This window comes from Equus asinus, chromosome 16 (genome assembly GCF_041296235.1).
Source record: "Equus asinus isolate D_3611 breed Donkey chromosome 16, EquAss-T2T_v2, whole genome shotgun sequence".
NCBI classification, from domain to species: Eukaryota; Metazoa; Chordata; class Mammalia; order Perissodactyla; family Equidae; genus Equus; species Equus asinus.
Genome location: NC_091805.1, coordinates 6,019,195 through 6,162,697, shown reverse-complemented (window position 1 = coordinate 6,162,697; position 143,503 = coordinate 6,019,195). Strand labels below are relative to the sequence as shown.

The 143,503-nt window shown below is 44.8% G+C and overlaps 2 protein-coding genes and 1 long non-coding RNA gene across 23 annotated transcripts; 2 read left to right on the top strand and 1 right to left on the bottom strand.

The window, feature by feature from the left end:
• The first annotated feature begins 41,966 nt into the window (after window positions 1-41,966).
• Window positions 41,967-58,259, top strand: SERBP1 (SERPINE1 mRNA binding protein 1). 4 transcript variants are annotated; one of them, XM_014831670.3, is made up of 8 exons: window positions 41,967-43,437; window positions 46,829-46,979; window positions 47,622-47,762; window positions 47,888-47,959; window positions 48,600-48,674; window positions 51,338-51,515; window positions 54,473-54,646; window positions 56,030-58,259. In XM_014831670.3, the coding sequence occupies exons 1-8, from the start codon at window positions 43,125-43,127 to the stop codon at window positions 56,084-56,086; spliced, it is 1,161 nt and encodes a 386-aa protein (XP_014687156.1). In that variant the 5' UTR covers window positions 41,967-43,124; the 3' UTR covers window positions 56,087-58,259. The 4 variants fall into 4 exon arrangements, with proteins under 4 accessions (XP_014687156.1, XP_014687154.1, XP_014687155.1 ...); XM_014831668.3 differs by having other exon boundaries at window positions 48,555-48,674; XM_014831669.3 differs by having other exon boundaries at window positions 47,870-47,959.
• On the bottom strand, window positions 57,252-142,750 carry IL12RB2 (interleukin 12 receptor subunit beta 2). 10 transcript variants are annotated; one of them, XM_070486566.1, is made up of 17 exons: window positions 142,113-142,750; window positions 135,630-135,722; window positions 130,482-130,593; window positions 128,494-128,781; window positions 122,022-122,136; window positions 120,636-120,820; window positions 118,878-119,020; window positions 117,981-118,131; window positions 108,965-109,044; window positions 97,593-97,812; window positions 89,709-89,909; window positions 84,628-84,726; window positions 84,379-84,537; window positions 79,964-80,101; window positions 77,119-77,209; window positions 74,558-74,657; window positions 57,252-69,401 (listed from the first exon to the last, which is right to left on the bottom strand). In XM_070486566.1, the coding sequence occupies exons 3-17, from the start codon at window positions 130,555-130,557 to the stop codon at window positions 68,862-68,864; spliced, it is 2,586 nt and encodes an 861-aa protein (XP_070342667.1). In that variant the 5' UTR covers window positions 130,558-130,593; window positions 135,630-135,722; window positions 142,113-142,750; the 3' UTR covers window positions 57,252-68,861. The 10 variants fall into 10 exon arrangements, with proteins under 10 accessions (XP_070342667.1, XP_070342669.1, XP_070342670.1 ...); XM_070486568.1 differs by lacking the exon at window positions 142,113-142,750 and adding an exon at window positions 139,881-141,763; XM_070486569.1 differs by lacking the exon at window positions 135,630-135,722.
• On the top strand, window positions 69,397-84,385 carry LOC106825067 (uncharacterized). Of its 9 annotated transcripts, XR_011494802.1 has the most exons (6): window positions 69,397-72,293; window positions 75,783-75,949; window positions 76,210-76,304; window positions 76,389-76,547; window positions 77,435-77,559; window positions 82,034-84,385. It is a non-coding gene; the product is annotated as an uncharacterized lncRNA (long non-coding RNA). The 9 variants fall into 9 exon arrangements; XR_011494804.1 differs by having other exon boundaries at window positions 69,397-71,097; window positions 72,063-72,293; window positions 75,783-76,547; XR_011494806.1 differs by lacking the exon at window positions 75,783-75,949.
• Window positions 142,751-143,503: the final 753 nt, after the last annotated feature.

Below are 143,503 nucleotides of genomic sequence, written 5' to 3'. Positions count from 1 at the left end.
ATTAGCTCCCTGGTTCCCAAACTTGCTTTCTTTAACTGCAATCTCCACCTCCAGTCAAACCCCAACCCATGCCCTGTTCTGTGTGCCTGACAAATGTCAACTCACCTTTTTTTCCAATTGAGGCAAAAGTCACATAACATCAATTTCATCTTTTTAACCATTTTAAAGTGTAAAAATTCAATCACTTCCATTATATTCACACTCTTCTGCAAGCATCACCACTAATTCCACAATGTTTTCCTCAGCCCAAAAAAGACATCCCACCCCAATAAGCACTCACCCCCAAGTCCCCGCTGCCCCCAGACCCTGGCAACTCACTTTTTGTCTCTATGGATTGGCCTATTCTAGATATTTCCTATAAATGGAATCCTACAATGTGTGGCTTTTTGTGTAACTCATCTTTTAAAACTGAACTCATAGCTCGCTTCCTCTAACAAAGTCTTCCCTGACCTTTCAGCCGCCGTGCCGCACTTCATACACCATTTCCCGATTCTGGTGGGCAGCTCAGTGCTGCCTCCGCAGCCCTCCTGGACTTCATTCGTGGCACCTGGAATACCTGTTCCTCCTATTCGTACCATGCGTCTCCTGCCATTAGCTGGGAGTTCCTTCGGGCCGAGAGCTTGCTGCTATTCATCTTTACATTCGCAACATGTCCTAGAGTGCCTGGCACACAGCAGCTTCTCACGAATGTGTGCTGAATACAGATCTAAGGGAGTGGTTATGTACCCGGGCTCTGGAGCCTAACTGCCTGGATTCCCGACGCTATTGCTTCACGGCTATGTGAACATGGGCAAATGACTTAAGCTCTCTGTGTCTCAGATTCCTCATGTACGATGGTAATGATAGTAGAATCTACATTGAAAAGCTGTTGTGAGGGTGAGATACTCAGAGAAGTGCCTGGCACATAGTAGTGTTCCATAAATATTAACCCAATTGATTGATTGATTATGAAAAATATTTATTATGATGATAAGTGTCATGCACAATAGAGGCTCAAAGAAGGTGCACAGGTGGTGTGTGGAGGAGGCGCACTTACCATCGATGGAGGGGATCTAACGAGGCTTCTGGGAAGAGGCAGAAATTGACCTGGTCATTGAAAGTCGTGTGGGCACTCAAGAGTAGATGTCAGGAGGCCCTGGGAGGGCCAAGGAAGGGCATGTGGGGCCAAGAGAATAAGGCTTGAGCAAACACAGGTGGGAGAGGGAGTGTGGGGCGTGTTCCAGAAGGGTGTGGCTGAAGTCTGGTGCGTGGAGGCAGTTCAGCAGGACACAGGCCTGAACAGGTAGCTTGGGACCACGCTTGTAGAGGGTCTCAGCGGTGTGGATCTGTTAAATGCTTTTGAACGTGAAAGTGGGACAATCGGATCACCGTTTAGGAAGACAGCCCGAGTGGTCACAGGAGGATGGGGCGAAACGGGGAGAGACTGGGTGCGAGGCTTGCAGACTCAGACACCTACAGAGGGCAGGCAAGGAGCGCAAATGAGGGAGGGAGCAGGGCCACGGGCACCTGGCCGGCTGAACCACGGACGTCTGTCTTCTCACCCATGCACAGCTGCTGCTCCATTTCAGCCACTGCTGCCACGTAGGCTGTGGTCCATTGTTACCAGGTTTTTCTGTTTTTCAGAATGCCAGATGATATAGGTTTTTATGTGATTCTAACTGTTAACATAAATTTGTAAGTTAAAATGGCCCTCAGGTCTCACACACGTGTTCTCTGAGGAAAGTATAAGCTATTCATATTATCCAGGAAGAAGCGACCAAGTCCTGACCTGGGGTAGTGGCAGTGCAAACAGATGGCTCAGACGTAGTGGAGATAGCATCAACGAGATTCGATGCAGACGATGAATAGGAGATGTACAGAAAGACTCTGATGTTTCCAGCCTAAATGACTTAGACGAAGTTGATGCCACGGGCAGCTTCATGAAACAGAACAAGAACAGCTCTTGAACCAGACAGAACCGGTTCAAACCCAGCCCCATCACTTACTAGCTGTGTGACTTTGAACATGTCACTTAACCTCTCTGAGCTTCAGTTTCTTCATCTATTGTATGGGGATAATATTAATACATATTTCATAGAGTCACTTGTAAAGACTAAATGAGGTCGTGCATGGAGAGTGCTTAGCACAGAGCCTGGTAGTTAGCAAGAGCTCAAATGTTTGTCAAATTTATTGGCAACATCCCTTCATTCTACTTCCAGTGAGAGCCTGCAGTTTTTTATTTGGTGCTCTTTACTCTCCCCGATCCCCACATCCAGGATGGCCAATGAGAACCAGCATTCCTCTGGTGATAGTGATGGGTGCGGGGACCAGCTCAGACGGTCTGAGAACGGAGTCAACGCAGAGTGAGCAGCGTTGAGAGGGGAGAGAGAAACCGCGTCCTTCTGGAGCGCTTGATGCTCCGCATCCTGCTCCACCGGAAATCAAGCCCACATCGGACTCTTGACTTAATTCCCCTTGAGGCTGTGTCATCTTTGGATTGGATTTTCTGCTGTGTGTCATCAAAAGAGTCCTAACTGATTGTATTACTACGACCACTGCTGTTATGACTTTTTAATTTCGATTCCTCATGATGGTGCATCCTCTGTAGAGTGGAAAGCGGGCAGCCCTTGGGAAGTCTGTCTGCAGCCTGGGAATGAGGTCCTGTTCCTGAACATCCTGAGTGTGAGTGTGAACAGGACACGTATCCACCAATGGCCCCAGGTACCCTGAGAGGCATCCCCAGGCAGGAACCTAGGCTGCCACAGCTCAGCAGTGCCCAGCCAGCTCCAAGGTCAGAAGCCCAGTGTGAGGGGGGAGGCGACAGGCCGTGGGGGCACTGCTTCTGCCCCTTCTGGGGTTCTTGCCTGGGCCCCAGGTGGGACACTAGCTGGGGAAGCAGAAGGCAGGTGAGATCTACAGACCAGAGAGAACCCGGGACGTTTGGACTGAAGACCCTTCATCTTGCTGCTGTGGTGCCTAGGCCTGCCAGCCCTGCTGTCGCATCCCAGGGGGTCATGAAGGGGTCACATGTGCGGGGCTCTGGCTGGCAGCGGAGCAGTGCGGGCTTTGGCCCCATCTCCAACACACACCAGCTGTCTAATCTAGGACATGCTCTTTGCCTCTCTGATCCTTATTGTCCTTATCAGCGACGTTGGGATTGCTTAATAAAATAATATATCTAAATCACTTAGCAGTATCTGTCTGAAATATAGTATACATGTTCTCAGCAAATATTTTCCTTCTCTGAATCTCAAGTTACTCATCCGTAGAGTGAAAATGAGGCTAAGCTCTAGTTACTGGATAATCCATGCAGTTCCTTCCAGCTTGAAAATGTTCTAAAACATTCTGTTTCTTTAGCTTATTTAAAACAGCAAAAGTCACACTGCAAGCTTATAGTGACACTACAGAAACATAAAAGTTTACCCAAAACTCTAGGTGCCAAATGCAATTTGTAATTATTTAGTAATCTTTATTGATTACTGCTCCGCATCCGGTATATAGGGGAACACCCCCAGGGAGGTACAGGCGCACTCCTGCGCTGCTTCTAAAATATGTCCACAAACTCTCTGATAGTCCTTTCTTCAAGAGGGAGAACGACATCTCCCCTTCTTGTGTGTGGGCTGGACTTAGCGACCCTCTTCTAAGAAACAGGACAAAGGAGAAGTGACAATGTGACACTTCCAAGACTAGGTCATAAAAGGCATTGTGTTTCTCCTGGCAACAGCCCTGAGGGCCATCTTGCAGGGGAACCCTGGATCCTGGGCAGGGCTGCAGGTGACTGCAGCCCAGCACAGCTCTACTGCAACCACGAGAAACCCCGAGTCCAAACCACCCAGTTAAGCCGCTTCTGACTTCCTGACCCACAGAAACTATGAGACAATAAATGTTTACTGTTTTAAGCTGGTAAGTTTTGGGGTAATTTGTTATGTAACCATAGATAGTTAACACAACCCCATAACGAAGCGTACTGATATTTCTTGACATCAGAAGCGTATGATGTATGACTATACACAGCAAATGGTTTGGATAAAATCTGCAAATAACCTTCACCCAGCTCAGTCAGGTTTCACTGTGAAATGAGCTGCCCCAAACAGAGCATTTTTAATTTTATCTTGGAAGTGTCGAGGAGAGCTTCTGAAAGGGGATTACACAATGCAAAACACTCTGGGGACAGTTTCCAGCCCCAGTGTGCCCGTCAGATGGTGACTGGATCAGGAAACCAATGCCACAACTGAATTACTTGTCTTATAAGAAACATTAAGAGCAGCAAACTGCCTTCCTCACTAAGCTATAGGCTCGGAATGTGTGGACTGTCTCGTCTTCACAGACTTTGCAGCCAGAAGGAGCCTTAGAGGAGCTCCAGGCCATGGTTTTCCAAAGCACAGTAAAGGGGTCACGGTCATCAGGAGTGGGACAGTTGAGGAAGGGGTCATGCAGGTTCCTGGGCCTTACCCGGGCCTACTGAGTCAGAAGCTCAGCGGCGGACCTAGGAATCCTATGGGCTCCATGGAATTGGGTAAGTCAGTTAACCTCTTGAAACCTGAATTTCTGCATTGCTAAAACGGGGTTAGTAACGTGTGCTCCCGAAGATTGTTAGCCGGATCAAAGGAAATGAGGTAGTGAAGTGTCTGACAGCCCCTGGTATAAAAATGACGTCTGACTGGAGCTGTGTGAGCAAGCGTACATCTTGATTTCAGGGAGACCAGCACCGCTGTCACCGCCATCCGAGGGATCAGTGGGGTACGATGGCTTACATGCAATGATAACAATAGCAGTGACACAATTGTTGAATGCTCACGCACCAGGGACTGCTCAGGGCACTCAGCCAACATTAACTAATTAAATTCTCGTGACAATCCTATGAGACAGATGCTTTTTTTTAGACCTATTTCACAGATGAGGAAACTGAGGCACAGAACAGTTAAGTGACAAGCCCAGGGTTATAGCTTCCAAGTGGCAGAGCCAGGATTTCAACCCAGGGAACCTAAGTAATTTATGACGGTAAGCTTTGAGCAGGCCTGCTTGACCTAAAACAAAAGAGAAGGGACCCCAAGTGCCAAAGTGTCCTCCTTTCTCAATGAATGCCTGTTACTCAGCCTCAGAGCTACAGCGGAAGGCTGCGGCCCCGGTGAACTGTACTCCCCGCAAAGCTGCCTCTCAAACTCTCACCGGGAGCGTGTTTGCATGAAACAAAGGGAAGCACCGGGAAGCCCTGGGCCTGGAGAACCCCCGAGAGCGGCTCAGCTTCGTTCAGTTCTCCTGAGCTGACCTCCCACAATCCATCCCCTCTGCCTGGAATTCTCCCTTGCCTTCGTTATCCTTCACGCCCCGTTGTCCTTCCAGTTGGATTCTTGACATCCTCGGAGAGACCTTCTCTGATCATCCCATTCAAAACAAATGTCCCGCCCCAGCCCCCACTCTCGATTACTCTCTGTAATAGCCCTCTCTTCATTTCCTACAGCACTTCCCATAATTTGTAATCATTTTATTTATTTGATATCTGTTCCTGATGGTTCCTCTTGCTCCAGGAAGGCAGGAACCATGTCTGTCTGATTCGCCACTGTGAACTCCAGGACCTCACTGTAAGCCGGGTCCGGCACATTGCCAACTCATCAGGACTTGTCGAATGTGGTGAATATGCTGAAAACCCTGCATGGATGGGCTGGCCTCCCCACCCACCCCGCTCCTCATGGTGCCACCTGCACCTTTCCCTTGGGGGGACCTGCTGAGCTACAGCCCTGGGACAAGGGACGTACTGCCTTCAGCATTGTCACCACCCTCAGCAGGGACTTCTCCCCCCCCCCACCCTTTACCACACAGCACCTACGTGTTCTGGAAGCAAGACTGAACCAAGCCCAGAGGAGCAGCCTGGACAGAGTGGAGGAGTGGCTCGGAGCACCTCCTTGTGTGTTTGTACAAGGGACCAGCGCTGGAGCTCCAAGTCTTCATTCCTAGAAGAGGAAATAGAATTGAGTGATGTGATTCATACCACAAGGCGATGGTTTTCTTTAAGCCAAAACCAGCATCATTAGCTACTGTGCACAAGGTCTCTTTAGATGAATGCATCGAATGGCACCCACGGTTTGACCAGTTAATCCACAGCTGAGACCACAGCTGGAGGCGGCGACGGCAGAGAGAAGGCACCAGCGCCCCAGCTCGGCTCAGCCGTGGACAATCCATGGTCCTTCTGACTGTGGAAGAAAAAAATCACAGTTTGCTGTTGAATTGTTCTTCCCTCTGCAGGGCCTTAGGAAAGCAAAACTGATAACTGGGGATGACTTCAACATGGCAAGTGGTGCAATTCAGTGAGGAAAGCAGGCTTGTGTGGTCATTTAAACAGCAGAACCTCCCAGAAGGCAATGCCTAGAAATAAAATGCCAAGCATAGCGCAAGTAGTCCAACAGCCTCTGGAGTGGGAATTTTCAGCTCAGCAGAAACCACTCACCTAGCGTTCAAAGAGAGAACAGCATTATGCCAGCTCCTTATGCGTGCCGTGTTTCTGAGATGCAGAACTAATTAGTCAACTAAATAATTGCTCTGAAATTCATTTGACTTTTTTTAGCTCCGTGACCCTGAGTAAGCTACTTGACCTCTCTGGGCCTCTGTATCCTGTAGAATAGAAATAATTGCAGTTCTTGCCTCATGCGGTGTAAAGAGTAAATAAATTATAATATAGGTAAATGCTATGTTCAGTGTCTGATACATAAAAAATGCTGTGAAAGTGCTGAAAATCATTCTGTTTTGGCAGATGGCAACAGCAAATATGCTCACAAGGAAGCCTGCATGCACCTGCATCAATCATATCCTTATCCCAGCCTGCTTTTCCACCTCCATCCTAGGGCAACCTGAGGACGAGGATGCTGTCTTTTTCTCTGGCTACCCCAGGACCACCAAATTATCTGGCGAATAAGATGCATTCAATACGTATTTGTGATGAATAGATAAAGGTATATTGCTCTGAGGTTATAAAATGGATAACACACAGGCCTTGCCCTTGAAGAACTCCTAGCCAGGCAGGGGGAAAGACACTCAACAAAACCCCCCGTTGTGTGACGAATTAGAGTTCCTAAAGAGGCAGGAAAACAAGCTGTTAGAACTCGCTTCGCCTGGGGGCGTAGCCAGGGAAGGAGGTGATGGGAAAGCCAGCCTCACGGGAAGAGAGGGACTTGCCAGGTAAAGGCTGGGCTGCAGGAGGCGGTGTCTGACCTGGGGTTGGAAGGAGCAGCCTTCCTGGGATTGGGAGTCAGCCCATGAAGAAAGTAGAGAGGGCTCTCCGGGCAGGTGATGGAGCCTGCGTGCACCTCCGGCTCGGGGTGCGGGGGGTGTGCATGTGTGTGTGCGCGAGTGAGATGATTCACCGTCAGACCGTAAATTCCTATGGCACAGGAGTCAGCGTGCTCTTTCTACACAGGGCTAAAGAGTAAATATTTTCAGCTTTGTGAGCCATCCAGAGTGTCACAACTACTCAACTCTGTCACTGTAGCAAGAAATCAGCTGTAGACAATATGTAAACAAGTGGCTGGGCAGATTTGGCCCGGGGAGGGCTGGATTTGGTTCATGGGCCCTCCAATGGGATGAGGAAACCGCCCTTCTGGCTTCCCAAGGAGACAGCAGAAGAGGTGGCCAACCCACAGGGTGTGGGCTGGGGAGCCCGTGCCGTGATCAGACCTGCTCTTTGCATGGGTCATCAAGTGCTATGTTACAAATTATCTCAAAACTCAGCAGCTGAAACTGCCAACACCTATCCTAGTTTCCCGTAAGGGGGAGTGTGGGCAGTTCTGGCTTGGGGTCTCCTATGAGGCTGTGGTCAAGATACTAACCGGGCCGCAGCTATGCGACGGCCTACGGGGGCTGGCGCGTCTTCTCTCAAGGCGGTTTGCTCACGTGGCCCATGAGGGGGTGCTGGTTTTGGCAGGAGCTCCAAGTCCCTCCCCACATGACCCTCTCTACAGGGCTGCCTGAGTCCCTCACAACATGGTGGCCGGCTTCCCCGGAGCAAACAACCCAAGAGACCAAGCTGGAAGCCGGGATTAGCCTAGGAAGTCACACACCGTCACTTTTGCCTTATTTAATTGGCTAAATAGACAGACATGGGTTCAATGTGCAGACAGATACTATGCAAGACATGAAAGCCAGGAGACAGGGACTCCTGGAGGCCATATTGGGGCTGGCTGCCAAGCCCTGTTCTTCATAACCTCCATGAGACAGGCCACACTCTTGTCCCTGTTTTCTCTCCCGTATTGCAGTCAAATATGATCACAGAACCATCAGAGGATCTGAATGTCCCCAATCTCTCACATTAACCTAACAGACAATACGAGGCCCTCTTGGATAAGACGGAGACGTTAAAAGCTTAAAGGAAGCCTTGCCACCTTTCCCGTCCTGAAGAGCAGGAGACTGGAGCACAAACACAGGCAGCTCATCTCTGACATCTTCCCTCAGGGAAACGGCTCAGTGGAGAGAGCCATTAGCTGTTCCCCATCGATGATGACTGATGACGGATCCCAGCCTTCTTATCCCACCTTCCACACCTGCTTAAAGGGGACTGCGCTAGACGGCCATTACTTCCCTCTTTATCTTCCGTGAGTGAGGCAGAATCCAGAAACTGCTACAAACTGGACCTGGAAACACAGTGTACTGTTCCCTAAACGAACCCAGCAGGAGCTGTTGAGGAAGCAGGCTGGACCAGCTCCATCCCTATCAAATTATTTGGGACTTACAACTCTGACATTTTAGGATTGAAGAGACCTTACCATTCTTTCCGGCGCCCAATTTGCTCCAGCACCCTTTTCCCCTGCATCCTTGGCCAAGACTTCCTTCCTCTGCCAACAAGTATCACAGGTCCTTTCGGGCTGGGCAGGGCTGGGGAGAAGCCAGGCAACATCCCTTCGGAGTGTATCTTTGCCTGGTGCTTGAGGGCCCTGTGTTTGCAGCTGGCAGAAAGAGAGCTTTATCTATTTTGCTCGTCCAAGTGACAGGAGGCAGTTGAGACAGAGTAAAGGTGTCAGAGAGGGATAGCGTGTCGTACGACCCAACTCCAACCGTTGGGCTGTGTCTGAAACCCTACAAGCAAGGACGTGAGGGCAGTAGCTTAGAGGGGCATCTTGCTGTTGAGAGATAGGGCGAAAATGTTGTTTCTTGCAGGCCCAGATGACAAACTGTGGCACAGAAGTGAGATCATTCTCCACAGCTCTGCTCAGAAGCCAGCCGCATCCGGCACCCTGAGGCCTAGGATGAGGGTGTGTTGGAGGAAGCCCCTTGGTGCAGACACAGTTAGTGCGGTGGGCAGAGGCTGCAGCGACACTGCCTGAACAGAGCCGAGAGGGAAGACAGGGTGCATGACAGGACTCAGACTGTGTCTGCAAGGTTGTCAGAGTAGGGAGGCGCTGCATGGGGACTCCCGAAAAAGATCTGGGCACCTCTGGGTGAGGGGGACAGAGCCCTATAATTTGACAAGTAGGGGTCTACAGTCATATCTTGGGATATTGGTATAAACGTGACCTCTCTGTAGTAGTTAAGAGCATGGATTTTGGAGCCAGGCTACCTGGGTTTGAATCACAGCGTGGCCCTGGACAAGTTACTGAACCTCTCTGAGCCTTATTTTTCCTTATCTGTAAATTAGAGATATTAACACACTTATTTCAGAAGGTTGTTGTGAATTTTCCGAGAATTATATGTGTAAAGTACTTAGAACAGTTCCTGGCACATAATAAAGACCAAGTAATTGTTGAAAAAAATTTTGTGCACTCTCCAGTTGATGACGTCTGAAACAAACTGGATACACAGACCTCCTGGGATGGAACTCACCTCAACCTGGGGGCCTGCTGCGTGCTGGAAAATTCCGGTTGTGAAAGTTAAGGCAATTTGCCTCCTTGCAGCTTCTCCTCATTGCTTCCAATTTTTCTCTGAGATATTCCAAAACAAACCTTTCCCATGCTAACAGCTCATTGAGAGGACTCTCAGGGTCTCTGTGCGTTTTCTCTTCTCCAAGCGAAGCAGCTCAGGTCCTTCAAGCACCCTCCCGAGGACCGGCCCCTGCCCGCTCCATCCCGCACCGGCCTCTGCACGCCCTGCAGGCCAGAGGGATGTGGCTCATTCCAGGAGACCCTCCGCGTCATACGGACACAGGCTCGGACACAGGCTCCTCGGAGGGAAATGTGAGCTTAACCCAAGCATTTCCAATTAATTTTGTGTGAGGGAGCAAGGGGAGGGGGATTTCCAAACAGGGCCAAGGACTTTGTCAAAGCTGCGCCTCCGAGATAGAGATGGACAGCTGGCGGGCTTGGAGCAAGGCCAGCTGGGGTGAGAGCCAGCGCTGGCTCCTCCTCCGGAGGCGAGGAGGAAAAGCCAGTTTCCTCGGCAGGGAGCAGCGTATGCGCGCTCCAGGAAAGAGTCGAGCTCCTGCTGCCCTGGGACAGGGCTCCACCCATGCCACTTTCTCCCTCCATGGGGGACCGAGGCCCCGGTGGGTGCATGGCACGTTTCCGGGGTTCACAGACTTTGTGAATCACTTTCCCTTATGGGCCTGAGGGATGGAAGAACGGGAGGTAGGAGGGAGCCTGGAAAATGTCACTTTGGGTCTCTTTGAGACTTTGCTTCCTGTAGAATGACAGTTGAAACTCTAGTTGCCTTCTCCTTGGCAGTATTTAATAAGGATCAGAGCCTAGGTCTGTTTGCAAAGAAGGCCTCCTCATCTCTTTCATTAAAAAAAAGCTTTCCCTGGTCTCAAAGTAACGCCTGCTCATCAAAGGGAAAAACAAATCAACCATAGTCCACCATCCAAAGGCAACCTTCGTGAACACTATAGGAGATTTCTTGCCAGAATTTATGTCAGAGCTTTTTATCTCTTTTCCAAATCAAAAGCTCTTCCAGTTGGCTCATTAATTAACCGTGCGAATCCTATGGTGAAGTTGGATAAAGCATTTTGCATGCTCTACCTCACTTTAGCTCATATAAACCCTGAGAGCCAGTTGCCACAATCATCTCTAAGATGGGAAACCTGAGGCACGGAGAGGTTAAGTACCTTGCCCAAAGCCACACAGCTAGTAAGTGGTTGAGTTGAACTTTGACCCCAGGCCACAGACTCCAGAGCCATAGGGGTGGCTATGTAGTTCATCTGATCCATGAAATCACATCACGGTGAAAGTGGCAGAACGGGGCCTGATGTGACCATCCCGGGTTAAAACACACACTTGGATGGTGACCTCAGCACAAAGTTGTGACTAGTTCTGGGCACTGTGACAAGATTGGTATAAGGTGGGGGAGCTATTTTGGGGTCAGATGCCACTGTTTTCCCTTCCTCAAAGGGTGCCGCTTTGTTCTGTAGTGTCCCTGGGCCAGCTATGTTCAGGCCTGGCACAGAGCAAGTGCTCAAGAAATTCGGGTTTTCTCGCCCTGTTTCCTTGGACCCCGGCAGGTGCTCCCTCACCACCAGTGCAGAACCCTGGGGATGGCCTGTCAACCTCGCTAACTGTGTGATAATACAAGGGCCCCTTGAGCGCAGCCTGCTGCCGGACACCGGGCTCAGCAGTCCACACACGCTGCCTCATAAACCCGTGTCAGCGCCGCTGCCCCCCGGAGAAGTCGGTCCCTAAGCTCATTGTCAAAGCACGTGTGACAGCATCTGGAAAGCTGAGCCTTCTCCACAGACCGCAGGTCATGGTTCGACTCTTCTGCTCAAACCTGCGGTGGCTTCCAAACTCATTTAGAGCAAAATCTAAAGGCTGCACATGGGGCAGCGTTCCAGCCCCCTTGACCTTCTTACTCTTCCTCAAGCATTCACTCAAAGCGTTTCTCCCACCTGAAGTCACTGCGTCTGCTGTTCCCCCAACCTGGAATCTTCTTCTACACTTAGCTGATTTCTCAGCCAAGATGCCACCTCCTCAGAGGGGCCTTCCTTGATTACCCCTTCTAAACAGCTTCCCTACCTCCCTCACATCCCTGACTCTGCTTTGCTCATTTCGCTTGCCACCTGACGTCCATATTTATGTATTCTCTGTTTCACTCCACTAGATGCTCAGGCTCATGAGGAAAGGAACTTTGTCTTTGTTTATACCATGTTCCCAGAGCCTTGAGTTGTATGTTGCAGGTGCTCACAAAAGTATTTGTTGAAGGAAAGATGAAAAGAAAGGGAGGGAGAAAAGGAGGAAGGGAAGGAAGGAGCAGGAGAAGAAGGAAAGAACTCTTAATATCCTCATTTCATAGATGAGGACTCAGAGAGTTTAAGTAATTTGCCCAAGGTCACACAGCTAATTAAGTGGCAAAACAGAGATCTAAGACTTGTGCTCTCAACCTTCATGGTTCTGTCACTAAATATCTCTCACACACTTGAGCATCCGAGAGTTTATTTGCAATATTGTGTAACTTCAAAAATAAAAGAGGCCTAAGGAAATGTCATTTATAAATTACTTGCTTGAAAAGGAAAGGAAAAATAAAACACGGAAAGAACTAAAAAACAACACACACGTCCTGGGTGAAAACGCAAATAGAGTTAGAAGTGCTGGAATACCATAGCTGGTTTTGGCTTCTCAAAAGGCCTGGAATAATCCTTTTGTCCATGACACAGGGCAGTTGTTGCGAATGCCTGCCCACGGGGTTTATCCGGAAGGCCACAACCCAAGCGGCTCCTCAGAATGCTGACCTCTTCTTTTTATGCCGTCCGAGGTAACATAATCCTGTAGACATCCCATTTGTAGGTGAGCTGTACCGTGGTTGGGAAATGGGAGGCTGGATGTTGTCCTTTTTCACTCTTTTTAGTTTGTAGTAAATGAAAAGTGAAATATAACTGTCCAAAATACACAAAGCAGCGAGCAGGAGTGCGAGAGAGCCCATAGGGAACATCTGGTCTACCTCTCATTTCCAGATGAGGGATGTGAGTCCCGGGAGGTGAAATTCTCCATATATAATAACCACGCTTGACATTTGCTTTCACATTCAGCATGGAGATGTGCCAAATGAGCCAAAAAGCTGAGAATATATGGCCGAGAAACCCCATGTGTTTCCTCGAGAACTGCTTAAATCATGACATCATTCTTCTTCTCAAGTCTCTAAAATCTTAGTCTCGCTAAGAATGACCTCACACCTCAACAGGGAGAAGTCTCGGGGACTGTTAGCCTCGAACTGGCCGAGTAGCAGCACACTGTGCGTATCCTGGCCCACATTTGACTCAACCCACCACCTTTGCTGAGCTCCATCTCTGTTCAACGTTCTGAGCACGCACTACAGAGATGAAGGCCCGGTCGTTAGCCAGGCAGGAACCCCAGTCTAAGGACGGCCTGTGGGACTGCAGTAGGGGCCTCTGCCCAGGGAGCTGGTTAGCCTGGATGGCCAGAGACAAGTCTAAACAATTTCTTTTCTTTTCCTCTTTTTTTCCCTACTCCATTGTTGTTTTATTTTCCCACTTTCCCTTCTTTTCTTCCTCCCTGAGATTAACATACACACATGTTTGATGCAAAAAAAAAAAATCTGGAAGGAATGGTTATGTATTGACATTACATCTGTAACTCCCAACATTGGTAACACTTTCATGTGTGGCACTTAAAAGTCCACTAACTGAGAAAGCGAGACATTTGGGCCCTCGGACTTGACATCATCCATCGGCACCTCCTCCGCATTTGCCCGGAGCCCATCCCGAGAAGGAAGCTTCGTGTGGGTAGTGGAGTCCACGCTGGGAAACTTTTTGCCCTTGAGATCCTGAAAGTAAGCTGCATCGGAAAGTTACCTCGGGACTGAAGTCGTGGCAAGGGAGAAGCGAAGGCCATGGTGGGCACGTCGTGGTTACGTCGTGGAACGCGATCCCCTGGGTTAGAACCCTGGCTCTGTCACTTTAGGCAGGTGGGTGCCTCACCTCTCAGAACCTCCTCCTTAAAAGTGGAGGTAAAGGTCCCAGCTCTGTAGGAAGGTTCTGAGGCTCTCACGAGGTGGCCCAGAGAGATCTTGGCGCAGAGAGTGCTGTCCTCGCTCAGCAGGAGCCCCTCTTGTGTGATAACCTTCAGGGCAGTCTCAGGGCAACCGGAACAAAAGGAAGAGGCAGAAAAGGTTGGCTCCTGCTCTGAACCATCCACCTTTCACGGGGGCCCGGTGGCAACCTCAGGGTAGGTGACTTATGGAGCCCAGGCGGAGACCAGGCACAGCCTGCCCGGTGCTCCCTCCCGGCTTGGGGAAGAACACATCTCTGCGGGCTTCCCTCGCCAAGTCTCCGCCTCCCTCACCCCAGGTTGTGGTCCAAGTGAAATCTGGCGAAAATGAGGAGTCTGGACCACCAAAGGAGCGGGAGGAACGGAGGCCACAGAGGGACCATCTGACGCCTGAGGAGGGGGTGGTGCGAGTTGGGGAAGCGACTCCCGCGTCCACTGCCTTCATGATGGGGGCGGGAAAGGAAAACACAGTGGGTCAGCTGGTTCCTGCAAGAGGAAAGGGAACTCCCAAGGCCAGAGCCCTCGGGAAAGTTAGGAAATGCGGCAGGGCTTAGTAAATCGAGCAGGGCCCTGGGACGCGGGGATGTTGGGTGGCATCTTCTGCAGGGGGAGTCAAAGAAATCCTTTTCTTCCTCTGTTGCCCGTTTTTCAGTGGGAAGGAAAATCACACACACCCTCTTCTCCATAAGAAGAGGCCTGGTCTGCGCCTCTTTGACTTCCTCACAAACAACCACGGGGAGCAGGCAGGCTCCTCAGATTACTCTTGACCTTGGGAGGTGACCCTTAGAATGTGTTCTACTTCAAGGTCTGAGAAACCCAACAAACCAAACCCAGAGCCTCTTGTGAATGGTGGTTTCCTTCTGCTGGGGGCCGTTTCCCTTCTCTAATGCTTCGCCACTCCACAGCTACCATAACTTTGATCCACACGCACATCAGATCCTCCCTCTTCTCACTGAAACCCCACAGCTTCCCACGGCACCTATGGTAAGATCCGAGCAGCCTGCTGCGGACAATAAGGTCTCAACTGACCCAGCCCGTGCCCACTGTCAGACCTCATTGCCCATCACTCCCTGCCGTTCACCATGTTCCAGCTACCCTGGTACCGTTCTTCTTCTGGCTTGTTGCCACTTAGGGCCTTTGCACCAGCTGTTCTCTGTGTTTGGAATGCTCTTTCCCCTAATTTTTCCATGGCTGACTCCTTCTTGTCTGTCACATTCCACTCGAATGTCACCTGCTCAAGGAGACCTTCCTGAACCACCAAATCAGAAGTACCCCTCCATTGCTCGTCAGCACGTCATCACTTTCTGGCCTTTTTCTTGGGTACTTGCTTCTTTTTTGCTGTTGTCTGTCACTCCTACAGGGACATGAGCTCTGTGACCACAGGGCTTTGGCTGTCCTGTTCATTGCTATTCAGAGTCTAGAGCAGTCCCTGACACACAGCAGGGCTCTGTTATCTCCCTGCTCTTCCCCCACTGCCATTGTTGATGACTTTATCATCCAATTTGACGACACCTGATTCCTTCTCTTCTCCCCTCCACATCATCCAGGTACCAGCAGGGCCACGCTCTGGCCTTCATCATCAAACTCTGGGTCTCCCACTCAGCCATCTCCCTCTTGGAACCCCTCTGTTCTCTTCAAGCCTCCATATCTTCCAAGCCTCCTGAACCTTCCTCCACTAAAGCAGGCAACCCAATCGTTCAACCCGTCCCAAATCCCCAAGCCCAATAGCTTCCTCCCCACACACAGTTTTGGCATCATGACTAAGAACACAGGGTTGTGGTCACACTAGTGACCAGAACTCAGGATTTGAGTTTTCACATGGGGATCGAATGAGCGCAGCACAATGCCGGCACATCGTAAGTGCTCACGGGAGTCTGGGGTCCACGGGTGGGCTTTAAAGCTGCTGGAGGTGGGGACAGAGCCCCCTGGGCAGGGTGGGTTGGAAGGATGTTCATCTGTGTTTCCACTTATCAGATGCTTAAGAAGCCCATTTCTACCCTTTGGGGTCATCAACTCAGGGTTTACTACGATCCCTTCAACTTTTTAGCCTTTTTCGTTCAAGGCCTCAGGCATCCGGAGAGGCAATCCTTGGAAGTGACCATGAAGAATTCCTGGCCTGGCTCCCTGTAGGCAAGAGGAGTGGAGTGAGCACGACAGAGCAGCTGCCAGGGCTCCCGGCTGCTGTTCCACAACGGGGCAAAGGGAAATTGCAAGACCCCTCTGCTGCCACTCCTCAGATACGTCTCAGGCCCCAGTTGCGGGCAATTTTTCATGTGAGGAAGCCCAAATTTATTTCAGGACGGTTAATGCCTATCACATACCAGGTTCTCAAATATATACGAGAAGAATTTACTAATGAATGAATAAAGGAATCAGAAATGGATATGGCTAGAGACCATGCTGCTACAAGGAACTGGCAAGTCTGGGGTAACCAGGGTGACTTTATAAAATTAACTAATTATCTCCACAAAAGCCCTGAGCCCGTACGAAGTGCCAGACACTGTGCTGGATGCTGGGGACATAGGGGTGAGCAAGGCAGGCCCAGCCCCTGCTGTCCTGGAGCTCAGAGTCAGAGTGTGCAGGCAAGGATGACACAGTGTGATAGCTGCCGCTGCCAGAGGGAAGGACAGAGTGACCCCTCTGGAAGCACATGGAAGAGGACGCCTAACCCAGACACAAAGCACCAGGCTTGGGGAGGGCTTCTTGGAGGACAATATGATGCCCCGGGTGAGGCTTGAAGGATGACTGAGTAGGTCAGAGGGCAGGAGAGGAGGCGAGGTTAAAGGAAAGTGGTTCAGGCAAAGCCAAGGTGAGTGAGGGCAGGATGCTCTGCAGGGACTGAGGGCTCCACTGTCAGGGGTTCTGATTTGGCTGGGCTTGGATGGAGTGCAGCCTCGGGATGTTTTAAAAGCTTCCTGGGTGGCTTTAATGTGCAGCCAGGGTTGGGAGCCATTGGACCAGAACATGAGATGAAAGGGGGGAGTGGTGAGAGACGAGGCTGGAGATGTGAGCTTGGTCTGATCACTCAGGGCCTGGAAGACTGCGTCAAGGAGCTTGAGTCTTCTTCTCTGAGCGCTGGGAAGCTACGCAAACATTTAAGCAAGGGAACGAGCGGCATGATCAGACTTGCAGACTTCAGAGCATCCCTGTTGTGGATTACGGATTAGAGTGGGGTAGGAATAGAAGTAAGAAAGCCAGTTGGGAGGCTCTGCCATAATTCAGGTGAAAGAATCACAACCTGAATTTGGCTGGTGGCAGCAGGGATGCAGAGAAGTGGATGAAGTCCAGAGATATTCAGGATGAGGGACTGCTGGCCTTCATCAAGGGTTGGCCCAGGGAGGGAGAGGTCAAGGACTGTCCCTTTGTGTAGACAGTTGGGTGGATGGAGAGCCATTCCCCAAGATAGGGCTCACCGGAGGGAGGCAGCGGACGGGAGCAGCTGGTCTGCGCGTGTGCAGGTGAGGACGCCGACCTGGCACCTGTTGAGTTTGAGTATCCTGGGAGCATCCAAGTGAGCAGAGCTGTCAACAGGAGGTAGCTTAGACCTCAGGTAAAACATCTCGGTTGAAGATAGAGATCTAGAAGTCATCAGAAAGGGTGCGACTGGATGAGATCACCCAGAGGAGAGAGTGTGGAGTGAGAAAAGGAAAATATGTTCACAGAATCTCACACGTTCTTTCCTTCCTGCAGGGAGACAGCCCTAAACCCATAAAGGGCAATTAGGCTAAGTGGTGAGCGACTTGTCCTAGCTTGTCCTCCTTCAGTGCGTGAGCTCGCTTACCCCAGCCAACGTGAACCCCGGCCTATATTTGGCCTGTTGCTGTCGCTGTTGGTGCGGGTGGATCAAGCCGATTTACCATGAGAAGTGGCTGGCACTTGTGTCTTGCACCTAGGGAGCTCAGCTGCAGGAAGCAGGTCCACATTCCATGGTGCTGCTCAGAGGTTTCTAAATACGGCAGCAGTTCTGTGTTAGACATCTGAAGCATCACAAAGAAAGTGAGCCTGAATCATCTGAGAATGGAAACATTCGACAACGAGCTCAACAGGAAGGTCCTGGGGAGAATCTGCTTGGAGAAGAGAGAGATGGGTAGGCAGCAAGGAATGCTTTTATTCTAGGCTCTGTGCAATTGTGACTCTATTTTTGGTTTTCAGTCTGCCCGGATCTAAGTGCCCCTTGTGCCCTCAGATTCCAGACTCTACCGCTGTTGCGTTGTAAATCACGACGACAAAGCACTTATACATAAGCAGTCTCTTACACTCCTAACAACAAGTCTGTAAAGTAAAAGGCAGGTGTTAGCCCCATTTGAAAGATGAGGAAACTGAGACTGGAGCTGCTTAGCTTGCCCAAAGTTGCAGAAAATATAAATGGGGCTGAAGAGCTAATCCAGTTTCTCACTCCAAATCCACTTCAACCCCCCGACTCTGGCTTCCACCTCTGTGAAAGGGGTCTTTTTAACCCACTGCAGAGGAGAACGACAAGAGGGACGGGAGGAAGATTTGGAAAGAAGCTTAGCAGGCGCCTCCTGTGACTGCTGTGCTCCTGACTCTTCCTTTGCTCTTCCCCATGCCCAATACCAGAAAGTTTGAAGAAAGTCATTGTGAGTGGGCAGGGGGTTCAGGGAACCAGGTTGCAGGTGAACGATAGACCCTCAGGATGGGAAGGGACCAATGGGCCATCTACTCTAACTTCTAAATTCACAGGTGGGAGACAGTGAGGGGATGAGGGGAACGTAACTCATGCACGCTCACCTAGCCAGCTGTGGCAGAAAGGAGACCAGAACCCTCGCCTGCTGAGGTACATCCAAACGACAGTGTTAAAATAGCGTCAGACACAGGGCACTGAAACAAATAAACAAAACCAAAAGTATCGGGGGATTGAAGAGCTGACCTGGAGGAGACGGTCCCCGTTCTGCTCGCATCCCCTGTTCCTGTGCATACGTTTTCACAGGGCTCTGATTGAGAAAGTTCGTTAGGAACATTATGTACTCTCCTTCGCTTGTCTTTTACAGAAGTCATGGGAGGAGGGAGGCGGAAGTGCCCAGAAGGTAGAGTGGGTGGAACTGGGAAATTGCTCTGTAAGATTCAGGATGGTGACAATGGGATTGTTGGTTCCACCAGTTTACTATTCAGTAGGCACTAGAATTAACTGTAATGACAGCTTGCATTGTAGAGTACGTTCTCGCTTACAAATGGCTTTTATGACATCATCTCATTTGATCCCACTGACAACCCGGACAAGGCAGGGATAATTATCCCACTTTATGGATGAGAAAACTGAGACACGGAGAAGCGAAACAACTTGACCAAGCACATTCAGTTATTTAACCAGAGTCTGGACTGGAAACCAGGCGTTCTTCCTTAGAGAGCTTCAACTTTGCAAAGGCCACACGGCTAAGTAAGACTTGAATCCCGGTGAGGCCGCCTCCAGAGCCTATGCATTTGACTACCGTGTTCCACTAGTCGTTCAACAGACCTTTGTTAAGCGTGTCTTGCTTTTCTTAGTTCCCTGCCCCTTATAAATATGACCTGTGTGCTCTTGCCGAGGCAGGTACTCATTAGTAAAGGCATGCTTGGCAAAGGCTTCCAGAACCCTCTCTAGACCTCAGCCACTCATTTGACCAAGGAAGCAAACATGAGCCTGTGGCCTCATTCCTGAGGCCCCATTAACACTGATTGCAGGGACTTGAACCAGGAGGAGAGTGAAGCGCAGCCCGACGACGACCATCAAGTCCTCTCAGCTTTCAGGTCCGGGGCCTGAGAAGCTGTGCGCTCCATCTCCAGCCTGGCTCCAACCGGAAGGCAGGAAGTCAGACAAGACCCCTCTTCCCTTGTCTGCTGTGTTGTCCTCTCCCTTGCCCTGTTAGCATCGCTTCTTAAAAACTAGCCGCAGCTGCTGGCTAGTCTTGAAAATTGCCCAACCGTGGTAGAGGGTGTCACACAGGACCTTCTCAGGGCTGGACCCCCGGGACTGGCGGCTCACCCAGCAGCTCCATAAATAGCCCTGTGATGTGTGAAAGGCGAGGTGGGGCAGGAAAACGCGCTGGTGATCGTGGACCTCCCTGGTGATCGTGGACCAGGGAATTTAAACCATGAGTCTCGGGTAAAGAGAGTTCCTGTTACGAAGGTCTAACACTGAGGAGTCCCTTTAAAAACTGATCTGTATCCCGAGTTATTTAGGGCTTTCCTCTCTTTCCCTCATTCCTTCACTCCCCCCTCTTTCTCTCAGTCCCTGCCTAGCATGCCTTTTCCATCTTGTCTGTCACATGGTACTGGATAAGAATCCAGACGGAGTTTTTCTGCCTATTTATAGAAGACAGTTGTGTTGCTTCAGCCACTACAGGAACTGGAGTTTGGTTCCGGGTTACGCTTCATGTGAAAAACCTACAGAAATGTGCTTGTTGCTATCCAAGTTCTGTCCCATCACATCAAAGAGGACTCTATGAGCAACTTATGCCTCTCTCATGTCCTTTTTAATCAAAAGCCTTTTTCTGATTACAAAAGCAGTTCGTGGGGCTGGCCCAGTGGCGTAGTGGTTAAGTTTGCGTGCTCTGCTTCAGCAGCCCGGGGTTTGCAGGTTCAGATCCCAGGCGCGGAGCTACGCGCTGCTCCTCAAGCCATGCTGTGGTGGCATCCCACATAAAATAGAGAAAGATTGGCACAGATGTTAGCTCAGGGCCAATCTTCCTCACCAAAAAAAAAAAAGTTTCGAAGACTGTAAATGTATAGCTAAAAAAGTAAAAGCCCCTCTTAATCTCTAGCCCAGAGATAAAAACAGTTAACAGTTGATGTCTCCTTTAGTTTAGAGGTTTTTGCAACGATTCCTGGGAAAAGTATGGAGCACTCATTGTAGGTACCAGAGGAGGGGACAGATAGAAAAAAATGCCCCAAAGGAAAATCAGGAGGAGGTGGGCAAAGAGGAAGGTAAAGAACTTAGCCACAGTCTGCCAGCCTGGGGGACTGGAAGGAAGGGGTCTCCTGGAGCAACCCGGTGGACTTGAGCTGAGGAAAAGAACGAGGAAGATGTTTCATCTGTGGGCCTCAGTGGTCATCTTGCACGGGTTAGCATCATCATTCTGGGAGCCACACTTCCAAAGGCACGAAGGCCCACAGTTAGCTCCCGGGGTGCCGTTCAGTGTGCCAGACTCAGACCACTTCAGCATCTCAGCAGGAACGGTAAGCTGAGAGGGAGGAAGAGAAGTCAAACGTAGGAAAGACCGGCTCACCTACTTGTGGAACCTAAAGTTTTCAATCCTGACCTCCAAGCAGCTGCTCAGAACGTCTTAGCTCTGGAATCCACATTTTCTATAAACTTACTCACAAGCTCCTCAAGGTTTAAACACTCAAATTAATGCAAAAGCAGCTTCAGCAAAGTGTAGCTTGAGCCAAACATCCACCTTAAGGATAAAGCAAGATGTAGACGGTTTCTGAGTCAGCAGCATGAATTCTGCCAGCCTACTTTGGGGGCTGCATCACGCACCACTGCTAAAATAAGCACGGCAAACCAAGAGTCGAGCTTTTGATCCCGTCACTCTTGCCACTATTAATGTTGCTGACACTCACTGTTGTGTGTATAACCAGGAAAATTGCCATTTTAGGACCTGGACAAACAGGTCCCCCTGGTCTTTCCCTTCTTCATCCAGTGTTCTGACAGAGAGCGTGTGCTATTAGACCGTGTGTACTAACGCCAGTTCTCATGCACCTTGAATGAGGTCAGCGAGCACACTCAGCCCTCGGCCCTGCTGACTTCAGAGTGGGAGGGGCACTGCTCTCACTTGCAGCTCTAGCTCCCGGGAGTGTCCTCGTCCCTGGGACTGCCCCTCCTGCGAGGTTTTCCACGGGTGTTGGGGGGGTGGGGGATGATGGCTCTATCTGCATTTCTCTTCTTTAATTATCACAAAAGAAAAATAAAAGTGCAGAGATAATATTGCTGCTGCTACTTGGTTATTTGATTTGATTTTACTTTGCTCTATTAGGTTTTTAATGTTGGCTTAACTAAGCCAAGGCTTCAATTTTCGCAGCATAGCCCCAAGGGCTAGAACAAGGATCAAGGAGAAGAAAAGGAGGAGGCAAGTTGAAGCATTTCTGAAAGGCCGACAGAGCCTGAAGAGCCACCTCGTGAACACCGAGTTGCCTCTCTCTGACTGAAGTCAAGTACAGACACTGCGGTCCCGTGTTAGCGTGTCGTCCTCTGGATGGAAAGGCTCGGGTAAAGTCAGAGATGACTTGGGGAATGCAAGCTGGTTGGCAGTCTGGAGAGTTTCCCAGATGCTGGCGTTAATTAGGCATACTCAGCAGATTTCCAGGAAGGATGATCCCCTTTAAAGACTCATAAATTGAATTACAAGTACACCAAGATCTGATCAAACCCTGAGAGACTAATTTAGCAAACTCATGAGAGACGAGTATATATATAAACTAGAGAGCCATTGACTCTCCCCATTGAGAAGTATAACAACACAGCTTATTAAATATGGCAACCAATTGACTGCGTTATCAATTACGAGGGAAAAGAACGAGATTTAAACACATCTATGGAATCCTGGAAACATGTTGTCAAGACTGTGAAGACTTAGGGATTTTATCACACTTTTAGTTCTCTAGGAACAGAACCAGCCTCGTAACGTGAGACTATTTTTTTTTTAAAGATTGGCCCTGAGCTAACATCTGTTGCCAATCTTCCTTTTCTTTTCCTCATCCCCAAATCCCCCCAGTACATGGTTGTATATTCTAGTTGTAGGTCCTTCTAGTTCTGCTATGTGAGACGCTGCCTCAGCGTGGCTTGATGAGCGGCGCTAGGTCCATGCCCAGGATGCAAACTGGCGAAACCTGGACCCCTGAAGTAGAGCGCGAGAACTTAACCACTCGGCCAGAGGCCAGCCCCCACAGGAGACTATTGATGGAGTTTAGCACACTCACGTTTTGGAACGTGTTTCTGACTTTTGACTTTAACTAGTTTTCAAGAACAGGTCCGCCTTAATGTGTTTAGCAGAAACACTTGTTTTGAAAGCGTTCGCAGACTCTCTCTTAGGTCATTTCCTCAGTTACCGAGCCTAGGCCTTACATTTTGATTCCACTAATGTTCTGCTCAGAGAGTTCTGACTTGAGTCAGTTGTGAGAAAAACTGGCAGTTCCCCCTGTACTGACTACAGGGTATTCAGTTACTGAAGGGGATCACCTTCATGATCCTTCTGAATTCTATGGTTTTCTGGTTCTATGAACCTATTCATAGGGAAGTAGATGAAGGGGTGGGAAAAATTGGATAGTTGAGGCAGAGGAATAAGGAGAAGGCCAGATCTGATTTAATTGACCAAAGAAATTATTTTTACTGAGAACAGAGATACAGAACTATGCATGCTGAATTTTCCCCACCCTCATTTCTCATAGGCAGATGCCACTTTTGGCAGCTATGACTCCACGGAGGCCCTCCTGTGAGACAAGCCCGGCTGCTGCTCAGAACTGTGTCTGTGCAGCAGCTCCCGCTGTGTAAGGGCCCACGTCCCTTGCACCGGTTTACCACAAACACGTTCTGCTCCCATGCAGACACTGGTTTAGACTCAATTCCATTCAGCTAAGTAGCTTGCGCTGTCCAGTCATTCATTTGTTCAGACAACTTTTACTGAGCACTAAGCCAGATGCTGGAGTAGAAGAATAAGTAAGATATTGTCCACTCACAATCTAAGGAAGAAGAAAGATGTAAAAGGAATGGTTCTCAAACGGGAAGTTCTGTGTTTTACTAAAAGAACATGCAAATCTCTGGGGACTCAAAGGACAGAAGGGACGGCCTCCAAGAACTGCTCTAGTCGTGTCCCGCAGATTTTGATATGTTGCACTTTCATTTATTTCAATGTACTTTTTTATTTCTCTTGAGACTTCCTTTTTAACCTAGCTAGGAATTATTTAGGTGGGTTTTGTTTTGTTTCCAAGTGCTTGGAGATGTTTCTGTTATCTTTCTGTTATTCTGATTTGGTTTCATTGTGGCTGGAGAACACAAAATGGCATTTCAATTCTTTTAATTTTGTTGAGGTTTGTTTTATGGCAGATCTCATAGGATATGGTCTATCTTGGTATATGATCCATGGGTACTTGAAAAGTATGCATATTCTGTTGTTTTAGGATGGAATATTCTAAAAGTTCTGATTAGATCTGGTTGGTTGACAGTGTTGCTGAGTTCTTCTACATCCTTGCTAATTTTTTTGTCTAGGTATTCTATCAGTTGTTGAGAGAGAGGATTAAAATCTCCAACTTTATTTATGAATTTGTCTATTTCTCCTTTTAATTTTATAGTTTTGGCTCCACACATTTCACAGCTCTGTCGTTTGTTGCATACATAGTGAGGACCGCCTCCTTTCGGTGTCGTGTCTCCCTTGTCATTATATATTTTTCCTCTCTGTCTTTGGTAATTTTCTTTACTGGAGTCTACTTTTTATGATATTCACATGGCCACTCATGCTTTCTTTTGATTAATGTTTGCATTACATAACTTTTTCTATCCGTTCTCTTTCAACCTGCCTATATTGTTATATTTGAAGTGAGTTTCTTATAGACAACATACTTGGATCATATTTTTTAATGTGCTCTGCCAGTCTCTGTCATTTGATTGGTGTGTTTAGACCATTTACATTTTATGTAATTATTGATATGTGAGGTCTTAAATTTGCCATTTTATTTTTATTTTTCTATTTATTGTTTCATTTCTGTTTTCTTTTTTTATGCCTTCCAGTGAGTTACTTGAACATTTTTGAGAGTTCCATTTTGATTTTTCTGCAGTGTTTTTCAGCATTTTCCTTTGTATAGCTTTTTTGGTGATTGCTTAAGGTATTATACACACATAACTTATCTACTGGTGTCGTTCCTTTACCAGTTTGAATGATGGAATTATAAGTGAAATTCTTTCCAAAGTCTGCAGCATTTAACTACAAGACGTCACCTCTGGCACTTAGTGTCACTGAAGTCCAGATTTCAGACCTTTCTTATGTCTTCAAAGTTGAAGTGCAGACTGTCACCACCATAAGAAACACGGGCACTGACACGTTTAGAAAGCTACCAACTATCCATGCTGCAAAGGGATAGACTAGATAATTAAAATCCAGATAGAACTTTCAAAATTCCAGATTTTAGCTGCATATACCAACCTGTTAAACTTTTAAGAGGAAAGTTCAAAAATAGCAAAATTGCATTGTTCAAATTTTACCTGCTGATTTTACTCTTTTGCTAACATTTCATTCAAAGGGAGAAACGGGTCGTAAATGACTCACACTGGATCGTCAGACTGCAGGTACTTTGAGTGAGGCAACAGGAATTGGTGGTTTGGCCTTAGAGAAGATGTCAGACTCGGATGTCAGATAGACGTGGGGTTGAACCCCAGCTTTGCCACTTAAAAGCTCTGTAGCATTAGATAAATTTCTTAACTTTTTGGATACTTTGTTTCCTAATTTGGAAAGTGTGGTCAATCATGTTTCCTGCAAAAGTTTGTTGTGAGGATTAAATAACACGTAACGTGTGTAAAAGGCGTAGACTAGAGAAGGTCATCGACAAAAGTGAGTTTCCGTGGTTCGTGCCTGTTGACTTTCAGAGAGACCAAATATCTGTATTTAAGTTTATGGATATTTCCAAACTAGGCATCTCTCATCAACCAAGGTTTATATTTGTTGATACCACCTGGACATAAGCACAAGGTGGCCATCACAGAGCAGAGAGGTGTGCCAGATAGTTAATATTTTGACAGCACTAAAGAAGCCCTTTCTTAAAGAGCTTTTTTAAAAAACCAATGTTTACTGATCCCTGACCATGTGGTGAGCAGGAGGTGGGCACTTTGACATCTGAGTCACGGCTTCCTTTCATTGCACCCATCTTGTCATCTCTCAGATCGAGAGAGATGAAGAGGCAGGCAAAAAGGGACCTGACTGGAAAATTAAGTCTGGGATCCAGATCAGAGCTGCCCAGGCAATTGTTTGACCTTGAAGAAGTTACTGAGCTTCCTTACTCCTCAGTTTCCTCGTCTATTAAATGGGACTAGACCCGTCTTTCTGGAAGTTGCGAGGATGAATTAGGTCACGTTCATAAAACCTTTGAGGTCTTTGAAAGAAAAGCTTTTACAAACCTATGAACGGCATAATTAATGTCATCACTGCCATTATTATTGTTGATGATGGGGAACAGTTCAGCACACTGCCAACTTCAGAGTTGGGAATATTTGTCACAGAGAATGGGAATCTGAAGCCTTCCCCATGGAGTATCTCTTAGCCCACTCTCTTTTTTGCTGGCTTAAAACGTCCCACTCCCACAGAAGTACTTTTACTCACAGAATTAGCATTTTATTGCCAGCAGTAAAGTGCGTGTGTATCTAGTCCCCTGAGCCATCAGCCTCCCTCTCACAGTGGTTGAGGGTCCCTCAGAAGTGCTTAGGCGCAACTGGAAAGATTTTCACCTACCTGTGTCCTTCACTGTAAGGCAATAATTTCTTTCTTTCTTTCTTTCTTTCTTTCTTTCTTTCTTTCTTTCTTTCTTTCTTTCTTTCCTTCTTTCCTTCTTTCTTTCCTTTCTTTCCTTTCTTTCCTTTCTTTCCTTTCTTTCTTTCTTTCTTTCTTTCTTTCGAGGCTTGCCCTTGAGCTAACATCTGTTGCCAATCTTCTTCTTTTTTCCTGAGGAACATTATCACCGAGCTAACATCATGCCAGTCTTCCTCTATTTTGTATGTGGGACGCTGCCACAACGTGGCTTGATGAATGGTGTGTAGGTCTGCACCCGGGATCTGAACCTGCAGACCCTGGGCTGCCAAGGCAGAGCACACGAACCTAACCACTACACCACCAGGCAGGCCTCACAATACCTTCTTTAACAATATGAACAGCTAACACTGATACAGCGCCCAGTGTATTCCAGTTACTGAGCTTAAAGTTTATCAGCATTATCTCATTTAAATCTCACACTAGCCTAGAACACACATCACTCTCTCACTTTCTTTAGTCTCGACTCAAAAGGCAACTATTTATGGAGGCTTTCCAGACCACCCTATATAAAAAGTAACCAGCTCCCTCACTCCCAGTCCTTTCACCTGGCTTTATTTTTCTCCATAGTCACCATCTGACATTTTGGCATATTCTCTGTCTCTCATTAGAATGTAGGGCCTGTAAGGACTGGATTTTGTTTTGTTAACTGTCTATCTCCAACATCTAATACAGTGCCTGGCACATGACAGGTACTAAAAAAAAAAATTTATTTGTGAGCAAATTAATGACCCTGTGAGTTAGGTAAGATTACATACGCCATTTTACTGATGATGAAACAGAGGCTCTGAGATTTGCCCATGGCTACACAATAAATGGCAGAGCTGGAACTGAAAAGAAGTCCATCTGATTCTGGCCTGGTTGCTAACCATTGACCTCATGCCCCCTGCCATCAAGGAAGATCACAAAGATGACTCTTTATTGTTGGGGCATGTTGCTGTCAGAAGCATCGTAAAGGCCGTAGAAGTGAGATAAAGGCAAGGGATGTGTCTAAAGTGTCAGATAAACTGGGGGGAATAATCAGATTCTAGTAAATGGTCCTTTCCCCCTTTGCAACATGTTTTATATTTAAACAAGATATATCAGTCAACTTTCTCTTCAGCTCTAGCTGAGAAGACCCGTAATTTCAGAGGCCTCACATTTCTCCCCTCCCTTGTCAACCTTCTATAACCTCTCCATCAGCTTGCGGGGGCCACAGGTTCCTACAAGGAGCAAAAGGGAAATAACATTATTAAACATTTAATATGCACCACCACTGTCTTAAGCATGCTACATTCTTTATGTCTATCACACGCCAATTTACAAGACAGTAGGTATTTTAAATCCACAATTTATAGATGAGAAAACTGAGGCTCCAGGAAGCTGACACTCTCCTCCAAGACGTCAGCCTCATGCTCTTCGTCTGTACAGCTCAGCGAAGACAGTCAGAGAGTGGAGTGAAGCCCCTGGGATTTTCCTCCCAGGATCTTGTTTGGTCTACTAGGAGACTCATGACAAATGCCAGTTCTTGATTATGATGTTTATTGGAGATTGCAAGACTGGAGCAAAGTCACAAGACTGGTATCTGTACCTGGCGGAGATGCATCCTCGCTGTTTTCCACTCCTGGTCCTCGGATGCTCTTCCATGAGGGAAAGACCAGGGTCCGGGACTGGTTGCTCTATACGTAGGGAAGAAGATCCTGATTAAAATAATTTATCCTGGGAGTATGGTAGAGTCAGCCCTTGAGAAAATGGACCTGACTCTGGGAGACAAAAGTGAAGAAGTGTTGAAGGCAGGCAGCCCTAAGGAAGGAAAGGTGTTCAGGCTCCAGGCCAGGACAGAATTGGACCTGACACTTTCCTCCCCACTCTCCACTTTCTTCCCACTTCCTCTCCTAGTCCCCTCCTCCTCTACTCCCTTGACCACCGCCTACACACTTTCTGTATTGCGCTCCACCCCACACCCTGCATTCTAAAAGGACTCCCTCAGACAGAAACAGGCTGGGGGCAGGCGGGGAGTGCAATGCTGAATAAACATCAGAAAAGCTGCCAGCCTCTCTGGAAACCTGGGAAATGGACATTTAAAACAAAGCTAGCAAACCTTGGAAGAGTTCTCAAGCAGGGAAGGGATGTGGCCCAAACATTTTTTAAACGTGCACCTTTGTTTGACTGTCTAATTCTTTGGATATTTCCCAAAACACAAATGAGTCAATTTCAGGTTTTAAAAAAATACCAACAAACACACCGGTGCTTTGGTTTTAAACATAACGTGGTCTCCTTGTATCTGGAAAGGTAGTTTTGCATGTCAGTTGCCTTTCTTTTCCCTTATCTGAAGGACTTCTTTTACCTAGGGATCTTATAAGGAAAAAAAAAAATCAGTGATGAAAAAGCAAAGGGCAAGGCACATTCTGACATGAACAATTTCCAGGTTGTTAAGTCTCGTGGAAACATATTCAGATATGCATACACTTCATTTGATATGAAGATGTACCTTTAGCATGGGACTGGGGTTAACTGCAAAACTCAGAAATCTTTTGAAAAGTTCTAAAAGCTGAGAGTTGGTGGTGGTGTGTTTTGTTTTGTTTTGTAACTCATTCCTGGCAAGACCTAACCTGGCCTGAATTCATTTAGTGGCAAAACCTGACCTGAGCTCATATGTTATGTGGCTATTTATAGTCTTTCTTTCCCACTTAGTGTGAGTATTCATATGTTCGCTGCAGAAATAATGTTCGATTATGATTACAGGTCTGCTGTATACCCCACAGGAGTGTTACGTAATATGCCTTATATGCACATATTATCTTTCTGAAACCTGACAAATTCTGAATTCTGAAAACCTCTGGCTCCAAAAGTTTGGGATAAGGAATTGAGGACCACCTATCTCGACTCAGGAGTGAACAGCTGTGGAACATTTTTATGTAAGGGGGTGATGTTGGACTTAATGATCTCAGAGGTATTTTCCTGCATTAAGTCCATCATCTTCCCCTTTTTAAAGGAGGAAAACTAGTGTCCACACAGGAAGAGCCTCCAAACACACAGATGGTAACTCACAAAGCAAGGCCAGCGAGCCAAGCCATGTCTCTGATTCTGGTGAAATCCAGCCAGGGAGAGGCCCCCATGCTGTCCTGGCCTGAATTGTCTACTTTCACTGTCATGACTCTGAACCTGGCTTTCATCTACCTTTTCTTGGAGGCTGACAGAAGCCCAGGTCATATACGATTTTGTGAATCTTGGTACATTTTTTAAAAATGTGAAAATAGAGTCACAGAACTGTGGTCATGCTGACATTAAGAGGTTTTAGTAACAGTTTTGTTAACATATGATAAAAGTGGTGTATTTGTGCTATGCACAGAATAATTAGGATTGTCTTACTAAATTTATTAATATTGTTAAAAATATTAAAATATTAATTGATGACACATTACAGGTGGTATGGTCCAGCAATGAAAGCAAGTTTAAAATTACATAATGGACATGACCTTTCAATTCTGTAAGTATACCTCTAGGAGATCCAAATATATAACCTCGTTTGGAGAAAACATCAAAAGTGTACACTGGAGAGCTTTGAACGTGAGGCCTGGGCCCTGTGTCAGGCCTTCTGGACTGTCCCGGATTGTTTTCCTTTCTGTTTTAATGCTGATCTGCCAACTGCACAGAACTCTCAGTTTCTGAAGCTGCCTAATTTTGGGTCTTTCAAGCATGGAGTTTCCCTGCACTACGTATTTCTGTTGCCGACTTTATATCATTCTTATGTTTTGTTTCTGTACCTAATAGTTACAGAACAGACCCCCATATATCAGGAGCCGTGACTCTCCGCCCAGTTAAAAGTCCCTCCAAAGGCTCTAGAATGTCAGTGACTCTGCTCAGCCCTGTGGTGGAAGAACAAGCCGTTAGGGACCTCTGTGTCTTTATAAAGTCCGCTGAAGAAAAGACTGTCTGCTGAGCCAAGCACTGCCCGGAAGACTCTCCTCTTAACTCAGAACCTTTTTCCTCTTTGGTTGTTTCCTGCCTCTCACTATAGTTGTCTCCGTGGCAGAGGAACCACCTGCCCTGCTTCTCTAGGGGCTGAACGTAGCCAACTGACCTGGGGTTTCTGTTTAACTACTTCATGCCTGTCCTGTTTGGGTTTATTGTTCCCTCTCTGTAGGCAAGGAGACTGGGGTTGAGAGGGATTATGTAATTTGCCCAAAGTCTTAGTGCTAACAGACGGCAAAGCAATGACATCAAAATCTATGCTTTATTCCACTAGGCGTGGCGGGGGGGGGGGGTGTCTATTCCTTCTGACTCTTACAAAGCGTTTGTAACTGATTGTTGAGTCAGCTACAAATCACCTAACTCCAGTATCCTCTGGCCTACGTTCCTCTCTCTTTCCCTCAACGAATTCATGAAATGCTTTGCCAAATGCCTTCAATTCCTTATGAAATGTGTGGTAACTCCATCAAAGTCAGAAATAAAATTAGTTCATAGAGCAAGTATTTTTTGTTGACCTACTGTGTGCCAAGCCCTGTGTTCCATGGTTTATTTTTGACGAATCTGTGTGGGATCCTAGTGATCAGTTCTTCCTCTTTTAGTAATTCACAAACTATTCCTTTAACACGCTAGCCCAGAAACTAGCCCAGGATGCTCGTTGAAGTAACTAAGCTGTAGTTTGCAGAATTCAACTTTTTTAGAAAATCAAACTATTTATGCATCGCCAGGACACTCTCTCATTCAACCTGTTACCTTAGAGAGATTACCAAGTGGTTTGGCTTCCTCATTTTTAACTTCTTCCCATTGCTCCAACAGATCTAATGGCAGAGTGGAACTTTATTCATATTTTGACTTTTATTTTTAATGGTAATGCCTCTTCTTTCGGTGGTTCCTGAGGCAGCTGTGCTGCCTGCCTTCTTCCCATCTCTCTGACCCCAGGGAAGCCTTCCTCCTGGATCTGGGATTTACGTGTTTTGTTGTGTAAAATCAACCTCCTGCATATATCTGAGCAGAGGGTCCTTTTGTAGATCTGCCTGTAGCGTTTTTCTGGTTAGGGCCACCCGCAGCTGTTTTGTGGGAATGTTCTCATTATCGATTGCTGCATGACAAACCACCTTAAGACTTAGCGAAGTAAAATAACAATTGCTCATTGTGTCGCAGTTCTGTAGGTTGACAGGGCTCAGCTGGGGAATTCTCACTCAGGGGGTCTTGCAACTGATGCAGTCTGAGTCTACTAGGGCCAGGATGGGCTTCATGGTGTGTGACCTGTGTGGTCACACAGGGGCCCATGCTCAGAAGGGACTCACGCTTCATTCAATGCCCTGCTGTTGCTGTCTTGAATCGTTTAATACTTTTTGAACACAGAGCCCCAAATTTTCCTTTTGTACTGGACCCTACCAATTGTGGAGCTGGTCCTGGCTGAGCCTGCAGTAATCTGAAGACTTGACTAGGCTGGATGTCCAAGATGCCTCACTCACAGGGCTGGCAGCTGATGCTGGCTCTTGACTAGGAGCTCCACTGGGGCTCTCACCTGGAGTTCCCACACATGACTTCTCTATGTGGCCTGGGATCTCAGAGAGAGTATCTCAAGAGTGAGTGGTCCAAGACACCCAAGCGCAAGCTGAAATGTTTCTTATGCCCCCACCTCAGAAGACCCAGAACATCTTTTCACTTGCAACACATTTGATTATTTAAGCGTCCTCAAGACTAGCCCAGGTGCGGGGCAAGGGCATCGGACTCCACCTCTTGATGGGGAGTTGCAAGATCACATTGCAGAAGAGCATGTGGGATGAGGCATTGCAGTGCTCATCTTTGGAAAATACATCTGCCACAGCACTATCTAGGGCATGTTGTTGCTTTGCTTGGGTGCTGTGCCTCTCTCAGGCTTCCTGCTAGCTCTGCCCTGCTGGTAGGCGTTCATTACCAAGTGTGGATAGACAAGACAGTTTTGGGTATTGGCCCTGTCCTGTCTTTTGGTATCTTTGTAATATGTTTACAATGAAGCTTGCTCACAATCTCTTCCACACGAGCATGTTTCTATGAGAAGTGTGCTTAAGGGGGATTCTGATCTCGAGGTGGGGTAAGGAGCTGCTGGGAGCCTTTTGAGCTTTTGCCACAGTTCCTGTTGAGTAAAAATATTGAGCTTTTCTAAATTACATCGCTAAATCTCAGATCCAAGACCTTAGAGTAGAGGTGAAAGAGAAGAAGTTTTGGGGTTTGATCATCCTGGGATAATTCCCAATTCTACCTCTTACTAGGTAGGTAAACCTCTGAGAGCTTCAGATTCTTTCTTTATAGAGTAGGACAAATGATGCTCCCATAGGGGCTATTGTGATGATTAAGTGGGATAATGCATTAGGCGCTCAAACAGGTACTGTTATTAATAAGTGTATCACTTGTCTTTGATTCAACTTGCTCCCTTTTAGGTTTCCCTTGCCCTGGTAACTCCTAGTTGAGTAACTAGACCCACCCAGATGCTCTGGAGTGACTTACTGGTGTGGACATAATGAAAACAACCTAGGAGTGGCACGTCCTGCAGCCTCTGTACCAGATACTGCAGTCTAAGATGTTGGTTCCCACCTGTCAATGTTGAGGGCCAGCAAAACTGGTAGTGGTGGTAATTAACATTTACCGAGCGGAGTATTTAAATTGTGTTAGGAACTTTTAATGTGATATGCTACAACTCTGTGAGGTAGGTACTGTTTTATTCTAAATTAACATTAAAGATGAAGAAATAGTAATTTGGTGAGAATAAACAATTTGTGCAAAGTCACCCAGGTGGTAAGTGGTGGGTTGGGTCCAAACCGAGGTCCCTCTGGCCCCAGGGCCTGCCCTCACCATCCTGCTATATGGCCTCCCAGAGAGATGAAAGCATTCACATACCTGAAGCCCTGGCCTGTGACCTGAGATGCCAGGCACTTGTTTAGTGACTGATTTGGGAGCTTAAGACTCTAATGTTTTACTGTCAGCCGGGTGGTAGGACTTGTTGGGGAAGAGCTCCTGAAGCCATCAGCATTGAGGGGTTGGCGTAGATGCCCCTGGAGGCCTGTCTTGTGGTGAGCCACTCCTCCCGTTGGGGGCTGGCTAGCTTTCAGCAAGGCCTCTGACATTTGGCATTTTTCCGGGCAGGCAGCCAAGGAGACTGAGTATTTCTCTGTTTTCTTTGACTTTCATTCTTAACCATTTCCTCTCAACATAAACAAAAAAGAACTCAGGGATTTTCCCAGTGGAAATGCATTTTAAAAAGCTGTTTCTGAGGGAAATCTGTAGCTAGAGGAGGAGGGAAGACGATGCAGGGAAAGGAGGAAACAGGGTTCTTAAAATTATTACCAGAATTCAGAATCCCCTTGAGCTAGAAAGGGTCTGTCTAGTTTCAAAAGCTGCTTCAATTCCTCAGAAGAGTGGTGTTCTCTAAGTGTAAATAGAGGGGCAGCTCTGCTTACCGAGCTGCCGTGAGCCCTGAGGTGATGGCTTATCCGTGTTGTGTCTCCAAAATCCCCCTCTAGCAAATGTTTACAACGGCCTTCTCTTTCCTAACCATCCAAACTTGATGAAAAGAAGCAAAACTGGCTTAAGTTGGGATCCTTTCTCTTCCCTCTTCTGCTCTTTTAGAAAAGGTCCTGGCAGTTGTTCACAAACCGCTGAGATGATTACCCGGCTCTGGTGACCCTCCCTGAGGGGAAACACTTTTTCCTCCTTATTTAGAGAGGTTAAGAAGCAGTCCCAGCTCATGAGGCTGTGAAGTGGGGGGACGGTTGGATGGGAGGGCAGCCCCGCAGTCAAGTCCACACAGCCCCTGGATTGAGACCAGGCTCTGCCCTCGCCCAGCACGATCGGCCAACCCACAATTGCTTATACTGCTGGTAACATGCCTGAAATTCTCACAGTATTCCAACCAACCCCAGTGAAATCTTGAAGATCACGCCCAGGAGAAGTTCAGTTCATTCCAGTTCCTAGTGCACTTTCCATCCTCCCTCCCGAAATAGGCTCAGGGTTCCTGGGCTCTTACTCTTGTGGAGGTTGGAAAGGATTCTGTTTACTCATTCCCTCGCTTGACGGACCCTCACACATGGACCATACTGCGAGTGTCAGAGAGCAGACGCTGGAACCAGACCACTTGGAATTATGGCTTTGCCATATACTTGCTCAAGGTCACACAGCTTGTTATTGAAACTTTCCATGCCTCAGGTCCCTTATGCAGAACGGGTTAATGATAACACTGACCCCACACAGCTACTCTGAGTTTTAAATGGGTTAGTCCATATTAAATGCTTAGAACCATGCATGGTACACCATAGATGCTCAATAAGCATGAAGTATCATTGAACAGATGTTTAGGAGGTAGAAGTATGCTTGTAATAAAAGAACTCATAATCTAGTGGGAAATTCAGGGTGCATTCTTTCCATAGATCCAGAGCACATAGATTTATGTGCTAAACACTGGGCCCTGGGGCATAACAACAAGACGTCCTACTGCAAATATTTACTACACCTCTTCTATTACTAGAAGAAGTGACTGGACAAGCAGTGACAATGCAGTGTGATGAGTACTGCCAATGGAGTAGAAATGGGTGACATTAGAGCATATGTGGAGGGGGACATGATGTTTGAGACTTCTCACAGGAAGTGAACTCAGAGTAGGACTCAGTGGATGAAAAGGAATTTGCCACGTGAATTACTAGAACAGGACGTGAATTGTAAGGTATATAAAGGGCAAGGAGCATGTGCACGTGCATGGGGTAGAGGGAGTAGTCCCATGGCTGAGGATCAGGGTATACGAGGTGGGAGGCAGGAAAAGAGATGGTGCCAGATTATTAAAGGCCTTGAGTGCTTTGCTGAGGGTTTTGCACTTTATCCTGTCCATAACTGGGAGCCAGGAAGAGCTGTCAAGTCTAGGAGTGATGTGATCAGGTAATTCAGATGAGACGAAATTTGAAGTCAGGGCCACTGGTTACAGTGATGTTCCTAGAGAGACATGAAGGCCTGTATTGGCGTGCTGGCCATGAGGGTGGAGAAGAGGAGGGTTTGGGAGATCATAGGAAGAATGGCAAGAATGTAATGACTGATTGGGGCAGAGTGAAAGCACAGAAATATCCTACATTGACCTCAAAAGTGGTATCCTTCCAGCCCTTGTGGGCGTTTAGTTGGACAAGCTTGAGAAGTACCTGTGGCATAATGGAAAGAGAGTGAGTTTTTGGAACTATATGGAACTGAATTCAAATCCAGTCTCTACCATTTATCAGTTTCATGCTTAGCGTGGATAACAATGCTACCTCTAAGTTTGTTATATAATGTATATTACATGAACAGCACCTAGCACAGTGCCCGGCACATGGTGAGCACTCAGCATGCGATACGTGTGAGTATTTTGGAGTTAGATAACAAGACACCATCAGAAGTTCATGCCACACAACAGTGGTTCCTAGTCTCTTGAATATCTTCGATGGCTCAAAGACAGATTTAATTTTTTTTTTTTTACAGAGTTAGATGCTTTTTATTTTAAAAAACTTCAGGGGCCAGCCCCATGATCTAGTGGTTCAGTCTGGCGTACTCCACCTCTGCGGCCCAGGTTCAGTTCCCGGGCACAGACCTACACTACTCATCAGTGGTGATGCTGTGGTGGTGACCCACATACAAAATAGAGGAAGACTGGCACAGATGTTAGCTCAGGGTGAATCTTCCTTAGCAAAGAAAAAAAGAAAAGAAAAACTCTATTGAGATAGAATTCACATACCATCAATTCACACATTTAAAGTTTACAATTCAGTGTGTTTTCATATATTCACGGAGTTGTACAACGGTCACCACAATCCAATTTTAGAACATTCTAACCACTCCTAAAAGAAACTCCATACCCATTAGCAGTCACTGCCCATTCTCCCCACTGCCCGTCCACAGCCCTCAGCAGGCGCTAACCTACTTTCTGTTTCTGTAGATTTGCTCTTCAATGCTTGAGAAGATCTGATGAAAGTAACTTCTACCCTGGGAATAGCAAGATTTTGTATGCACTTTCTAGGAAATCGGAGACTCCACATTAAAATGTAAAAGGGATACCCTTAATAAACTCGAACGCAATCTTTACAGAGTTGGCCCTAGAGGAAGAAACTCCTGGCGGTGCGATGGGCGCAAGCCCTTATAGCCCTCCCTCCTGCATCTCTGCCCGACTGCAGATCTCTGGACACTCACAATGTGCTCCAGAGTTTCTACTCCTTGAATGTCAGCTATGGCAGCTCCACCTCCTTCATCCTCACCACTCGTTTCCCCCAGGAGCAGCAGAGACCTAGGAGACTGCAGCCAGCAATCAAGAGCTGTACCTCTGCAGACCAGTTTAAGCTACTGCGGTAACGGCTACCACTCATTCAGTGCTTAGTACCTCTGAGCATTGTGCTGAGAGTGAACTCTCTCCTAATTTTTCAGTTTTCGGGATACCAGCTGGACATGTTCTGTCTCAGCTCCATGGGAGCTCCCGGCAAATAACATGATATCCCCACGGAGAAAGCTTCTGCCCATCTTTGTTTGGTATTGTTGCCTCTCATCCACTTCACAGAAGCCAGGAGCAGTTGGAGTGCGGAGGGGAAATTTTCTCTTAGATAGTAAAATGGAGCAATGTTTGGGCTCCTCTTACATCAGCAGGAAGGCCTTTGTCCCCCGATGCCTCAAGTATCAGGTTAGAACTTCAAGAATATGTTGATCTGGCCTCTTTTAGGATAACAAGTAAAAATTCTGATTATAGAATATTTTCCTGGGTTATACTTTACTACCACATTAGGTGAGGGATTCTTCTTGAAAAAGGGAACTGGAAGCAACTTGGAAGCACACACAGACTGCTGTATGCACAACAGGGCCTGCCTTCCAACTTGCCCCAACCTCAGGCTCAGTTGGCTACAGACGCTCAGAGATTTTCGTTTTTGCCTTTGTTTTTTGTCTTGGAATCTACAAGTTCCTTTCTACATCATGTTCTCTTGCTTGCTGTTATTCCTGCTTTTTCTCCAAATCTCTGCATGGCTGGTTTCTTCTCATGATTCAGGCGTCAGTCCAGAGGAAGGCTTTCTGACCAGACAGTCCCAAAGAGCCGCCCCTTCCTCACATTACACTCGCACAGAACTCACCACTCTCTGGAAATGATCTTGGTGATGTGTTTCTTTACTTGTGTACACATTGCTTCTTTCCACCAGCGTGTAAACTCCACGAAGACAGGAGCCTCGCCTGTGCTGCTCAGCACAGAATCCTCAGGGCTCAGGACAGTGCTGGACCCACACGTGGATGTTCAATAAACAGTTGTTGCATTAAACGTTTATTATCAGAACGAATAGATAAGTAGTATTAAGTGTGAAATATATTTTCAAAGGGGTTTATACAGACGCATTTGGAACTTCATCAGATTTATTTTAACCTGAAAACTTGCTATTTATTGTAATGTCCAAAATAAAATGTTTTTAACAGAAGAATAAGACAAACAATAACTATCTTCTTTTTCCTCCTACGGTTTTTCTTTTTGGTTTGACATATTCAAAATTAATTTAAATTAAGAGAAATGGGAATACATCGAACAAAAAGTAATTTTAAATGGAACATAGGTCCAAACGTAAGAGCTAAAACTATAAAACATTTAGAAGAAAACATAGAAGTAAACCTTTGTGATCTTGGGTTAGGCAAAGGGTTGTTAGATATGACAAAAGCACAAATGACAAAAGAAAAATAGATAAATTAGACTTTGTCACAAAAGACTGCATCAAATTAAAAGCTTTTACGTTGCAAAGGATACCACCAAGAAAATGAAAACTCAGCCCACAGAATGGGATAAAATATTTGCAGATCATATAACTGACAAGGCATTTGAATCTAGAATATACGAAGAATTTTCACAAATCAATAATAAAAAGATAAATATGCCTGTTAGAAAATAGCAAAGGATTGAAACAGACATTCTTCAAAGGAGATATAAAAATGGCCAATAAAGATGCTCAACGTCATTAACGAGTAGGGAAACACAAATCAAAACTATAATGAGATAGTGCTTCATGCCCATCAGGATGGCGAGTATCAAAAAGACAGACGATAACAAGCATTAGTGAGGGTGTGGAGAAATTGGAACCCTCATAATTGTTGGTGGGATGGTAAAATGGTGCAGCCTCCTTGGAAAACAGGTTGGCTCCTCACAATGTTAAACACAGAGTTACCATATGACCCAGCAATTCCATTCCTAGATATTTATCCAAGAGAAATGAAAACATTATGTCCACAAAAGTCCTGTAAACAAATATTCATAACAGCATTATTCATAATAGCCAAAAAGCAGAAATAATCCAAATGTCCACCAACTGGTGAATGGATAAACAAAATGTAGTCTATGCATACAACAGAATATTATTCAGTCACGAAAAGGAATGAAGTTCTTGATACACGCTACAACTAGATAAACAATATGCTAAGCGAGAGAAGCCAGTCACAAAAGCCCACATATGATTCCACTTACATGAAATGTCTAGAATAGGCAAATCTGAGACAGAAAGTAGATTAGTGGTTGCCTAGGGCTGGGGATGGAGGAATGGGGAGTGACTGTTAATAGGAATGGCTTCTTTTTGGGGTGATAAAAATGTTTTAAAATTAGATAGTGGTGATGGTTGCACAACTCTGTGAATATACTAAAAAACCTTTCAATAGTACCCATTAGATGGGTAAAGTATATGGCATGTGAATTATATCTCAATAAAGCTGTTTTTTTTTTAAGGGTTCAAGGTAGGAAAAAGGAAGGGAAGTTTCAAATCAAGAGGATCAACCTTCAAAGTAAGGTTAAGGTGGCAAAATAGAGAGTGTAATATTTCTATTTTTAGCTTTGATATTCTAACTTTAGCAAGAGCCTCAACTTGCAATATTACACTTAGCATTCCATCCTCAGACATAGAGGACTTGCCCTTTTCTTTGCAAGTACCAGCTTTATTGCTTTTGTTTTAAAAATGCATTACATATTTAGAGTACTCTAAAAATTAGAGTCTCTTATTTACATTTATGAGGTGCCTGTATCCAGTGGCCCCAAAGTGTTACAATGGAAGAATGGTTTTCCTTTGCTACAGAGGATAGCAATGTAAGGATGAAGGACTTTGTTCCTCTACCATGTCCCTCATGAGTATGATAGTTGGGTGCCCAGGCTGTGACATCACACTGCCTGGACTCTTTGAGGTAATGGGAATTTGGGAGAGGCACTTAACCTCAGTTTCCCTACCTGTAAAAGGGGGGTAGAGGTCATAATACTGTTTACTTCATAATGTTGCTGTGAGTAGTAAAGGAAATAATGCATGTAAGAACCTTAGCACAGTGTCCAGTGCATAGTCAATGCTCAAATTGTAGTAGTTATTAGTAATTATTGCTATAATATAGCAGCAGTTAGTAACAGGGGATGGAGATTATTAAGAAATGGGTAAAAAAGTTGCAACATGATTGAGAATTGAGTATTAAAAGCAAGTGAGGGCTGGAAGGAGGTATATATTCTGTTTCTCAGTTTCCTTAACATTAGGCAATATACTGGATATTTAATCAAGATATTTGGATAGTTTTCAGCATTTACTGCTAGAAAATTCTTTAGAGAGCTTGCTATGGATAAAGCTGTGAAGTTGCACGTGTATTTTTCAGAGAATGATACGTGATTCAAGCATTGCTACAGAGAGCTGAAATTTTAGGTTACGTTTCTCTCTTTTTTTAAAATGTAATTTTTATTTATTTACTTTTTGCTTGAGGAAGATTGCCCCTAAGCCAACATCTGTGGCAATCTTCCTCTATTTTGTATGTGGGACACTGCCACAGCATGGCTTGATGAGCGGTGCACAGGTCCATGCCTGGACCCGAACCAAACCCGTGAACCACGGGCCCCCGAAGCAGAGTGCACGGATGTAACCTCTATGCCGCCAGGCCGGCCCCTGGGCTACATTTCTAATCAGTGGTATCTTATAACTTGTCACGTTACAGCTCATGCCTTTAATTTGAATAACAGTCTGCCAAGAAGTCTCCTTTCCTTCTCCCTTGAGGTTTATTTGGCCAATATTTTTTCTATCGAGAGTAGCAGGAATTTTTAATTTTTGAAACATTTTACTGAAGCCATAATAGTTTATAACATTGGGAAATTTCAGTTGTACATTACTATTATTTGTCTGTCATCATATAAATGTGCCCCTTTACCCCTTGTGCCCACCTCTCAACCCCCTTCCCCTCTGGTAACCACTAAACTGTTGTCTTTGTCCACGTGTTTGTTTATCTTTCACACATGCTTGAAATCATAGGTGTTTGTCTTTCTCGGTCTGGCTTACTTTGCTCAGCATAATACCCTCAAGGTCCTATTTTAACTTCTTAGGAGAAAGGAAACAGTAGTGAAACTAATTGCTTATAAAATAACGATTGTGAGATGTAAAAGAATTACCATTTTGAACTTTATTTGTATACTTTAAAAATGGGCTTTATCAAAACTTTTCTGGATTAACCAAAATTCCAGGAGAGAAGAAACGGAGAGAAGGAAGTTGAAAGTGCTAACACCTTTTTCCCGTTTTCCCCAAATGTTAATTCATAGTTTTATGTTACAGGAATAGGTAAATTCTCTGAGGAGTATTAGTGACCCAGAAACTCGTAGCCATACAATTCCCCTACGTGCGGCTAATCTTTAAACATTTTTATTGTCCTAATGCTTGGCGGTCACAAAGATCTGTTTGAGGCAACCAGGGATCTGTACGCAGGATAAAAATAACTAAGAACAGGCCTGCCCGCTCCCCAGACTGCGGGAGGAGTGGGGAAGTCACTGAGTCTGTTTGCGCTTCGTGGTCCTCACCTTAGAAAGGCAACAACAATCCCTTTCTCAGGGAGTTGATGTGAGATCATGCACATAAAGTGCATCAAACACGTAGTAAAATACCAAGTTTTGGCTCTTCGTGTTGTTGCTGCGGCAGTGGGGGGGGGGGGGGAGAGGGAAAAAGGGGAGCGCTGGCAGACCGCTCGAAGGTGCAGATGTCAGCAGCCCTTGGTAAAGAGACAGGTTTGCTAAAGCATGGACATGTTCCAAAAGCACGGGAGCTATTTTCAAACAGGCACGAGCAGCATGGGCAACACTCCCTGTCTCTCGTCTGGGCAGGAGCCACAAGAGCCAGAGCTTGTGGAAGGGGTGGGGTGTGTGTGAGATGCCAGTGTGCACGGCAGGGGCTGAGGCAACAGAGGAATAGGTGACTTTGAGTGGGAGCTGGATTCAGAAACAAGAAAAGCACCCAGCCTGCTGCCACACGCCTGTCATACGACTCTTTTATTTCCCTGTGAAGGTACTGATTTAAAATCGTCTCAGAAATTGATAAGATCACATTCAGCCCTGTTATACACCCTGCCTGACATGCAACAACATCTAAATCTTATTAACTGTTGGAAATTAATTACTAATCGACTGACTTCTATCAGCAGGCAGAGCGTGGATGAGAGGGTTGAGGTCGACAGCCTCCCATCGCAGTCTGAAGACGGTCAGCTCCTGGCACTAGCACTTGCAGAGGTGTGAGCTTGGAAAGTCATTTCACCTCCACAATGGTTTCATCCCCTGTGAAAAGGGGAAACTACCTACCCAACAAGTTGTTGTTGAGATTCAGGTTATTTATAGCACCTGGAACAGAGAAACAACACACTTTCTGTTACACTCTGTGTTAAAGAGGCTTTAGAATGATGATGACATACTGAAACCTAATAGCGTTACCCAATATGCTTGAATATGCAGTGACACTCTATTACCTCCATGGACATTAATTTTCTCAACTAACATCAATGCTGATGACAATGAATTCGCCCGCGGATGACGTCCCCTCACTGCACCCCAGCACACTACTGCACACTGACGTTCGAAAACGTTGTTTCCCGAGCACATTTCGCTAACACCTGACCGCTGGCTTGCCGGACACGAGTGGACAACCGGACTGATTCTAGAGAGCGTTTCTACACGCCGCGCCTTTTGGAGGCTCCCAGGCTCGAGCGCTGCGCAGCCAGGAGCCACGGCAACTCAGGCGCCCGTCGCGACCGGCGTCCCGCGCCCGGGAAAGGCGCGCCACGCTCCCCGGGCATCGGCAGCTCGTCCCGCGCGTCACGTCTGCCACCCCAGCTCCCGTCCCCGCGGGCCGAGGCGTCTTCCCCCTCACGCTCAAAGGAGGGCCTCGACTCAGTACCGGGGCTACCGAGCAGCGAGGGACTAGGCACGGGTCGGGCGCTGCCTCCACCCCCAGCCCCGGAAGTTCGCGCGTCTCCACTTGTAAGATCGGGGAGTCACCGTGACGCTCCGGAGACGTGGGGAAAGTGAGCCCTGGGCCAGAGGCGGGAGAGTAAAAGCAACAACAGAGAACTTTCGCGGGCAGAACCCGCCGTCACGTTTCCCTGTTTCCAGCGCAGCCCGAGACGCCGCACGTTCAAGGGGGGGGAGAGCAGGTGGCAGCGCCCCGCCCACCCCCGCGCTTCCCCTCCCTCCGCTCGCACGCGCCTCTCCCTCCGTGAGGTCCCGCCTCTCAGGCGCGCGCGAAGAGTTGTCGCGCCGTGCATTCTGGGAACTGTAGTCCTGGCGCCGGGAGCCGCCTCGGGAGAAGGGACGCTGGCCTACATACCCCATGGTGCCGTGCGGCGCAGGCCGCTCCCGGATGTGTGCCTGGCGCCGGAAGAGAAGACGGCCCCCCTCTCTCGGCCCGGCCATCTTGTGGGAAGAGCTGAAGCAGGCGCTCTTGGCTCGGCGCGGCCCGCTGCAATCCGTGGAGGAACGCGCCGCCGAGCCACCATCATGCCTGGGCACTTACAGGAAGGCTTCGGCTGCGTGGTCACCAACCGATTCGACCAGTTATTTGACGACGAATCGGACCCCTTCGAGGTGTTGAAGGCAGCAGAGAACAAGAAAAAAGAAGCCGGCGGGGGCGGCGTTGGGGGCCCTGGGGCCAAGAGCGCAGCCCAGGCCGCAGCCCAAACCAACTCCAGTGCGGCAGGCAAACAGTTGCGAAAGGAGTCCCAGAAAGACCGCAAGAACCCGCTGCCCGCCAGCGTCGGCGTGGTTGACAAGAAGGAGGAGACGCAGCCGCCCGTGGCGCTGAAGAAAGAAGGTAGAGCCGTGGTCGGAGGCGGGGAGCCGGGCGGAGGGAGGGAGGCAGCGGGGGCTCGCGGTCGCCGATGCCTCCTGCTCCCGCGCGACGGAGCCAGGTCCCGCGAGGCCCGAGCCCGGCCCGGTTCCCGCCGCGGTCCGAGCGCAGGAGCGTGCGCGGGCCCGGGGGTTGCTGCCTTCCCGCCGGGCGCCCGGGGCGGGCGGGCGCGGGGCTCGCGCTGCGGCCCGGGTTGCTGGGGTGCGGGGGGCGTCTCTTCGGCCGTTTCGTCCCCGAGGGACCCGGGGTGGAGCTGGGGTCCGGACTCCCCGACCGTTGCGTGTCCGGGGCTCTCAGAACCTTGGAGGGCGCTGCCGCCTTGGGGGCCGCGTGTGCTGCATTGTCCCCCGCAGCCCGTCAACTCTCTGAGAAACTCCCAACTCGTCGGCGTGAGCCGAGCCGTCGGCAGGGAGGGAGGGACGGTCGGCTGCAGGCGAGGCCGGAGCGGGAAAGCGTCCCGAGGCGGCTCCTCGGCCGCGGTCCTGCTCGCGACCCCCGGCCCGGGGTTCCCGCGGGGCGGCCCGGGCCTCGTGGGAGGGGCGCGCGGCGGCTGTCACGACGGAGCGCTCTCCACGTGTGCGGGAAGCATGGGCGCGATCTCATTGGCGGGCGCTTGTTGCTTCAGGTCGCCGTGGGCTGCACGGGATGGTGTTGAGCTTGAGTTTTGCGTTTGCCCTCATTGCTGGTTTGTCTGTGATCGTGGGAGGAAAAGCAGCACGTTGGGGGCAAGAGGAAGCATCCACGATCAGTAGTGAGGTGTAGGGGCAAAGCTCTGAGTCTGAAGTGGCCTTTGTATGTTGGAAGTTGAAATTACCCTCTGCTGCCACGTGCTCCTGAAAGGGGTTGTTTCTCCTTAGCTTTAGTTCACCGTTCGGTAGCATTCAGCTAATTTTAAAAACCAAGACAATTGTGTTAGGCTTTGGTTTGGGGGTTTTTTTACATACAGAACTTTTGTGAGGCTTGGAATGAAGAACCTAGGTGGTGAGTAAAACAAAAGAATTCTTGTATGAAAATTACAGGTTGGGCGGAAGCGCACGTTGGAGTCTTAGAAAGCACGTATACGGCGCTTAGGCCGTGCAGTCGGCTAAGCTTTGCAGCAACCTGTAGTGCAACTGAGTAGGTCGTTAATGTCTGTGTTAAGGAGCGCTGGCTTGCGTGGTTTTTTAAATTATGCTCAATTTTATCTCCTTAATCACATTAATGCAAAAAGAGCACGTGAAAAAATTGAGCCTGAAGTATAAGTCTGAAATGTACCAGGTAGGTGTGTTCACACAGTTTGAAGGTTCAAAGCATGAAGCATGGGTTAGATCCCTCAGTTGTTTTGAGTATACAGCTCGGTTGTGAAATAAGCCCTTACTTGGAAACTAGTATTTTAAGTTACAGAAATAGAGAATTATTTCATAAATTTTTAACCAGGTTTGAGTTCGTCATTTGGTAGTCTGTCTTTGGGAAAACGTCCGTAGTAGCTATCAACATTTTTCTTAGATTATCATTTCACTACACTCTTAACCTTAAATTGCACAAAACACAAGCTTATAAATATAGGGAAAATGTTGAATGAAAAGTGCTCATTTTGAGATCCTGCTACCTGTCAGTGAAAGTTCTTGGCGTTGGGGAATGGTAGACCTGTAAACAAAGTCCCTGCCTCTTGTGGTGGGAAGGATTGTTGCCCTGATCATGTGCTCTGTGCCTTTGAATATAGGTCCTGGCACAATGCTGGACGCACCTTAGATATGTATTTAATGCTTATTTGAGTTAGTTTGGTAGCTCGTCTTTTGTCCATTGGAAGAACTTGAGAATTGACACTACAGAATATCACTGAGAGTGTAGACCAAGGTGGGGTTTTTTTTTTTTTATATTAAAAGCCTGGAATCTAGTGAAAAATCAGGTGAGCTTGGGAATATAGGTAAATATATCGAGAGAAGCTTGCATTTTTATGTCAGTCATTGGATGAATTTAGTAGGTGTTTTAGATTCTGTAAGCCTAATATTGAATATTGGGTGGGGAAGCAAGCCCTTGTGCGTTTGGGTGTGTTGGCTGGAATATCATTCAAAGGATTGGTTCCATAACTCCACCCCAATACACTGTACCTCTGACGAAATTTATTTGAAATGCTTTGGTTTAAGATCTCCCGTCTGATCTATCCTGAGAGTTTATGTGGAACAGACCTTAAAATTTTACTGAAGAGTTTGATATTTGCCATTTGAGTCTAGTTACAAGCAACTGAATAGTTGGGCTTCCTGATGGGGTTCCACTTTGTTAGAAAGAACCAGAGTGAATCAACTTAAGGTCTTGTTATAAAACCACTTCCTCAGCTGAGTTTTGACTTTGTCAGAAATTGTGGTTTGGGAATTACAGCATACCTGAAATTTTACGGTCATGAACTTGAACATCAATCTACTTATCCTTAAGGCCGCCAATAATGCATATTGGTTGCTTTTGTGGGCCTCAGACACTAAGGAAAAAAGTAATAAAGGGGGAAATCAGTAAATGTTTCTGTCATCACTTAGTGCCGCAAGTTTCTACTTGAATATTACCCAAAAAGGGTCCTTTTGTGTGTGTCTGGTTTTTAAAGATTCTTTGGAAATAAATGTAAGGGCACAAACCAAAAGAAAAGCTGTCATAATAATAAAATAACTGGACTATTTCTTATTGGTTGCGTAGTAGGGTTTTTTAGTTAGGTGTGCACATGTGTGTGTATATATGTATCTATACATATGTGTAAATAAACTTTCATAGGGGAAGATGGTGCTTTTTTTCTGGTTAATAGCTATTTTAAGCTGTGGAGATGTAATCCTAAATGCCGTTTGTTTCCCTTTCAGTTTTGCTATTTTATAGAATTACTTTCATTTTTTTTACCCTCCAGATTATGTAAAATAAAATAGTGTGGTTTTCACAGGTTTTTTGAGGGTCCTTAAATCTGGTGAGTGTGTTGCTTTGCTTGGTTATTTTTGAATGGCTACTGGTGTTAATCTTCTTTGGTATCTTTAAAGCCAAAATGTAGCATTTGCCTAAAATTTCTTTAATTTTAGAGTTAAATTAAGAGACTGGCATCTTGAAAAGTGAGAGGAATGAATAGTGGCTACCGGGATGACTTTCAGGTCAGTTAGAAAGAATGCTTTAGGGAGAAAATTATTGGCAAACTAAATAGAAGTTTGAAATAAGTTTATTGTCTTGAAATAGGGATTTCTCTAAAATACTTTGTTTCACTTTAGAGATGCCCAGTGTTTACCTTTTTCAACAAGAAATGCTAGTTAGTGGACTGAAAGAGTAGCAACTTTTTTTTTTTAAGTCTAGGCCTGAATTTTTTGTATTGCTAAAATAATTTGCTTATGCAGGTTATTTATCATTTTAGGAATAAGACGCGTTGGAAGAAGACCTGATCAGCAACTTCAAGGTGAAGGGAAAATAATTGATAGAAGACCAGAAAGGCGACCACCTCGTGAACGACGATTTGAAAAGCCACTTGAAGAAAAGGGTGAAGGAGGAGAATTTTCAGTTGATAGGTAAGATTTTTAAAAATCTCTTCATGTTTTGTGAGTTGATAGTCACATAGAAACACAGGGCTATAAATTGGGCATAATTAGCAAGTAGTGTGGCTGGTTACGTTTATCAGTTTTTCAGAGAAAAATATGAATCTGCGCATTGTTATACTTCAAACATTTGGTAACAGCTTTTAGTGTCCAGACTTCTTGTAATGAAACACTTGAATTGAATTGATGGACACTTTCTTTTCCTTGTTATCCCCAGATGTTGAGTTAATAGGAGAGTCGTGTTGGGTAGTTGTTTATAGTAGAACAGATTACTCATCTTATGCTGTTTAGATGTGTTTATTTTAATTTTTAAGTGTATTGCTGAATAGCAGTTTTATTGCATTATAATGTGAAATGAATAACAACAAAAAAGTATGTGCACTAGTAGTAAAGTTTTAGAGAATGCCAAAATAATTTTCTTGTTTTCTGAGAGCTTCCTATTTCTGATTTTCGTCATATATTTAGAAATAGACTATTTTGAATTTTCTAAAACATGTGCTTAACTGTTGGGTTATGAGCTAGCAAATATGTTCCTATATTTTTGAGTTCTTGAATGAATTTCCCTTATAACTTTTTCTGGAAACCTTGGAAGTATATAATTTTTATTTGTTGTAGACCGATTATTGACCGGCCTATCCGAGGCCGTGGTGGTCTTGGAAGAGGTCGAGGAGGCCGTGGACGTGGAATGGGCCGAGGAGATGGATTTGATGCTCGTGGCAAACGTGAATTTGATAGGCATAGTGGAAGTGATAGATCGTAAGTCTTAAATTGGTTTTTATATTTATTTTTGAATCTACTTCTTTAATAAGACAAAATTTGAATTTCTAGAACTAAAGAGTATTATGTTAACTCAGTTTTGTTAGTTCTTTTTCACATTACAGTGGCCTGAAGCATGAGGACAAACGTGGAGGTAGCGGCTCTCACAACTGGGGGACTGTCAAAGATGAATTAACGTTGGTATTCTGATTTTTTTTAATAATTAATTTTAGTAAAGTTGATCCTGTACATTACTAGAGGGTCACCCATAACACTATTTAGTTTTACTTGTGTCTGGGACCAGAATGGATGATCTTTTTTCAGACCTGCTTCCTTAGAAGATTGTCCTGTTAGATATGTTTGGATTATAATGTGTCAAATGACCAATTTTTCTGTATTTCAATTTATGTAATATTTTCCTTTTCATAAGGGTACGTAGCTTTTCCTGAAACCCTACGTTGAAGTTCTTGGGTATTCTGATTTTTTGTGTGTCTTAAATAGTTCGTAGCCTACCTATTGACCTTTCTGGTCATTACAGATATTTAATAAGCTGGTGAAACTTTCGTTTAGAACCATTTTCTCTGTCCTGCTACTTTTTGACTACAGTACTTGAACTGTAGCTTGAATCAATATACCTTTTTAAATTATTTTCTGTTAGAACTCTATTCTGGAGTAGATTTAGTAGGAAAAGTTTCTTAGGGAATGTGAGGATTTTTGAATATTTTCGTATAAAGAACACTGCAGTTACATGTAAATGGACCTAGATGCCTTTCTTTTTCTTTCTTTCCTTAGAGAGTCCCCAAAATACATTCAGAAACAAATATCTTATAATTGCAGTGACTTGGATCAATCAAATGTGACTGAGGAAACACCTGAAGGTGAAGAACATCCAGTTGCAGACACTGAAAATAAGTAAGTTGTTTTCTGTGTAGTGGTAATGCTCCAGCATTGAAATCAGTTGGGTTTTTAACCGAGAAACTACACTGTAGGGTCAATGCTGTTGTTTGATGGCTTTCCAAGAGGAGAGGCTTTCATTGTATCCCAATCCCTCAAATAGTATCTACTTAAAGGAGTGCTTTACACGTGTATGTTGGGCTCTCATGGTTTGAAAAATAGAAAGAGTCATTTCTTTTTGAAATTACTACTGTCATCTTAGAAAGATAAGGAAAATACATATTTTAGTAAGACCTGTTAGCCCTAAGTACAAAATTAATTATCTTAAGCCGAGCATGGAGAACAGGATAAGATGTCATGCATTTTACTTAACTACCTTACTTGGTAGGGAAGTTGTAATGGATAATTCTAGTGATAGCTGTCCAAAGACATCGAATAGGTGGGAACTGGAAGCTGAAGTGGGAGAGTTCTAAAAATTAGACCAAATGATTGAAATAAGAGAATTTCTGGTATTTAGAACTCATAGTTCAAAGTTTTTTGGACACTACAAATTTTATTCTGAGAGAGTTTAAAACTAGAAAATGTGACCATTTTTAAATTAGTTCTTCATCTCTTGGAAGTTTTTTTCCATCAGCGTAGAATTTGGAACATAGCATTATTGGCTTGTTTTTACATATATGAGCAGAGTAAGGGCTAGACTATATTATTAGTTCAGTCACTTTCTTAATCCTTTTCATTGTCTGAGCTTTTAGGAAGAAGGCTTGGTTTTGAAGTTTTCATATATTCAAGGATGGGAGAGAGTTAGATTCAAGTTATGCTGGTAGAAATAATTTAAGGCCTTCCTCTGGTTTCCGTCGACCCAAGATATGCCAGGCGTTTCTTACAGTGTTAGGGTTGAAAGTCTTGCGTTACGGATGATTTAAGTCAGTAGTTCTTAACCAGGGCACATTCAGATCAGTCAGGGAGGGGATGCTCTTCTAAACTTTTTCTCCAGGAAGAATTGCTCTTAAGGTGAACCACTACAATGGCTGGAGTGTCATGTTTCATGGTTTGTGGAATAAGGAATTACAATTGATTTACTATTGGAGAGAGTAGATAGAAATACGTGATGTTAAGTGATGTGTTGAACTTGGGGTAATATAAATCCATGTATATGAAACTATATGGAATCGTAATTTTGTGTGGTAAACAATGAAATTGTGATGGGTAAGTTAAGTGAACCTTATGTAACCTTAAGCATGTCACAATGCTCATAACTGTTGTTCCTTTAATAAAGAACCCGTGTTTAAATCACCTTAAGAGTGATCTGCAAAGATTATAACTTGACCAGAAGGAAATTACGTATGTGTAGGGTATTGGAAGCAAGTCCTTAGCTCAGGACCCAGGAGGATCATGATGGTATTAGAGCAGTCTCTAGTCTTACTCCAGAGTAGGGGAGAATCTGAACATGGTATTATGTTTTGTGTATGGAGTATAAATTCAAGAAGCATGGCTTTGGCTTACTTGATTAACTCCCTTATGTATAGTTTCCATAGCCTCTGTTTTGTCTCATTGGACCTTAAAACCGTTGAAGGAAGGTAGGTGTCATGGTTTCATGATGTGATAAAGGTATGCTGAGTTCTGTTCTTGGCCGTTATCACAACCTGTGTGTAACTAGGACCTTTTTTCACTCCTTAGTTTTCTTATCTGTAAACTGACAGTTGGACTTGATAGCCAAGATCTCATTAATTCAGTGTAAACTTGGTTTAGGAAGTTTTATTAAGATGGAATTTGTCAAACAGTAAAGAGTAGCATGGAAGGGGGAGATATTTGAGCTCTAAGGCTAACTAAATCACCTGCTATCTTTGGAAAGAAGCAGGGCTCCCAAAATAGCAAACAACTTGTTTGGTGACAATTGGAAATTGAGATTGGACTAAAAAAATTGATTGCTAGGCCTGTGCTTTGTTTCTGTGAAAAACGAAAAGGATAATACGTAGTAGTTATAACCTGAGAATTGCATTAGGAAATAAGTAATTTAGTGTTAACTATTGAATTCAGTATGTTTTCTGGAGAGTTCTGTCACTAGTGAAACATCAGTCTCCTGTCCATGTACAAGTTAATTTGAAAGTTGGAGTATATAGAACTTAGGATTTGTGGACACTTGACTTTTAAAGTTTGTTTTGCTTTAAGTCTTGCTAAAATAAGGGTGCAGGAGCAGATCTTGTATATTCTAAAATATGAAACTTGGTTGCTCACAGGCATCCTAGATGATTACCTTCATGTATGTTTTGAGTTACATATTGCGAGAAATGATGGAAATTAAAAATGTGTTTTAGGAGAAGCTCTAGGCCAAGACTTTTAATCACATAGGGATACAGTTTTAAGACAAAGTAGTGTGGTTTTAAGAAATGTGTATTTTAGGTTTGGTAAAGCCAATTCAAGATTGTAGTACTGATGGCTGATCATTTAAGAGTTTATGAAGATAAATTGTATATCCCTCAGTTATCCATACTTTAAGCATTGAATTCCTGGTTTCTACCAAGTTATATGTAGCCATTGGGTTACAAAGAAAATTGATCCTCCCATCCTTGGATGATAATCTCTAAAAGATTACCAACCAACCAAGATTAACTTCCTTACTTATCATAAGTTACGTAGGTTTTATCCCCCATCAGGTGTAAAATGTAAACATCTTTTCACAGAGAGAATGAGGTTGAAGAAGTAAAGGAAGAGGGTCCAAAAGAAATGACTTTGGATGAGTGGAAGGCTATTCAAAATAAGGACCGGGCAAAAGTAGAATTTAATATTCGCAAACCAAATGAAGGTGCTGATGGGCAGTGGAAGAAAGGATTTGTTCTACATAAGTCAAAGAGTGAAGAGGTAAAATTAAGTTTTGTGGTGTTTGGAAAAGTTTAAATATGTCTTGAATTGTATTTATTTGTTTTAAAAATTTCACGTGGATAATCTGTTTATAAAAAAAGTTCTATGTAGCATCATTGGGGCAAATATATTGCTCAAAAAAGGAAAACAAACTGTATTAACATATGTTCCAAGAAATTTAATCCTCCATTCAATCCATAATGACATTTAATTTGTGGTAGGTTTTTTTTTTTCCCTAGAAAGTTTGGTCATTTGTATATCATACAGTTTATTTGTCACTTTAGAAATAGGGTAGGTCTTTTCAAAGTTGTGATATTTTAAAAAATTTTGCCTAACTGGGAATCATTAAAGGACTTGTATTAGGTTGAAAGGTTGACATTTTCATGTGGTTAACCTAAAAAAAAATGAGTGGTTTCATTCAGTATTCAGCTTTTGAAACTGTCTGCCTATGCCATGTATAATGGTCAGGACTCTTCAGTAGATGGTAGTATCCGCCTTTACTGAAGGATGATGTCTTGAAAAGACCAGAGAATTTTACAGGTTTCCTTAGGAAATGTGGAAACTAATGAAAATATTTGAGAAAGATATATTGGTGGTTTTTGATTTGGTTGCTTCTGTTTAAGCCTTGGGGCAAATTCTTAGAGTAATGTCTCAGTGCTGTATCCTTTTAGGGCTTGTGTAAGCGTGACGTTTTAGTCATAACATTAAATTGAAATGTTATGGAGGCAGTCTGTAATAAAAAGATTGAATAAGATCTTAGTAAATTTTAATTTTATTAAGACGGCTGTGAAACAAACTTGGAAACATTTGAAATAGTAGTGAATTTGAAGAGACTTAAATAGTTTTCTAGATTTAGAGATGATTTTTTAAACATTGACTCCATAAAAATAGTACAAATGAGGACATTGTCTTAATTGTCAAGACCTGTGGGAAAACATTTTGCTTCATTAGAAGACTTTTGGTTATTTTTTCAAAGTTCTTAGAGATAAAGTTGTTTTGTGTATCAGGGTAAAACAAATAGGATTCCTGATTAAAGAACCGTGAAAGTTCACCTTGGGGAGGATGGTTTATTTGAACTAGTTATTAAGCTGCTTAGGTTAATATGAAAAGGATTTACTTAGGCATCTTTGAGACAACTATTCTTAACTTTTTTGGAGTCCTGACAGAACTTTTCTCCAGAACAAGACACACAAATTTTTGATATAATTTTAAATGATTCATTAATACCCTGAAGCCTCTTCATGCGTTTTATAGACATCAGGTTAAATATCCCAGTTTTAAGTGTTATTTTACATTGAGCTTTTCTGAAATAATAATTATACAAGGTGATATATACGATTGGAAATTTTTGAAAATTATAAAATGTGGAATTGGTTCTAAATAAAATTTGAAACCAGGACGTTTTCATTATCAAGCCACTTTGATATATTTGGGCTCTTATGGTTATGTTGCCTTTGGATGGGTACTTGTTGAAATTTGGCCTTGTTGGCGTATGTGGCCTTATCATTTGAATATACATAGATCTTAAGTTTGTTGTATATGACACTTTCGGCGCTCTTTCTCTCTTACTCTTCATCCTCACAACAAATAGGAAGTAGTTGGGAAAAGAAGAAACTTGAGAAATGGAAAACTGAGTTACAGTGTTATTGGCAGAGCTGAGACTGTAGCTCTTATTTCCTAATTATCATTCATTGCTCTAGAAAAAAAAGTTTTTTGCAAATTTATCCTAATAGTTATCTTAAAGGTTAGGGATGTGCCATGAACATCCAAACTTTTTCTTTATTATTGTAGTAAAACCTTTGAGGTGTTTCAGTAGTATATCAACTTACACTGTTTTGCTTCTGGTTTCTAAAAACTTAAAAAAAAACCCTTCTAGTTAATGAGTTGATATCATTGTAATAGCAAACATTTAAAAATTGGACAATTAGTGTTGACTTTAATTTGCTAGTGGTTTTGTAGATTTACATTTATGTTTTAGGCTCCTTTAAAATTGCTATTTTAAAAAGAACCTTTTGCCTTTAAATTAAGTTGGCCTGGGACTAAGGAATGAGGTTTAATTTGGGTATTAGATGGTTAAAGGGGTGAAAACATGGATACACATACAAATTTATTTGTACTTTGAAGGATAGTTATTAACAGTCTATTATTACAAGATATTTAGATAGAACAAAATGTTCATTATTCCTTCAGAAAAGAGAAAGATTATACATGTATTTAGAAGAATTAAAATGTACTTTGAAGTAGTATAAGAATAGTTTCCAACTAGAAGATTAAAACCTATTCATTACCTATATACAAGAAAAAATCGGGCATTCAGCAGTGTAAAATTCTCTGGCTTATTTTGCAGACTGGGTCATTGAGCTTATACATAAATACAAACGAGTGTTTGGATTTCACAAGCATGATGACTTTGACTTCAAGAAGGTTCATTTGAGGGCTGGCTCCGTGGCTGAGTGGTTAAGTTCACATGCTCTGCTTCAGTGGCCCAGGGTTTTGCCGGTTCAGATCCTAGGCACAGGCATGGCACCGCTCATCGAGCCACGCTGAGGTGGTGTCCTGCGTAGCAGAGCCAGAAGGATTTACAACTAGAATATACAGCTATGTGCTGGGGTCCTTTGGGGAGAAGAAGAAGAAGAAGAAGAAAAAAGATTGGCAATAGATGTTAACTCAGGTGCCAATCTTTAAAAAATAAAAGTTTCCTTTGGTATATTCAAAGTGTGGTTTTATTTGTGCACAGCTTTTCAGGGTTCTCTATGTAAAGTTGTGTTTCACTTCAATCTGCAGCTCTCTAATTTATATGAAAGAACATACAGTATTCATAGATGAACAGAAAAGCATTCTGAGAAGTTTGTATACAATTTATTTTCCCAAGGCATAGTTGGAAGAATACAGAACTAAAGTTTTCTTTATAACTTAGAAGAGATTCATCACCCGATGGATTTCACTTAAATTTCTAGGCTCATGCTGACGAGTCAGTTATGGACCATCATTTCCGAAAGCCAGCAAACGATATAACGTCTCAGCTGGAGATCAACTTTGGAGACCTTGGCCGCCCAGGACGTGGTGGCAGGGGAGGACGAGGTGGCCGTGGACGTGGTGGACGTCCAAACCGTGGCAGCAGGACTGACAAGGTAATTTTAAGATTTCTTTTACCCTTTTAAATAATTCGAGGTCCTCTTTTGGTAAATCACTGCCCCAGGTCCTTTTGGGGACATGAATAGGAGAAGAAAAAGAAGGGTAGACAAGCCTTTAAGAAACTGCATTTTAGGTTATATTTTTGTTTGGAGCACTTAAATGGCTGTTTGAGTAGTGCTGCCAGTAGAGTTAAATTACCACCCTTTATTGAGTACTTATTAGGTGCTGGTCATAGTGCTGTGCTAGGTGTTTTATGTACTGTGTCATTTAATTCTTGTTACTATGTTGACATCCCCATTTTACAGAAGAGGAAATTCAGTATAGGGAATCATGTTAACTTGGCTTTTGCTAAGGTCTGCCTGAAATGCCAGCAACCCCTTTGCCTTGAGTCGTCACTGCATTTTTGGTCTCAGCTTTACATTCCCTTTATGTCCGTTGTATAATTGTGTGACACTCATTAGGTGATTGTTGCTTTTTTGTTTTTGATTTCTTACTAGACCGTCCTGTACGAGTTGGAATTCATTTTTGTCCTACGTTCTGTAATCTCCAATACCTTGCACAGTGTGTGACACAAAACAAGTTCTTAGGAAATATTTTGATAGAAGCCCTAGTAATTGTTAGATTTGAACTCTTTCTGTCTGATGTCAAAGTCCATGCTTTTAATGACTAGATTTTATTAAACTAAATAATAAATTGTTAGTTTGGGTTAGTTCTTTTTCTCTTGTGGTCTAGCTAGGAAACCATGATGTTCTGAGTTCTCGATACCTGATTTACAAATTTGGGGGACCCACCTACTTGATTGAATGTGTCAATGTTTGATTATACTGGTAACTTAATATTATAGATATTATGGTCACCAATAACAGTGTAGTGATATTTTGTTTCTGTTTCCTCCTCTGATAATCAATTACTTTTTTAAAGGCCAATGTTGTGTATATGGACCTTTTCAATATATATATTTTGTTATTTCTGCTTGTAAATAGCAGTTGGGTCCTTTTCTAACATTGATGAATGTGCTGCTTAAGTAATTGTAATCAGTCTTAGCCTGCTTTCAAATTGATGCCATTCTTGTTTAGCAAGTGGGGAAAATAGAATACTGAACAACAAAGTAAGAATCCACATGCATATCCCATAAATACAATAACTCGTGCTGTTTCTGGGGACTCTTCCTAGGTCTGGATAGTAGTTCAGGATAAGCCTCATTGCAAATATTTGTAGTCCTGTTCTGATCCGTAATTTTGCCTTTTACATAAAAGCTTTGGCCCAGTTTACTGAGTATTTTAACTTGCAGATTTTTGAGAGTTCTGTGTCTAGATGCGGACACTGGCGGTTTATTTCCGGAGTTGAGAATTGTTAATCTCGGTTTGTTTGTTTTTCAGTCCAGTGCTTCTGCTCCTGATGTAGATGACCCAGAGGCCTTCCCAGCTCTGGCTTAACTGGACGCCATAGAAAACCCTGGTTCCTTTGTGGACCCTCCTCTCTGAAGTTTTGCATGCTTAAGGATCCCAAACGACTAAGAAATTAAAAAAAAAAAAAAAAAGACTGTCATTCATACCATTCACACCTAAAGACTGAATTTTATCTGTTTTGAAAATGAACTTCTCTCGCTACACAGAAGTAACAATATGGTAGTCAGTTTTGTATTTAGAAATGTATTGGTAGCAGGGATGTTTTCATAATTTTCAGAGATTATGCATTCTTCATGAATACTTTTGTATTGCTGCTTGCAAATATGCATTTCCAAACTTGAAATATAGGTGTGAACAGTGTGTACCAGTTTAAAGCTTTTCACTTCATTGTGTTTTTAATTAAGGATTTAGATGTTCCCCCAATTACAAACTGGGTTTAAATATTGGACATGATATCAGTTTTAATACCTGCTTTGCATTTTCACACATGGTCAACTGGGACATGTAAACTTGGATTGTCAAATTTTATGCTGTGTGGAATACTAACTACTTTATGTATTTTAACTTAGTTTTAATATTTTCATTTCTGGGAAAACTTTTTTCACTTCTCATGATAGCTGTTATATATGCTAAATCTTTATATACAGAAATATCAGTACTTGAACAGATTCAAAGCACATTGGTTTATTAACCCTTTGTTCCTCCTGCATGGTTCATTAGATTCAAATTATAATTGATTTACAATTTCAACTATATTTACTTTTAAAATGTGTGACTTTCAATTTTTAAACCAAACTAGACACCTTATTGTGAAAGTTGCTTAAGCTACTTGTTGATAGACACATCCTGTCAAGTGAAGTAGTTTTATGGGCGTTGGGGTTTTTTCCCCTCTGACAGGGTGGGTGGAACAAGTTGATTTGGCTAATGCGTAATATTTAAACGGCTCTGTAAAATAAGTGTCTGGCCACTCAGTATAAGTTGTATGTGTGAAAGGTTTCAACTCAAAATTGTACATCCGTAATCAACAACCCTTAACCTTCCTTGTTCTAAAGAAACCAAAGGGCACTGGTTAGTATGGTAAGATGGGGGAGTATGTTAATTTTTGGAATTTGGAAAGCAGACAGCTTTACTTTATAAGGTTGGAACAGCAGCACCATCCATGAAGTGTAAACCAAAAACCTTACTGTTTCTGAAAATCCTATATTACTATTAATTTTGGTCTTAAGTTGATAGATGACTGTTCCACAGAAGGTGATAAATCTTTTACCTCTTTTTCCATTAGAAAATTAGGTTAATAATGCATTCCTTGATCAGGAGCATCACCACTTACTAAAACATACATGGAGAGAATGATCAATAAACAGGTTTTCTAGGATTTTCTTTTAGTCTTCTGCCAGATTTATTAATAAACAGGAAAGGAGTTTTATTTACAGTTTTAAGAATGTATTGTCACTCAATTTTCAGTATTCTACCTGTGTATGGTAACGTGCAGCTTTTACAATGTTGAGGATCTTAAATCATAAAACGTCTGCTACTTAGCTGATTAGTTCTCCCATATACTTCTAAAAGAGAGAGAAATTGTACAGTATAACAGTTATTCATTTGCATTAGATTTCTCAATCTAGTTACCTACTAGTTTGACATCTTAGGAAGGACGTAATTGGTTTTTAATGATGGATAAACTTGTGCTGGTGTTTTGGATCTTATGATGCTGAGCGTGTTCTGCACTGGTGCTAATGTCTAATATACTTTTATATTTACAAACATACCTGCTACCCAGAGGCAAGTATTAATTTAGTCCACGTGGACTATTGACCCCTCTTGAGATTGCAACATACGCACTCCTAAATCAGTGTGTTTAGACTTTCAAGTATCTTAACTTGTTTCTGGACATGTAACGTGTTTATAAATCTCTTGATTTCTAGCAACATATAGAAAACACCTTCTATGAAAAACACTTCACAAGTTCTACTCATTGTCAGCCATTGCTGGCATTCTGTCACTAGAGAATACACAGCAATATCTGGTATGTTGCAAGCTTTCAAGATAGCCTGAATTTTAAAAAGTTGGTCCATTAGTTGTATCTGATGGATGTAAATTTGCCTCCTAGTTCACTTTGTGTCAAGAGCTAAAACTGTGAACCTAACTTTCTTTTATTGGTGGGTAATAACTGAAAATAAAGATTTTATTTTCATGCTCACTTCTTAAAAGTCATAAAAACAATCAAATAGGAGCCCATTTATCGTCACGTGTTTTCTGACCTGTGTGCGCACCCCCAAGATAATGTTCATAGTTCATTTTTTCCCCTTATACTTAGGTTTGGTTTATGTGGGATTTTTGTTAAACCAGGCTGTTAAATCACTTTTTTGAGGGATACCTATTTTAATAAGTACTATAATTAGGAAGTTGAATTCTTAGAAAATGAATTTCAAGGACTGGCATTTAGCAGATCTGAGTGTGAAGGTTATTATACTGAATGCTACTTTTTTTTTTTTTTAACGAACAGGGTATAATGCTATAAAAATCTCTTAATGGATATAGAGCCCTAAATAATAATGGTGGCAGATGGAATGTTTTAGTGAGCTAATATCTTGATGCTTTTAAATGCAAATACTGCCAGAGTTGATGTTAAGATATTTTCAGCTTGCATTGAAATGATTAGGGTATGGTTTCTTTTTTACTTAAATACTATTTGAGACCTATGTGGAGTTCTGAAAGATTTAAAAATGTGTCACTAGGTACTATACCTTACTCAGTTTTATTTTAAACACATCATCTCCAGGGTTGTAAATCTATAGTTGGGCTTATTTTTTGGTATGGATTTGGAGGGAGAATATTAACTATCCATTCTGATTGTGTTATTTTTCTAATGACTGGAGGTGGTTGCACTGAAATAGAAAAATGTTACTAGGCTATTAGAGTTGCATACAAAGTGTAATGTATATTAGATTTTTCAAATATATTTTAAAGAGCACTAGCATTATGTTGAAGTAACCAACAAGTGTTAAAAGGTTAAAAAAATTTTGGAGAACTGTGAAGCTGCTACAGCGGAATGATTTTGACTTTAAGGTAAGATTATATCCGGTAGGTTAATGGACAACTGTCCCAATGTTAACGTAATTGGTAATAGCAAGTTCTGGGGCTGTCAGGTGCATGCAATTCTACTTACTTTTTTTTTTTTAGATTTTATTTTTCCTTTTTCTTCCCAAATCCCCCCAGTACATAGTTGTATATTTTAGTTGTGGGTCCTTCTAGTTGTGGCATGTGGGATGCCGTCTCAGCATGGCTTGATGATTGGTGTACATAGTTGTATATTTTAGTTGTTGTGGCTCCTTCTAGTTGTGGGATGTAGGACGCCGCCTCACCATGGCTTGATGAGTGATGCCATGTCCGTGCCCAGGATCTGAACTGGTGAAACCCTGGGCCGCCAAAGCAGAGCGCTCAAACTTAACCACTCGGCCATGGGGCCGGCCTGCAATTCTACTTTCTAAAGGAAGTAACTAAATGCTTAGGAAATAAATTCTAACCCAAACATTTGTAATTCGACTGATACTCACCTGTAAATAAGTATTTAGTAAGTCTTAGAAGTCAGATCTCCCAAGTTAACTGGAGAAAGCCCAGAACTTGATTACTAATATGCTTTGCTCTCTAGTAACAAGGCAGTAAAATAATCTCTAAGCAAATTTCTAGACCTAATAATTAGTGAAATAATTTGTCATTTGCAAAATTGTCAAGTTTTATTGAGATAAGTGGCAGCTTTCAAAAATTCCTGTTCAGTGAAGTTAGACAAATGTGGAGGTTATATAAGTGATATAAGTCTCTTTCAGGCTGAGAGGAATTTAGGAAGTCAAAGAACATAGGGAAAGGGAACCTAAAGGATGAGAAGCTTAGCAGCAGAAACTGGTTAGGATATAAAGATAATTTAAAACCATCATGATTTTGGCCACAGCAAAGTACTAACATTAGAAATGTGTCGTTTAAATAAGTGCAGTATCTAAGCCAGGGGTCAGCAAATTTCAGCCTCTGGCCTTTTTTTGTGCAGTCCCTGAGCTAAGAATGGCTTCTGCATTTTCAAATAAAAACAAATAATACTTTACAAAGAAATAGGTAGCTCACAAAGCTTAAAACATTATCTGGCCCTTTACAGAAAAAGTTTGCTACCAGCTGATCTAAGCTGTCATTCACAGGTCAGCATAAGAGTTCTGCAAGCTCTAGGTACAAATTAAGTCATGTGACCCCATGGGAAGTTGTGAAATGAGAAGTATTTTAAGGCAAATTGTTTGCCTCTTACCTCTCTAATCAGGATATGAGGGCAAGGTATCTGGCAGCCTCTAGCTTAAGATGCTCTTATTTTTAAAAAAGATGTAAACTTGCCGCTTAAGTATATTCTAAAAGCTGTTAAGGGAAGTATAAATTTGCTGTAAAAAGCTTAACGCCATGATTATAGTTCAGTGTTTCGCGTTTGGTGGCACTTCTCATCATTTAGTGTGAAGATTTTCCTGTAGTGCTGATTCATTTTTCCAGGAGGTGAAAATTCTGTACATTGTGTATAGGTTAGAAAGCAAATGTCTGTTTTAATTAACTCCATAGATTGAGCTGGGGCAGGAATTAATGGCTTGTGAGGACTGTTTCTCAGTCGGGAGAATATCCATTTGGGCAGAATTAAGCTTTTGTGCCATTGATTACGTGTGTTTTAAATAACTGGGAGTCACTTGTTCGCTTCTAAGTGGAAGGAAAAGGTGAGAAATGGTCTATACAAGTTAGAAATAATTCACCAAATTATGTTTTTGTTTGGGGTCTTATGTACGTACTTAGTGTTTTAAATCAGTAAGGAAGAAAGAGGAGTCAGTCCAGTGTTTTTGCTGCTAATTTGTGAGCCTGTGGCAGTTCCTGGTGCGTTTCTATTCTGAGCCTTGTGCATGAAAGACATCATTTAAAAGACACCTAGTGATGATGCCAGCATCTGACGATTCTGATTCAACTTGGATTTTTTTAACCGATGTAGATAATTGATTCATACCAGGTGATGAGACAGTTGCTCTAAACTGGTCTTGCTATGGCTTTGTTAAATAGTTGCATTATGTGCTACTGGTACGAAATGTGAAAAGAGAAGCCTAGTATTCAGGATTTTGATATTTCTTTGATAAACTGAGTAGGGAAAGTGGGAAGTAGCTTAGCTTTGGGCAGTATTGTTTACACTCTATCACCTTAATTGCAAGTTTTGGCTGATTCATTTCTCTTACAGATTTTAGGACCTAAAAAGATCTCTAGTTTGAAGAAATGGCATTGGTTTTTCATCTACCTAGAATGAGGATTCTATATAAAGTTGTCCAGCTGAACTTGGTTCTTGATATTTTACTGCCTAGAATTGTGTCATATTGGGACTAAAATTTCATGTTAGCTGATGAATAATTTTGTTCTGGAACTTTGCGTGTTGAATTCTTGTTTCACACCTTGGGTGTAATCCATAGTGAATTCTGTTTGGCAACCACACTGACAGTATTTAGAAGAGCACATGTTTAGACGTTTTGTCAGAGTGCTCAGACTGATTAAACACATCAGAGAAGATGGTAGATTCCTCCCGCCCAGCCCCCAGTTTCATGGCTGAAAATGTTTAGGCTTTTGTGATTGTTGAGTTGAACACAGATAATTTTCTGTTTAAAGGTAGACGATTCATCTTTTGTCTGGAAATTCTGAATTTTCAGTGAAGCTTCCACACTTTTTCGGTATAAAATGAACAACTTCTAAAAAGGGCTGATAGTCTGGTTTCAACTTGATTTTGTGTACATGTTTACTAAGGCTTCATTTAGGCGCACAAGTCCAAGTTAGGAGCTTCTGAAGAATGCGTGGGAAGACTGCATTGGCTAAAGCTGCTTCTGCTTCAGACCACTGCATTTTGTTCCTAATAGCTTTCCTTGAAGATTGAGTAGCACTTACTCTCTGTATCAGCAAAATCCAGCGAAGTGTTTTAACAACTGCACTGACTCAGGTGTTTCTTGAGTCAAATAGCAGAGCTGGAAGTCATGTTGAGTGAAGTCGAGATGTGCTTTGGATGCTTGTAATACTAAGTGAAAATACTTAATCATCTGAGAAACAAGTTCTCTTTAGGAGAAAATGGGCAGTTTATTAAGAGAAAATTGCCACTATACTTTGCTTGAAGAACTTAACCAGTGCCTCCTAGTTACAGAACAGCATGAATGTTCCCCTTTTTTTTCAGGATCATCAGTCGTGCTACTTAGATTTATTAAACTTGAAAAGTAACGGCAGATTTTTAGAGGAAAAAAATAGATTTGAAGATTGCATCAGTAGCTGGAGAAGTGACCTATTGACTTAATTTTCTTTGCGAGTTGTTTTAATCTGTTGCCTCTGCAAGGAGGTCAAAAGTGGGTTTTTTTTTTTTTTAAACCGTCTACACAGCTGCTCTGAAAGCTACCCTGCCACAGAGAGTGTTTATAGGAGTGGAACAGAGACAGTCACAGAGTCGTCATACAAGGATGAGGGGAGGGGGAAAAATTCAGGAAACAAGTTTTCTACAGTGTTGTGAAGAGAAGGAAATAGTCTTTCATTCCCTTTGATGGAATCGAGTAAGATTTCTATTTCTTAGTGAGATTTTCACATTGAGAGGTATTTTTGGCAGAGGAGGCCTGAGGACGGGGGTCTAGGCTCTGGTCTAGATGTCGCAAGAAATGCACTCAGGCTACACAGACCCATTCACAGCTAATGTGCGGAGAGATGCAATTCCCATTTTAGCAAGTAAATTGAGACTTTCTTCCAGAAAGGAACGGGTGGTTTTGTTTTGCTACTAATTTTCATCCAATTTTGAAAGAATACTTTTGCAGCTTTTTGAACTAGTGAAAATAGTCCTGCTGGTGGGTGTCCTGCCTTTCCAGTGAAAATTCAGGGCCTTTGAGTACAGTTTATTCTCTGTGAGAATCTCCTAATAGCTTTTATAGTATTTAGTTGAGTCCTATTACCTATAGGTAGTAAGATGTCTGAAATTGGCAAGGGAACGTGTTTGGAACCTCACCTGACTCTTGCCTAGGCAAGAGCAGGATGTCTCATGGAAGAATTCCTTAAAGTTGTGGAAATTGAAAAGTAGTCTGAATAGACTTGAAGGGACCTATGGCAACACATAATAGGTGTGTATGTTTCTCAGAGATGGGATGTAAATCTCAGAACCAGCTTAGGAATGGGTTTGCCACTTGTAAAGAAAGAAAAGACAGCCAGCAAAATGTGGAACCAATCACCATAGAACGATTCAACAATGCATACAAGCTACAAAATTGAGTTAAATGCAGCCTTAATTTCTTTTTGCTTAAGAATTAGCTGTCACGTTTGGAAAAAAATCAGGTAAGTTGGGTGGGGTTATAGCTATTTTAATGAAAACATTGGTTACTTTTCAATTTAAAAAGTGTAATGTGTTTATAGCTTTACTCCATTTATCAATTTGCTTAAAATAATGGACTTTCTTGGGAGTGTAATTTACCTTGTCTGGCCTACCTTTGCCTTGTATTGAAGGATCTAGATCAGCTGGGTAGATAAAATTAGCAAATTCAGGAGTGCCAGATTTGTCCTGGTGTCATTTGTTTTAAAATTTACCTGGCTTTTCGGTAGATTTCTCAAGAATCAAGAATGACGTACAACTTTAGAAGTATGGAAATACCAGTTTTGGTTATCTAGTGAAAAATCTTAAGAGATTTTTATGGAACCACAGTTGTAGTCAACTACAGTCAGAACCCCATTGATGTAGACTGCAGAGCAGCCATTTTGAGAGGAATTCCGTAGTTGAAAGTTACACTCTAAACCACACTTTCCAGGATCAGGGCTGAGTTGTGTGACTGGTTAAGTTACTTAACTGTTTCCTCATCTCTATAGTGGAAATAACACCTACCTTAACCAGTTGTGGTCAGAACTGAATTACATCCCTTAAAAACTGCCTGTACTAAGTACTGTGTTAGATGTTGGTTACTATTAACAATTCCTACTACATACTAGAATGGGAATTTGGCAAAAATTGGCTTGTTACATAAACCTTGTATTTGAAAGATTGATTGCTTCAGTTATTACCCTGACATCCCCAACCCTCACCTAGTCGGTCATCTTCTTTGCCTTTTCTACTGTGTGACAGGAGCACTTAAGGGTCAATGAAAATGCCAGACAGGAGATGGAGAATGAAAGAGACATGGGCCGTAAAGAAAGTGGTTGGTAGTGTTTCTCTAGACCTACTGTCTCAGGTCTTCAGAAGGAAAATGGTAATATTTTATATTTTAATGATTTTATCCAATTATGAAAGTATGAGTATTTGTGATGAAAAGAATGCAGAAATGTAATTTAAAAACCTGGAAGTAACACTTAACATTTTGGTGTATAGTATATTCTTTAAAAACAATTTTTGTATTGACTTATAAAAGTGAGGTCATTCTATTCAGCCTTTTGTAACTGACCATTTCCATGTCAAATGTTGTTAGACTTTTTAAAGGACTGCATAGTATGCTTTTCATCAATTCTAAGATCCATCCCAATTTCAAGCATGTTAGAATGTGTGTGTTTGGGGGTGGAATGTGCACCATAGAAATCGATGGTATCTTAGTTTTAATCAACATTTTTCCCTATTCAGAACGTAAAGTAACGGAGTAGTCTTAGACTGGTGTAGTCTTAGATTCTGTGAAATTCAGTCTTTGATTGTGTAGATGATTTAACTAGGTCTCTGCTGTGATGAATTCTTTATTCAATTTATGCTATTTATGCTATTCTTTAGTCTACATTGCTAGGAATGGAGTTGCTTATTCAAATTTTATTGAATATTGCCCAACTGCCTCCAGAAAGGAGCCAACTAATTTGCAAACAGCAGTTTCTCTGATTAACACTGGCTAATTTTTTCTGTAATTTCCTAATTTGGTAAGTGAAAAATGGTATTTAATTTTCATTTCTTTGGTTACAGGTGATTGTTTTTTTTCATGCTTATGGGGCATTTACATGTGTTTTGTGAGTTGCTCACTCAGCTAATTTTTCTTTGAAGTGTTGGCTTTTTTCTTATTGATCCGTAACAGCACCTTATTAAGAAGTTATTTTTGGCATACATTGCAAATGTTATGTAACTTTCATGTATGTGAGCTTTGCAAAATTTTTTTGTTTTTTCCTAAAGATTGGCACCTGAGCTAACAACTGTTGCCAATCTTTTTTTTTTTTCCCCTCCTCAAATCCCCCCAGTACATAGTTGTATATTTTAGTTGTGAGTCGTTCTAGTTGTGGCATGTGGGATGCTGCCTCAACATGGCCTCATGAGTGGTGCCATGTCCATGCCCAGGATCCAAACCTTGGGCTGCCGAAGCGGAGCACGCAAACTTAACCACTCAGCCATGGGGTTGGCCCCTGCAAAGTTTTAAGTGGAAATTTACTCCAGTATAGGCTGTGATGTAAAGATCTGACTTGTTTCTTTTCATCATCAGTTAGCCAATTGATGGAATTGCTTACCTTTTTTTAGGGGGAAGAAGAGACCTTTCTGATCTCTTACTCTAGAGAGTGATTTACTTGAGGGTTCACCTGTCAGCTTTTCATGAGGGTGGCTAATGTGAACATCTGCATGCTAGGAAGAGAAAAACAGGGCTCCTTTGGAAGGCTTGAGCAGCGATACTGGGACAGATGACAAGGCATCAGGTGAAAGACAATGAGCTTGATGGAGAAAAACCAAGGACTGGACAGGGCGCATTGACCAGAAGAGAATGCCTAGCTTGATCTCTCTCCCTGGCTTCAGGGCATTGCTGTTGTCCCTGTAGGCTATTAAAACAGAGAGATTGGGACAGGGTGGAGGGGAAAAGGCAGCAAAGGGAAAGAACTAGATAACACTAGTTTGACTTTCATATTGCCTGTAAGGAAGACAAAAGCCCAGGAAATAGAATCTCTGGCTTCTGGGAAAGAGGGCCCCTTAAGGAACAATTCAAGGTAAGGATCTCTACACAAGAATTAATGGTGGACATGACTAGGAATCCATTAAGAATGCAGTTGGACTCTATTTGTAGTGTTTAGGTCCCAGAGATCAAGGAATTTGATGTTTTAAGAGAGCAGAGATTTCTGGGTTGACTTTAGGATGTCCATCAGGAGTGAGGATTTAAATCATTGCTAATTTTCCTGAGGAATGCAAGCCTGGCTGTGTGAATATTGGTGAGCTGCACCTAGCCCTGGTGGAACCAGGCATCCTGGTTTGGGATTTTGTGTGGGGGGAGGAGGGTTGTGAAAACTACTTGGGGCAAGGGTAGAGCGAGGTCGCCATCCTCTGTCATCATGAAAGGACATCTTATCTCGCAGAGTGAGCAGCCGAAGGCATGCTCAAATAGGCATTTAAAATGAGACACGCCCCGTGCATTACAGTGGGGTAGAATGGGGGCTGGGAATGAAGAGGAACAGACAGACTCAATTGTAGCTGTAAAGAGGAAGCAGAGACTGCTGTACTGGCCTCTGGAAAAGAAGGAGTAAGATGAAAGTGGTGACAGGTGACACATTTTGCTTTTTGTTGATAGCCTACTATGGATAGCCAGGTATGGTGCTGGGGAAACAGTGTCATGCTTCCTGTCTTCAAGTTATTGCGAGTCCAGTAGAGGAAGTAAGTGGTGTGGGCATCACACTAGGGGAGGCGCTAAGGCCTTGCATTCTTAGAAGGAGCCTTTGGAGTCAAGAAAGTCTCCCTTTAAACGTTTTTATTTGTTTTGTTTTGTTTACTTTTTTAGGAAAACAAATGACTGCAGTATTGCCTGGGCTTTAAAGGAAGGGAAAGGGTCTGGGGGATCAAAGGGAGACTGGGAGTTGGGTATTGGGACCAAGGAAGGAGGGGAGCAGAGACTTAAGGTGGATAGCAGGTAGTCAAGGAAATCAAAGTAGGAGAAACAGGTACAGTCACGTGCTGCATAGAGGCCACATCAGTGTTGCGCTCAACGACAAACCATATACAACAGCGGTCCCATAAGTTTAGTACCACAGAGCCTAGGTATGTAGCAGGCTGTACCATCTGGGTTTGTGTAAGTGCACTCCGATGTTCGCACAACGACAAAATTGCCTAACACATTTCTCAGAATGTCAAGTGTTGGCATGACTTTTGGAAGAAAAATGTTGGCTCCCATTGTCAAGAGGTGATAGATTGGCCTGCTGAGGAGGTGGCCTTGTCTGTCATGGCCTATTGAAAACTAATGGGGGGCATCACATCCTGGGTGCAGACAAGCCAAAGCTGAAGCTGCTGAGCTGCCGAGAACCGTGGTGTTGGGGTGCTGTGCAGCTGCTGAATAGGGTAGAATGGAGATGGAAGGAAAGAGCTTAAGTTTTTCAAAGAAAGTGCAGAACTAACTTGTCTGGACTGGCAGGAAGCACGGATGAAGAGTTAAACATGAATACGCAGAGCACGTGTTCACTGCTTCGGTTTTCAGAGCTCTGAGGGACGTCTGATAAACCAAAGCCGCCTGAGCTCCAGTGTTTGGGTGGGATGGCCGTAGTGGGTAGGCCCTAGGCTTGACAGGGATTTAAGAAAAAGATTCTTGGGCCTCTCATCCTGTTCTTTTGGGAAGAGAACTATTAGCACTTAGCCAAGACTCTTGCCCTGGCAGCTTAGCGGAAGTGCCTATAGTGAAGGGACAGAGGCAGCGATGGGCGAGAGGAAAGTGACAGGCCAGGGGCCACAGCTTGAAAGGAGTAGAACGTGGATCACGTTCCAAGTGTGTGCTGGGGAGAAGAGAAGTATCTTCCAGGCTCAGCTTGAGCTCTCTGAGGACCAGCTCAGTCTTTCTGGGGAGGGAAAGCAGATGCCTTTGCGAGAAGGGGACAAGTTTTGAGTGCAAACTTGGTGGTGTGGGTCTTAGACCCTGAGGTAGTCCTGGTCCTGAAGGCAGCACCTGCTGCAGCAGAAAGGAGAGAGCGGGGTTGGAGAGCCTCGGGCCCCACCTTGGTAAGACATCAGAGTTCCGAGAGGGAGGCTGCTTGCCTGGGGTCCTGTGGTGGGTTTACAGTAGCTTGCCACCATCAAGCTGCTCTTGATTCTCTGAAAGGATGAAGGCAAAACAAACTAGCAAAATTAGGAAGAAGGTACATTCTTAGGCTTCTGCAAATGAGGGTGGTCATGACCGTCTTGGGAGCCCTTTTATTGGTCTTCATCAGGGTCTTTTATATCCTCATCTGTAGAACTAAACTGATCTGTTCTGAAGGTTCCCTCTAATGCTCACTAGAAGTCCGTGATAGAGCTGTGCTCCCCAAGACGGTAGCCAGTATCGGTGGTGACTTTAAATTTACGATAAAAATTCAGTTCCTCAGTCACTCTAGACACGCTGCAAAGTGGCCCATAGTTAATGTGGCGAGCGTCCACTCTTGTACAGTGCGGACAAACGGCACATTTTCATCTCAGAAAGGCCTATTGGACAGTACTGATCTAGATAAGTCCTCGTATGGAGTAGCTGCCTTACGAATAGTTGTTGCATGAATGGTCGTGTGGGCTGTTTGCCGTTGCTGGCAAGAGTTCTGGTTTCCACTCTCCTTTCCCCTTCTGGCCAAAATAGCCAAGACAGTTGCCGGAACCCAGATTGGAGTCTCTGGGTCCACATGGTGGAGGATGTAATCTAAGGCTCTGGAGAGGGCAGGATGAAGTATGGGTTACCACCAACTCTCAGTTCCCAAGTCACCCTGAGCTGGCTTGCCTGCCCTCTAGCTGCAGGCAGGCCCGATGGCAGCACCCAGACGTGATGACCCTGCAGCAAGGGGCTGGGTAGATCAGGTATGCTGTGCTGGCTAGGGGCACACTGACTTTCCAAGCTTCGAGCTTTGCCACTCATAGCATGAGGGAGCCGCACCCCATCCTTAACCGATCCAGAGTCAGCTTTTCACCACAGGAGAAGGTGAGCGGGTGAAGGGGACTTGAGGGGAAAATGGAGAGGGCGATGGGCTGCGGCTCCAGTGCCTCCCCAGGGCCAGTTACAGCAGCCTCATGGGAAGGGAGATAGTCCATGTTGGAGGGTAAGTAGCCCTCGGTGGGAAGGTAGTCCACGGGCAGGACTGTCAAGGGGCCGGCTGGGTTTCCCGGCTTGGAGTCGGGGCTCCTGCCCCCCAGCACCTTGTACAGATTCACTAGTTGCCCTGTCTCTGCTGTGAGAGCCCTTGGAGGTGGTGGGCTCGAGGCGCTGGACCCTGTGTCTTCCTCAGAGGTGTAGTGACTTTGGACTCCTCGTCCCTTTTCCGGCCAGTTGGGGCGATGGGGATGTCCGAAGACTGAGGTCACTTGATGAAGGACTTCACTGATGACCAGGGGCTCAGGTTCTTCAAGAAGGGGCCAGTCTGTCAGGATCCTGTCCAAGGGCAGCTGTGTCTTCTCCTGAGAGAGCAGAGGAAGAGGCTTGTGTGGCTATGTTAGTAGCCCTGACAACCAACTTAACCAGGGTCCCCAAAGGCCTCCCAGCCTGCACTGTCTAGTCAGCTTGCAGCGGGACACTGGGCCCTTGGCTTTGCAAGGCAGGAGAAGCAGCCAGCGTTGTTGGGGACGCACACAGGCAGGAGCCATGGACTCCTTTCAGTGTGAGCGAAGCACCACGCTGCTCAGCCTCTAACCCAACTGCACTGGCTGCTGTTCCTCCAGGAGAGAGGGCGCGGTGGGTGCCAAGGGAAGGCTGAGCTTGCCTCTGGCTCGGGGAGGAGGCAGGGAGGACGTAAAAGGCTCACATTGGAGCTGCATCCTGACAGATACATAGTATTTTCCAGGTAGGGAGGTGGTGGGTAAGGAGGACTGGTCTATTCTAGAACCTGCTGGTTCTTTCCTTTTGACAGGCAAACTGAGGCTTCAGAAATTGGAGGAGGTCACGTGATGAAGGGACTTCTCAGGGATGCTAAGGAGTTTGGGCTTTGATACAACCCCTGAAAGGTCTTAGGCAGGGTAATATCCTCATCAGTTCTGTTCTTAAGAAAGACCCCTCCAGGCTAAGTTTTTGGGAGAAATTTTCATCCTTTTTGCCCTCCAGCTAATTTTCTCTGTTACTTCTCTTGATTACTTTCTCTTTTTCAGCCTCACATCAGCTACCAGCTCTTCAATGTCTTATTTCTTTCCTTCCCAAACTTACTGCTGATTCCCAAGTCCAAGTTCAAGCACTTTACTAACATTTCTTTTAATAGACTTTATTGGGCTCTCCTTACATCCTCGAAACTCGTCCACGCTGACTGCCTGGTCTCTCTAAGGCAGAGCTCCTAGTTTAATGACCCAGGCTTCCATGCGCGGTAAAGCTTCCAGCCCTTAGCTAGGCAGTCAGGTTCCTGCACCTTCCTGCACCTCCCCATGTTTCCGCTCAGGAGCTGTCGTAGGCACGCTGTCCTGGTCTCACTAAACACACCTTCTCAGTGCCACCACCACACTTGCGCGGCCACTGCCAGCCTCCACCCCTGCTTCTGTTGGCTGCGCCACCCCCTGCCTGACACCTTCCTCTTTCATGAAGCCCCTAGTGAGCGTTCCCTCCACTGCCCTCCTACAACAGCCAGCAAGGAGACCACCCAGGAGGTTCTTGGCACATGAACGCTTTGTACTGTCACTTTTTTTTTTTACGTGTCCATAAGTCATCTATGAGGAGGGACCATGTCTTAAGGGAGGAATAGGATGACAAAAAAATAGCCTTGGGACAGGGCAAACCGGTAGGACTAGTCCCAGCTCCCACACCCTACAGCTTGGGAAACTCCATCAACCTCTCTGGCCTTCGGTTCCCTTGTGTGTTAAATGCCAAATTGTGCAAGAGTGATTTGGCCTCTGCTGTCCTCTTTCTTGCCTTGGGTGTGGCGAGCGTCCAAAAAGTGGGTGATGGTGCCATCTCAGGGTGGACTTTCACAGAGGGCCCCGACAAGCTAGAGGGGATGTGTGTGTGTTTCTCTTTCAGGAGCCTGCTCCTTTCCAGTCGCTGCCCCAACTGGCCCCGGCACGTTGGTCTGGCTTGGAACATGCCTGTGGCTCTGGGAAGCAGAGCTCCCCAAGCGCCACTGCCACAGACGTGGGGGCGTGAACCCAGGCGCAGAACCGGCTGCGGGCTGCCCAGGTGAGGCGTTCGTGCGGCCTCTGGGAAGCTGTGGCAGTGCGGACAGGCTGCCCCTCGGAGCTCTGACAAGGCAGGCCTCCGGCCGGCGAGTCCCTGGGCAAGCCTCTGAGGTCGATGTTGGCCCAGGGACCTCACGCACACTATTTTAAGCTTTTACAAGCTCAAAAGGGATAACGTCCCAGTGATCCCCTTTATCACTTGGCCTTTTCCTCCAGAGCTGTCATGACACGTGTTTTTTTAGCCACATCTTAAGAAATGGCAGCACATTTGTTGGAGATGGAAGACTATCGTGTTTCTGAAGTCGGCCTCAGCCTGTCACTGGGAGCACGGTTTGAATCTTTAAACAGTCTACCCGCCTCAAGGGTCAGGCGACCTGGGGTCTGAGGCTGCCTCGAGGCCCTTGTCACAGATGCTATGTTTAAGCTAAATTTCTTCCAATTTTCTAATTCACCAGTTATTTTTGCAAGAGAAATATATGCACACAATTTTGTAAAAAAATTTAAGACTTAAAAGGAAATTTGTAATAAAATTAAGTGGCCCTCATATCCCCCTTCCCCTCCCCAAAGGCAACCACCAATATCAGTTTCATATGGAAGCTTCCAGAAATATCCTGTGCATGTGCTGGAGGAGTGTGTGTAAAATCTCCCTCCTTTTTATATAAGTGAGAACCCAGTTTAGACAACTGTTACAAACTTTGCTTTTTTCCACTTTTAAATATCTTAGAGATTTTTAGACACATGTAGATCTCATTTTTTTCAGTAGTTGCATAATATCCTGTTGTATGGATGGACCCAAATGTCTAATCTGCCCTCCCGGTGGCAGGTTACGTCACGCCCAGTTTTTGGCTTCTATCTGTAATGCTGCAGTGAACATATGGATACTATGCGGCTTTGGGCATGTATGTGGCAATTTCTGTTACCTTTTCCCTGTATTACTTTCTCTAACTCTTTGCGTGTCTTTCTCAGCATTTCTTCTAGGCTTTTTACAGGCCCTTCAGTGGCTCTGCAGCCTCTGTCTCCCCTCATGCCCAGGCAGGGGCAAACAGCCCACGACGCCAAAGCCACCAGCCTGGGAGCCAGGTGTCGGCGACGGACCCAGCGCTGCTCCCCCCATGCTATTTCAGGCTGTCAGGCGGGGGACCTGGAATCTCCGCACTGGGAGAGAGAGATCTGAAGGCTCCGTGGATTCGACTCCTGGTACTGACCCCCCTCTAACCCTAGCGGTGGCATCTCTATCGACTGCCTTCCTGTAGGTCATCATGACATTGCCACTGGGGGAGGGCCCCGTGTGTGACCACCTCTTTAGTTAATCTGTTCAGCTAGGGGTGTTGACTGCCAGAAACACTGCCTCATCCTGCGCTTAAAGATCTTTGAGGACGTAGACAATGTGGACGTATATGACGTATAAAGACCCTTGAGGACGTAGACAGTGTGGACGTATATGACGTATAAAGACCCTTGAGGGCGTAGACAGTGTGGACGTATATGACGTATAAAGACCCTTGAGGGCGTAGACAGTGTGGACGTATATGACGTATAAAGACCCTTGAGGGCGTAGACAGTGTGGACGTATATGACGTATAAAGACCCTTGAGGGCGTAGACAGTGTGGACGTATATGACGTATAAAGACCCTTGAGGGCGTAGACTGTGGACGTATATGACGTATAAAGACCCTTGAGGGCGTAGACAGTGTGGACGTATATGACGTATAAAGACCCTTGAGGGCGTAGACAGTGTGGACGTATATGACGTATAAAGACCCTTGAGGGCGTAGACTGTGGACGTATATGACGTATAAAGACCCTTGAGGGCGTAGACAGTGTGGACGTATATGACGTATAAAGACCCTTGAGGGCATAGACTGTGGACGTATATGACGTATAAAGACCCTTGAGGGCGTAGACAGTGTGGACGTATATGACGTATAAAGACCCTTGAGGGCGTAGACTGTGGACGTATATGACGTATAAAGACCCTTGAGGGCGTAGACTGTGGACGTATATGACGTATAAAGACCCTTGAGGGCGTAGACAATGGCCTTCAGCACATGCTACTGTGTGAATCCAGGATTCACCATTTACTGGCTGACTAACGTTGGGTAAGTTACTTAGTCCTCTGTGGCTGTTTCCTCATCTGAAAAATGAGGATGAGAATAATAATACAACCTCAAAAGCTGTTGAATGGATTAGATATTAATGCATGAAAAAGGTTTTTAAAAATGCCTAGCATATAGAAAGTAATATATATGTAATATATGTCTTATAAACATATAAATATATAATAGAATTATATATTTATCTATCATGTATATGATAGATAAATATATCATTTTTGAAAGTATATATGTATTAGCTACTGTTATTATTACTGTTCTTGCCATCATAACTTAAAGGGACAAAACCCTTCAATAGAGAGACGAGACTTTAAATACGAGTCTTCTTGGGAAGAAGGTAACAATCCTTGCCTTGTATGCTGTACATGGCACCTTGCTTACCCTCACAACAGTGTACATGGGAGATATGTCAATTCCTGTTTTACAGAGGATGAAGTCAGGGCTCAGGCCATCAGGCAAGTTGCCCAAGGGTCATCCACACAGTAAGTGGCAGAAGTGGGATTTGCGTCCAAGCCTTATTTCAATGGCACCAAACAGCAGTGACCTCAGTCCCTACTGAGGCAGGCGTGGCTGAGCCCACCAGCTCTTCCCCTGAGCAGCAGCTGGGACCACTGGCGTCTGGCCTGAGCAAGGGCGTGGACGACGGAGTGCTCTGGTGGCTAAGGAGGAGGGCTGTGAGAGGGAGAAGAGGAGGGCGGGGCTGTCAGGGCCCCAGGCGATGGGAAGATCCCGGCATACCGCTTCCTTCCCTTTGCCCCCCTTAAATGCACAGTCTTGCACCTGATTCAGATGCCTTCCACTTGCAGACCCTGCGCCCGAGACGGACGTCGGGCCCACTGTGAGCTGTCTCACCTCCATAGCTGCATGGCAGCGGCTCTCTTCACTTCCTTTACTCTCAACTCTCTCATCTGCCCGCCGAGCAACCTCTCCTTGCAAACCTTTTCCTTGCACAGTGGAATGATTTGCTGGCTTCCCGCCAAGACCAAAATGGTCTGGGCTCTATTTACCTGTTCTGTGTTCACACAGGGCCGGGAACATTGTGGTAAAGCTTCAGATCTCTTGAATTTGGATGAGTCAGTGGCAAGAATACTTGCTTTTTCATTTCTTTTAAAGTGAGTTGAGGTGAGGAGGGGAACATAAGGCCTAGAGAGGAATGAACGGCTGTGGGTCTTTTAGTTTTTTGGTCATAAGCTTCAGGGAGCTCCTGCGCCACGGGAGCGTTGGCCCAGATGGCAGCCTAGGATGAGTGACTTCAGCAACCAGGTTTCCTCGTAGCTACAGTGGGAAACTTAGGCGTGCTGATCACTAGAAGCCCCTCCTCTGACCGCCCAGGCTTCACACCTTACCTCCACAAGCAGGTATTTCTTGGCCCAAGTGCTATTCGCTGGGTCTGGAATTTCTCTGCTACACCACTGAGTTCTGAGGGCAGACAGGAGAGCAAACACCCTGTAGATAAAGAAAACAGTGACACCTGGTGAAGTGTGCACAGGTTCTTAGTGCAGCGACTTCAAGGTGGGGGTGTTCAGTCTGGGGGTGTGCAAGTGAGTAAGATACGAACACTGAAGGAGAGAGATGCCGCGTCGTCCAAGGCTGGACTTGTGTGCTGTGAAGTTCGGAGAGATGACAAGGGGTCCTGATGCAACCACTTGGGTTTGCTAAATAAACGATGGGGCTCTGCTCAGTGTAATGTCGAGCTGTCACTGTGCAGCCAGGCCCTCAGTCAGCAAACACTGATTGAACCTCTAATGCAGGAGCAGCACAGTGCGCATGCTGCGGATGGAACAGCGGACAAGCAGACTGCCCCCACCTGTGGGGAGCTTACTAGTTAGTTCCTTAGAATGTTTATAAAGAGTGTCTAATGACAGGTAAATTATTATGCTAAAATAGGGAAAGAAAAAAAGTTAAACTAAACAACAAAACAGGATATAAATGGTATACATAGCTTGAACATAACCATGTAAAAAAAAATGCCAAGAAAAAAATACCATAGGGAAATAACCAGACTGCTAACAGGATTGTATTGGGTGGTCAGAGGAAAGGTAGGTCTTTTTAAAATTTTTTACATCTCTGGGTTTTTGAAACTATTTAAAGATGAGTTTATATTACTTTTATCATGTGAAAAGGAAAAAAAATCCTAAAAATGTTTCTTATAAATGCATGTGACTCAAATATTTTGACTATTTTTTTTAAAATTCAAGACCAATATGAAACATCTTCAAGACTTGGCTTTAATAAGCTTTGATGTTTAATAAGAAAGGTAGGCTTCTAGGGTGTGTTAAGCCCTTTGAAGCAAGAGATGTGGCCATGTGACTAGTTTTTCTCCAAAGAAATGTGAGAAGAGGTACCTGTGACCTAGCCTAGATGGTGCCGATGACGCCGGTGCCCAAGGGGTGGTGAGCCAATAACATAGAAGAAACTGGGTCCCTAAGTGACCTGGAGGAGCACAGCTGCCAACCAACCTGGGGACTAACCTCAGAACTATTACACGGAAGAGAAATAAACTATTTTATTAAAGCCACTATATTTTGGGGCCTCTTTTCATTTTTTTTTTTTTTTTTTTTTTTGTCACAGCAGAAGCTTTCACCCTAACTGATACTATTTCCGTGCAGAGGATGCATCTGATCTTAGCTGACTCTTTTTGAGTTAAATTTTTTCAGAGTCTCCCTAAAGAGAGCTCTGCTTTGAAGTGTCATACATGGAGCTTCAATAAATTCTAAGCCTTTCAGACAAGTTCAATGGTTAGTAGAATGACTTTGACCTAGTTTTATTTTGACCTCTTCTCTTACTTTACACATCTGAAGAAAGCTTTGTATTAAGTAACTAACATTAAAAAAACCTCTCTTTACAAAATAATGCATGTTTACTAAAGAAATTTTAGAAAATACAGTTAAATAGAACTAAAATCACCTATGATTTTGTCCCCTGATACTGCTATTAATATTTTCGTGTATATTCTTGGGGCCCCAATTGCCACCCAACACCCATTTTCTCCTCTTAGGAAGAAGACTCTGATTTATTGGGATGACAGTGAACCCAGCTAAAAGACCACAATTTTAAGCCTCCCTTGCCTCACCAAGTTCTGGCCAATGAGATGTAAGCAAAACTGTCACGTATGACGCCTTCATGTGATGTCCCCTGAAAAGGGAAGTGTGGGACCCTCCTTTCTTCTCCCTCTAGTTGTGGAATGCCCACATGATGGCTATAGCTCCTACAGCGTGGGACCATGAGGGGAGCTGGAGGATGGAAGCCAGCGTCAGGACAGTGGAACAGAAAGGTCCCTGATGACTGTGGAGCGACTGCACCAGCTCTTCACCTGAGTTCACTTCCTCCACTTGGGTGAGAAACTGTCAGCTTATTTAAATCGTGTTATTTTGGCTTTTTATGTTATATACAACCAAATTTAACACTAGCATATATCTTGCATATGTATGCACGTGTGTATGCATTACTTTTAAAAAATGAAAGTACATATTGTTTTGCAACCTCTTTTTATAAAATATAATATACCATATACTCATACCATTTAATTTTCTTCTACATCATCTTTAATGGATGCATAATATGCTGTATAGCATGAGATATATCGTGATTTAGTTAACTGATTTCATATCATTGGGCATTTAGGTTTCAAATTGTTTTCCTTTAATGAATAATACTTCAGTGAACATGTTGCCACTAAATATCTGCATACACCTATGATATACTTATAATAAACTTCTAGTTAGGAATTGCTAGGTCAAAGGTATAATATTTTTTAGAAGTTAACATACCACACCCAAAAATGTTGAATAAATTCAGTCTGCCCCCAGCAGTGTATGAGACTGTCCATTTCTTTGACTCATAGCAGCAACAGCTATTATCACTTTAAAAAATACATTTGCCAAATTGGCAGGTGTAACCAACTCACTTTTGCCGGAAGTAGCGCACTGAGAAAATGCCCACCGTGATGACAGCAATGCAAATGCTCGGTGCCACAAACGTGCTCCAGCTGGCTCTCCCTGCAAAGTTAGCACACCCTGTGACTGAGTTATCTTCGACGAGCATGTCACAGTGCTGACTCCTGTGTGAACCGTCTGGGCCTCCCCACAGCTGTTGGGTAGCTGAGCTCCGGAACAAGGCCAACCCGCTTTTGTCCATTCGGTTAGGGAGAAGGGGCCCTGAGGGGAGCAGTTTCTATGATTCTAAGGGAGGAGCTCCAGCGCTACAAGGCTCCTTTCTCTCAGGGGCAGAAGGAAAGGGGCCGTGATGGACGAAGCACTGGTTGTGACCTGGGAGTCCTGAACTCAGTCCTGGCCCGACCCCTGACTGACATGTGATCTGTGGACCTCAGCCTCTTGATCTATAAAAGGTGAGTGATGATGTCCACCTTGTAGGTTGTTGTGCAGGTTAGACATGGTGTATTTAAAGCACATGGCAATGCATCTGAACGTAGGAGGCCCTTGAGAAATGGTAGCCATTAATTTTACCAAACCATTGGATAAGCCCGCTGTCTAACTAGGGTCTTTGAAATTGTTCCAGTTCCTTCCTTTGAAAAGAACTACAGCATTTCACTACATGTTGGAATTATTCATTAATTCATCCAATATTTATTGAGTATTAACCATGTCGCAGGCCCTATTCAGTGCTAGGATACAAAGATGAATAGGATGTGGACTCTGCTCTCTTTAGAAGTCATGACTATAGTCCAGGAGACAGATGTGTAAACATGTAAACAGTAAACCACAGTACCCTGGGATACACATAAAAACAGGTATGTACAAGGCAGCGGAGCAGAGAATAGTGTAGGAAATGGCCTCACGAGCAGCTCAGGAAGCTTTCCCAAAAGGCACAGTGTCAAGAGTTTAGGGCTGAAGGATGGCTAGGAGTCGGCTAAGTGGACAGGTTAGGGAAGCGCAGACTAGACAGAACTATGCAAAGGCATGGAAGGAGAAGCTGGGCAGCACTTGCTGGCAACTACAGTTAGTCTGGGCCTGCTTCCAGTCCGAGTGAGGAGGGCGCGGCAGAGGACACAGCTAGATGGGTGAACAGGACCAGATCATGCAGGCCTGGGAACGGAGCAGCTTGACTTCTAGCTTGAAGGCCCTTTGGGGACCACTGATGGGTGGGAACGAGAGGTGGAAGGTCAGCACCAAGGGTCTTGCAGAAAGATTCTTCTGACAGAGTGAAGGACAGGCTGGGAGGGAGGTGAGCAGGGGCACTAGAAGCCAGAGACCCGCTGGCCCCCAGGAGACGTGTGCTACCAGGGCCGGACGGGGAGTTAACGCAGGCAGCCCTGTCACCACGCCACACTGTCGGCACAATCTCACATTTCTCCAGCATCTGCCTTCCTTCCGGGCAGGTGGGACAAGTCTGGAGTACCAGAGTAGACAGACACTGAGTCCTTAATCCAACTAATTGCTCACAGGTTAACTTTCAGAGGCGCGCTGGGAGATGAGGAGAGGGCTTGTCAGTTTTCCCTGTAGAGATGGACCTGGCACAGAACGACAAAGTCCTGAATGATCAACTTGATACTCCGTGTCACAAAGCAAGAACAGCTTGTTTTATGCTTGGAGCAGATGCAAACTAGTGCTGCCAGAGAGAGCAGCGTAACTTAGCTGCTGGGAGCTCATGCTGCTGGGTCACTTCTTCATAGATGCCACCTTAACTAACGCAGGTCTGAGTCTGACCTGTAGTTCTGCCGTTTACCGCCTCCATGACCGGGGGTAATCTTTCTGCACTTGTAAAAAGGCACCCTAATCCCTCATTCCTTTATTCATTTCCTTTTGAGTGCCTGGTAGTGTGGCTAGGGACAATCACGTACAGCAGACACTTTACATGGTTGTGGTCAGGATTAACTGAGCAAAAGCAAGTGCTATAAGGGTCAAATTGTGTCCTCCCACTCCAAATTCAGATGTTGAAGTCCTAACCTCCAGTGCCGCAGAAAGTGGCCTTATTTGGGAATAGGGTCATTGCAGATGTAATTAGTTAGATGAAATCAGACGGGCATGGGTGACCCCTAAACCCATATGACCAGTGTCCTTATAAAAAGGGGAAATTTGAATACACAGACACACACAAGGTGAACACCATGTGAAGATGAAGGCAGAGATCTACACGGCAAAGAACACCAGAGATTGTCACCAAGGTGAGCAAGGCGGGAGGCGTGGAGCCAATTCTCTCGGCCCTCAGAAGAAACCAGCTCTGCAGACACCTCGATCTCAGACTTCCAGCCTCTAGAACTTTGAGAACATAAGTTTCTGCTGTTGAGCCGCTCAGGTTGTGGTGCTTTGTTACAGGAGACCCAGCAAACTAACACAGCATGCGAAGCAGCTGACGCAGTGACGTGCATAATGACTGGGATACGCAACAGCTGCTCTTGTTGAGATCATTCTCATCATTCATTGAAAAGATATTGAGGGAACAAGGACTCCGTGCGGGGCGCCATTCCAGACCTTGCGTAAGAAGAGATGGAGAGAAACAGATACCAGTGCCTGCCTGCTGGAATCAGAGTTTTGAACGTGGGTCAAATGTAGTGCATTATGAAGGAAATATGGAGACGCATTTGGGAAGCCTTCCCGGAAGAGGAAAGTTTTGAAAAGCGGGTAGACCGTGTGTCCCAGCAGACGAAGAGGTGGTAGGGTGCTCCAGATAGAGGAAATAGCAAGCAGAAAGGTGTAGCAGCAACAAAGTAACGAGCAAGTTAAAGAAAATCTGCTCATCCCCACGCCACACCAGCCCAGGGTGGACTCTCTGTCTTTAAAGTCGCTTCTTACCTTGCTGACAAAATTCCCTCTGGTTCCCTCGGGGGCTTTCGCCAGCAGCTGTCAGAGCTGTCATCCACAGGATGTATGTCACTCTGGGCCGCAGGCTGTCTATGGGATGGGAATTTGGGGACACCCCATAGGGAAGTTCTGAGAGGAAGAGAAAGGAAGACAGGCACGTATTAATGGAAATATTTGCATGTGGGCTTTTACTTATTTTTATTTGTTAATGCTCCATTTAATATGAAAGAGAAGAACACATTGCTGTTTTGAAATAGTCCTAATTCATTAGTACTTAATACTTGAATAGGCCCCGGACACTGTCATTTATGGAGGCCCCACTTCATGGCATATCAAAAGAATTAAATATGTTTTCCGTGGTAAAATCTTGCAAAAGAATTTTCATCACTTTTCTTTGAGATTTAGCTCTAGTAACTCCTGTTATTTCTTGTGACTAGACAGTTTCCGGCATTTATCAGGAACATTTGAGAACTCTTGGGGAGGAAATTAAATGTACAAATTGTTTTCAATGGAATTTTAAGAATGCTAAGTTTAGCAATTAATGAAATAGACATTTGAGTAACATTTATTAATTTTGATTTTCCACGTTTTCTGTAGGCTCTGGGGACTGGGCTTAGTGGCCTTAGTATGACGATCTGCTTCCCTTTGACATAAGATCGAAAGATGAGAGCATCGCGCTCAGATTAGTTTGGCAGTTTCAGCCTAGGTGATCAGTTCCTTATGCTCCCAAGGCCCCTGACATCCTCAGCAGGGAAGATTCTGGTTTTGGAGCAATGCGCTGATGCTGTTTTTCTCCTCCAAGAAACATGAGTCTCGGCAGCCCTCAGTCAGTAGGCAGGCTTCTCCTCCAGCGACCTGCTGGGTGGGAGTTTCGGGGTGACCTCTCAAAGCTTGGCAAGAGCTGCAAAGTCAAAGCCAGAGCTTCGGCAGGAGCAGCCTGCCAGCCCACTCTACAGACAGTGCCTGTGCTGGGGATCACAGTGGAACCCAGAACTCAGCACTCCAGGCCTCGACATCATGGCTCACAAACCCCAGGGCATGTGAATGGTGGCTCTTGTCTGCTGAATGTATTTCAACAGCCACAGGTATTCATTGTGTGCTCTGGAAAAGGCACTGAGTATACAAAGGTATACACTCGGCCTCCAAGAGTTCAGCTTCTAGTGGGGAAAGGAGAACCTTACACTCCCTGGCCCCTGCTGACTATGGTGAGCAGCAAGCCGGAGCCGTCCACTCCCCCCGAGCGGCTAGGGCGAGCAGATCACTTAACAGCTGCAACTGTCAGAGCAGTTGCTGTAGCTTACATCCTGTTGAGAAAAAGCACCCTGTGGAAAATTCCTAAGCCTCCTCTAACCTGATGAAACTGCTCGCTAGCACTTAAGCTGGATGATTGAACTCAAAAATCTCCTTATTCCTAAGGCAGAGGATTAAAAAATTAATTTTGGAGACACCTTCTGCTCATCTTGCTGCAGCAAAGCGCAGCCACTGTCCGACTGTAAGGACGTCCTCAGGTCTGGCAGTGAAATGAGACCTCGGAACAGAAGGGAAGGGGTGTATATGGTTTGTTGGGCGGAAAAAGTTGATACATACACACACACACACACACGTATGCATGTCTGAAGAATAAAAATAGAAACTCTTGGGGGGAGCAGTGAGGAGGGTGACGGGGTCAGCATTTGGTTGGCAAATACGTTGAGTTGAGTAATGGGAGAAAGAGGGCAAGAAGCCGTGCAGGAAATCCTGGTTCTGCTGCCTCGGTCCGGCTGGCCGTGGTCCCCGCAGAGATAAAGGGGCCTTTCAGTCCTTGGCACCTGAAACTTGAGGCTCAGGGTGGTTAAATGACAAAGGCACCGTTTAGGATAGTTGATAGTTGCCAATCGTCTGAATGGCTGCGGGTAATAATGTCAAGGGTTACCAGGTAAAACAGCTGCCTTGTTACTGGAAATTAGTTTTTACCTCTCAGTCTATGTTGGTTTAACAAAGTCTAGGGCAGTGTTCAGCCATTTGTTATTCCACAAATACTGTTTTTACTAAGCACCTACTGTGTGCCTGGCTGTATTGCAGGGGAGACAACGGTGAGCAAGTTGCCATGGCTTCTGCCCTCATGATGCTTACAGTCTGTCGGCAAACACAGCCAAGTAGTCACAAAGTATAACGTGTGCGCCAGCAGGGAAGTGCACTTGTCATTGGTGCCCGCGGCGGAATCAGCGAACTTCCAGAGGAGTGTCTGTGCACAGAAGCACTGCGGCTCGCACCGAAATGCAGGTGCCTGGGCACCAGCCCAGTTCTACCCCCTTTCTCCTGCCCAGGCAGGGCCAAGCGCTCCTGCTGCACTCTGCGGGGGGCACAGAGGCGCAGGACACGGGAGACAGGGCCCTCCCTCCTCGAGCTCCCTCCTCCTTTTGCTGTTGTGGTGCCTCTCGCCTGGCGTCTCTCCTCCCGCCCCCATCTACTGCCCTCTGCCACTCTCTAGCAAGCACACTTCTGAATCCACCATGGTTTCTGGTTGCCAGACGCGATTGGTAGTTGTCAGTCCTTGATGACAGTAGCTACGTCACTTCCCTGTGCTTTCCATCTCCCTCAGCGGACCGTGAGCTCTGGGAAGATGGGGAGAGGGTCTTATTCATCCGTCAGAGCTTACCGAATAAAAGGGATAGGTAATCTAAACTGATTGAATCTGTGCCTCTTCCCCCTTTTAACTTATTTTAAAATGCCCTTTTGTAGACTTGAGATTCTTCAGATGTGTGGCAAAATAAGGTAGGTATTTTCTTCAATATCTACAAGAGCAGCTTTAAGAACCAACTGACCCTGTTGACCTTTCTGGTTGTAAATAGGCATCTCGGTTTAAACTCCGTGAAAATGAAATTTTCGGGGGGAGCAAATTCCAAATGGCCCAAGGTCAATTAATTCGTGACCTCTTGGGGTGCATTTCAGAACTGACCCTGACAGGCCCACTGGGAAGCAGTTCTGTTCAGTGATAGGGTATGTTTACCCACAGTGGACTAAGTGAATGATTGCGAGGCCTTACAATGGAATACTAGAGAGCTGTTAAAAAGGAGTGAGGCAAATCCATGTGGACTGATGTGGAAAGACCCCTGGTGTGTGTTATTGAGAGGCAGAAACAAGGGCAGGTCCAAATACAGATTCATCCCAAATATGGGCCTGTATGTGCAGTCACTTTTTTTTGGAAGAAGACATGAAAAACTGCTACCAGCCTACGTATGGAGGAGGGGGAATGCCCATTTCATATCTTTCTGAACTATTTGAATGCTGTGACCATGTGCAAGTAATTTTTATATAACAAGAAATTAACTGGCTTCAAAAGTTGTAATTTTCAGAACAGCAACACTGCCAGTCTTCCAAGGTCAAGAGAGCAGACCAGCTCCTCGAGCTTCCCAGGCATGCGTCACTCTCGCTGGCAGCTCTGGCACCCACGTCTCAGGGTGGCTTTGCTACGTTCTTCTTGGACCTACTGGCTCTCATGAAGAAATAAAAATGTTACTTCTTTATGACAAATTCTCCTGAAAGAAAGCCAGCTGCCTATGAAACAAGGAGAAGGTCAAGCCAGAAAAAAACCGAAATTCTGAATAAATAAAAAATTAGAACATCAAATCTGGCAAGTGACTTAGAGCTGCTACCTCACTGAGTGAGCCATGAAATCATTTGAGATAATGCTCCAGCTGGAATTTATTTTAATTGCTTTAATCTTACAATTATAGGTCACTTAAATTGCATGTTACCCATTTAAGGAGAAAATAACATGCTATGACGGTATTTGCAAATGTGGGGATTCCAAAATTCTCTAAACGCACCCCTCAGGGGTCTACACAATAGTATTGAGGTGCCTGCATTGCTTTTTTTATCATTTAATTAATTTTTGTTTTTTGAGGAAGATTAGCCCTGAGCTAACATCTGCCACCAATCCTCCTCTTTTTTCCTGGGGAAGATTGGCCCTGAGCTAACATCCGTGTCCTTCTTCGTCTACTTTATATGTGGGATGTCTGCCCCAGCATGGCTTGCCAAGCAGTGCCATGTCCGCACCCGGGATCTGAACCCGAGAAACCCAGGCCGCCAAAGCGGAATGTGCGAACTTAACCGCTGCACCACCGGGCTGGCCTCAAAGTGCCTGCATAGCTTTTTGAAATGCTGTCTCCCCATATAAGTAAGCTCCTTGAGGGCCCGGGCCATTATCTTCATTTCTTCAGTTTGCTTGGCACATAAGATATATTCAGTAACCGTGTGAGTGTGTGTAGATGTCTTTTATTCTTCTTCACTCAATCTCACAAATATTTATTGAGCACCTGGAAAGTGGCAGGCACAGTGCCAGCACTGCGTGTGTGTGCACAGACACACGCTTGTGTTCTCCGACACCTGCACCAGAAGGCGCTGCGTTCGTTTCTCACACATACCGCAAAATCGAGGCTGGGAGTCGGAGTCCTGTTCCCTCCAGTATATCCTGTAATGGAGGATGCAGCCCATTTGCTCCTGGGCTGGAATCTCGTCCCATGAAATTAAAATGCTCCCCTTCTCCTCTGTGATGGCATTGATGTGGGGGCCACTCAGTGGGGCTGGAACGTAGAACACAGGAGGCTTTTGTCACCCTCCAAACCCAAATCATTAAACTAAAGCAAAATCTGGCCAAAGGTCACAAGACTCACCTTTGTGCTTAGAGTTGCCCCGGGTGGAGCTGCACCTTGCCCGGTCCCCTGACAGCGCGTGCACCCGGATTTCATAACAGGTGTAGGGTTTTATGTTCTCTGCAAGCAAAGAGAGTTCGTGGAACAGGTGCGGCATCCCATGCGAGTCACTAACGGGAGCCACTTCACTATCTGGTACAGACGCATTCACGGATTTCTTGCCTACGCTTAGTTTGAAGATGGTTCCAGTATGCTCTGGACTGAGAGTAAAGGATGATCTGCGCCATCCCAGCTTCACCTCGTGGTGGACAAATAAGCAAACCCGAGGTTCTGTCCGGGGTCATTGTGATTAAAAAGACAAAAGCCATTCCCGTTCCAACAAGGATTTAAATAGAAGCACACAGACTGCTTTTGAAACAAAGCTCACCTTCTAGAAAAAACCTGGACTTCTACAAATAAATCATTTGCTGTGTACAGAAAGGTGTGGCTGGTGTTTTGCAGGCACAGAACCTGAAAGGCTCTTCTAGTTCCACAGATGCTTATGGGGATCTGACAGGAGCGCAGGATGACACATTGGAGCGTGACTAACCCGGCTCGTGGGGTGCAAGCCAGCCCCTCGTCCCCTCCCCCACCCCTTCCCCTGCCAGGTTCCACGTAGACATCAGTGGCTTTGCAGCCTGGAAGATACGGAAGGTACCTGGCAATGTTAATGCTCCTTCCTAGCTCTTGAAGTGCCACACTGCAACTTTCTGTCAGTCATGAAGTTTTACAGACCATCCTTGACTTAGGATGGTTCCATCGACGATTTTTCAACTTTACCATAGTGTGAAAGCAATGCGCGTTCAGTAGAAACTGTACTTCAAATTGTGATCTTCTCCTGGGCTAGCAATGTGCAGTGTGATGGTCTTTCCTGATGCCGGGCAGGGGCAGCCCCCGCAGCTCCCAGCCAGCCCCGAGACCCCGGGGTAAACAACCGGCACGCTTACACCCAGTCTGCACCCACAAGGCCACTGTCCTTTTCACTCTCAGTACAGTATCCAATTACATGAGATAGGCAACACTTTACGATAAAATAGACTTCGCCCAACTGCGGGCTAATATAAGTTTTCGGAGCATGTTTAAGATAAGCCAGGCCAAGCTATGATGTTCGGTAGGCTAGGTATATTAAATGCATTTTCAACTTATGATATTTCCAACTGAGGGTGGGTTTATTGGGATGTAACCCCATGGTAAGCGGAGGAAGATCTGTGTGGGCAAGTGATTCTGCTTCCTGTAAAGAAAAGGCCCCGCATGTAGGATACTGCCCATGCCATAACTTTAAATTCCCAATGAAAATTTAAAGAAAAAAGAGACATAATGCCTACTAGGTAACTATAGCATCATGTGGTCAGAGTACGGCCTCTCTCCCGTATTGTTTAATGTCCTGCCATAGATAGATCTGGTTTCCTATACTGACAATTGATTAGGGTTTAATATTTTTTGGGAGGGAAGAGGGATTTTCATCACAGAATAATTTACTAAATAGTATGTGTTTTATATGAAAATCCATCGTCCCTTAAATATTCCAGCAAGCAGGTAGCATATAATGCTCAGATGTGCAACCAGTGCTGTCAGAAGAGACCATGAGGAGATCCCAACTCATGCCATGGGTGAGTTCCAGTTCATATTCATGAACCAAGGGAAATGGAGAAAAGGATGCCATCAGCTTAGTCCAGTAATCTAAAGATTCTTCGAGGGTGGCATCCAGACCCAGGAGCCCAAAGGGCAACATGGAATAGGAGCTCCCATTTCATCCGGGCGAGGCTCGTGCCCGGCTGCTCTGCCTCGAGTGCTGGAAGGAGCCCACCACCCACTGGCGCCCCGTGGAGGTGTGGGCGTCCCAGTTGAGCTCATTAGGCAAACGGTTTCATTGCATTTTGCCATGCAGGATGTGGGTTCAGGGCAGAGCCCCTGGGAACTGCTGCCTCAGAAGCCGTGGGCTTCGTCCTCCACTGTTACTGGAGGAGGCAAGAAGACGTGGCGCCATAACTCAGCTGACATTTCCTTTCCCATAAAGTGTCGAGTCCTAGCACGCCCGTTCCCTGATTCTGAGCCTAAGGTCTCCTGTTTTACTGGCAAATTCCTATACGAACACCCCCTCATCATGTCTGTGTTCCACCTCCAAAATTCCTTAGCCCCGCTGCCCAGTGGATGCAGCCCATGCTCCTAAGCTTTTCATTTCCTTTCCATCATCTGGCCCCAACTTCCAGGCTCATTTCCCGCTACTCCCATGCATCCATGTATACCTGGCGCCCTTGGGCGAGGGCTCTGTCTCCACCTTTATAAACCATCTCTTAGGTGAATTATCTGCAAGCAGCGAATTTCAGCTATGAAGTGTGGGAGAAGGCCCACAGTGGAGGATCAGTGATGGGGAGTCATCACGGAGAAAGTATGATGGGAGCAGGCAGAAAAGGGGCCGAAATCCTCGAGGCATCCAGGCAGGTTTTCTAGACACCCTGATCTACATATCTGCAAAAGGAGGGGCTCTGTACGTCAGAACCATTCTCACCCAGGAAGGACAGGACTGATGACCTCAGCTTGGGCCCCCAACCTATAATCCAGGAGCTGTCTTGTGTTCTAGCCTACCCCAAAGCACCTCACTCTGCCCCAGCCGGGTGCTGGGAAAAGGCTGGTGAGGCTCTGAGGGCAAGGAATCCCCTTTCTGATTGGAGAGGGCCATTTTGAATTCATGATAACTATGAATTACTTAATTTTTTGTGTTTATTTCCAGAACGTAACATCAACACAAACTCATAGTTAACCAAGTGTTTTAAGCAGGAGAGCAACTTTAATAAAGTTATTTTATCCAGTGTTATATTGATTTTATTCAAACAAATATTTCTAAAGTGCTTAAAAACATTTTAGTTCCCTAAGTATGGAAAAAATTCTCTCTTGTCCTCTATTTTATGGTATTTTTGTAAAGTATAGAATGTCTAAAAGGAAGGAGCTATGGGGAGTATATGGTTCCAGCTGTCCCACCAGGGGACGTCCTCATACAGTTTATAAAAAGCCTTTACAATTTTGTGGCGGTTTGGAGCTAAGAAATGCCTTTTCTCTCCGCTGTTTCATCTGATCTGCTGGGCCGAACGGCCCTAAAGGAAAATTGGTTCTCTCGCGACAACTCCCGGGACAGGGAACGCACTGCCTGGAGACCAGCACGCGCAAAGAAAGGTCTGTCTCGCAAAGAAAGGTCTGTCTCGAAGCTGAGCTGCCATCTGCCTTTTTGCAATTCCCAAGCGGGGGCCTCAGCTTTTCTCTCCACAACAGCGAAGGACACACGCGTGCTCTCATGCACACCTCGAAGCCAGCAACAGCCATCAGACCGCCCCACACCCTTCTAGAATTCTCTTCTACAGCTAAATGGTCCCCACGTGAAAGGTTCCAGATGCCCAGGGACTTGCTCACTTCCTCTGATGCCCACCGGGTTATGCAGGCAGCCTTCTCTGTAGGTGTAGTGATTAGAACCGAGCACAGCCCACGAGCAGCCTGAGCAGCTAGAGCAGAGAGGCACACGGTTAAGGAGCAGCTGTGTATTGCCCCGCGGTGTCCTCTCTTTATTTCACTTGTGCAAGTCTTATTTCCTTCAGCAGGGCCTGTGTGTCCTCCTGGACAGGTGTGATGACTGTCATGGTGCAATGACAATATTACGGGATTTAGAGCTGAAAACCTATTAAAATCTTAACGCTGTCACATATAATAATAATTATGGTAGCTACATTATCGAGCACTTTATTTATTTATTTATGTTATTTTATTTTATTTTGTTTTTGAGAAAGATTAACCCTGAGCTAACTGCTGCCAATCCTCCTCTTTTTGCTGAGGAAGATTGGCCCTGAGCTAACATCTGTGCCCATCTTCCTCTACTTTATCTGTGGGACGCCTACCACAGCATGGCTTTTTGCCAAGCGGTGCCATGTCCGCACCCGGGATCCGAACTGGCAAACGCCGGGCCGCCGAAGCAGAATGTATGAACTTAACCGCTGCGCCACTGGGCCGGCCCCTCAAGTGCTTAAAATGTGTCAGACACTCTTCAAAACATTTTCTCTATATTAATTCAGTTAGTCCTCACAATCACCTAGTGAGGTAGGTAATATTATTATCCCCATTTTACAGATAAGGGAACAGAGGCACAGAGAAGTTAAGTACTTTGCTCTGGATCACACAGCCTAGTAAGTAACAGAGCCAGGACTCACACCCAGACAGTCTAGGTGCAGAACCAGCACTTTTAACCACTATGCTGAACTTATACTTAAAAATAACATCAATGGGGCTGACCTGGTGGCATAGTGGTTAAGTTCGCACTCCACTTTGGTGGCCCAGAGTTCACGGGTTTAGATCCTGGGCCCAGAGCTACACACTGCTCATCAAGCCACGCTGTGGCAACATCCCACATATAAAAAGGAGGAATATTGGCACAGATGTTAGCTCAGCAACAATCTTCTCAGGCAAAAAGAGGAAGATTGGCAACAGATGTTAGCTCAGGGCCAATCTTCCTCACCAAAAAAAAAGACACTAAGTTCTGTCCAATCATTTTAACATATTTTCAGATGCTTTCTATCACTTGATAGTAACCAGTGACAAATGTGGATTTGAAGACTAGAGACACCAGTTATCATATATATAATTCTGGATTTATCATCACACAAATACTAAGAAGCTGAATTGGGGATGAAAGCCCTCCTGGTTTCCTGTTCTGTACCATGGGTATAACAACTCTTGTTGCACTGTTCTGAGAATTAAATGAACCCCCAAATGTGAGGTGCCCACCCCACTGAGCGGTTACTACTTCACTCTCAGCCATGCTGGTTTGGTTCAATTACTCATTCATCTTATCTGGCCTCTGCCGGGCACAGAATCTTCCATAATGAAAACTTGTATGCTCAGGGGGTCAGTTGGTTTTCTGTGGCTACAGAATTGTGTTCTTGGGTGACCCTAGGTCACCGCTGTCCCTCTTCTCATGCAGCTGCCTGTAACTGAGGGCACGCTTCTGGGTTCCCACTTGCAATTTCCTCAGAAAATGTAAACTTAGGAACTCTCCAGAAGGAAGGTGAACAATTAGGTACCTGCGATCAGGGCGGACACGTTGGCGGGGGTGCTCCGCAGCCAGTGAGGAGGGGCCTGTGTGCTGCCCCCGGGCTGGTGCTCAGCCCATTCCACCACGTACTCCTGGACAGCAGGGGCGGCTCCACCCGGAGGCTCCCAGCTCACCATGATGCTGTCTGTGCCCTCCGCAGCTGGAGACACCTGGAGAGGCGCCAACGGCCCTGTATGAAGAAAAGAGGAGGGGACAAGGACAAAACCTCAGTGGATAAAGATGCAAAAACAACAGCTCACCCCAGCCAAGTTCTAGGAAGAACCAATGTCTTTTTATGGACTTTGAGGTTCACAGATTTGTTCACCCTCCTTCTCAGATCTTGGAGAACTGGCATCGGTGCAGGGCCCCGGGTAGTGTTATTTGCAGAATTATTTTCCCCTTCATCTTCCATTTCACTTTCCATTTGTGTGTCCCCAAAGGTACCTGCTCTGGTGAATATAATATGCACCCTTCTAATCTGCCTCTACATGTTTATTCAGACATGTATGTATCCTTGAAAATGAGTGTTGCTTGGAGCTTGTGTGTTGTGCTCTCATGAACCATGCTGGGAGTACATCTGATGCTTTTTCTGATCTTTCTCACTCAGCATCACGGGTCTAGGACGTAGGCCCCCTGCTGTCCGTAAACCCAGCTCAGCCCGCAGACTGCTGCCCCGACCCTCTCTCGCTCCAGTCTCCCAGAGACAGCGGGAGGTCCTGCCAGCGCTTGGCTAACACAAACACGGATGCAATGAACGTTCTCTTGCATGTCCTTGTGTGCCTGTGCGAGTGTCTCTAGATGTATATGTGCTGAATTGCTCGACTGTAGAGTAAATTCACATATTATTTCACTAAATATGACCAGATTGACCTAAAAGAGCCAATCAATTGACACTCCAATGAGAAAAGAACTCTCCATGAGAGTTCTCATTTCCCCACTAACACTTGGTATTTTCTGACTTTCTCATTTTTACAAATCTGGTACATGTAAAGTGGTATTTAATTGTGGTTTTATTTTCATTTCTGATTTTTTGTGAGTCTGAGCTTCTCTTCATATATTACCAGCTGTCTGAATTTCTCTTTCTGTGAACTGTTGGTTCCTACTTATTTTTTTTGTCGCGTTTCCTGTCTTCTCTCTGATTTGCAGAAATAGCTTTTATATTCTAGATGTTAATCACTTGTCAGTTTTCACCACTAAAAATATCTTCCTCCAGTCTTTCAGCTCCCTGATAACTTTGTGACGTGTTTGTTGCACATAAATACTTACTTCGATGTAGGTAAATGTATCCATGGTTTGTGCATTTTCAGTCTTGTCTAGGAAATTCTTCTATCTTGGGGTCTCGAGGAGACTCAACACCTTTTCTCCTATCGGCCTCTGGTTTGAACTTTCACATTTAGGTTTTTGATCCAAATCTAGCTGAAAGGTTTTGTTTTGTTTTGTTTTAAGAGAATAAATTTTATTATTTTTTCCCACACAATCAATCAACTTTTCCAAACGTGATTCCATCCCTGACACACATCAAGGTGCATGTATTCATGGGTTTCTGACTGGGCCAGCCCAGTCTCGAGAACACACAGGTCACATCGCCAGGCTTGGTGACGTCTGACTGGGTGGTAAAGACCCCTCCTCATTTTGCTCCCCTTTTTAACAGTGTCCTTGGATATTCATGAAAATTCATTCTTCCGTGTAGTTTTTAGAATCAGTTTATCGGAATCCCCCAAAATTCCAGCTGGTATTTTTTTATTGGATTAAGTTAAATTTATAGTTTAATTCAGGGAGAATTAATGCTGTTACAATGTTAAATTGTTCCATTCGTAAATATGCTGTTTCATTGAAATTATTAAGCTCTGCTTTTTTATCTTTTAATGGAGGTTTAAAAATTCCTCCTTAAAGTTTTCATAAATTCTTTATTAGGTCAATTCCTAAACACTTTATGCTTTTAATTTGCTATTTAAATGGCATCTTATTTTCTACTGTTAATTTGTGTGTTATTCTTCTTTCTGGAAAAGCTGCTAAACTCTCTAATTAGTTCTAATGATTTGTCTATTACTCTTCCTGAATTTTCCATGTCATAATCTTATTAGCTGCACACTTAAACTATCTCCTCTTCCCAATCTTTAAATTAAATCTATTTCCTTTTTTTTTATCTTGTTGCTAACTTTAAAGAGAATGTCCCTATGTATCTTTATTAAGGTGATATTTGCTGCATGTTTTTGGTAGAAAGTCTTTAAAAACTAAAAAGTTTTCTTTTATTCATAGTTTTCAAATAGGTTTTATTTTTATAAAATACTGTTTATTTACTAAAAACATTTTTTTACTAAATGCTTTTCTACATCTGTCAGGAACACATCCCTTTTTTCGTCTTTCAGTATTAATGTGATGAATTACAGTGATACAGTTTTCTGATACTGATCCATCCTTTTCTTCTTGGGGTCGACGCTGCTTGATCATTCTGCACTATTTTTTTTGTGTGTGTAGACTTTTTAAAAATAGACTTACTTTTAGAGCAGCTTTAAGTTCACAGCAAAATGAGTGGAAGGCACAGAGCCTCCCCTCTATCGACATCCTGCACCAGACGGTACATTCTGCAAGAGTCTCGATAAATATTTTCAAGTATTTTTTCCCTTTCATTTACTTTTTTCTCTTACTGGGACTCCTTTTAAGCTGCTGTCATTACTTCTCTTTCTATTCTTTCAGTGCTTTAAGTTTTCTCACTTTTCAGCTTCTTTCCCCATTTTTGATGCCTTTTGGCGAGTTTCTCACCCAATCTTCCACTCACTGATTCAGTCTTCGGGTCAGTCCTTTCTGCTATCCCACCTATTGGCTAAGTTCTTTATTTCAACAATTAAACTTCCCATACTGAGTCTTTTTGGGGGCTTCTTCACACACCCCTCTTTCTGACTCCTGTGTCTAGCAGCCTCTCTCATCTTTCTCAGGACACTCTTCATGCACATTCCAAGCTTCCGTGCTGTCTGTGGCCTTCGTTAGATTCCCTGTGGCACAGCTTGCTCCATTTGGTGCCTTTCTGTCCCAGAACTCATGCCTCTCAGGTTTCCCCCAGTTTTCTCCTCCAGGATCATGTTTTATTATCTTGGGCTCATCGGCAGCCATGCCTTTATTTTTCCCAGCCGGAGTGAAAGCTTAGCTGTCGCTCCGGCTCCCCAGGTCAGTTTAGGTGGGAGGAGGAGCTCTTGCGTGGGGGAAGCTCCGGCCAGAGAGCCTGGAGTGATGCAACCTGAGCTCCACCTGTCCCCAGGTTCCCCTTAGGCAGACCTGGCCCCTCCAGAACCTACCGGTGCCTCCATGGCTGGCACTGCTCTTCACAGGGAGCGGGGCTGTCATTCTGTTCTGTAACTGCCAGGTCCAGGGGGCAGGTGCTGGAGAAATCGCAGGGCAGCCAGCGCCCCGGCACTCTGCCAGAAGCTCCCTCCCCACGGTTAGGTTTCTGGGCTTCTGTGAAGTTCCTATGCCCGCTTCTCTGGACTTACCAGCCCCACAGTAGAAATGCCCGGGCTATGATCATATCAGGGCAATACGGGCAAGAAAAAGGAAGGCAACCAGCAAGTGCTCCTGCAGCCCGCCCCCTTCAGCACTATTCCCACGCACAGGGGCTCAGCCATCAGCCCTCTCCTGTGCTCCTCAGGGCCTGGCTTGGCGGTGAGAGCAGGTAACCGGTGTGGTGCCTGTCTTGTCAGGAGCTGGAATCCCCAACAGTACTTCCTTTCTCTTCATTTCCTTTGGCATTTGATGTCCTGGCTATGCCATGGATTATCTTCCTTTTGAGAATGAAATGTATTCATTCAGTAAATATTTACTGAGCACCTAGGGCTCATAAGACCCTTTGCAGATGACAGGCTGCAATAGCCTTTCCAACCACTGCTTTCTCTGGAGTTGTCGAAGCAAATCACCTTGGTGTCGCCCCGCCTGAGTCACCACACCTGCCAGGAACCAGCCTGGACTCCCCACCCTGCCCATGTCTGCCAGGGTGCGTTCTCTCCTTCACAACTCTGCTAGCGACTCACCTTCTCTCTGTCACCCCATCCAAAATTACTCCCTTAGCCTCATTCAACTTCCCACTTCCCTTTTCACTGAGAGCGTCTATAGTGATGAAGTTGATAAGGTACTTGGAAAAACTGCCCACCCAAGGGACAGGTGGCCTGGTTTTTCAGCCCAGCTCTGCCACTAATGGGATATTCGGTCTTGGCTAAGTTACTGCACCTCTTGGGGGCCTCAGTCTCCCACCTCCCTGTGGGCCTCTGTGAATGACGAGACTGGCTTCTGCCTCTTCCTGTAGTTTCAAGAATTCTTAAGCACAGGAACTGGCCTGAAATATTAAATACTTTTTACTTGTTGATGGTGGGTTTAGCATACATTCAGTTTTCATTATAAACCAACAAAATCATCCTTGGGCTTCTTGATATGCAATACTGTGGCTAGTGGCTTTTACGATAAAGTTGTCCCTACTTTCTCAAACTCAACATATCTTTGCCTGTTGGGGCATTCTTCCCTCCCTAGAAGAAAAGCTATACATGTAAGTAGTGTGAACATATACTGAAAGAAAGGGAGACACAAAATCATGGTACACTATTCCTACAGATCATTCAGAATTTGTATGAGACAAGACCACTCAAGGACGGGACCACGCGATTTGGCGGTCTGTCCTCCAGGTCACTCTGGGACTCACAACTGATTACACTGGATGGTCTGGGTGGTCGTAGGAGAGGCAGCAGGCTCTTGAGACGCCAAGAGTTCCAGGCCCAGGACCCTCCTAGCTACCTCAATGTTCTAGAGAGTTGTTTCAATGTCCTACCTCACCTTCCCTCCACGTTCATCCTCACTGAGCCTCGTCCCTATGTGACAACTCTCCGTTCTGAGAGGAGGAAGTGTTCCTCTTACCTCTTTTAGCCACTGGATCCCATCAGCTTCCAGCTCCCCAGGGACTTCCCCTCTCCCCTTTATCTTCGACTCTCCCCCACACCAGTTCTTCTCTTCAACTTACACGCCCACTCAGATCTCACTTGAAAACACACCCTCGCGCCCACACACCTCCCCTCCTTCACCCGGCTAACACCAACTTGAGTCTTCAGATGTGCTCACGTCGCCTCCCCTCCCAGCTGATGCTCGTGCTCCTCTGCTCCTGGGGCTCCCTGTGCCTACCGCTAGTCTCACACTTGTCACACGGCGCTGCAGTTTACTTGTGTATGTGTCTGCGCTCCCGCTCGACAATATATAACAGGAGGACCTCAACGGTGTTTCTACCTACTGCTGGACTCCCGTTACCTTCTACAGGACATGCTCAGTAAATCACTGTTGAATAAAAAAAGGAGGGGCCAACTCTGAAACAATGAATGTTTCATTTTGACAAGCCGTTACCAACTCTAACTGAGGAACTTGGAATGGGCCCAGAAAACTCACGATGCCTATATCCTGGAGACCCATCTGCGGTGAGGTTTGAGGAAGTAAGGTATTTTGACATGTTACATTTTAACAAGAGCAGCATGCTAAACAGTGCTATGATTTCAATTTCCTCCCACAGAATTCCCTTTAAAATTACATATGCAGTACTTATCCATTGAAGAAAAAATTTTAAATATAAAAAGCCAAAGGGAAGAAAGATCATCTGTAATGCCATGATGCAGCTATGACCTCTCTTAATAGGTCCACGTACATTCTCCCAGGTGTTTTTACTGTGCTAAAATGTGTACTGTGTGAACATATATTTAAAATGACATCATACCACGTGTACTCTTGAAAGCCTGCTTTTTCGCTTATTATCTGTATCTTTCCATGTCGATAAAAGCCTGGCTACAGCATCGTGTTAATGCTGGCGTGGGATTAAGGCAGGTGACGGCCATCATATACTTAACCAGTCCATCCTCTAGGGTCACACATTTAGGCTGTGGGTGCTGTTTCACTATTGCAAAAACTTTTTCAACAAACATGTTCATGCTTACATTTTTTAAGCTCTTATCGTTTGCTGAGGATATATTTCTAATGGTAAAATTTCTTAGTCAAAAGATATGTTCATATTTAAAGTCTGTTACAAATTGCCAAATTGCTCCTCAGGAAGCGGTGCCAATTTGCACGCCCACAGCAGTGTGCAAGAGTATCTTTTCCTGACACTCTCACCTACGTGGGTTGTACTAATTCTTGCTCTTCCTCAGCCCACTTCAGTTTCTCATGTTTTTTCCCAAATTTGCATCTCATTGATCGCCAGTTAGGCTGGACATATTTTCATTCCCTTATTATTCCTTTTATATTTATTTTTTGAGCTGACAGTTCATATCCTCTGATCTCTTATTTATTTGAAAAAGTTAGATAAATAGATAATCAATCCTCTTTTTGCCAAAAATGTGATATATACTTTTCTTAAATTGCCGTTTACATTTTTCAAGTTTTATTTACGGTGTTTAAAAAATACATTTTACTATGTATAAAGTTTAAGCTTTTTTTCCCCATCATTAATCCATCTTTACCTTCAGGTTTCTGCCTTAGGGACCTGCCCCACGAGAGGCAGAGATTACCAGGTGCTACCAAATACCCCTCCTTGTCATCTTTGCAAGGGAGCAGTGCTGCCTGAAACCCCTTTCTCAGCAGCTGGGCGTGGCCAGGTGACAGTCAATGGCTGCAAGTGTGTCGCGTGACCTGGGGCAAAGCTCATCAAGATCAAGGGCTGAGCCCTTCTCCCTCCCTTCTTCTTTTCTACTGCCTAGAAGGAAATAGCTGGAGCAAGAGCAGCCATCTTGGACCATGTCCATCTTGAGGATGGAAGCCAACTTAGCAGAGGGAACAGAAAGAAGGAGCCTGGAGTCCTGATGATGTCACGAAGCTGTCACACCAGCCCTGAACTGTCTACCCCTGAACTTCTTTTATGTGAGAGAATAAATAAGTCACTGCAGTCAGGGGTCTGCTCAGAGCACCCCTTATTGCTAAGAGCAATTCCTAACTCCTATACCAACCCAAGGTGATATCAATATTTACTTGTATTATTTTCTAGTTATTTCATATATATTTTTTCATATATAATTTATATAATATATATAAAATATACATTTTATAAAATATGTTTTGGTAGAAACTTCTTCAAAATGATTGCTGGACTCACATGTAGCTAAAATTGCTACACTGAATTTTAAGGAAGGAAGGATCTAATTGTAGTTTTATTCTATTAGGCATTTTGGGGAAGAGTTAAGCCAATGATCTTGGCGTGGAATGCTTTTATAATTCAGGTCTTGAGAAACAGCACGAATATCCATTTTCTTGACTAATCATGGGTTTTTATCCTGAGAAGTTAGTTTTCAGAGGAGGTACTCTCAAATGTAGATAGCTAGTTGGGAGGTTGTCAGTGTAGATAATTGGATGCATATCTAAATTTGTGTAATAAAGAGCTGTTGTATAGAAAGCTTTTACTATAATATCATTACAATCAGAATTTCATTTTAATAATTTTAATACTATTGATTTTAAAATATGTTTTGATTGTAGGTATAAGATGTTTTTTCCAGAACTTGACAACGCATATTATTCTTGCTTCTGGAAAAATTAGCCAGATATTAGTGTTCAATTTAACGTAACTCGTATTTCGTAACTAACATTGATTCAGCACCTACTGTGTATTAGTCTCTGTGTTGAATCTCACGATGACCTGCAAGGCGGGTAATATAATCCCAACTTTCGAGAGGGAGAAACTGAAGCTTCGAGGTGTTAATTCACTTGTCCAAGGCCACTCACAGGCTGAGCGGAAAAGACAGCCTCTGAAGGCTGCTGAGTCTGGAGTCCAAGCTCCTGGGCTATCACACCAGGCCCTGGGCTGGAGAGGAGATGAGTAAGACACAGATCCCACGGACAATATTAAGGAACAGGCGGCACTTACCTGCCCCACACAGGTCCGATATGTTAATGTGAGTGGGCGGGGAGCTGCCTTTTGAGTTCTCTGCAGACACAGCTGCAGTCCAGGTACCAGTTCCGGAAACGACCCAGGTCCAGGAGGTATGTTCTGTGATGTTCTGTAGTGTGGCTTCCTCCCCTGCCACCTCCTGCAAGGTCACCCGATAGTGGAGGATTTTTCCTCTTGCCTCCGACACACTCAGATTCTGCAACAGAACACATCCACTTACTGTGCACTCTCAGAGAAGGTCGCTGGATGCTCTGTGCCTGGGCCTCATGGCCCTGCGGCAGGAGGCGACCTCTGAGTGACTTTTTTATTTACATCTTCTCATCTCCTCTACTGCACACTTTCATGCCTCAGCCCATCCCCGCCATTTCGGGGAAAAAAAGTCAGTTAATATTTTTTAAAGCTAATTCTCAAAAACACATTTTCTTTTCTTGCTTCCAAATGAAACTTCCTAATAGTAGAAAACTTGATGACATCCAATGGAACAAGAGTAGGATCTGAACTCGGAAGATCTGGGTGTGAGTTCCAGCTCTTTCAATCATCAGCTGTGTGACCCAGGGCAAGGCACTCAGCCCCTCTGAATCTCCATTTCTAAATTTGTGAAACACTCACACACACAGACACACGTATAACTTTGTCTATAGAAAGTGGAAGGCTGCTCACAAAATCAAAAACAGGATTTTCAAGAGCTAACCTAGTAAAATCCACACTTAGTGAATTGGATTAGCCATCTGTGCTAGGAAACGAAGACACTGTTTATAAATGTGTGACTAATGAGTTTTGGAACTGCAGAAATTCCAATTGAGATCATTTGGGAGCAGTCCCAGAAAGCAAGCGGAAAATTCATGATTTGTATTGTAGCCCTGTTTGGATAAGGACCATGGGAAAGAGAAGCAGTGAGAAGGGAGTGCCGCCAAGGCCAGTGCTGGCAGCGCCCGTCCATGCCTCGCACGCGGAGGGAGGGCTCAGCTCACCAGACTCGAGCATTACTGACTTCTTGGCAAGGCTCTTGCTTCCTTGGGGTGCGGAGTGGCCTCAAGCGGCTGAAAGACACACCTTGAGACTGGCAAATGCCCCTTTCTCTGACTCGCTACTCCCTGAGCGATCTTCTAAGAATTTGGTTTCCTACGTAGTTTATCTGTCAGGAGAGGCTGGGCTAACATGAATGTCTGGTTCACTTGAAATTTGTATTTTTCACTTTAAGTGAATAAATTGGCCTTCCGATGATAATTTCCCTTCTGAAATAAGCAGCATACCGAGCGAGGATGTTCCTGTCTGCTGACTCAGGCCTTCGGCTTGACCCCACAGCTGCATGTCTCCCTGTAAATCATCCGTGAACGTCCAGCTTTTGATATTTCAGGCTCTGGGAGCTGGATTACTGCAGGTCCTGTCCTGGGTCCCCCTCCCCAGTCCACAAGGGATCGTAACCCGTGGTCCGTGCCCCAGGTGGAGGCCAGCTTCGGAGGGCTCCTTCGGGTGCACATCCAGCCTTCCCCTGGAAAACAGCTTTGTGTACTGGCGAGAACCAGTAAGTCGGCCTTTCACATGCCCATCTCTGCTGAGCTCATAGGCCTGCCACGGGGATGAAAATAAGGGCGTACTTTTGAAATTGTGATGTTCTGAACTGTTATTAATAAGCATGCCTCTTGTCATAGGAGGAAAAAACAGGATAAACTAAAGCAAAAGCTGGCTAGGGTGGACCCTTCCCTCAGCGCTCTCGCTCTCTCCTGCCCACCTCCTCCTTGGGTCCAGAGGTAGGACTCCTACCCCAGCCCCACCCCATGCATTCCCCCGCAAGGCACTCCCCAGGAGTTAACTGGGCTCACAAAGCCCCCCATTCTTGCCAGGGACCCAAGGGTCTCCAGTTTCACTCTGACAACTAAAGAAACTGAGCCCTAATTGGAGAACACCTTGCAATCAGCCTTTATGACCTCCCTCTCATCATTCTTCAGAGACAGCTCCGAAGTCTCACTCGATCCTATGGGGGGCTGAGAAAAGGGGGAGTGGCAGGTCCTCTTGGATCCGATGAACTTGCCTGGTGCATGCTGCGGAATCCAGCAGATCACAGATCTAGCAAATAGGCGTGGATCTGAAAGACGAGGGACAGTTCCCAGGGGGTAGTGAAGGGCTGGCCCCAGACCCTTGCTTTCCCTCTCCAAATCCCATATTTTCGAGGTGAAAATATCAGGGAGAAGGTGAGGGGGGGTTGAGGTAGTTAGACACATAAATACGGTATGCCGTGACTTACGCTTGTACAAAACGTCAAGCTCAAGTTTTGGGATAAAGGTTACCATCTCTCAGGTAACTGGTCTCCTTAACCAAATTCCAAAATGGGCCTAACTTGCCCAACAGAGTCTTGGAACAAAAATCCCATGAGCCAATAGAAAAACAAGTATTTATCCAGCTGGGCACATATTCTCCTGAAGCAACTGAAAACAGTATAATTAGTTTGGTTTAAAAAAATAAGAGTAACATAAAGTTTGCAAATAATGTAAGCAATCTATCACCCCTGGGTTACACTTGGCCATGATGGAAGGACTATCATCACAGAACAACAGAAGTGGGAAGGATGCTGCAGACTGACGGCTGACTCAACATTCCATTCTATCAATGGGGAAACTAGGTCCCAGGGACATGATGCAACTTGCTTAAGGCCACTTCAGGGATAGATGGAGGAGCTCAGAGTGGAATCCAGGGCTCCTGACTTCTAGACCAGTGATCGCTCTACTGGCAAGGCTGAGACAAGTGAATCCGGGGCACCATGTTTCATAGTTGGACTCCCCAGGCACCCTTCTGGTCCAAAGTTGCAAAGCAGCTTCTGTAATTGTGAGGTTGTGGTACGTTCTGATGTGGAGCAACGACATGAGGTCAGCAATTTTGGGAGGGTGGAGATCCCGAATTGTTTTTTCCAGAGCCAACAGGTCCTGAGTCACAAGGAGACAAGCTGTGAACCCAGAAGAACTTCGACCTGAGGAGCCAGCTGGGTCTTTCCAGATGAACTTATTTTTACTGGGTGAGTGATAAGGGAGAAACTGTCACTTATTGGGCCTTATCATGAGCCAGGGACTTTGCATCTGTTGTCACGTTTAGTCCTTACAGCTCCCCATCCTGATGAGGGTGCGGAAGCTTGGAGAGGTTAAGAAACTGACTCAAGTAGTTCCGGCAGAAAAGTAATGTGAGACTTGAGCGCGCCCTCTGGCGGATGTGAGGGAGGATGGCGCTGTCTGGCTCCCCGGGAGCCTCTCCAAGACCGGGTGCTTCTCGTACCTTCTTGGTCCGTGCTGAGAGCCGGGCTCAAGCCAGTGTTCCTCCTGTCACTGTCACGTCTCCTGTGACTAAGAGTGAAAGGAAAAGGAAAAGCTGTCCTGTTGCCCCTTTCCTGCAGTTTTCTTTCTGCTCCGTCCTGTGGGAAACGATCTAAACTTCGTAAACTTAGCCTTTCCGACTTAGGTTTGTCCAAGAATAAAGAGTGAACAGCTCGCTCATGAGCCTGTTACAAGAGTTCTGCCTAAAGGCTTTCAGCATCCAAAATAACTTGGCGAATGCAGTCCACACAGGACAAAGTCCGACATGTGTCAGAACTCAGGGCCCGGTCTTTTGTCTTGTTTTAACTATGGTAGACCCCCGGCCCCAGCCTCAGACGGTACTTTTCCAAGACCCCCAGTGGAGGCCTGAAACCGCAACAGTACCGACCTCTACACATGCGATGTTTTTTCCATACATACATACCTCCGATGGGGCTTAATTTACAAATTAGGCACAGTAAGAGGTTAACACCAATTATTTAATAATAAAATAGAACAATTACGACAACATACTGTAATGAAAGTTACGTAGATCTTAGCAACCTCAGCATGCAATCTTTTCTTCTTTCCTTGTTAAGTCAGGAACTTCTCCCTTTTCACTGGAAGGAAGCTCTTTACGGCTTCTCTTTGGCGTATCCGAATAGCCACCATCGCTGCTCTTGCGCTCGGGGTCCATTAGGAAGTAAAAGAAGGGTGACTGCAACACAAGCACTGTGATACCGGGACGGTCGGTCTGATCACGGAGACGGCTGCTAAGCGACTGACCCGCAGGTAGCGTATACAGCGTGGACCCGCTGGACAACGGAGTGACTCACGTCCCTGGCGGGACACTGCGAGATTTTTCATCATGCTACTCAGAATGGCCCACAATTTAAAACTTAGGAATTATTTCTGGAATTTTCTATAGTATTTTTGGATCGCGGTTAATCGCAGGGTAACTCTAAGTGCAGAAAGGGAAACACTGGGTGAGGGGGGGCCTGCCGTCTATTGGAGGAAGGTGCTCCTATGAATGCAGAAACCATTTCTTCTTAGAGCCTAAAAAAACTACTGTACTTGTCATAAAATAATAGTTTACTTCTGGACTTCCCCTGATGCAAATAATCTGAAAAAACCAAACCTGTTAGAGCTTAGCCTCTATCAAAGAAGAGCATCTGTGATCCGACCCCTTTGAAAGCTGGAGAATTTGAATACTTGCGAGTCACAGCTTGTCTGTGAAGACCTTCTCTGTGGGGGAGGCTTGGTTCGGAACACTGCTGACTCAGTTCTTCTTATCAGAGCCGGTCCTCTGCTTTCCTGCTCCACCACAGAGCAGCTGTGTGACCTTAGGAGAATTACTTTACCTCTCTGAGGCTCCATCTCCTTTTCTGTAAAATGAGGATGATTCTACGCACAGCATAGGCTTATTGAAGGATTCAGTGGGCTCAGGGAAGTAAACCGTGTCAAACACAGCAATGTCAGACAGTTGATTACAAAGAGCACAGGATTTGTGAGTTTAAGCCTGGGTACCTTGATTTCAGAACTCATCCCTGCCTTCAGCAGCCCCAGTCCAAAGTGAAGGAGTGACTCAAACGACAACCCTCGTCTGGAAGTGTTAAAATCACCGTATTGAAACCATCTATCTCCGGATGTCTCTTCCCGCCGGCCTGTGCGCTCCTCTTTGTATCCTCAGTGTCACACACTAGTCTGCCTCCCAACAGTGCCTCAGCAAACACTTCTCACAATTCACAATGAGCTTCTGAGGTATATACTGTTACTATCCGCGCTTGAGGAAAGTAAGGCACAGAGAGGTTAAGCACCTTGCTCGGGAGACACAGCCAATAACTGGTGAAGCTGGGACTGTGGCCCAGGAAGCCCGGCTGTATCTGGAAGTCAAACTCTTCACTGCTGGCGCTGCAGCATGAGTGGACACTCGCCAGGTGTGCTGCTACACTGAACCCGTTTGACCCATAGTCAGACCTCCGGGTAGCACCCCGGCATAATGACTTCCATCTTGTTCCGCAGCCAGAAAGATGGCACAATGATGGGGACTTTTGTAAGAGCAAAATGCTAACCCCCCTTCCACCTGTTTCTATCTTCCGCTAATTCTCTGCTACTGACTCTCTTATCTTTGTCCGTGACCACATTCTGCTAGCCAACCAAAGTTCCCTCCGTTACAGCCGGTGCCACATGTGACTCGTAAGCAAGGCAAAGCAGCCCGTCCTTTCTGAAAATGTCTTCAGAAACGCTCTGCCGCCTGGGACGGACAAGGGGCTGGGAGGGAAGAGGAGAGAGAGTTGAATATTATAGCAAAACTATCGCAATCTTCCCACCAGCTGCTTTTGTCCTCAAATATTGATTCTGAGATGGGACACCTCCTATAATTACATGAGGGCTTCCAGCTCCTGGCAGCCAGTCTTCTCTGGGGATTTACCACAGACCTTTGTCCCACACCATTATAAATCAGGTTACAAATAATACTTTCTACTTGTACGGAATGTCTTTCCTATGAGGAGGCCAAAGAATTCGTCCCTTCAGTGCGATGCCATACAGGCTGGAAGATTCTTCATACGACGCAGAGAAACACAGGGAGAAGGAGACAGAGAATGGACTGACTGAGCGGCCTCCCATCCCAACAGTCTCTCTGAGGCTGTGCTTAAACTGCTTTTGGGGCTTGTTATTTTCTCCTCCTTCTCGCATTCTCTGGTTTGAGGGTAGCTGTTTACCAAAATGAATTACTTCATTTAACAATTAAATAAAAACTCCGAATCTTTTCCCGACTTTTAGAACCAAGAGTTTCCTGACTCTTGGCACTGCTTGTGAAGGCCGTAGAGCTGCGCCGTCCGGTGCAGGAGGAGCCAGTGGCCCCGGGAAGCCATGGGGCCCTGGAAGAGGCCGGTCTGAACTGAGATGGGCTTTCTGGAGGGGAGCTCTGACCCACTGTACCGGACTGGTGCTTAGTGGACACACCAGTTTTCAAAGATGTCACAGGAAAAAAAGAATGTAAAATAGCTCATTAATAATTTTTAAATATCGATCACATGTTGAAATGATAATATTCCAGATATATTTGGGTGACATAAAATATTTACTGAAATTAATTCCACCTGTTTCGTTTTAGTTTTTTAAAATGTGGCTATGAGAAAATTTTAAATTAGCCACGTGGCCCGCATTTGTGGCTTGCTTTCATTTCTACAAGGTGGCACTTCACCACCATGATCTGCCGTATCCATAGTCCCCCGAGGGTCTCCTGCCAAGGGTTGTCCCACCTTGTCCTGGGAACCTGTTCCTGCGGCGTCAGCTCCAGTGTCACCTTTTGAGAGGTCTGACTTCTCACCCACTCCCTTCTCCATTGGGTGACACGACTGTCACCCCCCGGCTGAATCTTCCACTCCTTCTTAACACCCGAGTGCCCTTGCCATCCCCACTCCTCTGTCTGTCCTCCTGCTGGACTGGGAGCTCAAGGACCCATGGATGCGCTTGGTCTGGTCGGCCTCCACATCCTGACATGCAGCTCAGTGTCTAGCTCTAAGGAAGAGCTTTAACATACTAGTTTGTTTGAACGAATGAATGGATGGAGTGAATTCAGCTTCATTTACACACAGGTATTTCTCTTCCAGACCCACGGCCTCAACCATAACTTCAGAAAGTCTGTGACTTGCTGTGATCAAGACAGTGAGAGGACTTGGAAGAAATTAACAGGGGAAACTGGAAAGGTTAATGCGGCTCTAAGCCATTGTCATATCTTCTCATGCATTATCTATCTATCTATTGGAGGTGATTTTTCTTCTTAACGGACACATGCTGCATTCACTGGAAGAGAGTGTATGGGAATCACGGACTGAGATGCTTAATCAGAGCCCGGGAAACAACAGGAGCCTCTGCACAGAAGGAGATCATGGAGGGACTCCGAGGGAGATGATTGCCACAAGGCCCCGTGAGGGCTCTAAGCAACCCTGGGGCTGTTTGTGACACCGCAACATTGTCCACTTGTTACTGCATTTGTGGCTTCAACAATGCCCAGGCATTCTGGTTTTATTTCATAGATGAGGTTGTGCTTTTTGGCTGCAACACAGAAAGTATGTTTTCTCTTAAAAATAGCTGTGGCAAAAAGTAATACAGGCTATTCTTCAGGAAATGAAGCTTTCAGGAGAAACCAAGGTGTGGAAAAATGAGTAACTACGTGGGAACCGGAGCAACAAAGCAAAGGCCTCCTTCACCCTCAGCACACCCAGACTCACACACACTCATACCCACACACACCCACACACACACACTCACTCACTGCTGTGGTCTGAATGTTTGTGTCTCCCCAAGATTCACATGTTGGAACCCCAACGCCCAACGTGATGGTGTAAGGAGGTGGGGCCTCTGGGAGGTGATCAGGCCATGAGGGTGGAGCCCTCAAGAGTGGGATTAGTGCTCTGATGAAAGACATCCCCCAGAGCTCCTTCACCCCTTCTGCCATGAGAGGACACAACGAGAAGTCTGCAACCCAGAAGAAGGCCCTCACCCAACCGCGCTGGCACCCTGATCTCGGACGTCCAGCCTCCAGAGCTGTGAGAAATAGACGTCTGTTGTTTATAAGCTGCTCAGGCCTTGGTACTCTGTTACAGCGGCCTGAATGGACCAAGATACTCACATGCACCCACTCGCTCACACACGTACTCACATATACACACCCACACTCACACTTACTATTCCTCATACCCACAAAACTCAGACACATTCACACACATATTCACACATACCCTTTGCACTCGCACACACATGTACAACACACACGGACATGCACAAATGTTACCCACACACACACACACACTCGTCCCACGCACAGGAGCTGCACCCATTCAGCACCCAGGCGTTCTCCTCCAGTGTAAACATCCTGCAGAAACGAAAGGTCAGCTCGCACTTCCCCAGCTGCGAGAGAAGCACCCTCTCACTGTGTTCACAGGCCATGGGGTTTTACTCCGGGCTTCCTCTGGGCTGAGCCCTGAAATCCCCTCTCTGCGAGGCGGGGTGTCCCTCTCAGCGGGGTTCCCAGCATGGCTCAAAGTTCCAGCCTTGCTTCCTCTCCCCGGGGAGGCCTGACTCGGGCCCCACCACCAAGCGCCTGACCTGGCTGCAGCAGGTCCGGCAGTCTGACATTGGAGGAGTTCCTTGTGGCACGGCAGCACCCCGCCAAACTCTCCAGCCTTCGTGAGAGCAGCGTGAGGAGCCCCAGTTGGACGAGTGGGACAGGAGTGGTTCCAAAGAGAAGGGGCGGGAACGGCTCCCGGTGACAAGCGCCGTGTTCCACCAAATCCTCCCATCAGAAAGCCCTCCACCTCCTAGACCTGTTTCCACGGTTGTCACGAGTGTGGGACTGCGTGCTGGTGAGACTTCCTGGCGCTCTAGAGGTCTGTGCTTCTGTGGTTCTTTGTCCAAAGCAGGTCTGCTCACTCAGTCCCTCTGGTGAGGGTTTCATTCCCACTCCGAGGTGGGAGGCCTATCTGAGGCCGTTGAAGAAGCCCAGGATTTGGCAGGCAAGGACTTGATCTTGCAGGGGCCCTGCAAAACTCACGACTGGATCCGACCTTCCTATGGGGCCTCTCAGGCCAGACAGTCACTGCAGGTTTTGAAGGTGCCCTGTCATGACATCAAGTTGTAGAAGCTTCTAGTATTTACATTTTTTGGTTTCTTGTTCAAGCCAGTTCCAGTCCAAAGCACCCACAATTCTCACTCCACGAAAGGAAAGATTTTCTAACAATAAGAGATGCCCATCATGGCACGGACTGCCCACAAGGTGGACTTCTCCCTGGCCCAGAAGGTCCCAGCAGAGGCATGTCTGTCCTGGCTAGAGTGGGAGCAATGTTTATGAGAGGATGAGTGGGCTAGAAGAGAATTAAAGTCCTTTCGAATTCCCAGACGTCACTTTAGACACTAAGCTTTGCGAGGATTAGGGAGAAGATTAAAATGAGAAGCAGAGAAGAATGTGCATTTTTGCTAAGCGTTATCTGTGGGAACGAATGTTTATTCTAGTTTCAAAGTACCTGGATCCCGCCTCTTCTAAACCCTCTTTGTTACAGAGAGGAGCACACAGACAGAGGACTGGGTGTGTTGCTTTCACTGTTAAGATAACAATTCAAGATGTAGTACCATTTAACTTGTCCTTGGTGGCCCCAGAGATTTTTCTAGAGATCCCACTGACAGATCCCCCAACGGTCTCATCAGCCACAGGTACCAGTACCATTGCCCTCGTTCTACCGAGAGAAACCTGGAGTAGAGAGGAGTGAAGGGACTAAAACAGCGTAGCTCTTCAGATGACCGTTGAAGATGTTTGGGAGCAGGAATCTTTATGGGAGGAAGAATTTTGGTTTTAACCAGTCACTTACTTGTAAAAATGAAAACCAACAGCCAACAATTGGGCTGGGTTCTCCTATCATATTCACATGTTACGGCTGCTCTAAATGTCTTGCTTTGAGAACTGTCTTGCTGTTAAAAATGGCTGTATTTTAAAACAAATTTTAAGCTGCAGTTTTAGTTTCAAAGTGAAGAGCTTGAGTATGACTCACGAAGCTATTTATAGTAGTCTTCTCTTACACGAGACAGTTTGTGTGCGTGAGGGGGAGAGAGAGAAAGGAAAAGAGGAAGAGCTCATTTCTTAAAACTGAAGAAGCCTGCAGTTATCGAAATCTCTCATGCTAACCCCATCAGAGGACGTTACATTCCCACTCTGACTCTTCTGGTTTCGTGCTCATCAGCTTCATAATTCCAAAACTGTTTGTTTACCCTTAACTGGAAAGTGTGTAGTGAGAGGGCTGTAGGTTTTGGGAAACAAAGAGGGGGGAGGACGGCTCACCTGAACACCTCCTCTCACGAGCATGCCGGTGCAAACAGTGTTTTCCTTCAACAAAGGCGAGTCATGATATCGCACAAAGAGCTGTGGACAGGCTTCCGTCCCGGCTCTGCCTTAGGAGCTGGGAGACTTTGGGAAGAACTTCCTCTCTCTGACCCTCAGTTTTCCCATCTGTTAAGTGGGGATCCTGGGTACCCACCTCCCAGGGTTTTCCTAAGGATTAAATGAAACGACGTGCCAGCTTTCGGCACTTCGTGAAAACTTCACATCCTGTAACGACATTAGGCCTCACTGTTTGCTGGAAGGCTGCTGGGTTTACTACTGTCTTCCTACTCTTCCTGAGAAAGAGAGGCTTTCTATTCCTATGAGTGTTATTTTCTACTATTATTAGAGTTCTTGGAAAGGAAGGGCAGCTTTCCTTCCACTCTCTCCCTTTTTAATGACTATAGAAAATTAATTCCTAAATATCCACATCTACAGATTCCCATCTCTCTTTTTTTTTTTCCCTAAAGATTGGCCCTGAGCTAACATCTGTTGCCAATCTTCCTTTTTTTGTTCTTCTTCCCAAAGTCCCCCAGGACATAGTTGTATATTCTAGCTGTAGGTCCTTCTGGTTGTGCCATGTGGGACGCCACCTCAGCACAGCCTGATGATCGGCGCTAGGTCCACGCCCAGGATCCGGACCGGTGAAAAACTGGGCCCCTGAAGCGGAGCATGTGAACTTAACCACTCGGCCATGGGCTGGCCCAGATTCCCATCTTTATTTTCCCAAAAAGTGAATAAGTCAGGTGGCCTGGTCACTGCTGGGCATATTGTACGTAGGAGAGAGAAGGGTGGGCAGAGAAGGGTGGGCAGAGAGGGGACAAGAGTCAGAAGAGATGGCGTAGTGGGGTCAGAGGTGGACATGCTTGGGACCTTGACCTGATTGAGGTGGAGGAGGAAAAGACACAAGTGTGTCGAGGCAGGAACTCAGGCAGAGCCCCCCCTCATCTGGCACAAGTAAACGACATTAAGAATCATGAGGATGTGGCTGAGAAAATAAGCTCCAACCAGGTCTCTGAAGCCTCGTGTCCAAGCCACGAGGGAAATAAAAGGTCTTTTTCTGGGCTTAAAACTTACTATTCAAATATATAATTCACTTTATATGGCAATTGTATCTCAACAAAACCAAAATAAAACAAAGAAGCAAATATATAATTCTCCTGAATTTTAAGTTGGCACTGAAGACTTACCTTCCAGAAAAGAGAAATCCGTTGTCTATTGTAGTCAATGGGCTGTTTCGTGTACCAGACATCTAACATCCCGGTAGGCTCTGTTTTGAAGGGGAAAAAGCATATTTTCATAAAATAAAAAAATATATATACACACACACACTCACACACACAATATAAAAACTTGAAAAAGTCAATTGGTTATAAATGATTCTGGGAGAGTAGACTTATAGCATAATTTCAATTTTCTTTGTACCACGGTATTTTCCTTTTTCTTTTGTTAAACAATGAACATGGATATCTTTGGCCACAGAAGTCAGAAAAAACAAAGTTACCTTAAAAATTTTTTTTAAATGATGAGGAAATTAGGTTCCTAACTTACTCTTAATGCATGTGCTAATAAAATAAAGAAAGTATGTATCGTTATTTCTTTTTCACTGGAATGCAAAAAGAATTCTCAGGAGAAAATTAAAGACATAAATCATATGGGAAACATTTTCCGATCGTGTAAAAATACAAAATACAAATAATAAACTTTGTGTTCATCGCCACTCCTGAACTTTTCATGTTGTGGTATAATTATTGGGTTTTATGATTGTTAGACAATGGTGTACTTGAAAGGAACGCCTCTCTCATTCATCCCAACCGTCCTCACGCCGGCACAGTGCTTAGAATGTAAGAGGCTTCCGATGACTCTTTGTTCAATGATGAATGAGCAAATGGACAAATCAGGCAATATTATCTACTTGATGCTGATGCACAGGCTGAACCCATAGAAGAAATAACCGCCAATCTGTAAGACAATGGTCAAATATGACCTAATTCAATTTGAGAAAGTCAATCAAACATACTTGAAGAGAAATTGAATAATCAGCTCCTGTGTAAGAGTGTCTGCATGTGTGTGTACGCCCGTGTGTCTGTGAGTGGGTGAAGTAGTTTTATTTTTCCCACTATCATATTTATTTTGATTTATAGCCAGGGAGGGAGTCAATGGAAGCAACCCCTGAAATCAGGCTTCAATTGCACCAACCTAACTTGTTTAACAGTCACTTAAAGTGTATTTGAAGTGAGGGTACATTGAGGTTCCTCCTGGAGTAGCAAGTTCCATTTAACCAGATGGAAGTTTCCAGAAAATTAAGTCCCACATGGATAAGAGAAGACAAGCAGCAAGGAAGAGGAGAAGAGAAAGAGGGAAAGGAAGGGACGTTCTGGGCAGGTCCTGTGTGGGCTCTTTCACAGTTACACCTCACTTCCTCGTCACCCCCGTGACGTGTGCAGCTTAGTGCAGCGGTTAAAGTGTGAGCTCCAGAGCCAGACCATCTACGGACAAACCTCGGCTCTCTGATCTCGAAAAATGTTAACCACATCCTTAAGCCAGTCTCCTCATCTGCCCCACGAGGATCGTGATTCTACACATGGCATGGGGCCATTGTGAGAATTTACATGAATAGAAGAGTGTTGACACATGTTGAGCAGCTGGTAAATTTAGTTGTGTTGTCTTCTTCATTTGAAAACTGAAGTGCTGCAAGGTTAACGCACCTGTTCAAGGTCCCAGAACTAATGATGGGAGAAGCCAGGCTTTGAACACAGGTCTGTTTTCTTACAGAGCCCGTGGTCTTTGCCCTGCACCATGCCCCTGCCTAGCTCTGACACGGCTGCTGACTTCTCTATAATACTTCCCTCCCCAGCAGGCGTGCCCCTTATGTGTTCTCTTCTCTTCATTTGTCACCTCCTCTTCCTGCCTCTCTTGCCCTCTTCTCTTTCTGATTTTTCTGAACATTCATTCTTTTCTTCCCCCCATCTTCCTACCAGTGTAGTGTTTACCTTTCATTGAGGACTCAGCAGTAAGAAACGTATACATAAGACATTCTGAAAATGCTTCCAGTCCTTCAGAATCATGAAGAGTGACCCACGAAGCAAGCCCAGGACCTTTTTCTGCTGTCCAGATGCAAAAAAGAAAAAAAAGCGCAGGCAAGAGGAAAGGGGACCTGACATTTATTGACCACCTACTATGTGCCAGGTGATATTCAGACACTTTATGTACATTATCTCTTTTAATCCTCACACCACGCTGAGGTTGCAGGCAGTTGCAGGTGATTACAGCTGTCTTACAGCCAAGGACAAGGAGGCTGACAAAGGTTGAATGATTTACAGAACACTCAGAGCTGGTCAATGGCAAAGCTGAGAGCTGAGCCCAGGTCTTGCGTCTCTAAAGCCGCTGCTCCTCCATTACAGGTCAATGTACTGAGCAAAGATAGGAACGTGCCACAGATGAGATAATCCAGACGTTGTCTACATAATCAGCATCCTGAAACTGGGGTATGCTCAGTGTCAGAGCCAGCTGACTTGGTCCATAGCGCTGTCTTCAGTTAATTACATATTTGTAAGAATTTTAAAGGGAACACTCCTTGCCTCATTAAAGATCTACAACCTAACAGATTATTACAGAACTAAGAATCAAATTCTAGAATCACATTCTCTTCAAAGGATAAACTGAAAGTGAATCTGAAATTTCAACGGTGCCCACCTGCAATGTGAGCCTCTGGGAGGGAAATCATTAGCTGAATCTGTACGAGTTTCAAAGTGTAACGTTTCATGACCAGGGGTGTCAAACCACTGCTGCAGAAAGCAATCAAAGGGCTAATATTAGAACCCTTGACATTCAACCAACACAAAGTCACTTAAAGTTCTAACCTCAGTGTTATCTAACAGAAGACAGATACAGCTACTACAGGCAGGTGGAAAAGGAAAGTCAAAGGCCTGTGTGTCCAATGATTACAAAACAAATGGGTACAAATGATTAAAAACACAAATATTGAGAAATGGAAGTCGGCTCTCCTGAGATGAAAGCATCTCCTATGGAAAGGGAAAGATTGTTGGGTTAAAGAGGAGGGAGTCACCAATATGAAAAAAATATCCTAATTTAAGCAGGAGGTGGACCTAAATGATCTAAATGACCCCAGGGTTCTTTCAACTCGAGAATCCCAAGAGTGCAAGGTTCTGTGAAACAACAGATGTGATAAAGAAATCAGGGCCAAGCCATGCGTTCTACTGAGAGGAGCATCCACATCTGAAGCCAAGGCAGGTGCAGGAACGTGGACAAGAACAGCCGAACTGCCGTGGAACTGCCGTGGAGAGCAAGCCCTCCACTGCTTCAGCCCGCAGTGAACAGGAGTATAAAGACCTCCAAGAACATTGAAAATGGAGAATCCAACACAAAGGAAATATGGAAAAGGCCTATCTTGAGAGGTTTCAAGTAGTGGACTAAATGAAACACGCAAAGATTTTTCGGCCCAAATCATGCCGTAAGCAGGACAAGAGAGAGAGATGAGTGATTCACCGCCTTGGCTCCTTGAGGTCCACTCTTTGGGGTGTGATACGTTTATCCAAAATCTATTTCCAAACAACACAGTTCAAACAGATCTTACAAACACCTGCTTGATTAAACAAGTTTTTAGTGGTGGGTTCTGCCTTCAGACGTTACCACCTGCTATGCCTCCATGGGAAGTCCCATACAGACTCCCCAACCTCCTCCTCTTTGAGTCATGGTGTTTAACACTGGGTTCACTCTCCCTTGTCAACTCTTTCTTTCTCCTCTGTCACTATTCTTGATGGTCCAGCATCCACATGGGTGTTCCTTCCCAACGGCTGGTGCTGTAGCCCCTCCACCGGCCCATTTCCAATGATCCGTTTCTCTCAACTGATGCCTTTGCATCACACTTCCCTGAGCAAAAGGAAGTAGTCAGGCAGGGATTCCCCCATCTTTCCACGATGAAAACTTTCAAACTTCACCACCAATTCTCTTACACAGCACCCCCGCTGATTATACTGTGGGTGAAGCATCCCTACTTCCATCAAAGTTCAACCCCTCACCCGAGTTCTGCATCCCATCCTCCTGCTTCATCAAGGACCTCTCTCCCACTTTTCCTGCATCATTAATTTCTCCCTCTCTGCCGGGCCCTTATCATCACCTTGCAAATATACTGATTATCTCTGATCCTAAAAACAAAAAAGATAGACAAAGAATTTCTCAATACCACATCCTGTGCCAGCTACTGCCCCGCATCTCTGCTCTTCTTCACAGAACTTCTTGAAGAGTTATGAATTGTCACCGTCTTTATTCCCTTACCTCACATTCACTCTCAACCCATACCAATTGCTATTCTGTCCCCATCACCCTACTGACACTGCTCCTGGTTGGCAGTGAACTCAGTTTTACCAAATCAAATGGTTACTTCTCTGTTCTTATTTCATTGGCCTTAGTGGCAGCATTTGACATAGTTGAATATACTTCCATCAACTTTTTTTTTTTTTTAGAAATATAACTTCTAACCATACAGATCACAAGTGAAGAGTTTGTTTCTTAGTAGAAGCAGGGATGTTTCATCCATCCTGAAATCAATGGAGGCATTGTGTTACACTGCTGATGGGAAGAAAGTGAGTTGCAAAAGATTATGTGTAGTATATAATTTTGATTAAGCTCAAAACAAGCAAAACTAATTATTGTTTAGAGATACATACATTTCTGAAAGCTAGGAGAAAAGTATGAGGATGATAAACATACAATCCAGGATGGCAGTTACCTCTGGGGAAGCATGACAAGGGTAAGAATATATTGGTAATTTTATAGTATTTAAGTTGAATGTTGGGTTCGTAAGTGTTCCTTTCATTGTTAGTTTTTGTAAGAAGAAAGTAGCTTAAACTAGGATAATCATAGTGGCAATGGAAGGAATGAACAGATTTTGAACGTGTTTAGGAGAGAGACTCAATTGCTGATATGGGGGAGTGGGGGAAAAGAAGAATTTAAGGATAATTTCTCAAATTTTGACTTGAGTAACTAGGGAGACAGAGGTGTCATTTACTGGGATAGAAAAGATTGAAACAGAAGTATTTTAGAAAGATTTTGCTTTGAAGAAAAAAATAAAAGGTTTTGTTTAGGCTGTGCAGTATTTGGGATGTCGGTTGACATCTAAAATGAAGATATGGAATAGGCAATTAGAATAAAAATCTGAAGTTCTGCAGAGAGTCCAGGACTGAAACTCTATCCTCTCCCTCTCTCTGTCTCTGTCTCTCTCTATTTATCTAGTTTTAGAGTCATGGGACTGGACGAGGTCAGCTAGGTAAAGAAGGAATCCTACCCAGTGTAAAGCCATAGGAATTGTGGTTGAGAAGAGAAAAACGGCCAGTAAAAGAGACCAAAAAGAATTGGCCAATAAGATAGAATAAAAACCAGGAACACGTGACTTCACAGAATTCAAGGGAATCGAGCACTTGAAGGAGGAAACAGCTCCCTTCTCCTGTTGCAACGACCTCGGAGGCCATACGTCCTAGATGGAGGAAGGCCACAGGATTCCCTTTGGACTTTGCATTTTTCTTGGTGTCAGCTCCTTCAGGTATCATCCCCTAATGTTCTGAGATGGACTAGACACTCTTGAGTCTGAGGGTCTGACTGGTTCTCATTATGTCCCAGCACCTGGCAGAGCTCCTGACACACACACATTCCTCACAGGCCATCCAGAAGAACACAATTTTTTCATTGGTTTCTGTTTGGAGGGCTTCATGGAAAGCATTTCTTCTTATTGGAGTGATCAGCATCTTGTCAAATAATTGAGCTCAGCATTTATTTCTTCCAGGGTAGGTGTTCAACTTAGGGGAGACCAAAAGAATAATAAAAGAGGGTAGGGACTATTATTGGATCTCAAACATAACATTTTCCTTCTAATGAAAATGTTTGCATGTAAGCCTCTTTAGAAGGGTAAGAACCATCCGTCCCCATTTCCTCAAGCCTTAGGCAAAAGGACACAAGTAGGATTCTTTCAAGTTTGGCTACTTTGGGAGATGGCAAACTATGGCCCGTGAGCCAAATGTGGGCTGCTCCCTGTTTTTGTACAGTCTGTGAACTAATTATGGTTTTTACATTTTTAAATGGTTGAAAACAAATTAAAAGAAGAATTATTCTTAGTGATATGTGCAAATTATATAAAATTCAAATTTCGGTGTCCATAAATAAAGCTTTATGGGAGCACAGTTTTGTCTATGCATTTATATATCATCAACGGCTGCTTGCACACTATAATAGCAAATTTTAGTAGTTGTGATAGATCGTATGGTCTGCAAAGCTGAAAATATTTACTCTCTGGACCTTTACAGAAAATGTTTGCTGACCCCTGAGCTAGGCTGTTAAGAAATGCTTGCTAACCAAGATGGTAAAATAACCTCTAGTATTTAATTTTTCACACTGAAACTTTCTTGGAAATATTTTAAAATTACAAATGGATGAATGAATTGCCTAGCTTCTCCATGTGAGAAGGGGTGGCTGCAGCTGGTAACGCTGCATTTTCTCCCTCTTTGGGGGTCTCTCACCAATCACCCATGCCATCACCACAGTGGTGGAGGGGGACTCCTCCTTTACCACTCTGGCACAAGTATGAGCACGTAACACTTCCCTTATTAACAGTCCACAGTAGAGTTTAACAAGATTAAATGTGTAAATAAGACTTCAGAAAACGGTGAGTGAACAGACAGATACACATGATTGATAACACAGCTCTAAGGAACGCCTCACGCATCTTCATTTTGGAGTCTCCGCCTTGGGGGTTCAAAGTGGTAAAGGAGTGCCTTCCCCAACACCTGGCCATATTCTCAGGCATGGCTGGACACCATACAGCCCAAACTCAACAGTGTTTTCCCACTAGAAGCAAAATATGGCGGCTCGCTCCCCAGGATCAGGCATGCCTTCGATGGATAGGATCGCGGGACTATCCTCCTAAACATGGGAAAGTGGTTTCTTTTACTCCATGTCTTACTTAGTGGTCATTTAAAAGTGTTTTTCATGGAGGACCATGACAAGAGTTGGACTGAATGACATGGGAAAGGGCCACCTGGAGTCAAGGCCCTCATTCTCTGCTGACATGATATAAATAAGTGCGCCCAATCCTCCGGGAGAGGTTATGCTGCTCCTAGTTTTGATTAGCAAAGGCTGCAGAGAAAGATCTCTATCCTAAGACGGTTCACAGTTTTAGAGAGTAACTAAGAAAAGAAAAGCTTACTAGTAATTTTTTTAGATGCCAACTTATGTATGAGTCCAGGTCTAAAGGGTTAAAGGAAGAAGTGTTCACAAAAAATTCACACCTTTAGGTTTACATCAGTTGGTGTTTCATAAAGAAACTGATGACAGAAACAGTGGTGAGAGGTGAAAACCATGCAGCTCAGAGAAAAGAGAAAAGAGACAGCCCACAGAAAGATCACACACAGAAAAGGGACAGTCAGACGTCGACAGGAAGCCCACGGAGCTGGTAACGGTGGTAACTCAGGAGTACGGGTTTCTCTCTGCATGGCTGTCTGCACCTACTCTGAAGAAGCCAGCTCCCCATTCATAACCATCCACGGGTGCAGGAGCATAACAGGGTGCTACACGCATTGTCACGGTGGTGGTTTATTTTCTAGGATATGACAAAGTTACCTTCAGGGGTTTTTAATTCGACAGATAGACACTTAGAGGGAAAAAAAACAGAAAAATCTTTTCACATATCTCTCAGCAGGTCTTTCTCAAATGGGAGGGAGAATGACAAGAATTCACAAGCCCAGAGTTTCCCTACTTTTTATAGTTTAGTCGAACGTGATATAACTTAAAAATGTCCCAGCCTGTTTACTGCCTTGGACTTGCACATAAAATATGGCCCATTTTCAAGAATTTTATCTGTACTATGTATAAACAAAACCTAATCCATGAGGGATTAAAAAAAATACATTACTTTGTGTAATAAAAGGATAACAGGAGTAAGTTCTGGATTATAAAAATGACAAGCAGAGAGCAAGTGGCTCAAGATTAACTTAAGAGATTTTTATCCTAAAATAGAGGGAATAAATCGTAATTTGTTGGATGAATTCATTTTTAAATATTTTTTAAAATAGAGAAATGCAATTAATATAAGAAGAAAGGAAGAATATACAATTATTCTGCAATTCACATATTAGGTATTATATTTTATTAATAGGCTCTTTAGGTCCTTGAATGTCATTGGGGTATGATTGATAAGTGTCATCAGCCATCAAAAACCATTAGTAGCTCAAAGGAAACGAATGTAACATAATCATGAAGCCAGTTTACATGCACACGGATCCCTAAGTTTCACAAATAAGCATTAAGAGTTTCTCACATGAACACCTCAAACTCTCCAGATAATAAAGCAATGGACTCCATGCCAATAATTTTTCCTCTGAACCAAATTTACACAAATTATGAAAAGTTCTATATCATATCACTAATTGAGTGCTTTTGAAAACTAATATTCAGATGGCTATCTCGTGTCTCCAAGGATTTGTTAATATTGGCATAAAGTTCATATAAGAATTTTTGCTTCAACAAAATATTTGATTACACTTCAATAAAGTTTTCTTCCCAATAATTACCAAAAAGAAAAGTCCGTCAGACTGGAAAATCTATTTGACATCCTTTCATAGCTATGGGCAGTCTGGTGGCGCTCATCTGAGCGGACGGTACTAAAGGCATGAAGAAGTGCAGGGCTGCCAGATTTGGAGGAGAAACGAATGCTGGATGTCAAACTTTTTATTTTAAAATGTTATGTATCCCAAGTCTACCTTTCTTTTAAACTTCTAGTATGGCTTAGAAAGCCATATTAATTTTCGTAGAATCCAAAAGGTAAAATGTATGAAGGTTTAACTATAAAGGAATGGAATTAATTACTGGTTGAGTTTTGCGGAAGAAGAGAGTTACTGAGGTAGCTGTGAAGCAGAAATGAGAGTTATAACTAAACATTACTGGGCACAAGCTTGTAACCAACACGACAATATGTGCAAGCAGGAGTAGCACTTCCTATGTTAAAAATTTCCTAGCAATAGAGACAAATCTCCCTGGACAGTCTCAGTAATTAGTTAACGCCAAAATGAACTTGTTAATTAATGCACTCAGTACCAGTACTGTAAAGACTCTGTTCCAGGGGAATCACTGTATCTTCCTCTCTCCCCCCTTTTTTCCTCCCATTCCATTCACCTCTTTCTGTTTTTTGACACGTACCTTCTTCCGGTGTTTGTGTTCTCAGTGGTTCACTCCAATTGCTCCAGCTACCTTTAGAAAGATGCAGCTTAGAGGAAATCTGAAATTCATATTCTGTAAAGGGTTTCAGATCCAGCAAGTCATGTCTTCCTCTAGTGTTTGTAGCATTAACCTTGAATCAGACAAGATTTTTAAAGGTGTCTATTAATACTAAATTAATGTATAGAACTTTAACATAAAGGTAAGCAACTAGACCAGATAACTCTTTTTATCTTTTCAGATCTGTCATTCAATGAGAAGAAATATCAATGACTGGGCTACTGAATACACATGACATTAATCTGAAACAATAGCTTCTCAAAAAAACAAAGCCCAAATCTCCTAGGACTAAGAACCCATCTACACGGGTTCCAAACAGGATCCTGAAACCAGCTGAAAACTAGTGAAGGTTAAAAATTACCAGTTTTCAAAAAGGCCTGGGAGAAGTTTCTACACTAGAGATTATTTATTTATTTATTTATTTTTTAGGAAGATTAGCTCTGAGCTAACATCTGCTGCCAATCCTCCTCTTTTTGCTGAGGAAGACTGGCTCTGAGCTAACATCTGCTGCCAATCCTCCTCTTTTTGCTGAGGAAGACTGGCTCTGAGCTAACATCCGTGCCCATCTTCCTCTACTTTTTACGTGGGATGCCTACCACAGCATGGTGTGCCAAGCAGTGCCATGTCAGCACCCGGGATCCGGACCGGCGAACCCCCAGCCGCTGAAGTGGAACGTGCAAACTTAACCGCTGTGCCACCAGGCTGGCCTGGTGGGCTAAACATTCTTAAATTCCCCACCTTGCTGGTGTGAGAAGACAGAGATGTGTGCCATGACCCTAAGCACCCTCCCTGTTTGGCCCCCACTCTCAAGACCATTACCATGTTCCAGGACCTGCTGTTACTGGCCCGATATCGGAGTCGATTGAGCAGCACCAGCCCCTCGTCTCTCCACTGAAGGATACATCTGCTCACGGAAGCATTCACACATTTGATTCTGATGTCCCACGGAGGAAGAGGCCTCACTAGTGACCAGGACAAACAAAAAAGCATGATTCAGGCTCCGAGATCCAAAATTGCCGTATGTATTAACATGAGATATAGAGTTGAACAAAACTCATTTGTAAGATGCACAACCACCAAATTTGATGAAATATACAAGAGAGAAGTTCCTGGATTTTAGAAAGAAGAAAAAGTTTGATTCACTTCTAAATCATTAAAATAATTCCCCTTAATCTACCCTCACTTATACCAAATAAACAACCACCAATATTAGTGATAGATAGTGTCAATTCCTTTTAATTCAATGATTTAAAGAAAAGCAACGTGGCAGCCCTGGGGGTCTCGTGGTTAAGATTCAGGGCTCTCACTGCTGTGGCCTGGGTTCATGTCCCAGTCAGGGAACCACATCACCTGTTGGCTGCCATACTGTCGTGGCTGCGTGTTGCTGTGATGCTGAAAGTTGTGCCACCGGGGTTTACAATACCAGCAGAGTCACCCTTGGTGGACAGGTTTCAGCGGAGCTTCCAGACTAAGACAGACTAGGAAAAAGGACCTGGACATCCACTTCCAAAAAAACCCCTATGGATAGCAGCAGAGCATTGTCTGATGAGAGGATGACACAAAAAGACCAGGCAGGGATCCACTCTGCAGTCCACAGGGTCGCTAGGACTCCGAATCCACTTGACGGCACTAACGACAAAATGTGCCAAACCCAATTACGATGCCTAAGAAGGCAGAGATAGCTAGTGATGATCTCCGCAGAAGGAGAAGAAATGTTGGTAGGTTCTAGGAAAGGGACATAGGAACAGGGAATAGAAGAAAAGAATGAGAGAGAAAGAACGTGACTTAGAGATGAAGAGTCAATGTAAAGAGATGGAAGATAGGATGGAAGGCGGGGTGGGGAGAAATGTGATAGGAAAATGTACAGTAAATGCCTATATGCAGACTCACAGTTAGCAGTATGTGTCCAGAGAGGTGCTGTGGGAAGAGAGATGAGAGGCAGAGTGTGAGGCTGGAATTTCAGGCAGGCCAGAAGCCCAGAGTCTACCTGGCATGGTCAGAACTTGGGAATGCCTGCAACTGGCCTCTGATTCAACTGTCAGAAATGTGCTGGGACTGGCTCACTCCACCTCCCAAGCCGATGGGAGGGGTGCAGTTAGGTATTCTCAGAGCAAGATGCATTTGTACCTTGATACACTTTACTTATAGTTTGCACCTGGCTGCCCTAGCCCAGCAGGCCCACACGTAGTCTATCTATCTCAGAACATTGGGGCAGCCATGGGGGTAAAAAGACACCGCCACCAAGGAGGCCTGCACTGAGCTTCTCCAATACCCTCAGAGGACCTCGCCTCAGTCAGATGGTATCGCTGGCGGCTGGTGCTTTCCTGAGATTTGAAGCCGGGGCTCTTATTTCTCCAACAGAGAAAACAATGTTGAACATCCCATTTTATACAGCCATCTCTACGTAGCTCTCGGGTCAGAGACTCTTTTACTTGCCTCAAAGTAACATCTGTCCTTTGCCTGTGCCTACTGGCCACTCTCCATCAACCATTGTTCCTTTTGAAACAATCACAGAACATTCAAGTGATTGTTCATGTGCCAATGAATGACACTTACAACGAGTTCAGTAATATGTACCTATGTCCAACCATGTGAACGTGGATGGAAACGAAGAAGCACTCCCAAGACTGTTGATCGCAGTAACCTTGGCTGTGTAACCGAAGTCAGGGGATTCAGGGGTCAGGCTGATCCCCAGGTCCAAACGGTCACAATCATGATCACTACATTGCTTCTGCCAAGTTAAGTTTTTTGGTCCATTTAACCTGTAAATAAAAGACAATGGTGTTCAGCAAGATACTTTACGTGCTACTGTCTCCTTTTTAGCACAAAAGAACAAAATGTTCAAATATTTAAAATTCTAGAAATTCTTTATAGTCAGTTTTACTAGGGAATACACTATGGGAATATTTGTATTCTAGGATCATTAATAGGACCATACCTCCCCCCCTCTCTCTTTTTGGTAGGACCGAGATTTTTTTGATGTTCGTATAGATGAATAACCACGCCTATGCTGCCTGAATTCTCAAAACCCTGGCTGACATCTTGGCTCCTTAGAGCAAACAGAATCAGATCCAAAGGATCTGTGGCCCCCTTGGCATTTATAGCAGAGAAGTGCCAGCTCCTAGTACAGATTGGAACCCTGGGCCCCACTTCCTTTCCCCCATCTCCTGCTCACTGAGGCACAGTGCAAAGCAGCTGGATCTTTTGATGGGATTATGGAATCAACTCCAAGGAGAAGAATCTCCCAGACTCTCTCTTTTTGTGGACTCTCAGGTTAGGCAAAGGTGCTTTAAAAAGAAACTTCTCCAAGGCTAATGGAAAGCTACCACAAGCAAGAGTCTATTTATATATCATGATGCCAAGAGTCCGCAACTACAAAAGGGAGAAGGGAGATAATTCAGCCAGTTTAACCCTAGTAGCGCAGGGAAGAACGTCCACAGTGTGGGCCGTGGATGCCCTGAAGAGAACTCTGAGTTAGACCTCAGGCCCAAGACACAAGCTCTCACATCTGACACGTCAGATGAGTGCAGCCGTTTTCAGGGATGAACATCAGAATTCTTTCTAAGTATCCAGTTATCCAGAGGGGTCTATTGCTTTTTCTCTTTGATAAAACTAGAACTGTTAGATATTTCTCAACACCATCTAAGAGATGACCTACACAAAACCTGCAGAAATGGGGGCTGGCCCCGTGGCCGAGTGGTTAAGTTCGCGCGCTCCGCTGCAGGCGGCCCAGTGTTTCGTCGGTTCGAATCCTGGGCGCGGACATGGCACTGCTCGTCAGACCACGCTGAGGCAGCGTCCCACATGCCACAACTAGAGGAACCCACAACGAAGAATACACAACTATGTACCGGGGGGCTTTGGGGAGAAAAAGGAAAAAATAAAATCTTTAAAAAAAAAAAAAAAAGTTGGGTTTAAAAAAAAAAAAAAAAATAACCTGCAGAAATGCAGTGTCTCACTCACTGTAAAGCATACACCGTATAGAGGTGGGTGCCCCAGCCTCTGTCCCAGATGCAGGTCACGGTCCCACGTTCTCCCTTCTGTACGCAAGATAAGTTTTGAGGCTGTTCTGGAACAACTTTAAAAAGAAAGAGCAAAACCTCATGTTTTAAATAGCACAGAGGTGATATTTCAATCCCATTATCATTCTTTGCCAAGAAGATAACAATACTCCCCCCACATTTCCCATACCCAGCCGAGCGGGAACTATTTTAGATGCCAACAACTTCAAATTTGCCCCCGAGGCACAAATTTCTTCTAATAACAATAGTAATAATAGTGAATATGGATCAAACTCTTACTATTTGCCAAGTCCTCTGCTAAGTGTTGAGTGTGTGGTTCTTCTCAATTAGACGTCATAGTAGCTCCATCAAGTATGTACTATTATTACCGTCATTTTACCAAAGAGGAAACTGAGACTTAGAGGTTAAGTATCTTTCCCAAGGTGACTAAACCATGAAGTGGCAGAAGGGGGCCCCAGCCCAGGTGTGGCCGTCCTGAGTGCAAGGCTTCCCCGCCATATGCCACTATTCTCCCTGACGTGTGAACAGCCGGTGCAGCCCTGTTACCCCTGGTGATGGTGAGTTTCCTTTTTTCAATGAAGCCCATTCAAATATTAGGAACCTTTAAAAATTAGGAGCTTTCTTTCTCCATTGACGTGAAATTTGCTGCCAAGACACTTCTACCCACTGGTGCTAGTCACGTCCTTCTGGGCTGTGCCATGTGAATCTGACTTCTGCAGCATCACTGGAGCACCTCATGAACACTCATAAATTAGTTCTCTATGTACATAGACAGTGAGTGCCTTCCAAGGGCTAGGCACAGAGCCTGCTGTGGAAATACAAGAGAGTACAAGGCAGGCATGGCCCCTTCTATCACAAGGTGTGTATTTTTAAAAGAAGCCATTTTGTAGTCAAAGACAGAACCCAAAGCTAGGAGTTTCTCAGATTTAATGGAGGTGAGAGAAAAGACTCTGTTGCTCGGTTATCATATTCCACCCTAATACAGAGCCCCACATGTCCATAGATGTTTCCTTTGGCTGAGATAAAACAAGTATACCACTGAAGTCCTGCATATTGTCTGCACCAGAAAAAGCTTTAATTGATGGAATAAATGTTTTTTGTCCTTAGCACACACCGTAAACCCAGACACAGTAACCACCCACTGTGTGACCTTAGTCAAGTTAATTTCTCAAAACTTCAGTTTCTTCATCTATAAAATGGGTATAACATATGTAGTTTATATAGTTTTGTTTAATGGAATAATAAACTCTTTCTTTTCCTAGAATAATAGACTCTTCCGTGTGTGTATGTATGTGTATATATATACACACCCATACAAGTATATGTGTATAGACACACTTTATACATCTGTATACACAACTACCTAGGAGTAAGCCATGTAAGTTATGCTAACTTTTCATTATTTGTACAACTCTTTGTTTATCTTGGAGTTAGTAATTAACTGTCTTGTTTTTCTGTTGTTTAGTTTTCTTCTTATTGATATAATTCCAAATTCTCAAGCCAATTATCTGAATCCCTGTTCAACATAGTCAGGCACACTGAGAATTCCCATAGTTTCATCTGCCTGAAATCCTCTTTCTTAGAGCCTTGCGAACTTTCCAATAAGATGGGTCTGCCTCCCTGCCTGGTATGCAGCTGTCATGCTGGAATTGCAAGCTCTCAGTGTCCTAGAAATCCCTTCTTCTTTTTCCTGTGTTGGATCTCCTGTTACTTAGATCCAATGCTTTCTTCTTTCTTGATTTAATTACTCATGTTGGTGGAGTATATCCTCCAGTCGTTCCCTGGGGAGGGTACAGGGGAGGTAATATTTTAAGCATGGCTAAAAATGTCTTCATTCTACTCTCACACTTGACTGATATTTTGGTTGAGTATAGAACTCTAGGTTGAAAAGAACTTTCCTTCAGGATTCTGAAGGCAATGCCCTGTTGATGTCTCCATTCTAGGTTGCTCCTGAGAAAACTGAAGTCATTCTGATTCTTGAAGTATTGTTTATTTTCCCTCTTCAGAAGATTCTAGAATCTTCTCTTTGTCCCCACTATTCTGAACTTTCACAAAGATGTGCTTAATGAATGTCTGTTTTCCTTAATTCTTATTGATTCTCAAAGAGTTCATGCATTCTGGGAATTTTTGTCTTTTAGTTTGGGAAACATTCTTGAATTACTTCTCTGAAGATTCTCTCCTGTTTTTTTCTTCCTAAAAATCCCTAGTTTTCATAGTTTGGACTTTCCTCTAATTTTATATTCTATCCTCTGTATTTTAAAACTCTTGGTCTTTTTGCTATACTATAAGGGGAAAACCTCCTCAATTTATATTTCTACCCACGCATTGAGTTTTTCATTTCTGCTTATCATTTTTTGGAGGAGAGCATGTTTTCTATTCTCTGAATATTTCCTTTTCATGGCATCCTATTTATGTTCTGTACACAATATTTTCTCTTAAATCTCTAAGGGTATCAAGGATAGTTTTTGTTTTTTAACATTTCCTCTCCTTGAATACATCCTATTTCTTCCACTTTGCTTATAAGCTTTGTTCCACATGTTTGTTTTGGTTTCTGTCCTTCATGTTAGACCTTTTCCTCAGATCCCTGTATTTTCTGCATATACAGGAGCAGGCACTAAATTACACATTGGAGCTCTGCGTGTGCGTCACTTGAAGGGCACTTGCTGACTCTAGGTTTCAGTGCAGGGTGATCTGGCTAGGTTTTCTTGGGAACCTCTGTTGTCAGTAATTTTAGATATTTCCTATTGGCCTGGTCAGATTTCCCAGAGAAGATTTTCTAATCTGCCTGGAGGAGGGTACAGGCCTGAATGTAAGTGTTCCTTTAATCCCTCTGTTTGTCAGTGTGGTGCCACCAACGTAAAGGGAACTAGCTGAAACTAGGCCAGAGATCTCAGCTATCCAGCCTCCAGTGCGATGCCAGTGAAGTGGAGCAGGACTGTCCAGCTGCGTGGCATTGGGAAGGGGCTCTAAGAATCTGCTTTTGAAATAGATTTTCAATCACATCTCTCATTTTTAGCCCCACTTTTACCCTCACTCTCAGAAGTACATGGTCACGCCAATTTCTGAGTCCTTCTCGGACGGGAGCTTCTGCATTAAATCAGGTTGCATCTTGACTTTTCTCACTGCCAGCTGTCAGTTAAGCCAGTTATCACTGCTCCACCTGCTTTCCAGCTCCCAAAATTTTGTTGCTGCATCTACCCTCCCTTTCTTTTGTCCTTTTGGATTTGTGCCTCTAGAAAACTTTCTTTATTGTATCTTGGCTTTATTTCAGGGGGAATGAAAGTAAATGCATGTGTTCAAACCACCATCTTTACCCTAACCCTTCATAGGGTCTTTTGATGACCGAATGAGATATAAAGTTCCTGGCACTTCTACATAATGAAAAAATTAGTTCTCCTTCTCACCTTTACTCCTCCAAGTTTACAAAGACTGTCATTTTAAAGATCACAGCTTTTACACACAAATCAAGTCCTCTTTCTCAGTGTGAGTTCCCTGGACCATGAAATTAAGGTATCTACTTCAGCCCAGGACTCGGTTTCGACAGGGACTGTTGGTCCCTGGGGAAACCAGACCTAATTTTCCTCAACACAAATGTATAATAGCTGATGCCAAGGAAAGGGCAGAAACCAAAGCCTCTGAAAATTAGGACACTATTATGAGTATTATGGTTGTTACTGTTTTTAAGAGTCCCACTTATTATGGGAAATAAAAAGTTTTAGAAATACAGCTTTTGGAAACAATCAACAGCTAAGCGTATATTGAAAACAATCGAACAAAAATCCATTGTCTTTCATTTATTGCCTTGGTTGTCTCACTAGTTTGCAGATCAACCCTATGAGGTCAAGCAGAGCACTGACTGCTGAGTTACTACACAATTTGGATGAGCCCTGGGCAGCAGAGCAACACCAGCCCAGGAAGGGGCCAAGAAGGAAAGGCTTCAAGGCTGTGGACCCATCCCCAGTTCTGAAGACCCGGCCAACTACATGACCGGCCCTCTCAGGATACCCAATGGCACTATGGACAACCATTTATCACAAAGAAGAAAATGGGCTGCTTACTCCCTCACTAGACAGAATTAAGCTTACTACACTGGGTGAAACCAACATTCATTGTGTCTTTTCTTGGGATGACTAGCCATACTCAGAAAAATGCATCTCTTCCAGTCAGTCCTTCACCTTGAAGGTGCTAAACTTGCTCAAAGAGCAGCCATTTGATGGTGTGGTTACCACTTGAGCATGCTGCATAAGCAACACCCTGCAGCACCTCCCAAAGGAGCTGCCCCGTGACAGACACTCTTCACCATCCCCAAGATCTTCCGAGGCTCAAACTGCCACAAAGGCATCCGCATACGCGGGAGGCAACAGTCAAAAACCAGAAAGGGTTGCAGCACTCTTGTGTATCTGAGCAAAGACAGCAAGCGGAATGGAAGGGCCAAGGACATGTGCAAGGATGCTACTTCCAAGGCTGTTGTGAGCCTCCTAAGGAAGAAAATGCCAGCAGCACTGTGGACACCTGCAGCTGACGTTGCAGAGCTAGGAATGTGTGATACGAATGTGTAAGTTCGGTCTAGTGAGATGGTGGATTACCTGGGTGAAAGATTCAGGTGTTCCAAGGACAAGGGAGATGAGGAACAATAGTGTTTTTTTAAAAAATTTTCATTTTGTCTACAACCAACATATGTACTTTCTTTTAAGGGAAACCTGCTGAGCTACCCAGTAAGCTGCACACATGAAGAAAAGAGTAAAACCGAATGGAACTGCAACACTAGCGCTCATCACCTACGTGCCCCCTGTGTGCCTGCTCCTAGGCCAAGCACTCAGTGTACAGGTTGTCCTCCGATCACCACACCATCGCATGAGGAAGGTGTTAGCATTTCCATAACACAGATGGAGAAACTGAGGCTCAGAGTATTGAAATTGTCTAAGGGGACACTGCCAGTGGCAGGGCTGGGACTCAAAGCCCATGTTCCTTTTACGACCCCACAGACTTTCAGAGCTGAGAGCACGTGACCCCTAAGCGGTGTGAACAGGAGGCCCTGAGCTGGAAGTGGAGGACCGGACCAGCCTATGCCTCCTGGCCCCCCAGGGATTTGCTTGCTCACTTGCCTGGTGTTCGGCTCAGAGCTGCTGGTGGCCCTCCAGTTGCCTAGCATTGACCATATCTTTCTAGGTCACAGAGAAAAGGTTTCCATCTTTCCTGAAGAGAGTCTCACGGAGCTTTATATCACTGTCTTTACGACAGGGACCCTGTCCTTGCATCTGGGTCAGCCAGCCTGCTGCAGCAAATTCCTCCTACTCTCCTCATGCGTCTCATCTGCCACTCTGGAGCTTCCCTGGAACCATGGAGGCGTGGAGTGCAATGGGACCACTCAGGGCCCATGCATGCTCACTGCCTTGCTGGCTGGGCGTTCAAGGCTGCAGAATGCAGGCTACAACCTGCAGGAAGGTGTGTTGCTGGCTCCCCCTGAGGATTGCGGCTCATGCTGCAGATGACAACTCTGACATTTTGGTTCTTACCCCCAGCAGCTGCCTGGAGGGACCAGGGAGGGGGAGGTTGATACCCTCTGGGTGAACTTTGACCAATGGCAGACAGTTTAATTCTTCTCTCTTCCCCAGCCATTGTATTTCCATATGTTCTTTCTGGGGATGTTGATAGTGACCAAGCACCCAGCTGCATTTTCTGTAGACACCTTGGCCAGCTCCAGAACGTCACCACCTCATGTTTGCTTTGCTCTTTTCCTGGCTCACTCCCTCACTCTCTAGAACTCTACAACTCCCCTCCTCCCCCAACGAAGTGTTAGCACATCACTTTTGCCTCAGGCAGTTTTCTAGAAAACCCAGGAAAAGATAATAAGTATGATGATAGTCCTCTTTTAACCTCTGCTAAGTATGATAGGCAGTGGTCAGGAGTGAGTGCGGATGGAAGAAGGATTTTTTTGTGCATTAAGTTAGAGAGGGGAGAAGTGCTCAGCCTTGGGTGGTCAGCCTGGGCTGCAAAAACCAAAAGAGACATCTCTTTCTTGTTTTAGGAGGCTGTCGCTTTGAACAAATTCTCATAAGTCAAGAAGGCATGAAGACTCAGCTACACAGATCCATTTTCCTGCCATTGGAGTCCAAGGACTACAGTAAATGGCCCTACTGGCCCAAAAGAGGAGAGAAAGAGAGAAGAAGAGGAAGAGGAAGAATAAGAAGAAGGAGGAGGAGGAGGAGAAGAGAAGAGAAACTTACCGAATGAGACCCCAATTCTATTGATTTCTGGACTTCTCACATTGAGGTGCTCATGTTGCTTTCAAGATAAAATATATTCATGTGGTGGGAGAGGAAGGAACACTGCCCTATATTTGAATTTCTGTTTAACACATGACAAATACCCAAAGATCACCAATTTTTAGGAATTCAGAATGGAATGCTCACCGCCAACTGAGATCTCTGCCCCACATATTCGAATCTCGTCACTACTGCCACAGGCCAGTTTGCAGACAAACAGAGTTGTACCCAGGGGAAGACCTGTGACTTGAGAACTGAGGGAGCGACCCTGCTGAAAATGGATTCTTCTGTCGAACTTGTAGAGGATTAACTTGTTGCAGCGGGAACATCGCGAGCAGTCTTGTTTGGGCTTCAAAGAGCACGAAATATTGACTGCTGATCCCAGTGAAATTACATGGTTCGGCGTCACGGTCACGTCCCCTCTCTTGCACACGTCTGCAGTAAGACACAACGCAATACTCAGTCGGCACGTGAGTTCCCATTTAAAAATGCAGAGGCGCGTAATTCCTAAAAGCAGGGTAAAATTAACCCCATCGAATCATGGAAATATAAGTAACCTACATTACTCTGGCTGTATTGGCACAAAGAGAGCAGAAGGCAAACATATTGAAGTCTAACTGTATTTGCATTAAAACATGCATCCTTCTCAACACAGTAATACTATACCCAGAACTACAAGTAGGAAAGTGGAGAGAAAACAGGGTTGGAAGAACATTCAGGAATACAAATTCCAGGAAAAACCAATCTCTCTTATGCAAATTTTTCACCAGATTACTACTCTGGTGCAGTCGGCACCAAGGATGGAAATTAGGTTTTACCATGCCATATTTTGGTATTCCTTCAAGATGTAAGACCATGGGCTGGATGTACCATCACCCAGTACAGCTAAAATGAAATTACATGAATGTATGCTTTTTAAAAGAGTTCTCCATATTATTTATGATATTCCAGGTACTACATTAAACTCTGATTTAAAAGAGAGGTCCTTGCTACTGTCCAGAAGTTTCTGCGTCAATAAACATGACAACTATTCAGAAATGAACAGTTTTGGATGGTGCTCAGTAACTGCAAAGGAAAGAACCTGAGAATTATAGATTCACCCCGAATTTTTAGATGGATATAAAGCCTCCACCAAAAGTCTTTTTTGGGTAACAGTAAGATTGCTTGAATCAACAACCACAAACAGAAACTGGTAAAGAAGTTATTTAAATCAAATACAGAAAATACTGAAAACTCATTTAAAATAAAAAGTTCTCATTTTTATTTTCATAACTAAAACTAAGTCTCTTTCTCTCTCTTATCTTACTTATATGTTTGTTTTCTGTTTCTTTAATCTTCTTTGATCCTAATGGGCCAGAAAGTCAAAAATAAGCTCCCAATAAAAAAAGCAAAGAGGGACTGGCCCAGTGGTGCAGTGGTTCAGTTCGCACGTTCTGCTTTGGCAGCCCAGGGTTCTCCAGTTCTGATCCCTGGCATGGACCTACACACCACTTGTCAAGCCATGCTGTGGTGGCATCCCACACATAAAGTGGAGGAGGATGGGCACGGATGTTAGCTCAGGGCCAGTCTTCCTCAGCAAAAAGAGGAGGATTGGTGGCAGATGCTAGCTCAGGGCTAATCTTCCTTAAAAAAAAAAAAAGCAGAGAAAATGCCAGTCATTATTTTTTCAGTGTGGTAGAGCCATTTCTTAGGTTTAAATCTGGAAACAATTGGAAATCACCAGCTTGCATTTTCCAAACCATTCAAGAAAAAGATATTTAGTAAAATAAATAAGTAATAAACAAGCAAACAAACACGTAAAATTGAGCTTACTGAGCGTGCATAGCTGAATTCACCCATGAATACCCTCTGTTAAAATGCAGTGTAACGTGAAACATTCATTCACGACGCCTAGCTCGATCACCTACTCCCTTTCCTAAGAGGAAATGATATGATTATACTCTTACATTAATCATCAGTAAAAATTAAAATACATATCAGTTACAGATAGAGAACCAGACTTCTCTACTCAAACGTGACAGAAGATTGACTATAAAAGATCAACTACCAGAACATCTACCACCAATGCCTACCTTATCTGTAACTGAGAATTTACCACAAATAATTCCACAGACTAGATAACAGAAATACCTTACCTATTTTTGCCTTAACCAACAGCGACATGATGATAAAAATAAGTGCCAACAAGCACCCTCTAACTGTACATGCCATCAACAGTCAACTCTGGAATACGCCTCTGTATTTTTCCTTGTAAAAGAAGACAAATTCATTCATGTTAAATACATTCAGAAAATACCAGAATCAACATCATTGAGAAGGGCTAAAAATGCCCCTTTACTTTTCTCCATATTGTTAAGATTTTGTTTGTTATTTTTTAAAAAATAAAGTATACCTTTACAACTAGTAATTTGAAAATCTTGGCCACCTCTAACCCCCATGTCACTTAAGCTTCTTGGGGTCAGCAAAGGGTGGGAAAAGAGACATGGCCTTGGAGTCCTTTGGAACTCGATTAAATCCTTTGAGAGCAGGGGAAAGGTACTGAACCTTCTGAGCCTCAGTCCCACACAAAATTGTCTTTTCTTCCAAACAGGGCAGCATCGTCATAGTCAAACATAGTCGTGTTAAATCCCCACACTAACAAGAATTTCTGACCTGGCCATGTCCTTCTGGATGTAACAGGAAATCTAAAAATGCCTCATTACCAGCCCCCCCACCCCCCACCCTGGAACTTAGTAAAAGATGATCTCTTGCAGTAAGAAATGAATCCTAAGGGTTTGGGGGGTTGTTTGGGTTTTCTACAGAAGTTCAATTTTACTTGTTTGTTTGCGTGTTTATTACTTATTTATTTTACTAAGAATTTTTTTCTTGAATGGTTTGGAAAACGCAAGCTGGTGATTTTCAGTTGTTTCCACATTTAAACTTAAGGAATGGCCCCATCAGTCATTAGCAAATTCTCTAACTTCTATTAAAGGTGGGCCAAAAATTCAGAAAGCAGGCTAGAAAGTTCTGTGACGTCAGGCCACTGGGAACCAGCCAAGGCAAACGTTCCCCTCTTATTCCCATACCTAGAAAAGTGCTAGGTGTATTGGAGAGCCTCAGAAACATTCATCTGTTCATTCAAGTGATAGCTACCCTTCACGTGGCAGGTGCGATGTTAAGTGTTAGAGATACGACAGTCCTGTCCGGGTGGGCTTCTAGGAAAGTGCTCACTTTCTTCTTTGAAGCCTCTGCCTCTAGCCTACTCATCACCCGGCGAAGCCCCAAACGATGCTGGCATCTCTTCAATAGTCTTTGCTGCTTGCTCTCCCTCCTCCTCCTGACTTTTAACTCTTGGAGGAACTCAGCGCACTCAAGACATTATTCTTCCTCTATTTCTACTCTTTCCTGGGGAATCTCATCTGGTCACCCGGCTCTTAGATATCATCTGCGCTAAAGACTCTCAGATGCATATCTTCAACTCAGACATCTGTCTGGGCGCATCCGTCTCCTTGGACGTCTAACAGACGGCTCAACGTCAACATATTCTGTTCGAATTTTTGGTTTCCTTCCCCTCCCTGACCACCTAGCCAAAGTGGTCCTGCCCAGCTACTTTCTACTCACTGCCTTATGGCCTTCATGGTACAATCTGTAACTACCTTGTTTATTTACTTGCTTCTTCCCCCAGGCTTTTCTATCTCAGTGAATAACATTTTTATCCCTTAAGTTGCTCAAAAACCTAGACGTCATCCTTGATTCCACCCTCCTTCTCACCCTCTAAACCAAACCATTACTAAGTGTTGTCAATTTTACCTCCAAAATGTGTCACAGATCAGTCCACTGCTTTCCATTTCTCACCCTAGAGAAATTTCCACCATCCTCACCCTAGTCCAAACCACTGTCGTCTTTCCGCCAGATGACTACAGTAGCCCCTTAATGTGTCTCTCCAATCCATCTTTGCCCCTTTCCAAGTCATTTTCACATAGCTGACTACCTTTTAAGATGATATTACCTGCTTAATGCTGTCATTGTTTAAAACCCTTCAACACATCCCCATGGCCATTAGAATAAAACCCAAGGTCCTTACCACACACACTCTCACAGCCCCTGCATGGCCTCCCTTCTCCGTCTTGCCACCATCCTTTGCTCTACTCTTTTGCCTTGCTCACCGTGCTCCATTCACACTGGCCTTCAGCCTGCTCCTTGGACAAGACATGCAATTTGCTGCCTGGAGGACTCTGCACTTTCCACTTCCTGTGCTAGAATCCTCTTCCCCTGGTTCTTAGTAGCTGCCTCAGATCCTTCAGATCTCAGATTATGTGTCACTTCCTTAGACAGCCCCTCCCTGACCACCTAGCCAAAGTGGTCCTGCCCAGCTACTTTCTACTCACTGCCTTACGGCCTTCATGGCACAATCTGTAACTACCTTGTTATTTACTTGATTACTTGTTTGTCATCTATCTTTGTGCTAGAATTTAAGCCACCACGAGAGCAGGAACGTTGACTGTCTTACTCATTGCTGTATGCCAGCATTTAGCATCGGGAAAGAGTACTCAATAAACGTTTATTGAAAGAAAGAAGGGAAGGAGGGAGGGAGGGGGGAAGGATTACGAGCCATAGAAAACCCTCTATAAACATCCCCGTGGTAGGCAGAACAATGGCTCACAAAGAGGCCCATGCCTTAATCCCCGGGACCTGTGAATATATTATGTTACATGACAAACGGACTTTGGAGATGCAATTAAAGTTAGCGACCTTGAGATGGGGAGATTATCCTGGATTACCCAAACGGGCCCAATCTAATCATGTGATGAAGTAGGCAGAATAGTCAGTCAACGAGCTGTGATGTGAGAAGGACTCAACCTGCTGCTGCTGGCTTTGAAGACGGAGGAAGAGGGCCATGAGCCAAGGAGTGTGGTGGCTCTAAAATCTGAGGATGGAGCTCAGTTTACAGAGAATATAAAATGGATTTCTTGGGGGTCCACCGCTCTCTGCCAGCATTCTACGGTCTAGTAACACGGAGCTGCTTATAGTTCCGCTGCACGTCTCCTGTCAATTCATGCTTCTGCGTCTTCGTTCTTGCTATTCTCTTACCTTTCCTCTGTTCTTTGACTGGCTAAGTCTCACTTGTCCTCCCAACTCAGCTCAGACACCTTTTATTCAGTCATTCATTCAATAAATACGGATTAAGCAGTTGCTATGTGCCTGGAGCTTAGGATAGAATGGAGAACAAGACAGACTGGGTTTTGGCTCTCATGGAACCAGCATTCTGGAGTAGGGAGAGAGAAAACAAAGAAATAAATAACAAACAAATTCAGATAATGATAAAAGAAGAACTGAAGAGAGGCTAAGGGGAGGGAGAGCCTCGGGAGGAGAGAAGCCGGTCAGTGAAGGTGTTTCTATTTTTTTTCTTCTTCTTATTTTCTTTTCTTTCATTTTTTCTTTTTTTTTGAGGAAGATTATCCCTGAGCTAACATCTGCTGGCAATCCCCCTCTTTTTGCTGAAGAAGACTGGCCCTGAGCTAACATCCGTGCCCATCTTCCTCTACTTTATATGTGGGATGCCTGCCACAGCATGGCTTGCTGAGCAGTGCCATGTCCGCACCCGGGATCCAAACAGGTGAACCCCGGGCCGCCGAGAAGAAGAACGTGCGAACTTAACCGCTGCGCCACCAGGCCGGCCCCTGAAGGTGTTTCTAGAAGATGAAGCTTGAGCTGAGATTTATGCAGCTGAGATTTATGAAGCCTCAAGAACAATTTCCCTGACAGAGAGAATGGTGAGTACAAAGCTTGGAGCCAGAGGAATAAGCCTGCTGTGGACAAGGCACAGAAATAAGGTCAGGGAGGCGGGGAAAGTGACTGTGGGGAGAATGGTCTGGGATCAAATTGGAGAAGGCAGGCACCAGATTTACCACGGGCTTGTCTGCCATGGAAGGGAGCCTGGATTTTACTCCCAAAGCTATGAGAAACCAGTTTAATTAGAGATTTAATTTATTTAACTGAGTTTTAATTGGTGTGTTACAAGATAAGAATTACATTAAACACACACGTGCAAAAAAACAAAAACAAACAAAAGACTTAGCCTTGGCCCCGTGTATGGGGTCCAGAGTGGAAGCAAGCAGACCGGTTAAGAAGCAATTGCAGGGACCCACGTAAGAAATGATGGTGATGTGGACCACAGCTATAGCAGTAGAGACGGAAAGAAGTAATGAGGTCTTGGGAAGCTTTACCTATGTCTTCAGGTCAGACTGAAACCTCCTACCATAGCCATGTGCCGTATAACGACGTTTCACTCAACAGTGGACCGCATATATGACGATTAGTACCTGACAGCCCAGGTGTGTAGGAGGCTACACCACTTAGGTTTGTATAAGTACATTCTATGATGTCCACAAACGACAAAATGGCCTGACGATGCATTTCTCAGAACATATCCCCATCATTAAGCAACGCATGACTGTACTATCTTCATAGCATCCTGGCGTCCTCCTGTTTAAGCACCTGCCATATTGAATGGAACAAATTTGTTTAGGTGTCTGCCTGTCTCTTCCATTATCTTTCCAGCTCCTCACAGGCAGAGGCCACAATTTGAAGATAACTAAATGAACAGATACATAGGGATTAAAGAGAACCTATTTAATCTGCTTCCTGACTGCAAAGGGTATCTACAGGGTATCTTTCACTTTGTGCATTGCAATTCATGAAGCCATAGCATTCTCCAAATAGTCAAATATTCAATAGTCAAATATTCAATTGGTTATTATAAGAATTTTAAAAATGTATATATATGAAATATGCATATATACAATATATATACCCAACCTATATATGAAATAGGCAAAGCAGAGGACAAATTCAAGTTTATACAGTACATGGATCCAAACACAAACTTGCTCAATTTCTCTGAATACCAGGTAAAACAGCTTCTCCATTTACAAGAAACTCAGACCCCAAAGACCTTCAAGTAAATGAGGTATCTTCCAATAAAATGAAACCTTCTATCAACAGTAAACATCCTTCATGCAGCCTGCCTGGAGGGTCAATATTAAAACTACAACTCTCTCTTGAATCAGAAAAACAAAGTGTGCTATGTCATTGACTCATCACTCAAGTGTGACAGTTTCCAGACAGTGAAAACAATGTTTCAATGAGGGGGGGTGGGGACCTTGAGAAATACAGCAACTGGCAGAAGGGCAGAAGTAACAGTTACCCCCCAGTGAGTCTCTTTCCCCCATTTATCCAGGAAGAAGTGCAAAATATGCAGCCACTTCAAAATCACATTTTACTAGGCTAGGAAAAACCCTTACCACAGGTGACAGTTTCATGAAGGCAGGAATACTTTCTACTTCCACACTACTTCTCTCTGTAGCACCACACGAGCTTCAAAGGGTAGCTAGGTACTGGGGAGAAGAAAAAGGCTCGTGAGCTCCGTTCCACGGTGTGCTATTAACTGTAAAAGCCATTTCCTCATTCCTACAGTGGGTACAGTAATGCCTACCTAGACAAAGTTATGGGGAAGACTAAGATGATAGGGTCATGGACCCATGAGAATACCTAGCACAAAGCAGGCACTCCACTGAGGCTGGCTCCTGTCTTCCCATCTGGGCCCTGCTTCTGCATTTCTTTTCTAAATCACCTATGACCTTCAATGTACTGAAATTGAATGTTTTGTTAGACTAGGTAAAAAATCCTATGTTAGGCAATTTTTACTCTTAACCCTGACTGTCCTAGAATTTAATAAGTTAGAGGAGGAAGAAACCTCAAAGGTTAGCTAGTAACTAGCATGCCCCTGCACTCCCTCCCCCGCCCAACGGCAGACATTTGAGTCTGGGCCGCTGCAGAACAACCAAGTGATTGTTCTGAACGCTCATCAAATGATACTGTTAATTACTCAGTTGACTCAAGGAGGCAGGACACAAAATCCTTCCCTTCTGCAGGCAAAGCGACTTCCAGACATGCCTTACTGGGGGCAGATCAGCATAAAGACAACACTGCGGAGGTCATCTATTCTACCTTTGCCATTGTACAGATAGATAAACTAAGGCCTAGAGAAAAGAGGGCACTTGTCAAAGGTCACATTAAATAGCAGAATCCAGATCAGAACATAGGTCTTGGAGTAGGTCTCCGATTTCTTTTTTTTTTTTTTTCCTGCTTTACATAGTTGTACATAGTTGTATATCTTAGTTGCAGGTCTTTCTAGTTGTGGGATGTGGGACGCTGCCTCAAAGTGGCCTGACAAGCAGTGCCATGTCCGCGCCCAGGATCTGAACCCTGGGCCGCCGCAGCGGAGTGCGCGAACTTAACCACTTAGCCACAGAGCCAGCCCCAAGGTCTCCGATTTCTAATCCAACACACTTCTAGCATATGAGACTGCTTCTGATCAGTAGCAACACTGTACTAAAAATAATGCTAATGTTAACATGACAGTTAATACTGATGCTACAGCTTGCTGATCTCTTACTATGTTCCAGGCACCATGCACGTTACATACAATCTTTCTGAAATCTACCTAGGAAAGCACTTATAATCTCCAGAAGCCTGAATCATTATTTCTGATACCTACCTCCCTCAAAAGAGGATGAAACAACAAAACCCAGTGCAGACACAATATGTAACCATCTCTAATGATCTAGTCCACTATAAGGATGGAAAAGGGAAATCAGAACCAAGTGGCTAACTTGCAACTTAGCCATCGGAGCTAATTTTCTCTTGCCCTGACTTTTTGTGAGCTTTGTCAGGAAAAGAACTGTCCTGACTGGAGCTTTCTCTCCTTTTTCCTTCTGAATCTACCACTTGGTGAAAAACCTAACAAGCCATAACAAGGACAAATGCTAACCTGCCAGGCCCCAAACATCAAATCAGCCCCTTCATAATGGCCTGTTCAGTGGCTTGATGGGGAGGGAAAGAAACACCACATCAATATTCTCTGATTTTTCTTCTCTCTACCCAACAGTCCCAACACCCGCACAGGAGCCAAATTGGACACCCACCTGCTCGCCCTTCTTAGGCAGCTGCTGAGTCTCTCCTGAATTCTCTCTCATCTCACTGTAAGCATTTGGAGTCCTAATTTTACCCATGTACAGGAGCTTGCTTTTCTTGCTCAAATTCAGGAGACTTCTGAACTTTTGGTCCTGTTTATTTTCTTGTTTTTAAATCTCAGTCAGACTGTTTTCTCCTTCTCCCCTTTATGACTTTATTATTTTCCTTAACAAAGGTCCCCTTAGACTTTTCTCTCTTTTCTGTTTTTCTGGAATGTTCTTTCTGTCAATTCTATTTGTCTTTACTTCCATTTCAAATATATCACACAAGACAAAATAGATGGGCTCCTGAAATGTTGTGGCTAAACAAATTACATCTAAAATGCATTAGGGAACCTTATCTGGCCCCAACCCCTGAAGCATTTGTCCTGTGAACTGTCTTACAAATGGAACAAGCATTCCCACAATAGAACAATAAAAAAGAAATAAGGGAAGAAGAACCGAGACACGGATGGAGTCTTGAAGACACAAGGTACTTTCAAATCAACTGATGTTACTTGCTACACTTCCTCTTTTCTTTCTTTGATGAGCTCCAGAAGCCTACAAATTTCATGGCACTTGTTCAACTGAGTTTCAACAATCCAAGCTTCTCTATTTTCACCCTCTGCATCCTTCTAGAACTACAAATAAAATAAGCCATCTTCTGGCTATAATCACTAAGACTAAAAACAGTAAATGTTGGAGAGGGTGTGGAGAGAAGGGAACCCTCATACACTGCTGGTGGGAATGCAAACTGGTGCCGCCACTGTAGGAAACAGTATAGAGATTCCTCAAAAAACTAAAAATAGAGCTACCATATGACCCAGCTATCCTACCACTGGGTATCTACCCAAACAACTGGAAATCAACAATCCAAAGTAAGATATGCACCCCTATGTTCATTGCAGCACTATTCGCAATAGCCAAGACAAGGAAGCAATCCAAGTGCCCATCGACTAATGATTGGATAAAGAAGATGTGGTATATATATACAATGGAATACTACTCAGCCAGGAAAAAGACAAATTCATCCCATTTGCAACAACATGAAAAGACCTGGAGGGAATTATGCTTAGTGAAGTAAGCCAGACCGAGAAAGACAAACACTAGATGATTTCACTCATATGTGGCATATAAACAAGCACATGGACAAAGAAAACAGTTCAGTGGTTACCAGGTGGGGAGTGGGCACAGGGGTGAAGGGGAGCACCTATGTGGTGACAGACAAGAAATAATGTACAACTGAAATTTCATAATGATGTAAACTATTATGAACTCAAATTAAAAAAAAAAAAACATAAGCCATCTTCTGTTGGGAAGGACGATGTACTGGAGAGAGCATGGTGTTTGGGTCCAGAGGACCTGGGTACCATCCTGGTTCCTCCACTTCTATCTGTGTCACCAACATGAGTAACTTCATATTTCAAAGCCTCTTTTCCTTATTTGAAAAATGGCAATCAACGTTTATTGAGAAAATTAAATTTCTTTCACTAACTTTTCTTCCTTAGTTTATTGGAAAGGGTTCTGCTTGGACATCCTCAATCTTGAAGTCTCTTTTGTGGACAAGGGCACGGGGGTGAAGGGTTCCCCTCGGATCTTGGGTATTGTGAAATCCTGGCAAGTTTTCCTTCACCTTGTAACCCCTGAGGCTTTTCATAGAGTGCTATTTAGAAATATTAAAGCACATTACAATTACTTTGTTTTTTGAGTTTTCTAGAAATTTCACAACTATCTTGATATAATTGGAGGCACACTGGGGAGGAGTGTGACCACCATCCCAAGATGTTTCTCAAGGTTTCTTATATAAACAAAGAATTCAACCAAAGTCTCTTCAGGAACCACTCCATGTATCAGCATCTCTGCCTGATATTTTACTTAACGTTTTCCTTTTCCTCGGCATATCATTGCAAAAGGGACATAAATTAAGATTCTAATCTTAGGGGCCGGCCCAGTGGTACAGCAGTTAAGTGCGCACGTTCTGCTTCTCGGCTGCCTGGGGTTTGCTGGTTCGGATCCTGGGTGCCGACGTGTCACCGCTTGGCAAAAGCCACGCTGTGGTAGGCGTCCCACATATAAAGTAGAGGAAGATGGGCATGGATGTTAGCTCTGGGCCAGTCTTCCTCAGCAAAAAGAGGAGGATTGGTAGCAGTTAGCTCAGAGCTAATCTTCCTCCAAAAAAAAAAGATTCTAATCTTAGCAATCTTTTCTAGGCATTTACTTGGCAATTTATCACAATGCAGAGCATATCACTGAGTTGTTAATATTTGGTCTCCTACTATATGAAGTAACTACTGGTATCTCTATTCTACAGGTGGGGAAATCTGCGAGTTGACTAAGATAATACAGAAAAACCAGAAGTAAATTAGAGAAACTAGAACTACCTCCCATGCTTGAGTTTCCTTATGGCTAAAGCACCTACTTCACAGGATTATGGGGGTTAAATGAGCATCTCTCAGTGCAGTGGCTGGACCCAGGAAGAGCTCAATAAATACTGTCATTTGCCATTATTATTATTATAAGAAAACGGATAACATCACTTACTTTTCAAGGATATTGTCAGAATTACGTTAGACAGCCTGGCTTTTTGACTTGTCTCTTTGCCTGTTCTTCTGGCTCACCACTGAAAGATTAATTTGATTACAGCTAGATCCCAAACCTGCTTTATATTACGTGACTTTATGCCACCTAGCACTTATGACATGCTCAGTGTTCTCATAATTACTGTCTTCCCAAACAGTTTAACCTCTTGAGCACAGGCACTGGGTCTTACATTTCTTTATATTCACTACAGTGACCAGCACAATGTGTTGGACATACTGGATGTTCAGTACCTACCTGTGCTTTCAAAAACCATTGTTCCCATTAGGAAAGAGCACCCAAAGGACATTGGACAAGGCTTCTTTGGGATCTGGCTTTCTTTTCAGGTTAGTCTGCACAAATTTACATGTAAGAGTTGAGAGCAGTGCTGTAAGTGTAATTACAAAGATGACAAATAACTGGCCAGAGAACAAAGCAGGTGCCGTGATACAAAAATAAGCCCACAATTGAGGAACGACATGCAACATCTGCTGTCCTTTTAGAGATTCTTCTCCCATAAAAATCTTACATGTGCTTTAGAGTTTTTTTCACACTAGATCTCATTCTAACACAGGGAACATTCAGGGCTTGCCAAAATTTGGAAATTTACTATTCTATGTAACCATCACAACATTCAAGAAACACAACACATGACAAAAGAATGTTGCAAACTCTTTTAGAGCCTTAGGTGCCTAACAAAGCAACAGTAATGAATTGAGGATTTCACACTAAAACTAGGGAGGAGAGTGTCAGCTCTTAGCCACAGAAGTTCTTTCAGTTTTCTGTGTGACAGAGAAACAGGGCACTGGAGCATTCTTTGCTAATGGGAACTAAGAAACTAACGTTCGCTTGCCCAAGTGGAGGTGGACAGAACGTTCTGAGCCAGAGACGCAAAGGCAAGCAGCACCCAGTTTGGAGACAGAAAGCTGTACCTCAGCATCTCACCAAAGAGAGAAAGTTTCCACCTCTGCAAAATGGGAATACCAACAACCACTTCAACCATACAGTTCGTACAGAATTATATGGGATAACAATGTGTACCCAAGGGCCAAGGACATAAGTAGGTGCTCAACAAAGATTCTTATCCAGACAAGATATACACTAGGGGATTGTAACAATCATTCAGAGTTTAAAAAGGAATAAAAACGAACTTTGTCCTGTTCTTTAGACACACCAGGGAAAAGGCCTTTTGTATGCTTTGAGGTTACTATCTGTAAGAGCCAGAGCTAATCATAAGGGTATTTCATCTCTGACAACGCTCATATTTAGCGCCCCTCACCCAGGTGACAAGGACCTCCCCAGAGACATTTCAGACGCGAAAACGGAGGCTGAGCCGGCGGACCAAGCGCTCCGCTAGTCACCGGCCGGGCGAGGTCTCGGGGTCTGTCTACAGAGGACGCAGGAAAGTGCTGCCGAGGAAGAGACAGTTCGCCCTGGTGCAAGACTAAGACTCCATATCTTCCTCACATTTTCAAGCCCCGAGTCACGCCCGTGGGCCGGGACCCAGGCTGGACCCTGAGGGGGGCCCTCTGCGCTTTGAGACGCCATCCCCTCCCTCCTCAGCCCCCACCATCCTGTGTCACGCTCCGGGAGCGCCCCTCGCCTCCATCTGGCCAAACTCCAAACAGCACCTCGAGGGATCAGCAGCGCCCCGAGAGCGCGGCCCTCGGTGAGGAGAGGCCGCCGCCCAAACCCTCGGGAGCAGCAGACTCCCAGCTCAGCCCGTGTCCCAGGGTCCCCGGTGTCCCCCGCCCCGCGCTCCAGGCACTCACCGCGCTCCCAGCGTCGGGGGCCGGCGCGCCTCAGCCAATGTCCCGGGTCCCCGGAGCCCTCCCCCCCGCGCCCCCACGCACTCACTGTGCTCTGGGCGTCGGGGGCCACGGCGCCCTCGGCCCGTGTCCCGGGTCCCCGGATCCCTCCCCCCGGGCCCCCGGGCACTCACCGCGCTCTGGGCGTCGGGGGCCGGCGCGCCTCAGCCAATGTCCTGGGTCCCCGGAGTCCGCCCCCTGCGCCCCTGGGCACTCACTGTGTTCTGGGCGTCGGGGGCCACGGCGCCCTCGGCCTGTGTCCCGGGTCCCCGGATCCCTCCCCCGGCGCCCCCGGGCACTCACCGCGCTCCCGGCGTCGGGGGGCCGGCGCGCCTCGGCCTGTGTCCCGGGTCCCCGGATCCCTCCCCCCTGAGCCCCAGGCCCTCACCACGCTCCGGGCGTCAGGGGGCCGGCGCGCCTCGGCCAGCGTCCCAGGTCCCCGGAGTCCGCCCCCTGCGCCCCCGGGCACTCAGCGCGCTCCCGGCGTCGGGGAGCGCCGCGCCCTCGGCCCGGGCCCCGGGTGGGCGGAGGCGGCGGCGGGCCTCGGTGGAGCCGCCCTGCCCGCCCGCGCCCTGGCTTCCCCGCAGGGGCCGGGGGCCGGTTCCGCCCGGGGGGGGCTGGGCCCGTGTCGCCCGGAGGAGGCGGTCACCGCGCCACACCTCCGTTTCCCCGGAGAGAAATCGCGGGTAGGAAAGCCTGTGTCAAAACTGCCGAGTTGTGTGGTGAGTGCGATAAGCCCGACAAAACCGTGCCGTCGGCTTTCGCAGCCACAGACAAGTGGCACTTGGTTGACACTCATTCGGGAACTTTCCTCGGAGACCTTCTTCCTCCGCGCTCTGGGCCGCCCAGCTCTCCCCGCACCGCGCGCCCGGCTCTCGGCGCTGGGCTGCGCGCACCACCCGGCGCGGGAAGCAAGCTGACTTTCATTTGTGCTTGCTGTCTGAAAAAGGAGAGAGAAACGAGCCTTTAACAGGTGGCATGACACCGACCCTAAAGCGTCCCGTGTTCTGTATCTTCTAAGGGGGACTCTGAGGGAACAGGGCGAATGGCACCAAACGCAGAGGGGTGACAGCGGTGCCCTTCCTGGTGACAATAGTTCGTTGAATCTAGGACGTCATCAACCCCAAGACAGATCATTTTTTATGTACCAGTAAGAAATAAAAAGAACTGCTTCATAAACGTTGACGCAATGCTTTCTTGTCACTTAGACTATTTTTAATTAAAATTTTATTTATTGAAATATTCCTTTTAGATAGATTTAGATGTATATGTTTACTATCTACCACTCTTGTTCATTCAAATAAGAAGGAATATATAAGCAAAATAAGTTGGTTAAAATATTCTTTAGATACATTCACGTTCAGAGACCAACGCCCCCAATTACTTTTTTGTTTCACCCAATATCATCCTCAGTGACATGAGTGTTAATAACACAGCATTTCTTAAAAGATTGTCCCACTGTTGTCTCTGGGATATTCTTCCAGTCCACTGAAACAAAGCCAGGTTTGCTGAGCACGTGTGGAGCCAACTACCTCACTGTATTGTGCGGGCAGTGGGCATAGGGCACCTCGCGATCTTGCAGATGTTAAGTATGAAAAAGGTACTTGGACAAAGTACAGTAGGCTGCTTTCATGAGATTAGACATATTGTAGTTTACATACTTCAACAATTTACCCATGTGAATAATTTGATAAAATAAATCTTTTAAACTGTAGAACCTTAACATTACTGTGTAGTGAGATGGTGAATGATTGTGAAAATCATTTGCAACGAAGTTAA

Bases quoted from the DNA above. Each gene is read 5' to 3' on its own strand.
- SERBP1 (XM_014831667.3), top strand. From the start codon at position 43,125: ATGCCTGGGCACTTACAGGAAGGCTTCGGCTGCGTGGTCACCAACCGA. The intron at 43,438-46,828 runs GTAGAGCCGTGG...TTATCATTTTAG, and splicing joins CGTGGCGCTGAAGAAAGAAG to GAATAAGACGCGTTGGAAGA. The intron at 47,960-48,554 runs GTTGGTATTCTG...TTCTTTCCTTAG, and splicing joins ACTGTCAAAGATGAATTAAC to AGAGTCCCCAAAATACATTC.
- IL12RB2 (XM_070486566.1), bottom strand. From the start codon at position 130,557: ATGGCATGTACAGTTAGAGGGTGCTTGTTGGCACTTATTTTTATCATC. The intron at 128,782-130,481 runs GTAAGGTATTTC...GTCTTACTGCAG, and splicing joins GTTGGTTAAGGCAAAAATAG to ACGTGTGCAAGAGAGGGGAC. The intron at 84,538-84,627 runs GTGAGTCTTGTG...TCTACGTTCCAG, and splicing joins GGGCAACTCTAAGCACAAAG to CCCCACTGAGTGGCCCCCAC.